General features: G+C 44.0%; 6 protein-coding genes and 1 pseudogene across 12 annotated transcripts in view; 6 read left to right on the top strand and 1 right to left on the bottom strand.

The window, feature by feature from the left end:
* Positions 1-27,019: 27,019 nt before the first annotated feature.
* On the top strand, positions 27,020-28,015 carry LOC307051180 (olfactory receptor 10H1-like; the record flags this gene model as incomplete). The annotated part of the gene is made up of 1 exon (XM_079701523.1): positions 27,020-28,015. The coding sequence occupies one exon, from the start codon at positions 27,020-27,022 to the stop codon at positions 28,013-28,015; it is 996 nt and encodes a 331-aa protein (XP_079557649.1).
* Positions 28,016-42,365: 14,350 nt separating this feature from the next.
* LOC307051179 (olfactory receptor 10H1-like) lies at positions 42,366-43,376 on the top strand (the record flags this gene model as incomplete). Its single annotated transcript, XM_079701522.1, has 1 exon — positions 42,366-43,376. The coding sequence occupies one exon, from the start codon at positions 42,366-42,368 to the stop codon at positions 43,374-43,376; it is 1,011 nt and encodes a 336-aa protein (XP_079557648.1).
* A 14,057-nt stretch (positions 43,377-57,433) lies between these two features.
* LOC307052349 (olfactory receptor 10H3-like) lies at positions 57,434-58,361 on the top strand (the record flags this gene model as incomplete). Its single annotated transcript, XM_079703234.1, is given in 2 exon segments — positions 57,434-57,669; positions 57,671-58,361. Coding segments are annotated over 2 exon segments (918 nt in total). The 5' UTR covers positions 57,434-57,442.
* Positions 58,362-68,987: 10,626 nt separating this feature from the next.
* LOC307051178 (uncharacterized protein) lies at positions 68,988-78,232 on the top strand (the record flags this gene model as incomplete). Its single annotated transcript, XM_079701521.1, is given in 4 exon segments — positions 68,988-69,828; positions 77,014-77,089; positions 77,291-77,457; positions 77,460-78,232. Coding segments are annotated over 4 exon segments (1,857 nt in total).
* Positions 78,233-101,277: 23,045 nt separating this feature from the next.
* LOC307052285 (small nuclear ribonucleoprotein E-like) lies at positions 101,278-101,935 on the bottom strand (annotated as a pseudogene). Its single transcript has 2 exons — positions 101,846-101,935; positions 101,278-101,453 (listed from the first exon to the last, which is right to left on the bottom strand). The product of its transcript is annotated as a small nuclear ribonucleoprotein E-like (transcript).
* A 7,850-nt stretch (positions 101,936-109,785) lies between these two features.
* TPM4 (tropomyosin 4) lies at positions 109,786-131,627 on the top strand. 6 transcript variants are annotated; one of them, XM_079703553.1, is made up of 9 exons: positions 109,786-109,912; positions 114,880-115,005; positions 119,338-119,471; positions 122,082-122,199; positions 122,766-122,836; positions 124,001-124,076; positions 125,858-125,920; positions 126,007-126,076; positions 130,186-131,627. In XM_079703553.1, the coding sequence occupies exons 1-9, from the start codon at positions 109,799-109,801 to the stop codon at positions 130,266-130,268; spliced, it is 855 nt and encodes a 284-aa protein (XP_079559679.1). In that variant the 5' UTR covers positions 109,786-109,798; the 3' UTR covers positions 130,269-131,627. The 6 variants fall into 6 exon arrangements, with proteins under 6 accessions (XP_079559679.1, XP_079559680.1, XP_079559678.1 ...); XM_079703554.1 differs by lacking the exon at positions 130,186-131,627 and adding an exon at positions 127,092-127,358; XM_079703552.1 differs by lacking the exon at positions 130,186-131,627 and adding an exon at positions 126,943-127,079.
* Positions 131,628-135,284: 3,657 nt separating this feature from the next.
* RAB8A (RAB8A, member RAS oncogene family) overlaps positions 135,285-144,179 on the top strand; it is a gene marked incomplete at its 3' end in the record, with an annotated part of 17,106 nt that continues 8,211 nt past the window's right edge. The window contains exons 1-3 of the mRNA XM_079703589.1: positions 135,285-135,424; positions 140,091-140,151; positions 142,028-142,088. Coding sequence (XP_079559715.1) covers positions 135,301-135,424; positions 140,091-140,151; positions 142,028-142,088 — 246 coding nt within the window. The 5' untranslated portion in view covers positions 135,285-135,300. The remainder of the gene's footprint in view (positions 135,425-140,090; positions 140,152-142,027; positions 142,089-144,179) is intronic.

Genomic DNA, 144,179 nt, shown 5'->3' with positions numbered 1-144,179 from the left:
AAATCCCTATCAAATTACCAGTGGCATTTTTCACAGAACTAGAACCAAAAATCTTAAAATTTGTATGGAGACACAAAAGACCCCGAATAGCCAAAGCACTCTTGAGGGAAAAAAAACAGAGCTGGAAGAATCAGAATCCCCGACTTCAGACTATACTACAAAGCTACAGTAATCAAGACAGTATGATACTGGCACAAAAACAGAAATATAGATCCATGGGACAGGATAGAAAGCCCAGAGATAAACCCACACACATATGGTCAACTAATCTATGACAAAGGAGGCAAGGATATACAATGGAGGAAAGACAGTTTCTTCAATAAGTGGTGCTAGGAAAACTGGACAGCTACATGCAAAGGAATGAAATTAGAACACTCCCTAACACCATACACAAAAATAAACTCAAAATGGATTCGAGACCTAAATGTAAGACCGGACACTATAAAACTCTTAGAGGAAAACATAGAAAGAACACTCTTTGACATAAATCACAGCAAGATCTTTTTTTTTTTAACATCTTTATTGGAGTATAATTGCTTTACAGTGGTGTGTTAGTTTCTGTTTTATAACAAAGTGAATCAGTTATACATATACATATGTTCCCATATCTTCCCTCTTTGGTCTCCCTCCCTCCCACCCTCCCTATCCCACCCCTCTAGGTGCTCACAAAGCACCGAGCTGATCTCACTGTGCTATGCGGCTGCTTCCCACTAGCTATCTATTTTACGTTTGGTAGTGTATAGATGTCCATGGCACTCTCTCACTTTGTCACAGCTTACCCTTCCCCCTCCCCATATCCTCAAGTCCATTCTCTAGTAGGTCTATGTCTTTATTCCTGTTTTACCCCTAGGTTCTTCATGACATTTTTTTCCTTAAATTCCATATATATGTGTTAGCATAGGGTATTTGTTTTTCTCTTTCTGACTTACTTCACTCTGTATGACAGACTCTAGGTCCATCCACCTCACTACATATAGCTCAATTTCATTTCTTTTTATGGCTAAGTAAGATTCCATTGTATATATGTGCCACCTCTTCTTTATCCATTCATCTGTCGATGGACACTTAGGTTGCTTCCATGTCCTGGCTATTGTAAATAGAGCTGCAATGAACATTGTGGTACATGACTCTTTTTGAATTACTGTTTTCTCAGGGTGTATGCCCAGTAGTGCGTTTGCTGGGTCGTATTGTAGTTCTATTTTTAGTGTTTTAAGGAATCTCCATATTATTCTCCATAGAGGCTGTATCAATTTACATCCTCACCAACAGTGAAAGAGGGTTCCCTTTTCTCCACACCCTCTCCAGCATTTATTGTTTGTAGATTTTTTGATGATGACCATTCTGACCTGTGTGAGGTGATACCTCATTGTAGCTTTTTAATTTTTTTTTGTGGTTTGCGGGCCTCTCACTGTTGTGGCCTCTCCCATTGCGGAGCACAGGCTCCGGATGTGCAGGCTCAGCGGCCATGGCTCATGGGCCTAGCTGCTCCGCGACATGTGGGATCTTCCTGGACCGGGGCACGAATCCGTGTCCCCTGCATCGGCAGGTGGACTCTCAACCACTGCACCACCAGGGAAGCCCTGTAGTTTTTATTTATTTTATTTTATTTTACTTTTGAAGTTTTTGTTGTTGGTGGTTTCTGCTTTATAACAAAGTGAATCAGTTATACATATACACATGTTCCCATATCTCTTCCCTCCTGCATCTCCCTCCCTCCCACACTCCCTATCCCACCCCTCTAGGCGGTCACAAACCACCTAGCTGATCTCCCTGTGCTACATGGCTGCTTCCCACTAGCTATCCATTTACCCTTGATAGTGTAGTCTATTGTTTCTGGATTTTTTGATGATGGCCATTCTGACTGGTGTGAGATGATATCGCATTGTAGTTTCGATTTGCATTTCTCTAATGATTAATGATGTTGAGCATTCTTTCATGTGTTTGTTGGCAATCTGTATATCTTCTTTGGAGAAATGTCTATTTAGGTCTTCTGCCCATTTTTGGATTGGGTTGTTTGTTTTTTTGTTACTGAGCTGCATGAGCTGCTTGTAAATTTTGGAGATTAATCCTTTGTCAGTTGTTTCATTTGCAAATATTTTCTCCCATTCTGAGGGTTGTCTTTTGGTCTTGTTTATGGTTTCCTTCACTGTGCAAAAGCTTTTAAGTTTCATTAGGTCCAATTTGTTTATTTTTGTTTTTATTTCCTTTTCTCTCAGAGGTGGGTCAAAAAGGATCTTGCTGTGATTTATGTCATAGAGTGTTCTGCCCATGTTTTCCTCTAAGAGTTTGATAGTGTCTGGCCTTACATTTAGGTCTTTAATCCATTTTGAGCTTATTTTTGTGTATGGTGTTAGGGATTGTTCTAAATCCATACTTTTACATGTAGCTGTCCAGTTCCCAGCACCACTTATTGAACAGGCAGTCTTTTCTCCACTGTATATTTTTGCCTCCTTTATCAAAGATAAGGTGACCATATGTGTGTGGGTTTATCTCTGGACTTTCTATCCTGTTCCACTGATATATATTTCTGTTCTTCTTTCAGCACCATATAGTCTTGATTACTGTAGCTTTGTAGTATAGTCTGAAGTCCAGGAGCCTGATTCCTCCAGCTCTGTTTTTCTTTCTCAAGATTGCTTTGGCTATTCGGGGTCTTTTGTGTTTCCATACAAATTGTGATGTTTTTTGTTCTAGTTCTGTGAAAAATGCCAGTGGTAGTTTGATAGGGATTGCATTGAATCTGTAGATTGCTCTGGGTAGTATAGTCATTTTCACAGTGTTGATTCTTTCAATCCAAGAACTTGGTATAGCTCTCTATCTGTTTGTATTGTCTTTAATTTCTTTCATCAGTGTCTTATAGTTTTCTGAGTACAGATATTTTGCCTCCTCAGGTAGGTTTATTCCTAGGTATTTTATTCTTTGTGTTGCAGTGGTGAATGGGATTGTTTCCTTAATTTCACTTTCAGATCTTTCATTGTTAGTGTATAGGAATGCAAGAGGTTTCCATGCATTAATTTTTTATCCTGCTACTTTACCAAATTCCTTGATTAGCTCTAGTAGTTTTCTGGTGGCATCCTTAAGATTCTCTATGTATAGTATCATGGCATCTGCAAACAGGAACAGTTTTACTTCTTCTTTTCCAATTTGTATTCCTTTTATTTCTTTTTCTTCTCTGATTGCTGTGGCTAGGGCTTCCAAAACTATGTTGAATAATAGTGGCAAAAGTGGACATCCTTGTCTTGTTCCTGATCTTAGAGGAAATGCTTTCAGTTTTTCACCATTGAGAATGATATTTGCTGTGGGCTTGTTGTATATGGCCTTTATTATGTTGAGGTAGGTCCCCTCTAAGCCCACTTTCTGGAGAGTTTTTATCATAACTGGGTGTTGAATTTTGTCGAAAGCTTTATCTGCATTTATTGAGATGATCATATGGCTTTTATTCTTCAATTTGTTAATATGGTGTATCACATTGATTGATTTGTGTATATTGAAGAGTCCTTGCATCCCTGGGATAAATCTCACTTGATCATGGTGTATGATCCTTTTAATGTGTTGTTGGATTCTGTTTGCTGTATTTTGTCGAGGATTTTTGCATCTATATTCATCAATGATATTGGTTGGTTATTTTCTTTTCTTGCAGTATCTTTGTCTGGTTTTGGTATCAGGGTGATGGTGCCCTCATAGAATGATTTGGGAAGTGTTCCTTCCTCTGCTATATTTTGGAAGAGTTTGAGAAGGATAGGTGTTAGCTCTTCTCTAAATGTTTGATAGAATTCATCTCTGAAGCCATCTGGTCGTGGACCTTTGTTTGTTGGAAGATTTTTAATCACAGTTTCAATTTCATTACTTGTGATTGGTCTGTTCATATTTTCTATTTCTTCCTGCTTCAGTCTTGGAAGGTTATACATTTCTAAGAATTTGTCCATTTCTTCCAGGTTATCCATTTTATTGGCATAGAGTTGCTTGTAGTAGTCTCTTATGATGCTTTGTATTTCTGCGGTGTCTGTTGTAATGTCTTCTTTTTCATTTCTAATTTTATTGATTTGAGTCCTCCCCCTCTTTTCCTTAAAGAGTATGGCTAAAGGTTTATCAATTTTGTTTATCTTCTCAAAGAACCAGCTTTTAGTTTTATTGATCTCTGCTATTGTTTTCTTTGTTTCTATGTCATGTGTTTCTGCTCTGATCTTTATGATTTCTTTCCTTCTACTAACTTGGGGGTTTGTTTGTTCTTCTTTTTCTAGTTCCTTTAGGTGTAGGGTTAGATAGTTTATTTGCGATTTTTCTTGTTTCTTGAGGTAGGCTTCTATTGATATAAACTTCCGTCTTAGAACTGCTTTTGCTGCATCCCATAGGTTTTGGATCATCGTGTTTTCATTGTTATTTGTATCTAGGTGTTTTTTGCTTTCCTCTTTGATTTCTGCAGTGATCTGTTGGTTATTTAGTAATGCATTGTTCAGCCTCCATGTGTTTGTGTTTTTTACATTTTTTCCCTGTAATTTATGTCTAATCTCATAGCGTTGTGGTCAGAAAAGATCCTTGATATGATTTCAGTTTTCTTAAATGTACTGAGGCTTGATTTGTGACCCAAGAGGTGATCAATCCTGGAGAATGTTCCATGTGCACTTGAGAAGAAAGTGTAATCTGCTGTTTTTGGGTGGAATGTCCTATAAATATCAATTAAATCTATCTAGTCTATTGTGTCATTTAAAGCTTGTGTTTCCTTAGTAATTTTCTGTCTATATGATCTGTCCTTTGTTGTAAATGAGGTGTTACATTCCCCACTATTGTTGCATTACTGTCGATTTCCTCTTTTATAGCTGTTAGCAGTTGCCTTATGCATTGAAGTGCTCCTTTGTTGGGTACGTATGTATTTATAATTGTTATATTTTCTTCTCAGATTTATCCCTTTATCATTATGTAGTGTCCTTCTTTGTGTCTTGTAACATTCTTTATTTTAAAGCCCATTTTATCTGATATGAGTATTGCTACACCAGCTTTCTTTTGATTTCCATTTGTATGGAATATCTTTTTCCAACCCCTCACTTTCAGTCTGTATGTGTCCCTAGGTCTGAGGTGGGTCTTTTTTAGACAGCATATATATGGGTCTTGCTTTTGTATCCATTCAGCATGTCTGTGTTTTTTGGTTGGAGCATTTAATCCATTCAAGTTTAAGGTAATCATCGATATGCATGTTCCTATTACCATTTTCTTAATTGTTATGGGACTGTTTTTGTATGTCCTTTTCTTCTCTTGTGTTTCCCACTTACAGAAGTTCCTTTAGCATTTGTTGTAGAGCTGGTTTGGTGGTGTTGAATTCTCTTAGCTTTTGCTTGTCTGTAAAGCTTTTGATTTCTCCATCGAATCTGAATGAGATCCTTGCTGGTTAGAGTACTCTTGGTTGTAGGTTCTTCCCTCACATCACTTTAAATGTATCGTTCCACTCCCTTCTTGCTTGTAGAGTTTCTGCTGAGAAATCAGCTATTAACCTTATGGGAGTTTCCTTGTGTGTTATTTATCGTTTTTCCCTTGTTGCTTTCAATAATTTTTCTTTGTCTTCGCTTTTTGTCAGTTTGATTACTATGTGTCTTGGTGTGTTTCTCCTTGGGTTTATCTGCCTGGGACTCTCTGCACTTCCTGGACTTGGGTGGCTATTTCCTTTCCCATGTTAGGGAAGTTTTTGACTATAATCTCTTCTAATATTTTCTCAGGTCCTTTTTTTCTCTCTTCTCCTTCTGGGACCCCTCTAATGTGAATGTTGTTGCCTTTAATATTGTTCCAGTCTCTTAGACTGTCTTCATTTCTTTTCAGTCTTTTTTGTTTATTCTGTTCCGTGGCAGTGAATTCCACCATTCTGTCTTCCAGGTCACTTATCCGTTCTTCTGCCTCAGTTATTCTGCTATTGATTCCTTCTAGTGTATTTTTCATTTTAGTTATTGTATTGTTCATGTCTCTTTGTATGTTCTTTAATTCTTCTAGGTGTTTGTTCTTTCATTCTTCTAGATCTTTGTTAAACGTTTTTTGCATCTTCTTGATCTTTGTCTCCATTCTTTTTCCGAGGTCCTGCATCATCTTCACTATCATTATTCTGCATTCTTTTTCTGGAAGATTGCTTATCTCCAGTTCATTTAGTTGGTTTTCTGGGGGTTTAGCTTTTTCCTTCATCTGGTACATGGTCCTCTGCCTTTTCATTTTGTCTATCTTTCTTTGAATGTGGTTTTCCTTCCAGGGGCTGCAGAATTGTAGTTCTTCCTGCTTCTGCTGTCTGCCCTATGATGGATGAGTCTACTGAAGAGGCTTGTGTGAGCTTCCTGATGGGAGGGACTGGTGGTGGGTAGAGCTGGGTGTTGATCTGGTGGGCAGAACTCAGTAAAACTTTAATCCACTTGTCTGCTGATGGGTGGGGCTGGGTTCCCTCCCTGTTGGTTGTTTGGCCAGAGGCGGCCCAGCACTGGAGCCTACCAGTGTTCTTTGGTGGGGCTAATGGTGGACTCTGGGAGGTCTCACGACATGGAGTACTTCCCAGAACTTCTGCTGCCAGTGTCCTTGTCCCCACAGTGAGCCACAGCCACTCCCCACCTCTGCAGGAGACCTTCCAGCACTAGCAGGTAAGTCTTGTTCAGTCTCCTGTGGGGTCAGTGCTCCTTCCCCTGGGTCCTGATGCACACACTACTTTTTGTGTTCCCTCCAAGAGTGGAGTCTCTGTTTCCCCCAGTCCTGCTTATTATGTCCTGCCATCAAATCCTGCTAGCCTTCAAGGTCTGATTCTCTAGGAACTCCTCCTCCTCTTTCCGGACCCCAGGTTGGGAAACTTGACGTAGGGCTCAGAACCTTCACTCCAGTGGGTGGACTTCTGTGGTGTAAGTGTTCTCCAGTTTGTGAGTCACCCACCCAGCAGTTATGGGATTTGATTTTATTGTGATTTTTCCCTCCTACTGTCTCACTGTGGCTTCTCCTTTGTCTTTGGTTATGAGGTATGTTTTTGGTGAGTTGCAGTGCCTTCCTGTCAATGATTGTTCAGAAGTTAGTTGTGGTTCTGGTGCTCTCACAAGAGGGAGTGAGCGCACATCCTTCTTCTCCACCATATTGAACCAATCTCCTCCTGTTGGCCATTTTTATGTTCTGTTTTGAAAAATGTCTATTTAGTTCTTATTTTTTCATAGGATTGTTTGTTGTTTGTTATTGTGTTGTATGCTTGCTTTATATATTTTGGATATGAAACCCTTTTCTGGTAGATGATTTGCAATATTTTTCTCCAAGTCTGTAAGTTGTCTTTTCATTTTGTTAATTGTTTCTTTTGCTGTTCAGAACCTTCTGAGTTTGATGTGGTCTCATTTTTTGACTTTTGCTTTTCTTGTTTGTGCTTTCAGCATCATATCTGAAAAATCATTGTCAATACCAATGTCAAGGGATTTCTTCCCTATGTTTTCTTTTGAAAGTTTATGGTATCAGGTCTTCTGTTTAAGTCTTTGATCTATTTTGAGCTAATTTTTCTGAGTGGCATGAAATAGGGGTTCAGTTTCATTGTTCTGCATGTATTTATTCAGTTTTACCAGCACTATTTGTTAAAGAGACCATCCTCTGCTCATTGGGTGTTGTTGGATCCCTTGTTGAATATTAGTTGAGCTCAAAAGCTTTTCAGCATGGTTTTCTTGGTCTGTGAACACAATATTAAATAACTCCAAAAAAGCGTTTCCTGTTTAATTCTTTACATCCTTCTGATTACACTCAGAACATTGTGGTTTGGTGCTACTATGTCTCTAACAGTTTTCGTATAACATCCTTTAGAAAATGAGAAGGAGTGTCTTACACTCAAAGCCTTCACTAGGCAGGAGTACTTGCTAGGATTTAAACAATGTTCTTTCATTTTCATTACATTCTTTTTTTACTCATTTCTTCTGTATCAGTTGGGGTTCAGGTCGGAAAATGGAAAACATACTCTGGCTGTCACCCTTATCTATGTCAAGTGGTTTTGGTAACCAAATGGGACATGGAGGGGGGAGGGACAAATTAGGTGTATGAGATTAACAGGTACAAACTGCTATACAGAAAATAGATGTGCAACAAGGATTTACTGTGTAGCACACGGTATTATACCCAATACCTTGTAATAACCTCTAATGGAATATAATTTGCAAAAAACACCCCCAAATCACTATCCTGTACCTTTGAAATGAACACATTATTGTAAATCAACTATAAAGATGCAGATGTAGAGAATGGACTTAAGGACACAAGGAGGGGGGAGGGTAAGCTGGGACGAAGTGAGGGAGTGGCATGGACATATATACACTACCAAATAGATAGCTAGTGGGAAGCAGCAATATAGCACAGGGAGATCATTTCAGTGCTTTGTGACCATTAGAGGGGTGCGATAGGGAGGGTGGGAGGGAGACACAAGAGGGAGGGGATATCGGTATATATGTATGCATATAGCTGATTCACTTTGTTATAAAGCAGAAACTAACACACCATTGTAAAGCAATTATACTCCAATAAAAATGTTAAAAAAAATAAGAAAAAACCCAGAATAAGATATCATCTTACACTTGTTATATTGGCTTTTATAAAAAAGGCAAGAAACAATAGGTGATGGTGAGAATGTGGAGCAAAGGGATCCCTCATGCACTCTTGTTGGGAATGTAAATTAGTGAAGCCATTATGGAAGAGAATATGGATATTTCTAAAAAAATTAAGAATAGAACTATCGGGCTTCCCTGGTGGCGCAGTGGTTGGGAGTCCGCCTGCCGATGCAGGGGATACGGGTTTGTGCTCCGGTCCGGGAGGATCCCGCATGCTGCAGAGCGGCTGGGCCCGTGAGCCATGGCCGCTGAGCCTGCGCATCCGGAGCCTGTGCCCCGCAACGGGAGATGCCACAACAGTGAGAGGCCCGCGTACCGAAAAAAAAAAAAAAAAAAGAATAGAACTATCATGTGATCCATCTATCCCACCTCTGGGTATTTATCCAAAGAATGTGAAAACACTAATTTGAAAAGATGTATACACCTGGATTCTCATCAGGGCATTATTTACAATAGCCAAGATATGGAAAAAAACTAAGTGTTCATCAAGGGAGGAATGGATAAAGAAGATGTGAGGTATATATCTATCTATATCTCTATCTCTATCTATCTCACCCATAAAAATTTGTGACAGTATTGATGGATCTTGAGGATATTATGGTAAGTGAAATAAGTCAGATGGATAAAGACAAATACCATATGATTTCACTCATATATGGAATATAAAAAAATATAAAAAATAATAAACAAAGAAAAACCAGAATAAATGCACAAACCAAACCAAACAAAAATGAACACGTAGATACAGAGAACAAAATAGATGTTACCAGAGTGGAAGGAGGGGGGAAGGCAAATTGGGTAAAGGGAGTCAACTATATGATGATGGATAGAGACTAAATTTTTGGTGGTGAGCATGCTGTACATTACGCAGAAGTAGAAGTATGGTGTTGCACACATGAAACTTATACAATATTATAAATAAATGTTACCTCAATAAAAATAACTTAAAAAGAAAGGAGACATAAACATTATAGAAAAACATAAGACATCCACTTCATGGCTGAATAGCTTGGCCATGTTATTTAACCTCTTATGCCTTTCTTTCTTTCTTTCTTTCTTTCTTTCTTTCTTTCTTTCTTTCTTTTTCTTTCTTTCTTTCTTTCTTTCTTTCTTCTTTCTTTCTTTCCTTCTTTCTTTCTTTCTGTCGTAAGAAACTCAGTTTTATTTATTATGAGGATAACACTGTTTGGAACCTGTTTCCTTCTTTGCTTTGACTACTAGGAAACTCAGTTCAAGTTAGAGACCACCTCAAATAACTAATTGGAATGTTATGACAAACACAGCACAGTAATCTCGTATACCATACAATTAATCCAATTAAAGTATAAGGTTCAATGGCTTTCAGTATATTCACATAGTTGTGCATCCATCACCACAATCAATTTTAGAACATCTTCATTACTCCAAAAAGAAATCCATACCCCTTAGCTATTGCCCTTCAACACCCCCCTTCCCCCAGTCCTAGGCAACCACTAATCTACTTTTTGTCTCTATAGATTTGCCTACTCTGCCTATTACAAATTTGCCTAATTTGCCTATTACATATAAATGGAATCATACAGTATGTGGCTGTTTGTGAATAGCATAATAGTTTCAAGTTTCATCCACATTGTAGCATATATTAGTACTTTCCTTTTTATTGGCAAATAATATTTCATTGCACAGAGACACCACATTTTATTTATCTATTCAAAAGTCAATGGACTTTTGGGTTTTTCCCACTTTTTTCTAATATGAATAGTACTTCTGAGCTTCCCTGGTGGCGCAGTGGTTGAGAGTCCGCCTGCCGATGCAGGGGACGCGGGTTTGTGCCCCAGTCTGGGAAGATCCCACATGCTGCAGAGCGGCTGGGCCCGTGAGCCATGGCTGCTAGGCCTGAGCGTCCAGAGCCTGTGCTCCGCAATGGGAGAGGCCACAACAGTGAGATGCCCACATACCACAAAAAAAAAAAAAAAAAAAGGTAACTGCGAATCAGCAGACTATTCATTGAATTGTGTTGGGAGAATTAGTCCTTAAAAAATAAATTTTACCACAACATGTCTATTACAATGGCTAAAACCTAGAACACTGACAACACTAAATGCTGGCAAGGATGTGGAACCATAGGAACTCTCATTCATTGCTGGTAATGCAAAATTGTACAGCTGATTTGGAGGGCAGTTTGGTGGTGTCTTACAAAACTAAACATACTCTTATTATTATATAATCTAGTAATCACTTTCCTTGGTATTTACCCAAAGGAGTTGAATACTTAGATTCACACAAAAAGTTGCACACATATTTTTAAATTTTTAAATTTAAATTTTATTTTATTGGGTCTTGTTTTTATTATTTATTTGTTTGTTTGTTTGTTTATTTATTTTTTATTGAGGTATACTTGTTTTACAATGTAGTGTTAGCTTCTAATGTACAGTGAAGTGAAGTTCCCTGTGCTATACAGCTGTTTCTCATTAGTTATCTATTTTATACATATTAGTTAGTGTATATATGGCAATCCCAAGCTCCCAATTCATCCCACCACCCCTCTTTCCTCCTTGGTGTCCATATATTTGTTCTCTACATCTGTGTCTCTATTTCTGCCTAGCCAGCAAGTTCATCTGTACCATTTTTCTAGATTCCACATATATGCATTAATATATGATATTTGTTTTTCTCTTTCTGACTTACTTCACTCTGTATGACAGTCTCTAGGTCCATCCACCTAAATGCCCATCGACAGACGAATGGATAAAGAAGATGTGGTACATATATATGATGGAATATTACTCAGCCATAAAAAGGAATGAAACTGGGTCATTTGCACACAGATGTTTATAGCAGCTTTATTCATAACTGCCAAGACCTGAAGGAACCAAGATATGCTTGAGTAGGTGAATGGATAAATAACTTGTGGTACATCCGGACAATGGTATATTATTCAGCACCAAAAATTTGAGTTATCAAGCCATATAATGGTATATTATTCAGACTCAAGAAAAGTCGAGGAAATCTCCACATTTCAAGTGTGAATCTTGAGCAGCTGCAGATAGACCTAGAAGTCTCTACTGCTAATTCAAGGAAAGAAGTCCCACTATGAGAAATGACCTGCTGTGTTAAAGGGTGACATGGCACATGGGCCAGAGGGTAACTCTTTGTTGAACCACAATACTGAGTGCAGAGCTCAGGGCGAATGTGTATTCCATGGTCACACTGGTTAAATGATCCCCCATGGGCACGAGGGGGGGGATTTAAGCTTGACCATACTTCATAGTACTTATAATTTGTTGAAAATATCTGTATTCAAGAGAATGACAAATACTGTATTATATCCCTTTAAGTGGAATCTTAAAAATGTACTCGTAAAAATAGAGAGTAGAATGGTGGTTGTCGGGGGCTGAGGGGTGGGGGAATTGGGACAATGTTGTTTAAGGCACAAATTTGCAACCAGTAGATCAACCAGAAGATAAACAAGATCTGGGGGTCAAGAACACAGCACTGTGAGTATAGACAATAATTCTGTATTATCATCTTCAAAGTAGCTAAAAGACTAGATCTTAATTGTTCCCACCCCACAAAAAAGATACGATAATTAAGTGACATGATAGAGGTGTTAGCTAACACTGCAGTGGTAATCGTACTGCAATATATATATATCACTTCAGCAGGTTGTATACCCTAAACTTACACACTATTATATGTCAATTATATCTCAATTAAAAAATTCCCTTGACAAATTTATAGCATTTCAGAATATGAATTTATGCATTAAAAATAGCAATTTATAATATATAATGGACACTAGTTTATGGTGATACCGTTTTGTACAACAATAAATGTAATTAAAATACATAAGTAATAGTCAAATTAGCCAAAGTTTTAGAAAAGAAAATGTGTATTCATACATAAGTTGAGTAGTAAACTATACATCATTTTCTCTAAAGTTGAGTTCGATCTTTCTCTATACTTGTGTAGTAAAAACATCCCATGTTACCATGAAGTGGGAAGATGCGGAAAAATTTTCAGTCAAACTGAGGATCCCAGAGCATCCTCCTTTGCATACTATACTGCATGTTTCATGTTACCCCTCAAATACATTATCTCATTACAGCCTTACAATGGGGGATCAGGGCAGATAAACTCACAACTCCACTTGACAGAGGGGAAACTGAGGCTCAAAATTGTTGCATGACTCATCCAAGATCACACAACTTAGACGGGTCAGGCTTCCAATGTAGGACTTTTCTGATTCTCAGGACTCTTCAACCCAATGCTTCACACACCCTTTTCCTACAGTGGGTTTTGTGGGTCCCCCATCCCAGGAGGACTAGCCCAGTTTCAAATCAATCACTCCATCATCCTAAGAGCCTTTTAAACCATAGGTGGGAAAATGAAGCCCACCATACACTGGAGTGTGCATCCTTGTGACACTGATGTAATATTTCTGTAGATTCAGGACTACTTTGTGATTTTAAAGTTTTGGTCTTGCTGGAGTTCCTGAGTAACTCTTTCACACTGGTGCCTCTTTCATTTTCTTCATTAAAGAACAACTTGGCCTCTGATCCTATAGGTATCCAAATCAAAAGAGAACCTGGATGTGATTGGGTATCCACAATGGGTCGGGCATCCAATGTCTTCTGCTGACTTATTTTGATTCCTTAGGCTATCAGCTTCCTGAGGTCAGGAAGTCTGTCCATCTTGCTCACCATCACACCCAGCACCAACATGGTGCTTGGAAGATACAATTGATTGACATATATTTCTTGGGTGGGCCAGTGAAATCCCCAGAATACTGAACAAACCAAAGTGTTGGCTTATGATGTTTACTGTGAGAAACCTCATTGCCATCCAAAGCAGTGGGAAACAGTGTGTGGGAGGCTGGGTTTGGGGTCAGAATGACCTGGTTAAATCTTGCCTCCCATTTTTCCACCTAATTAGATGGACATCTTATAGGTATATTCCACATCTGTGTAAATACTAGGATGTTCAGAGCTGTGACATCTATATGTCACATTAGGTATATCCACTAATAAAGGACTGTTAAACAAATCTTGGTTCATTCATACGTGGAACACAGGCAGCCATAAAGTCCATTTAATCCTTGGACTTCATCAGCATCCTGCTCTCCCTGACGATCCCATCTTCTTTCATGGTTTTCTGTACCTTGTGCACACAGGTGATCCTCAAATTCTTATCTTTATACCTATCCAACTGCCTGCTCAATATCCCCAAGTGGGTATCTAGGAGGCATCTCAAACTTAATGTGTCCAAAACCTTGGCTATTCTTGTCGCCATTATCATCCTTTCTCTTTCTCTCTTCCTCACTCTCTCCCTCCCACCTTCCCTTCTTCTGTCCCTACCTCCCTTCTCTTCTTTCTCTCCTTCTCCATTTCTCTCTTTTCCTCTCCCAATCTCTCTCTCCCCCCCTTCTTCTTCCTCTTCTTCCCCCTTTTCTTCTTCTTCTCCTTCTCCTTCTTTCCCTTCTCCTCCTCCTCTTCCCGTTTTTGGGGGTGATGAAAATGATCTAGAACTAGATATAGATGGTGGTCGAATAACATTGTGAATGTGCTAAATGCCAATAAATTGATCACTTTAAAGTGGTTAATTTTAAGTTATGTAAATTTCACATCCAAAATAAAAACAAAACAAAAGCACAACAAACTCCCACAATAGTACTCTTATTTTATGTGTTTGTGTGTGTTCACTTGCCACACGCATACAAAGGTCTGTAAGGATGCCCATCAAATTGACCGTTGTGATCGCATGGCTGGCCACTGCGTGACTTTTAGCCTGGTTTGCAGCATTTCAATTAGTTAACAAGAAGAAACACATATTTGTGTGCTGATTTTTAAAATTTTAAAAAGACATGTAATTGAGCAAATGCCCTGAATGGGCAAGAAAGCAGGTGGAGAGGCATGTCGGGCAGCTTCCTCAGCCACAGTGGGAAATGGCAGGGATGCTTTCCTGATGCTGTCAGCAGCCAGAGCCCCAAATCCCAAATTTGGAGAGCATTAGACTCTGCTCAAGCCCCTGAGAAGCTCAGGTAATTGACTCACCCCTGTCAGGCAGGGAGGGAGGGAAACTGAGGATAGTCTCCCTGAGGTTGCCCAATGCCTCCCAGGGTCCCCAGGGGTCTTGCATACCTTGGGGACCCTGGGAGGGCAAATGCAGAGACAGTGGGACCACAGAGAGGGAAGGCAGCAGGCAGGGAGCAGAGGCAGCATAAATAACGGCGGCGTAGCTGGAAAGCTCCCCACCCGGCTGACATGATCAGGGTGGCAGGCTGCTTGCCTTGCAGCTCTCATTTGTAAGGCCCTCACCTGCAGGGAAACACCAAACTAAGACCTCCAGTTGGAGTGAGGCAGAAGCAGGTGCAGAGTCTGGAGCCCCAGGTGAGTCATCTTCCCTCCCTTCCACTTGAGTAGCAGAGACCTGGGGAACCAGCATATGCCACAGACTCAGAGGAGCCACCCTGCTTATAAAACTCTTTGTGTAACTTGAATTTATGAGGTGGGAGAAGAAGGCAGTGGTCGACTTCCTGGGTTCAAAGTAATGTGATGATTGCTTTGCAGGACAAGTGAGGAAACTGAGGTGCAGAGAGAGAAGAGCTACTGCTCTAAGTTACCCTGAACACCCGTCTGACTTTTAACCCCTGTCCCCACTCTGTTCTGGCGAAAAACCAAAGGTGAAATGATTGTGGGGAGGCAGAGAAAAGAGACAAGAGAATTTAGGATGGAGAGGCTCCAGCCACTCACCGAGGGTGTAAATTATTAGGGAGGCACCAGCGTGGGCAGGTGTGGTGATGGTAAGGAGTCAGGGATGAAAACAGGCAGAAAAAAGGGAGGCAGGAGGTGGCTGAGATGGGAGGGAGGTTGCAGAGAGGGAAACCTAAATAGCTTCACTGAGAAGAGCGAGCCAGGATGGGGGCAGACAGGTAAGGCGAGGTGGAGACAGCACAGACCTAGCCTGTGGTTCTCAACCAGGGGCAGTTCTGCTGCCCAGGGGACACTTGATTCTGTGTGAGGGTACTTCTGATTGTATACAATTGGGAGACGATACTGGCATCTAGTGGGCAACAGGGATGCTGCTCAACATCTTATAATGCACAGGACAGCCCCAGCCACAAGAAATCATCAGCACCTAAAGTTCCTAATGTTCAAGTTGGAAAACTCTGCCCCAGGGGGTATGTGTGGACAGGATTTGTCCACGGGTGGGCTTGGTCCCTGAGTTCCTGGGTGGGGACTGGCCCCACTGTGGGTTCCTCTATGTGCCAGATAGCCAGGTCGCTCTCTCTGGGGCTGTTCAGTTTACTTACAGGGGAACCCGCTAGGTGTTCTCCTGGAGGATCAATGCCAGGACACTTCAGTCTACTTCTCTGCCATCCTGGACAGACACCCATCATAGTTCTAAGGGTTTTTATTTTCCTGAAAAAAATTAACAGACTTTAGTTCTTGGAGCAGTTTTAGGTTTACAGAAAATTGAGCAGATAGTGCAGGGTATTTCCACATACCTCTTCTCTCCATGCACAGGCTTCTCATTAACATCCTGCATTAGTGAGGTAACTGTGTTACAGCTGCTGAACCAATATTGACACATTATTATTAACTAAAGAGCACAGTTTATATGAGGGTTCACTCTTGGTGCTGTACATTCTGAGTTTTCACAAATGCCCAATGTCATGTATCCATCACTATAGTATCATGCAGAGTTGTTTCACCACCTTAAAAAAAACCGGAGTTCCGGGCTTCCCTGGTGGTTCAGTGGTTGAGAGTCCGCCTGCCGATGCAGGGGACACGGGTTCGCATCCCGGTCCGGAAAGATCCCACAAGCCGCGGAGCAGCTGGGCCCGTGAGCCATGGCCGCTGAGCCTGCGTGTCTGGAGCCTGTGCTCTGCAACGGGAGAGGCCACAACAGGGAGAGGACCGCGTAACGCAAAAAAACAAAAACAAAAAAACCAAAAAACCAGAGTTCCACCTATTCATCTCTCTCTCTCCTTCTGAATCCCTCACAACCACCAAGCTGTTTACTGACTCCACACTTTTGCCTTTTTCCAGAATGAACAGACACCAATCTTACCTGTCTTCTGCATCCCCATCATCCCAGAAGTTGTTTATGCAGACCTGGGCCACCTCCCCAAGACACGGTGAGCTCTTGTCTTCTCATAGTTCCTCTCTCTTTCTTTATTGATGACTGTGGATTTTTGTGATCTAATTAATATAGGGAGGGAATGTGTGAATGCTCTGGTATGGTGAAGCTAAAAACTCCCTGGTCCTGGGAGTGGCTCTGACATCCATTAACAGCCACCAGTAAGTGGTGAGTATAACATGTTAGGAAAAGATAGGCTAAGGGGTCATTCAGTTGTAGATTCAGATCCTGGCTCCCCCACTCAGGAGCCATGGTCTCTTGGAGAAGTGTTGTGTCCTCTGTGGGATGTGGCTGTAACTTCCATAAAACAGGGATCATAGCAGGTGCCTCATAATATTGGGGTACAAATTTAATAAGAAATGTATGAGCACAGGTGCCAACATCCAATTAAGAGTAGCGATCCTCATCAAGAACTCAAAATCCAGTGCTAGAGACAGTTGCATCTCCAACACGACACATTATAATGATGGTCCTGGAAAATATAAAAGCAAGGACTTTTAGACTCACTCAGGAGTTGTTTTGGAAGCACACAGGAATGAATGATTAAATCTCTGTTGGGAAGAGATGTCCAGGAAGGCTGCACAGAGAAAGTGACATTTGAGTCTTAAAGATAAACAGGTGTTTGCCAGTTGGAAAAGGGAAGGAACCAAGATTCGGGTAGAAGGAATAGCTAAGGAATTACAACTGTACTCTGTAGATTATTGGTTCTTAACTGGGGGCAACTTTGCCCCCATTGGGACATTGGCAATGTCTGGAGATGTTTTTGGTTGTCCCTACTGAGCAGGGAGCTACTAGCCTCCTGGTGGTGAAAAGCAGGGATGCTGGTAAACACCTTACAGTGCACAGGACAATCCCCCATAGCAAAGAATTATCTTGCCCCAAATGTTGAGAAATCTTACACTGGATGTTGGAGAGCTATGGGAAGCTGAGAGCACAGCCCGCATGATCCCGGTCTCACCCATTCAGTCTCTCCTTTGAGGCTGTGGTTTCAAAGTCATTGACTCTGACTCATGCCATCCAGGAACTCAGAATATCAGGACTGAGTGTGGTCACTGGGGCTACCATCCTGGGGACATAAGGCAGGTGCTGACCCAGAAGTGAAGGAAAGAAACAAGTGACTGCAAGGGAGGGAGGCCAAGAAACTCTGGAAACCGGTGATGTTTGGGGAATGCAGCCTCCAGGGATGAAAGTGTCTGGTTCCCCCATTTTGTTTTGTTCTCAACCTGTCAGGGCTTGATCTAGGACATGAACCCATTTAATAGGGCATTCGTTACAGTTTCTTATTTTTTAAATTGTGGTAAAATACACATAAGAGAAAATTTACCATTTTCTCCATTTCATAACATACAATTAATTCAGCAGCAGTAAATACATTCACGATGTTGTGCAACTACCACCTCTTTCTAGTTCCAGAACCGTCTCGGCACCCACAAAGGAAACCCCATATCCATTAACAGTCACTCTCCATTCTCCCCTTACCCAGCCCATGGTAACCACTGATATGTTTTTTTTTAACATCTTTATTGGAGTGTAATTGCTTTACAATGTTGTGTTAGTTGCTGCTGTATAACAAAGTGAATCAGCTATACCTATACATATATCCCCCTATCCCCTCCCTCTTGCGTCTCCCTCCCACCCTCCCTATCCCACTCCTCTAGGTGGTCACAAAGCACCGAGCTGATCTCCCTGTGCTATGTGGCTGCTTCCCAATAGCTATCTATTTTACATTCAGTAGTGTATATATGTCCATACCACTCTCTCACTTCATCCCAGCTTACCCTTCCCCCCGTGTCCTTAAGTCCATTCTCTACATCTGCGTCTTTATTCCTGTCCTGCCCCAAGGTTCTTCAGAACCCATATATATGTGTTAGCATACGGTATTTGTTTTTCTCTTTCTGACTTACTTCACTCTGTATGACAGACTCTAGGTCCATCCACCTCACTACAAATAACTCAATTTTGTTTCCTTTTATGGCTGAGTAATATTCCACTGTATATATGTGCCATATCTTCTCTATCCATTCATCTGTCGATGGACACTTAGGTTGCTTCCATGTCCTGGCTATTGTAAATAGTGCTGCAATGAACATGGTGGTACATGACTCTTTTTTTTTTTTTAATACAGCATGTTCTTATTAGTCATCAATTTTATACACATAAGTGTATACATGTCAGTCCCAATTGCCCAATTCAGTACACCACCATCCCACCCCCCCCACAGTTTTCCCCACTTGGTGTCCATACATTTGTCCTCTATATCTGTGTCTCAATTTCTGCCCTGTAAACCGGTTCATCTGTACTTTTTTTCTATGTTCCACATACATGCATTAATATACGATATTTGTTTTTCTCTTTCTGACTTACTTCACTCTGTATGACAGTCTCTAGATCCATCCACGTCTCAACAAATGACTCAATTTCATTCCTTTTTATGGCCGAGTAATATTCCATTGTATATATACCACAACTTCTTTATCTATTTGTCTGTCAATGGGCATTTAGGTTGCTTCCATGACCCGGCTATTGTAAAAAGTGCTGCAATGAATATTGGGGTGCATGTGTCTTTGTGAATTATGGTTTTCTCTGGGTGTATGCCCAGTAGTGGGATTGCTGGATCATATGGTAATTCTATTTTTAGTTTTTAAAAGAACCTCCATACTATTCTCCACAGTGGCTGTATCAATTTACATTCCCACCAACAATGCAAGAGGGTTCTCTTTTCTCCACACCCTCTCCAGCATTTGTTGTTTGTAGATTTTCTGATGATGCCCATTCTAACTGGTGTGAGGAGATACCTCAATGTAGTTTTTTTTGTTTTTTGTTTTTGTTTTTGTGGTACACGGGCCTCTCACTGTTGTGGCCTTTCCCATTGTGGAGCACAGGCTCCGGACGCGCAGGCTCAGTGGCCATGTCTCATGGACCCAGCCGCTCCGCGGCATGTGGGACTTTCCCATACCGGGGCATGAACCCGCATCCCCTGCATCGGCAGGCAGGCTCCCAACCACTGCGCCACAAGGGAAGCCCCCTCACTGTAGTTTTGATTTGCATTTCTCTAATACTTAGTGATGTTGAGCAGCTTTTCATATGTTTCTTGGCCATCTGCATGTCTTCTTTGGAGAAATGTCTGTTTAGGTCTTCTGCCCATTTTCTGGTTGGGTTATTTGTTTCTTTAATATTGAGAGGCATGAACTGATAATATATTTTGGAGATTAATCCTTTGTCCATTGATTCGTTTGCAAATATTTTCTCCCATTCTGAGGGTTGTCTTTTCGTCTTGTTTATGGTTTCCTTTGCTGTGCTTTTAAAAGCTTTTAAGTTTCATTAGGTCCCATTTGTTTATTTTTGTTTTTATTTCCATTACTCTAGGAGGTGGATCGAAAAAGATCTTGCTGTCATTTAGGTCAAAGAGTGTTCTTCCTATGTTTTCCTCTAGGAGTTTTATAGTGTCCGATCTTACATTTAGGTCTTGAATCCATTTTGAGTTTATTTTTGTGTATGGTGTTAGGGAGTGTTCTAATTTCATTCTTTTACATGTAGCTGTCCAATTTTCCCAGCATCACTTATTGAAGAGACTGTCTTTCTTCCATTGTATATCTTTGCCTCCTTTGTCATAGATTAGTTGACCATAGGTGTGTGGGTTTATCTCTGGGCTTTCTATCTTGTTCCATTGATCTATGTTTCTGTTTTTGTGCCAGTACCATATTGTCTTGATGACTGTAACTTTGTAGTATAGTCTGAAGTCAGGGAGTCTGATTCCTCCAGCTCCCTTTTTTTCCCTCAAGACTGCTTTGGCTATTCGGGGTCTCTTGTGTCCCCATACAAATTTTAAGACAGTTTGTTCTAGTTCCGTAAAAAATGCCATTGATAATTTGAAAGGGATTGCATTGAAACTGTAGATTGCTTTGGATAGTATAGTCATTTTCACAATATTGATTCTTCCAATCCAAGAACATGGTGTATCTCTCCATCTGTTGGTATCATCTTTAATTTCTTTCATCAGTGTCTTATAGTTTTCTGCATACAGGTCTTTTGTCTCCCTAGGTAGGTTTATACCTAGGTATTTTATTCTTTTTGTTGCAATGGTAAATGGGAGTGTTTCCTTAATTTCTCTTTCAGATTTTTCATCATTAGTGTATAGGAATGCAAGAGGTTTCTGTGCATTAATTTTGTATCCTGCAACTTTACCAAATTCATTGATTAGCTCTAGTAGTTTTCTGGTGGCATTTTTAGGATTCTCTATGTATAGTATCATGTCATCTGCAAACAGTGACAGTTTTACCTCTTCTTTTCCAATTTGTATTCCTTTTATTTCTTTTTCTTCTCTGATTGCCATGGCTAGGACTTCCAAGACTATGTTGAATAATAGTGGTGAGAGTGAACATCCTTGTCGTGTTCCTGATCTCAGAGGAAATGCTTTCAGTTTTTCACCATTGAGAATGATATTGGCTATGGTTTTGTCGTATACGGCCTTTATTATGTTGAGGTAGTTTCCCTCTATGCCCACTTTCTGGAGAGTTTTTATCATAACTGGGTGTTGAATTTTGTCAAAAGCTTTTTTGGCATCTATTGAGATGATCATATGGTTTTTATTCTTCAATTTGTTAATATGGTGTATCACATTGACTGATTTGCATATATTGAAGAATCCTTGCATCACTGGGATAAATCCCACTTGATCATGGTGTATGATCCTTTTAATGTGTTGTTGGATTCTGTTTGCTAGTATTTTGTTGAGGATTTTTGTATCTATATTCATCAGAGATATTGGTCTGTGATTTTCTTTTTTTGTAGTATCTTTGTCTGGTTTTGGTATCAGGGAGTTGGTGGCCTCATAGAATGAGCTTGGGAATGTTCCTTCCTCTGCAATTTTTTGGAAGAATTTGAGAAGGATGGGTGTTAGCTCTTTTCTTAATGTTTGATAGAATTCACCTGCGAAGCCATCTGGTCCTGGACTTTTGTTTGTTGGAAGATGTTTAATCACAGTTTCAATTTCATTCCTTGTGATTGGTCTGTTCATATTTTCTATTTCTTCCTGGTTCAGTCTTGGAAGGTTATACCTTTCTAAGAATTTGTCCATTTCTTCCAGGTTGTCCATTTTATTGGCATAGAGTTGCTTGTAGTAGTCTCTTAGGATGTTTTGTATTTCTGTGGTGTCTGTTGTAACTTCTCCTTTTTCACTTTTAATTTTATTGATTAGAGTCCTCTCCGTCTTTTTCTTGATGAATCTGGCTAATGGTTTATCAATTTTGTTTATCTTCTCAAAGAATCAGCTTTTAGTTTTATTGATCTGTGCTATTGTTTTCTTTGTTCCTATTTCATCTATTTCTGCTCTGATTTTTTTTTTTTTTTTTTTTTGTGGTATGCGGGCCTCTCACTGCTGTGGCCTCTCCCATTGATTCTGCTCTGATCTTTATGATTTCTTTCATTCTGCTAACTTTGGGTTTCATTTGTTCTTCTTTCTCTAGTTCCTTTAGGTGTAAGGTTAGATTTTTTATTTGAGATTTTTCTTGTTTCTTGAGGTAGGCTTGTATAGCTATAAACTTCCCTCTTAGAACTGCTTTTGCTGCATCCAATAGGTTTTGGATCGTCGTGTTTTCATTGTCATTTGTCTCTAGGTATTTTTTTATTTCCTCTTTGATTTCTTCAGTGATCTCTTGGTTATTTAGTAACGTATTGTTTAGCCTCCGTGTGTTTGTGTTTTTTACGTTTTTTCCCCTGTAATTCATTTCTAATCTCATAGCGTGGTCAGAAAAGATGCTTGATATGATTTCAATTTTCTTAAATTTACTGAGGCTTGATTTGTGACCCAAGATGTGATCTATCCTGGAGAATGTTCCATGCGCACTTGAGAAGAAAGTGTAGTCTGCTGGTTTTGGATGGAATGTCCTCTAAATATCAATTAAATCTATCTGGTCTATTGGGTCATTTAAAGCTTCTCTTTCCTTATTTATTTTCATTTTGGATGATCTGTCCATTGGTGTAAGTGAGGTGTTAAAGTCCCCCATTATTATTGTGTTACTGTTGATTTCCTCTTTTATAGCTGTTAGCAGTTGCCTTATGTATTGAGGTGCTCTTATGTTGGGTGCATATATATTTAGAATTGTTATATCTTCTTCTTGGATTGATCCCTTGATCATTATGTAGTGTCCTTCCTTGTCTCTTGTAACATCCTTTATTTTAAAGTCTATTTTATCTGATATGAGTATAGCTACTCCAGCTTTCTTTTGATTTCCATTTGCATGGAATATCTTTTTCCATCCCCTCACTTTCAGTCTGTATGTGTCCATAGGTCTGGAGTGGGTCTCTTGTAGACAGCATAAACATGGGTCTTGTTTTTGTATCCATTCAGCAAGCCTGTGTCTTTTGGTTGGAGTATTTAAGCCATTCACGTTTAAGGTAATTATTGATATGTATGAACCTATGACAATTTTCTTAGTTATTTTGGGTTTGTTTTGTAGCTCCTTTTCTTCTCTTGTGTTTCCCACTTAGAGAAGGTCCTTTAGCATTTCTTGTAGAGCTGGTTTGGTGGTGCTGAATTCTCTTAGCTTTTGCTTGTCTGTAAAGCTTTTGATATCTCCATCGAATCTGAATGAGATCCTTGCCTGGTAGAGTAATCTTGGTTGTAGGTTCTTCCCTTTCATCACTTTAAGTATATCATGCCACTCCCTTCTGGCCTGTAGAGTTTCTGCTGAGAAATCAGCTGTTAACCTTATGGGAGTTCCTTTGTATTTTATTTGTCATTTTTTCCCTTGCTGCTTTCAATAATTTTTCTTTCTCTGTAATTTTTGCTAATTTGATTACTATGTGTCTCGGTGTGTTTCTCCTTTGGTTTATCCTGTGTGGGACTCGCTGCACTTCCTGGACTTGGGTGGCTATTTCCTTTCCCATGTTAGGGACGTTTTTGACTATAATCTCTTCAAATATTTTCTCAGGTCCTTTCTCTCTCTCTTCTCTTTCTGGGACCCCTATAATGCGAATGTTGTTGTGTTTAATGTTGTTCCAGAGGTCTCTTAGGCTGTCTTCATTTCTTTTCATTCTTTTTTCTTTATTCTGTTCCACAGCAGTGAATTCCACCATTCTGTCTTCCAGGTCACTTATCCTTTCTTCTGCCTCAGTTATTCTGCTATTGATTCCTTCTAGTGTAGCTTTCATTTCAGTTATTGTATTGTTCATCTCTGTTTGTTTGTTCTTTAATTCTTCTAGGTCTGTGTTAAACATTTCTTGCATCTTCTCGATCTTTGCCTCCATTCTTTTTCTGAGGTCTTGGATCATCTTCACTATCATTATTCTGAATTCTTTTTCTGGAAGGTTGCCTATCTCCACTTCATTTAGTTGTTTTTCTGGGGTTTTATCTTGTTCCTTCGTCTGGTACATAGCCCTCTGCCTTTTCATCTTGTCTATCTTTCTGTGAATGTGGTTTTTGTTCCACAGGCTGCAGGATTGTAGTTCTTCTTGCTTCTGTTGTCTTCCCTCTGGTGGATGAGTCTATCTAAGAGGCTTGTGTAAGTTTCCTCATGGGAGGGACTGGTGGTGGGTAGAACTGACTGTTGCTCTGGTGGGCAGAGCTCAGTAAAACTTTAATCTGCTTGACTGTTGATGGGTGGGGCTGTGTTCCCTCTCTGTTGGTTGTTTGGCCTGAGACAACCCAACACTGGAGCCTACCTGGGATCTTTGGTGGGGCTAATGACAGACTCTGGGAGGGCTCACACCAAGGATTACTTCCCAGAACTTCTGCTGCCAGTGTCCCTGTCCCCAAGGTGAGCAACAGCCACCCCCCGCCTCTGCAGGAGACCTTCCAACACTAGCAGGTAGGTCTGGTTCAGTCTCCCCTGGGGTCACTGCTCCTTCCCCTTGTTCCTGATGCACACACTACTTTGTGTGTGCCCTCCAAGAGTGGAGTCTCTGTTTCCCCCAGTCCTGTCAAAGTCCTGCAATCAATTCACACTAGGCTTCAAAGTTTGATTTTCTAGGAATTCCTCCTCCCGTTGCTGGACCCCCAGGTTGGGAAGCCTGACATGGGGCTCAGAACCTTCTCTCCAGTGGGTGGACTCTGTGGTATAAGTGTTCTCCAGTCTGTGAGTCACCCACTCAGCAATTAACGGATTTGATTTTACTGTGATTCCTCCCCTCCTACCGTCTCATTGTGGCTTCTCCTTTGTCTTTGGGTGTGGTGTATCTTTTTTGGTGAGTTCCAGTGTCGTCCTGTTGATGACTCTCCAGCAGCTAGCTGTGATTCTGGTGTTCTCGCAAGAGGGAGTGAGAGCACGTCCTTATACTCTGCCATCTTGGCTCCTCTCCACATGATTCTTTTTCAGTAATGGTTTTCTTGGGGTAAATGCCCAGTAGTGGGATTGCTGGGTCATGTGATAGTTCTATTTTTAGTTTTTTAAGTAACCTCCATACTGCTCTCCATAGTGGCTGTATCAATTTACATTCCCACCAACAGTGCAAGAGGGTTTCCTTTTCTACACACCCTCTCCAGCATTTATTGCTTCTAGATTTTTGGATGATGGCCATTCTGACCGGTGTGAGGTGATACCTTATTGTAGTTTTGATTTGCATTTCTCTAATGATTAGTGATGTTGAGCATCCTTTCATGTGTTTGTTGGCAATCCGTATATCTTCTTTGGAGAAATGTCTATTTAGGTATTCTGCCCATTTTTGGATTGGGTTATTTTGTTATTGAGCTGCATGACCTGCTTATGTATTTTGGAGATTAATCCTTTGTCAGTTGTTTCATTTGCAAATATTTTCTCCAAATCTGAGGGTTGTCTTTTTGTCTTGTTTATGGTTTCCCTTACTGTGCAAAAACTTTTAAGTTTCATTAGGTCCCATTTGTTTATTTTTGTTTTTATTTCCATTTCTCTAGGAGGTGGGTCAAAAAGGATCTTGCTGTCAACCACTGATATGCTTTAAACTCCTACATGAATGTTTATAGCAGCACTATCACATGAGTGAAAAAACAGAAATAACCTAAATGTCCAGCAATGGATGAATGCGTAAAAAATATTTAGTCTATCCATTAAGGGATATTGTTTGGCCATAAAAATGAAGTTCTTGGGTTTCCCTGGTGGCGCAGTGGTTGAGAGTCCGCCTGCCAATGCAGGGGACACGGGTTCATGCCCCGGTCCAGGAAGATCCCACATGCTGTGGAGTGGATGGGCCTTTGAGCCATGGCCGCTGAGCCTGCGCGTCTGGAGCCTGTGCTCTGCAACGGGAGAGGCTGCAACAGTGAGAGGCCCGCGTACCGCAAAAAAAAAAAAAAATGAAGTTCTTCATACATGCTACAATATGGATGATCCTTGAAAACATCATGCTGAGTGAAAGAAGCCACACCCCATAGGTCTCATAGTGTAGATTCCATTTAGCTGAGTTATCCAGAGCAGGACAATCCATAGCGATGGAAAGTAAATTAGTGGTTAACTGCCTTTTAAACTTTATGTTGCCTAACAAAAAAGATCACATTAAAATAGGTAAGTTATTTATTTATAAAGAGACATTGAAATCTCATTAAATTGACATTATTTACTGAGCACAGACTATGTACATTTGCTCACTTAATGTATTGATTTAATTATCATAGATAGCACCTATTGTTTTCCAGATCACAGTCCAAGAATAACTCATTTAGTTCTCACAACCATTCTTTGAGACAGGTAGAGAGAAATGGAGGTATAGAGAGGTGAAGAAATTGCTCAAGTTTACACAGTGGGCAGAGCAGGAATTCAAAATCAATCAGCTGACTCCCATACCCCTTTGTCAGATGGCTATGTTGCATTGCCTCAGAACATACAGATGGGCTGCATGAGATCTGGAAAACAACCAAAACATTATTTCTACAGTTTCCTGCTTCGGATGCCTTGCATGAATAACTCCAGAGGAAGAATCTGATTGATCCATGTTAAGTTAGAGACACCATAGGGTAGGCATGTCTTGTGGTATCGGAAGCTCTGGGAAGAACAGGATTTATCAGAAGGGAGCAGGAGGGCGAGCAGCAATGACTGGAAGCTCTGATGAAGGAACATTTTCATTTTTGGAAACAACCTAGAGGGATAGAAAGGAAGAGTCTTTGGGGACAGCCAGCCATGCGTTCAGGTGTTGGCTCTGCCATTTCAACAGCTTTGCCATAAGAAAGTTGCTTAGACTCTCTGCACCCCAATATTCTCAATGGGTATTCTCAAGATACTCAAAACAGAGTGATAAAAACAGCACCTCCCACAATACATTGATGAAAGGTAAATCACAGAGTAGGAACTCAACCAAAGCCACCTGTCATTTATCAGGAGCAGCCCCTTGGGCAGGGCCAGGAATGATGGAAGCGGATGACCTTCCTCCATACAGTAGCTGATCTCTGCATGTCACATCTCACTTCAGGCACAGCCTCCATGCAGGGAGCCAACCTCTCAGCAGTGACTGAATTCATCCTCAGCGGCTTCTCCACCTTCCCCCACCTTCAGCTGATGTTCTTTTTGCTCTTCCTGCTGATGTACCTGTTCATGCTGCTGGGGAACCTGCTCATCATGGCCACCATCTGGAGGGAGCCCAGCCTCCACATGCCCATGTACCTCTTCCTGTGCGCCCGCTCCATCTCCGAGGTCCTCTACACCTTTGCCATCACCCCACGCATGCTGGCCGACCTGCTCTCCACCCACCACACCATCGTCCTCATGGCCTGTGCCAGCCAGATGTTCTTCTCCTTCACGTTTGGCTTCACCCACTCCTTCCTGCTCACCGTCATGGGCTATGACCGCTACGTGGCCATCTGCAACCCCCTGCGCTACAATGTGCTCATGAGTCCCCATGGCTGTGCCTGCCTGGTGGTCTGGTCCTGGGCTGGAGGCTCCATAATTGGGTTGGTGGTGACATCTGCCATTTTCCAACTCACTTTCTGTGGGTCTAATGAGATCCATCATTTTGTTTGCCATGTAAAGCCTCTTCTGAAGTTGGCCTGTGGAGAAAACGTCTTCACTCTGGCCATGGGCGTGGGCCTGGTGTGTTTCACTGCCCTGCTGGGTTGCTGTCTTCTCATCCTCCTCTCTTATGCCTTCATCGTGGCCACCATCTTGAGGATCCCCTCAGCCGAGGGCTGGCACAAGGCCTTCTCCACGTGTGCATCCCACCTCACCATGGTGGTCGTGCATTATGGCTTTGCCTCTGTCATCTATCTCAAGCCCAAGGGTCCCCAGTCTCTGGAAGTAGACACTCTGATGGGCACCACCTACACAGTCTTCACTCCCTTCCTCAGCCCCATCATCTTCAGCCTCAGGAACAAGGAACTGAAGAAAGCTATGAAGAAGACCATCCTCAATAAGCACTAGCCAGAAAAAAACTGTGATTATCTGGGAGGAATTCCTTGGAAATAGCTAACCTGGGTTATTAGATGCTACCATTAGATATGGCACCCTGTAAGCATGTAATAGCCTATATTTGTCTGATGCTTTACAAGGACCCTTGTAGGAAACATCCAAATGATTGAAAAATGGTTAAATAACATCATGCATGTATCCAGGGTGGAAAGATGTATGAGATGATAACACACAGAAAGTCAGATTCATTGATTCCTATATGCTGCAAGACCCTTTGTCAGGTATCGTTAAACCTGGAATCTGTTCTTCTCCTGCCAGAAACTAGGGTGGTCTAATTACTCCCATCATCATAAACCCACACTACAAAGAGAAATTGAATAGGTCATGCCTCAATCCTCCTTTAGGCAGCAACAGGTAGCTACAACACAAATTTTGTGAGGCTATAAAAGACTAAGCCAGATTACAGCGGAGGAGAGCAAGGTGCCCTAAATTTCAGCATTGCACAGATCTGTGCAATAGCTGTTAGAGACAGTAATAAGCAGACTCAGAAAAGGTCAGGGAAACCACCATGTTCCAAGTATGAATCTTGAGCAGCTGAAGAGAGACAGAGAAGTCTCTCCAGTTAGGTTACGGATAAAAGTTCCACCATGAGAAATCACTTTCTCCATTAGAGGGTGATATTGCACATAGGCCAGGGGGGAACTGTTTGTTGAACCACAATGATGAGGGCAGAGCCCAGGATTAAGTTTATTCCTTATCACAATGTGTAATGATCTCCCATGGACATGAGGGGAGGATTTAAAGTTGATCACACATCATAGTACTTTGAATTTGTTGAAAGCATGTGTATTCAAGAGAATGATAAATATGGTACAGTATCCCTTGTAAATGAATCTAAAAAAAAGTAAACTCATAAAAACAGAGAGTAGAGTGTTGATTACCAGGGGCTGAGGGGTAGGGTAATTGGGGAGATGTTGTTTAAGGGCACAACTTTGCAACCAGCAGATCAACCAGAAGATAAGCAAGATCTGGGGGTCTAATCTACAGCATGATTATAGACAATAGTAATTTATTATAAACTTCAAAGTTGCTAACACACTAGATCTTAGTTGTTTCCACCACAAAAAAAGATATGATAATTATGTGACATGATAGAAGTGCTAGCTAACACTGCAGTGGTAATCATATTACAATATATAAATGTATCAAATCAGCAGGGTGTATACCATAAACTTACACAATGTTATTTGTCAATCAAATCTCAATGTTTAAGAAAGTTTCACTGACAAATTTAAATTGTTTTGGAATATGACTTTATGCACTTATTTTAAAATAGCAATTTATAACACTTAATGGACACTAGTTTATGGTGATGCTGGTGTATGGAAAAACAAAATATAATTGAAATGCACTAGCAGTAAATAACGTTTAGAAAAAGAAAATATGAGTATTCATACTTAAGTTGAAGAGTTAACTATATGTCATCTATCCTAAAGCTGAGTTTAGTCTTTCTCTATAAGTTGAGCAGTAATAACCTCTATTTAACAATTACATGAGGCCACAAATCCTGTGGTAGTTTTGGGAGTACAGAGATGGGTCTGTTGCTAGTCCCTGTCTTTGAAGAGTTTCCATGGTACTTGGTGGACAGACACACAGAGAAATGTCAGGGCTCTCACCAAGATATGGACCAGATGTTAAAGACCACCAAAAGGGGTGTGACTCTGCAGCTTGGGATGCATCAGCTAGGTCTTCCCTCATTCCCGTACTCCAGTGGCTCTCACTGGTGTCTCCAGAAGACACTTGGAAGTTTCTGGAGACATTTTTGCTTGTTACAACTGAAGGAGGGGGAGATGTGCTATAATATCTAGGGGATCAAGGTCAGGGATGCTGCTCAACATCCTACAATGCACAGAAGAGACTCCACCACAAAGAATGTGCCAAACCCAAATGTCAACAGTGCCAAGGATGATAAACCCTGCTGTATTTATTAACAAACATTTATTGAGCATCTACTATGTGCCAGGCACCTTTTTTTTTTTTTTTTTTTTTTTTTTTTGCGGTACACGGGCCTCTCACTGTTGTGGTCTCTCCCGTTGTGGAGCACAGGCTCCGGGCACACAGGCTCAGCAGCCATGGCTCACAGGCCCAGCCACTCCGCGGCACGTGGGATCTTCCCGGACCGGGGCACGAACCCACGTCCCCTGTATCGGCAGGCGGACTCTCAACCACTGCGCCACCAGGGAAGCCCCAGGCACTTTTTAAGATGCTACAGGGGATCCAATGTTGAAATATTTAGATATGACCCTGATCTCAGTGTTTGCAGTTGAGAAAGGAAGATGTGGCTATTAAACAGATAATCACACTAATTAATATACATGATAAATTGTGACAAAAGCTATGAGGAAAAGAAAGACGTTACTATGAGGGCTTATAATAGGAGTGGTGACTCAGTATGGGAAAATCAGGGAAAGGTTTCCTAAGGAGGTGACATTTAAGGTCAGACCTAAGAATGTGTAGGATATGCCAGGGGAAGGGTGTTCCAGGAAGCAGCAGCAGTATGTGCAAAGCCCCTGAGGTCTGAATGTGCTTGGTTTATTGCAGGAACAGCCAGAAGTTAGAAAGACTGGAGAGCTGGGGCGGGCTGGGATGTAATGTTGAAGATGAAGCATGGATCTGACCACAGGAGAGTTTATACTGTGTCCTAAGTGTATAAGCGGATAGGTCATTTTTCAGGTTTTCCTCTTTGACAGATCCCTCTGGCTCCTGGACAGAGACAGCTTAGGCGGGGTGGGGCGAGGTTAGACAGTGGAGGAGAAGAAAAACATCGTTGAGGAGGGGACTGGGCTTTCATCCACAAGCAAGGCTGTCAAGGTCAACATTGGGGAAGGGCAGAAAAAGAGAAGAGAAGGCAGCAGGTTGCATCACTCAGGCTGGACTTTGCCTTGAGCAATTAGCATGGAAGCCCACGGTGGCTCCATTAGCACTGGAACGGGGGGCGGTCCCCTAAAGTCTGGAGATCTCTCCATCAGCAGCCTTTCTCTGTGCTCCAGGCCCTTTAATAACCTCTCCGGGCTCTGACCCCACCTTGGGGATACCAAAGCATGTGGCACAGTGGGAACCATTAGCAAGGAATGGCAAACAGCTAGGAACGCAGGGGGTGGGCGAACCTCAGAAAATGGAAGCTGAATAATGGAGGGGAGGGGAGGACAGGGCCCTGAGTAGGGGGGGTGTCCTGGCCAACACTAGTGGGTAGGGGGGTGGTTCTGTCTCTCCTCCTGTGATGTGGAGGGTCATCACCCCAAGAGTTGTGTTTACACTGAAGTTTTGGTGTTTATCCATTTATATTTTTTTAACATCTTTATTGGAGTATAATTGCTTTACAATGGTGTGTTAGTTTCTGCTTTATAACAAAGTGAATCAGTTATACAAATACATATGTCCCCATATCTCTTCCCTTTTACGTCTCCCTCCCTCCCACCCTCCCTATCCCACACCTCTAGGTGGTCACAAACACCGAGCTGATCTCCCTGTGCTATGCGGCTGCTTCCCATTAGCTATCTATTTTACGTTTAGTAGTGTATATATGTCCATGCCACTCTCTCACTTTGTCCCAGTTTACCCTTCCCCCTCCCCATATCCTCAAGTCCATTCTCTAGTAGGTCTGGGTCTTTATTCCCGTTTTGCCCCTATGTTTTTCATGACCTTTTTTTTTTTTTTTCTTAGCTTCCATATATATGTGTTCGCATACGGTATTTGTTTTTCTCTTTCTGACCTACTTCACTCTGTATGACAGACTCTAGGTCCATCCACCTCACTACAAATAACTCAATTTCATTTCTTTTTATGGCTGAGTAATATTCCATTGTATATATGTGCCACATCTTCTTTATCCATTCATCTGTTTTTTATTTTTTTTAACATCTTGATTGGAGTATAATTGCTTTACAATGGTATGTTTGTTTCTGCTTTATAACAAAGTTAATCAGTTATACATATACATACGTCCCCATATCTCTTCCCTCTTGCGTCTCCCTCCCTCCCACACTCCCTATTCCGCCCCTCTAGGCGGTCACAAAGCACCGAGCTGATCTCCCTGTGCTATGTGGCTCCTTCCCACTAGCTATCTATTTTACGTTTGGTAGTGTATACATGTCCATGACACTCTCTCACTTTGTCCCAGCTTACCCTTCCCCCTCCCCGTATCTCAAGTCCATTCTCTAGTAGGTCTGCATCTTTATTTCCATTTTGCCCCTAGGCTTTTCTGACCATTTTTTTTTCTTTTTTTAGATTCCATATATATGTGTTAGCATATGGTATTTGTTTATCTCTTTCTGACTTACTTCACTCTGTATGACAGTCTCTAGGTCCATCCACCTCACTACAAATAACTCAGTTTCCTTCCTTTTTGTGGCTAATATTCCATTGTATATATGTGCCACATCTTCTTTATCCATTCATCTGTCGATGGACACTTAGGTTGCTTCCATGTCCTGGTTATTGTAAATAGAGCTGCAATGAACATTCTGGTACATGACTCTTTCTGAATTATGGTTTTCTCAGGGTATATGCCAAGTAGTGGGATTGCTGGGTCATATGGTAGTTCTATTTTTAGGTTTTTAAGGAACCTCCACACTGTTCTCCACAGTGGCTGTATCAATTTACATTCCCTCCAGCAGTGCAAGAGGGTTCCATTTTCTCCACACGCTCTCCAGAATTTATTGTTTGTAGATTTTTTGATGATGGCCATTCTGACTGGTGTGAGGTGATATATCATTGTAGTTCTGATTTGCATTTCTCTAATGATTAATGATGTTGAGCATCCTTTCATGTGTTTGTTGGCAATCTGTATATCTTCTTTGGAGAAGTGTCTATTTAGGTCTTCTGCTCATTTTTGGATTGGGTTTTTCGTGTTTTTGATATTGAGCTGCAAGACCTGCTTGTATATTTTGGAGATTAATCCTTTGTCAATTGCTTTGTTTACAAATATTTTCTCCCATTCTGAGGGTTGTCTTTTCGTCTTGTTGATGGTTTCCTTTTCTGTGTTCACACCATCTTTGGAATTCCTTGCTCCTGACTCAGCTACCCTGACCCAAATAAGGAAGAAGGTCAATAGATCCCAGCTGTGTGCACACAGGTGCCAGTACAGAGGTCCATACTCAATGACGCAGTCCAGGACCCAAAATGAAATGACAGAAAACCTGCCTCAAATAGGTGGGAAGCAGAGGGGCATTGGCTGAGTGTAAGGAGACACTTCAGCATGCTGTATTGTTGTTGTGAGTAGGTCAGCAAGATCTTTTATAATCCACCTCCTAGAGTAATGAAAATAAAAACAAAAATAAATAAATTGCAACTAATTAAACTTAAAATCTTTTGCACAGCAAAGGAAACCATAAACAAAAGTAAAAGACAACTCTCAGAATGGGAGAAAACATTTGCAAATGATGTGATTGACAAGGGATTAATCTCCAAAATATACAAACAGCTCATGCAGCTCAATAGTAAAAAAACAAACAACCCAATCAAAAAATGGGCAGAAGATCTAAATAGACATTTCTCCAAATAAGACATACAGATGGCCAAAAAGCACATGAAAAGATGCTCAATATCACTAATTATTAGAGAAATGCTAATCAAAACTACAATAAGGTATCACCTCACACCAGTCAGAATGGCCATCATCAAACAACCTACAAACAATGTAAATTGATACAGCCACTATGGAGAACAGTATGGAGGTTCCTTAAGGAACTAAAAATAGAACTACCATATGATCCAGCAGTCACACTACTGGGCATATACCCTGAGAAAACCATAATTCAAAAAGAGTCATGTACCACAATGTTCATTGCACACTACTTACAATAGGCAGGACATGGAAGCAACCTAAGTGTCTATTGACAGATGAATGGATAAAGAAGATATGGAACATATATACAATGGAATATTACACAGTCATAAAATGAAACAAAATTGAGTTATATGTAGTGAGGTGGATGGACCTAGAGACTGTCATACAGAGTGAAGTAAGTCAGAAAGAGAAAAACAAATTATGCTAACACATATATATGGAATCTAAAAAAAAAAGGGCAGCGTTCTGAAGAACCTAGGGCCAGGACAGAAATAAAGACACAGATGTAGAGAATGAACTTGTGGCCACGGGGAGGGGGAAGGGTAAGCTGAGACAAAGTGAGAGAGTGACATTGACATATATACACTACCAAACATAAAATACATAGCTAGTGGGAAGCAGCCGCATAGCACAGGGAGATCAGCTTGGTGTTTTGTGACCACCTAGAGGGGTGGGATAGGGAGGGTGGGAGGGAGACACAAGAGGTAGGGGATATGGGGATATATGTATACGTATAGGTGATTCACTTTGTTATACAGCAGCAACTAACACAACAATGTAAAGCAATTATACTGCAATAAAGATGTTTTTAAAAATCCTACAAACAGTAAATGCTGGAGAAGGTGTGGGGAAAAAGGAACCCTCTTACACTGATGGTTGAAATGTAAATTGATATAGCCAGTATGGAGAACAGTATGGAGGTTCCTTAAAAAACTAAAACTAGAGCTACTATATGGTCCTGCAATCCCACTCCTAGGCATATATCCAGAGAAAACCATAATTCAATAAGATACATGCACCCCAGTGTTCACTGCAGCACTATTCACAATAGCCAAGACGTGGAAACAACCTACATGTCCAATGACAGGTGAATGGATAAAGAAAATGTGGTACATATATACAATGGAATACTACTCAGTCATAAAAAAAGAATGATATAATGATATTTTCAGCAACATGGCTGTAACTAGAGATTGTAATACTGAGTGAGGAAAGAGACAGAGAAAGACAAATATCATATGATATCACTTATGTGTGGAATCTAAAAAAAAATGATACAAATGAACTTATTTATAAATAGAAACAGACTCACAGACTTAGAGAATAAATTTATGGCTACCAAAGGGGAAAGGAGGGGGCAGGAATAAATTAGGAGTTTGGGATTAACATATACACACTACTATATATAAAATAATCAACAGTGGCTTACTGTATAGCACAGGGATCTCTACCCAATTCTCTATAATAACCTATATGGGGAAAGAATCTGAAAAAGAATAGATATATGTATGTATATAACTAAATCACTTTGCTATGCACCTGGAACTTACACAACATTGTAAATCAAATGTACTCCAATATAAAATTTAAAATTTTTTAAAATAAAAAATAGAAAAAAGAAAAACCAATGGAGATTTTTCAACCCCATTAGTATTTAGGGAAATGCAGTTTAGAGTGACAGTGGGAAACCACTTGGCCACTTGACAACCATATCAGCAAAATTAAGTTTCATACTGTCAAGCATTAGTGAGAGTGTGGGGGAACAGATCTTCTGACACACAAGGGCTCAGAGTGTAAATTAGCACAGCCACTTGGGAGTTTAGCTTGGCAATTTTTCTTAAATTTAAGAATCATTTTTTTTACAACATGATCATCTCACTACTTGTTTGTATTTGAATCAGATAGTGCCTGTTTGTAGTAGAAGCCATACAAGGATATGTACTCCTAACAATGGAAAAAAACTGGAAGTGAAATGTATACTGAATATATTTATAAAATTGATTTATTAAACTGATTTTATAAAAATGAGGTGTTTCTGTAGCAGTGGTTCTCACCTAGAGGTGATGTTGCCAAAGAGGGGACATTTGGCAATGTCTGGAGACATTTTTGCCATGGCTGGGGTGGGGAGGCTACTGGCATCTAGTGGGTAGAGACCAAGGATGCTGTTAAACGTCCAGCAATGCTCAGACAACCCCCACTGCAAAGGATGATCCAGCCCCAAATGTCAACACTGCCAAGGCTGAGAAACCTTGGACTATAAAAACGAACATGAATATCACTCCAAAATGATGTGTAAAAAAGCCCCAAGTTACAGAAAGGTACTAAAGGACAATCAGACCTGTGTTAAAACACATAGTATGAAAAACAGTCTGGTGGTTCATCAAAAAATTAAATACTGAATTACTATATGACCAAGCAATTTCACTCCTTGGAATATACCCCCAAAGAAATAAAAAGAATTCAATTAAATCTTTGTACACAAATATCCATAGCAGCACTATTCACACAGCCAAAAGTTAGAAACAACCTAAATGCCCATCAATGGGTGAATGAATAAACAAAATATGGTCAAGCCATACAATGGAATATTACTCATCTATGAAAAGGAATGAAGCACTGATGCATGCTACATGATGGATGAATCGCAAAAATATGCTGAGTGAAAAAGCCAGACCCCATAGGCTACATACTGTATGATTCTATTTCTATGAGATGTCTACTAATCTCCTTTTTTACCCTATTTATGCATAGGGTAAAAAAGGAGATTAGTGGTTTCTGCTAATCTGGGGCTAGTGAGCAGACAGAGGAGGACTGCTAATGGGATGGGATCTCCCATTTGGGGGGTGATAAAAATGTCCTAGAACTAGATAAACATGACGGTTTAACAACATTGTTAATGTGCTAAACGCCACTGAATTGTTCACTTTAAAATGGTTAATTTTATGTTATGTGAATTTCACCCCCAAAATAAAACAAAACCCCAAAAAGCACAACAAAACTCCACAATACTACTCTTATTTTATGGGATTGTGTTTGTTCACATGCCCCATGCATACAAAGGTCTGTAAGGATGCCCATCAAATTCATCATGGTATTAGCATGGCTGGCCATTGCATGACTTTTAGCCCGATTTGTAGCATTTTGATTATTTAATAAGAAGAAACAAATATTTATGTGATAATTTAAATTTTAAAAAAAGATATTTAATTGGGCAAATAACCTGGAAAGGGAAGAATGAAGGTGGAGAGGCACATTGGGTAGTTTTCTCAGCCCCAGCAGGCAATAGAAGGTCTGTCTTCCTGCCAAAGTTAGGAGCCAGAGCCCCAAATCCCAAATTGCAGAGTGTTAGACTCTGTTGAAGTCCCTGAGAAGCTAATGTAAACAACTCACCCCTGGAAAGTAGGGAGGGAAGGAAAGTGAGGACAGAGTCTTCCTGGGGTTGCCCAATGCCTCGCAGTGTTCCCCGGGGTCCCAGCATACCTGTAGCAGAGGCAGAAGCGTGGTAACACAGTAAGAGAAGGCAACAGGCAGGGAGAAGAGGCAGCATAAAAAATGGAGGACAGACTCAGGTAAATCCCCCTACTGCACTGGCATGCTCAGGGTGGAATGTTCCTTGCCTTGCAGCCCTCACCTGAAGGGAAACACCAAACCAGGGCCTCTTGCTGGAGTGAGGCAGAGGCAAATGCAGAACCTGGAGCCCTAGGTGAAACAACCTCCTTCCCTCCCACTTGAGCAGGAGAGATCCGGGGAACCAGTATCTGCCACAGAATCAGAGAAGCCACCTTGTTTATACAACTCCTTGTGCAATTTGTGTGAATGGGGTGGGAGCAGCAGGCAGGGCTCTACTTTCTAGCTTCAAGGTAATGTGATGATTGCTTTGTAGGACAGGTAAGAAAACTAAGGTGCAGAGAGAAAAGAGCTGCCACACCAAGTTACCCAGAACACCTGCCTGAATTTTAACCCCTCTCTCCTCTCTGTCCTGGCCAAAAACCAATGGTGAAAGGATTGTGGGGAAGCACAGAAAATAGATAGTCAAGAGGATTTAGGACTGAAGGCTCCAATCACCACCCAGCTCTGAGGGTATAAAGTATCAGGGAAGCACCAGGGTGGACAGGTGCAGTGATGGTAAGGAGTCAAAGATGAAAATGGGAGAAAAAAAGGAGGCAGGAGGTGGCTGAAATGGAAGGGAGGATGCAGAGAGGGGAATCTAAACAGCTTCAGTGAAAAGAGAGAGCCAGGATGGGGGAAGACAGGTAAGGCAAGATAGAGATGACACAGACCTGGTCTGTGGTTCTCAACCGGAAGCAGTTCTGCTTCCCAGGGGTCATTTGACAATGTGTGAGTATACTTTGGATGGTCACAATTGAGGGATGCTGCTGACATGTAGTGGGTGACAGGGATGCTGCTCAGCATCTTATAATGCACAGGACAGCCCCAATCCCCCCAAATTATTGGCCCCTAAAATCCCTAATGCTGAAGTTGGAAAACTGCTGCAGGGGTATATGAGGACAGGATTGGTCCATGGACAGGCTAGGCCTCTGCGTTCCTGGGTGGGGAGCTGGCCCTGCTGTGGGTTCCTCTAAGTGCAAGATTGCCAGATTATACTCTCTCTGTGGTTGTTCAGTTTACTTACAGAGGGACCCACTACGTGTTCTCCTAGTGGATCAATGCTGGGACACTTCAGTCTACCTCTCTGTTGTCCTACTCCCATGCCCACTGTGGTTCTATGACTGTTTGTTTTTCTTTTTAAAAAAATTAGTAGATTTTTAAGAGTAATTTTAGGTTTACAGAAATTTGAGCACATAGTGCAGAAAATTACTATGTACCATCTCTCTCCCAGCACAGAGGTTCCCTTATTATTAACATCCTGCATTAGTGAGATAACTGCGTTACAGCTGTTAAACCAATATTGACACACTGTTATTAACCAAAGCCCACAGTTTGCAATAGGGTTCACTCTTGGTGCTGTACATCCTATGAGTTTTGACCAATGCACCATGTCATGTATCCACCATTACAGTATCATACAGAAGAGTTTCACCAACTTAAAATAAAAAACCCAAGTTCCACCTTATCAACCCTTCTGCTCTCTCCTTGAACGCTTGACAACCATCAATCTTTTTACTGTCTCCACAGTTTTGCCTTTTTCCAGAATGAACAGATACCAATCTTAGCTGTTTTCTGTGTCCCCATCATCCCAGAAGGTGTATATGCATCCCTGGACCACCTTCCCAGGACATGGTGAGCTCTTGTTTTCTTATAGTACCTCTTTCTTTCTTTGTGGCTGTGGCTTTTGTGATCTTTGTTAATATAGGGAAGGAGTATGGGAATGGTCTGGTATGGTGAAGCTAACATGTCCCTCGTCCTGGAAGTAGCCCTGACATTCACTAACAGCCACCAGTAAGTGGTGAGTATAACAGAGAGTTTAGGAAAAGATAGGCTTTGGGGTTATTCAGATGTAGGTTTAGATCCTGGCTCCCCCACTCAGGAGCCATGGTCCCTTCGGCAAGTGGTGTGTCCTCTGTGGGAGGCAGCTGCCACTTCTGTAAAACAGGGATCATAGCAGGTGCCTCACAATATTGGATTAAAGATTTCATAAGAAGCATACGAGCACAGGTGCCAACGTCCAATAAAGAGTAGCTACTCTCATCAAGAACTGAAATCCAGTGCCAAAGACAGTTGTGTCTCCAGCATGATACATTGTAATGAAGGTCATGAAAGAGTTAAACTCAAGGAGTTTTAAGCTTACTCAGGAGTACGGTTTTGGAAGCACACAGGAATGAGTGACTAAATCTGTTTTGGGAAGAGATGTCCAGGAAGGCTGCATAGAGAAGGTGACATTTAAGCTTAGACTTAAAGATGAACAGGTGTTTGCCAGTTGAAGAAGGGAAAGAACTGAGATCCAGGGACAAAGAGCAGTTAAGGAATTACAACTGTACTCTTTAGATCATTGGTTCTCAACTGGAGGCGACTTTGCCCCCAAAGGGGACACTGGCAATGACACTATAAAACTCTTAGAAGAAAACATAGTCAGAATACTCCATGACCTAAATCACAGCAAGCTCCTTTTTGACCCACCTCCTAGAGAAATGGAAATAAAAACAAAAATAAACAAATGGGACCTAATGAAACTTAAAAGCTTTTGTACAACAAAGGAAACCATAAACAAGATGAAAAGACAACCCTCAGAATGGGAGAAAATATTTGCAAACGAAGCAACTGACAAAGGATTAATCTCCAAAATTTATAAGCAGCTCATGCAGCTCAATAGCAAAAAAACAAACAACCCAATCCAAAAATGGGCAGAAGACCTAAGTAGACATTTGTCCAAAGAAGATATACAGATGGCCAACAAACACATGAAAGGATATTCAACATCGCTAATCATTAGAGAAATACAAATCAAAACTACAATGAGGTATCACCTCACACCTGTTAGAATGTCTGGATACATTTTTGGTTGTCACTACTGAGCTGGAGCTACTGGCATCCAGCTGGTAGAGGCCAGGGATGCTGCTAAACACCTTACAGTGCATCCATAGCAAAAGATGATCTGGAACCAAATATTGAAAAACCTTGCACTAGATGTTGGAGAGCTACAGGAAGTTGAGACCACAGCCTACATGATCCCAGTCTCACCCATTCAGCCTTTTCTTGGGGGCTCTTGTTTCCAAGTCATTGACTTTGACTCACCCCCTCTAGGATCTCAGGGTATCAGGAATGAGTGAGGCCATGGGGGCTACCTGGGGACCTATGGCAGGTGCTGACCCGGAAGTGAGGGAAAGAAACAAGTGACTCCAAGAGAGGGAGGCCAAGAAACTCTGGAAACCAGTGATGTTTGGGGAAAGCAACCTTCAGTTACCAAGGTGTCTGGTTCCCCTACTTTGTTTTGTTCTCAACTTGTCAGAGCTTGATCAAGGACATGAGCCCGCTTAAGAGGGCATTTACTACTTTATTCCTATTTTTTTATTCTGGTAAAGTACATATAACATAAAATTTACCATTTTAACCATTTTATAGCGTACAATTCAGTGGCATTAAATGCATTCACGATGTTGTACAAGCACCATCTATCTAGTTCCAGAATCTTCTCAGCACCCCCAAAGGAAACCCCATATCCATTAGAAGTCACTCCCATTTATCCCCTTCCTCTAGCCCCCAGCAACAATTGACATGCCTTAAACTCTTACATAAATATTCATAGCAGCACTATTCACTATAGTGAAAAAGTGGAAAAGAACCAAATGTCCATCAATGGGTGAATAGATCAACAAAATGTGGTCTGTCGATACAATGGAATATTGCTCAGCCATTAAAAGGTATGAAGTTATGACAATGCTACAACATGGATGAACCTCAAAAACATTATGCTGAGTGAAAGAAGTCAGACCCCAAAGTCCACAGAGTATATGATTACATTTAGATGACTTGTCCAGAGCAGGCAAATCCTTAGAGACAGAAAAAAGATTAGCGGTTAGCTGCCTTTTAAACTTGACATAGCCTAATTTAAAAAAAAGGATTTGGGGCTTCCCTGGTGGCGCAGTAGTTAAGAATCCGCCTGCCAATGTAGGGGACATGGGCTCGAGCCCTGGTCCAGGAAGATCCCACATGCCACGGATGCAACTAAGCCCGTGTGCCACAACTACTGAGCCTGCTCTCTAGAGCCTGTGAGCCACAACTACTGAAGCCCGTGTGCCTAGAGCTCGTGCTCTGCAGCAAGAGAAGCCACAACAATGAGAAGCCCGCGTGCGCAATGAAGAGTAGTTCCCACTCACCACAACTAAAGAAAGCCTGCGCGCAACAACAAAGACCCAATGCAGCCCAAAATAAATATAAATAAAATAAATATATTTTTAAAAAGGATTTAAAATTTTTATTCATAAAGAGACACTGAATACCCATTAAATTGTTCTTTACTGAGCACAGATCATATACATTTGCTCACTGAGTGTATTAATTATCAAAGGTAGCACCTATTGTTTTCCAGATCGAGTCCAAGAATAACTCATTTAATTCTCACAACAACACTTTGAGCTAAGTAGGGGGAAATGGAGGTACAAAGAAATTAAGACACTTGCTCAGGTTTACACAGCATGCAGAGCAGGGGTTCGAACACAGGTTGGCTGACTCCCTCATCCCTTTGTCAGATGGCTATGTTGCATTGCCTCAGAAGATACAGATGCACCTTCTGGGATCTGGAAAACAACTAGAACATTATTTCTACACAGTCTCTTGCTTCTGATTCATTGCATGGATAACTCCAGAGGAAGAATCTGATTGATTCATCTTAAGTTAGATATGCACACTGGTCCAAAGTGTTGTAGCCATGGGTAGGTAGGTCTTGTGATATCTGAAGCTATGGGAAGAGCAAGTTTTAGCAGAATGGAGCAGGAGGGAAATGGTTAGAAGCTCTGGTGAAGGAACATTTATATTATCGAAGGTAACCAGAGAGAGAGAGGTGTATAGCCTTTGGAGAAAGTCAGCCATGTGTTCAAGTCTTAATGCTGCCATTTTGACAGCTCACCTTGAACAAGTTGCTTAGCATTTAGCACCCCAATATTCTCAGTGAGTATTCTCAAGACACTCAAAATGGGGTGATCAAATCAGCACCTCCCCCACTTCACTGATGAGAAGATTAAATCATAGGAGGCACAGAGTAGGAACTCAACCAATGCCAACTGTCATTTATCAGAAGCAGCCCCTTGGCAGCAGGGCCAGGAATGATGGAAGCGGATGACCTTCCTCCATACAGTAGCTGATCTCTCCACATCACACCTCACTTCAGGCACAGCCTCCATGCAGGGAGCCAACCTCTCAGCAGTGATTGAATTCATCCTCAGTGGCTTCTCCACCTTCCCCCACCTTCAGCTGATGTTCTTCCTGCTGTATCTGCTGATGTACTTGTTCACGCTGCTGGGGAACCTGCTCATCATGGCCACCATCTGGAGGGAGCCCAGCCTCCACACGCCCATGTACCTCTTCCTGTGCGCCCTCTCCATCTCCGAGGTCCTCTACACCTTTGCCATCACCCCACGCATGCTGGCCGACCTGCTCTCCACCCACCACACCATCGTCCTCATGGCCTGTGCCAGCCAGATGTTCTTCTCCTTCACGTTTGGCTTCACCCACTCCTTCCTGCTCACCGTCATGGGCTATGACCGCTACGTGGCCATCTGCCACCCCCTGTGCTACAACGTGCTCATGAGCCCCCGTGACTGTGCCTGCCTGGTGGCCTGGTCCTGGGCTGGAGGCTCAGTCATGGGGCTAGTGGTGACATCAGCCATTTTCTACCTCACCTTTTGTGGACCCAATGTGATCCACCATTTCTTCTGTCACATGCCACCTCTAGTGAAGTTAGCCTGTGGGGACAACGTCTCCACCGTGGCCATGGGCGTGGGCCTGGTGTGTGTCATTGTCCTGCTGGGCTGCTGTCTCCTCATCCTTCTCTCTTATGCCTTCATCGTGGCTGCCATCTTGAGGATCCCCTCAGCCGAGGGCAGGCACAAGGCCTTCTCCACGTGTGCATCCCACCTCACTGTGGTGGTCGTGCACTATGGCTTTGCCTCTGTCATCTACCTCAAGCCCAAGGGTCCCCAGTCTCTGGAAGCAGACACCCTGATGGGCATCACCTACACAGTCCTCATCCCCTTCCTCAGTCCTATCGTTTTCAGTCTCAGGAACAAGGAGCTGAAGAATGCCATGAAAAAGACCTTCCTCAACAAATTCTTTCTCCATAGCTCCTGAAATGGCAGGTTTTGTAACAGGAGATGTGGCACGTAGAGGCTTTTCAGTCTATCATCTGTAAAATGGGAATAATCATGCTGCACTGGTGATGATTCCTGTTTGTGAATTTCCACTCGTCCCCACTCAACAACTTCTCTATAAATGCTAGATGTCTGCTTTCTCTCCTTTTCCCCAGTCTGGTTGACCTGATTCCTCCTGCATTCACTGGAGTCACAATCTCCCCAATATTGACCTTGTGAGTCAATTTCCTCCTGTTTACTGTGCCTGAGAGCAGCATGAAAGAGGGGACGCCCATGTCTTGTGTTGGGGAATCTGCGTGCATAATTTATCTTCGCTGTGTGAAGGAGGGATGCTTGCTCTACCTAAAACAATGATGACATAAACAGCGACAGTGATCTGGTGCCCGCTGTGTATCAAGAACTGCACTCTATGCTTTGGAGACCTCATCTCTCTCATGTATCATATTGAGGGAAGGAAAGCATTGTTGACTGTTGTTGTTTTTCATTTCAAGTCTTCACATTTTTGGAGGTAGGGTGTCTTCTCCTATGAGTTGCTTTTGTTGGCTGAGTGAATGATAGTTCTAAGGATACAAATTATAGAAAGAAGAGAGAGAGGATCTGAAATTCTCCTTCTAAGATAAGCAATATGGAAAGAGATGGGGGAAGACATGTGAGAGGAAGATGAAGTGGTGGTTGGTTTGAGGAATAGGGGAGGAACAGGTAGAAAAACCAGATTGCTAGCAGTTGATGGGGACCTAGGAGGGGATGATGGACCCAGTGGCTGGTGAAGAAATACGGGGAAAGAGCAGGGACATAAATGGACATTTTATAAGGTTAATAACATGGCCATAAAGTACCTGATGTAAATCCCCTTTCTGGACGCCCTTGAAATACTCAATAAAAATCCATTTCCCTTTCATGGGTTGTGGAGTCAGATAGATTGGGGGGATGCATCCACAGGCTGGGCCTGCTTCAAGGGAAGTGCTCAGGCAGAATCAGGTAGCCGCTTTGGGTTACGCTCCATTTTTAAATGAGGCAGTGGATGCAGTGAGGTTTGGTACCTGCCCAAAATCAAGAAGCCAGGTAAGTTCATGGATGTAGAATGGGGTCGACTGAGTGAGTCTTCTGTAGTAATGGGTCTCCAACTGAGGGCACATCAGAATCACGCTGCTGGGTCTCACCTCAGAGTGTCTAATTCAGCAGGTCTATGGGGGTGGGCAGGGGGGACTCTAGAATCTTCATTTCTACCAAGTTCCCAGGTGATGCTGAAGCTGGTCTGAGGATGACACTTTGGGAAACACTGCTCTAAAGAATCCTTAGCTCAAATATGAAGCCACATATTTGAGTTGGAGGCAGAAGTAGCTTTCCTGTCTCACCCTTTCTCTCTCTCTCTCTCTCTCCCTCCCTTCCCCCTTTCCCTCTCTCCCTCCTTCCTTCCTCCCTTTCTTCCTTTCTTTTTAATAGTTGTGAAGATAACAGTTTCCCATTTGTTGAGCATTTATCATCAGCTATTATGGGCTTTAAAAAAATACCTGTATTGAAATGTACTTTACATACCATATAACCCATATGAAGATATGTGTCATCATTACCACAGCGAATTTAGAACATTTTCCTCACCTCCAAAAGAAAGCTGTACCTTTTAGCTATCACCTCTCTTTCTTCCCTTCCTTCCAGTTCTAAGCAACCATTAATCTACTGTCTCTATAGATTTGACTTATCTGGACATTTCATATACATGGAATCATACGATATTTATCATTTTGTGTCTGGCTTCTTTCATGTAGCATGTTTTCAAGGTTTATCCATGTCACAGCATGTATCACTAATTTCATTCCTTTTTTATAGCTGAATAAAGTTGCATTGTTTGCATATATATGACATTTTGTTTATCCATCCATCTGTTGATACATTTTTTGGTTGTTTGCACATTTTGGCCACCATGAGTGTTTCTGCTATAAACATTCATGTACAAGTTTTTGTGTGGACCTATGTTTTCATTTTGGGAGGTATATACCTTTCAGTGGAATGGATGGGTCATATGGTAACTCTATGTTTAGTTATTTGAGGAACTGCTAGACTCTTTTCTAAAGAGGTTGCACCATTTTTCATCCCCACCAGCAGCGTATGAGGGTTCCAATTTCTCCACATCCTCACCAACGTTTGTTGTTATCTAACTTTCTGATTGTAGTCATTCTAGAGGTATCTAATTGTGGTTTTGATTAACATTTCCCTGATGGATGAAGACAGGTAAGGTCTTAAATGCTTTACACACATCAGTTCTTTTTTTTTAATTTTTTTTTTGCGGTACGCAGGCCTCTCACTGTTGTGGCCTCTCCCGTTGCGGAGCACAGGCTCCGGACGCGCTGGCTCAGCATGGCTCACGGACCCAGCCGCTCCGCGGCATGTGGGATCTTCCCAGACGGGGGCACGAACCCGTGTGCCCTGCATCGGCAGGCAGACTCTCAACCACTGCGCCACCAGGGAAGCCCCCACATCAGTTCTTTTACTCTACAAGGGAGGTCAGATTATTAGTTCCATTTTCAAGATGAGGAAATTGAGATATAAAGAGATTAAGTCTGCTAGCTAAATCTTTCTCCTGAAGTGGAAAAAAACTAGAATTCATTAAGTTGGAGCTGGGGTTCCGAAGCATACACTTCTCAGGGGTTATGAGGAGGGGGGGCCAGCTGTTCCAGGAAGGGATGAAAACCTGGATTGGAAAGAAAAGACTGGTTTTAGCAGGCACCAAATGAAATAAGCCCAGACCTTGAAAATATGGTGACCTCAGGAGGTTAGGAAGAAATGCCCAATGTGAGAGGACTGGGGAGACATAACCTAACCTTGACAAAAACTGGCTATAGTCATTCTGTGTTTGCTTTTCCTTAGTGGTGGTATTAATATGGAAAAGAGTGTCATGTTTAAACATGAAGTTGCTTGAGCTAAAACAAACAAACAAACAAAACAAAAAGAACTGAATCCTTTTAAAGCCAAGTTCCTGGGTTATATTGAGAAGACTTAAGATAGTTAATTAGCAATATTTGGGGACATCCTTTGCTTCCCCTATAAATGGTGAAGGAATACCAGATATAAGGACTCTTGAAGCTGTCACATGCAAGGAATGTTTAAGTGGCCAGCACAAGCCTTAAGGTGTAGCCAGTGCTCTTTGGCAAATCACAGATCTGGAGACTTTTCGAATATACCGATTGCCCTGGGAAATATGTAAGAGTCAGACTATGTGAATATGAAGGAGCTGACAGCAAAGGTGACTTCTGAATTATATCCAAGAGTGCCAGTGTGGTTCCCTGTGGTCATAATAGAAAAAATCAACTTATTCTACTTTGATTGACCAATGACAACACTTTCTGAAATTTAAATAAACCATATTTTTACTCCTTTATTTTATTTACTATTAGTTGTATTGTAAATTTAAAATGACCAAAGAAGTTGAACTTAGTGAATGTATGTTCTTTCTCTAAGTGGCATATTCTAGACCCAAGGGCTGGGTCAGGACTAGAAGAATGAGGCAAGGTCATGAAACTGCAGTGCTGCTTCCTGTCTTTATTTAAAATGTTGATATATTGTTCATAGTGAATTTTTTACATTAATTTTGATTTTGTAAAATATTGCATAAAATATGATTTATCTTAATTACTGAATTTTGTGGTGGCCCCCTAAATTTAGCTGTCAATGTGAGTGTCTCACTTGCCTGACCCTAGTCCTGATACTGTTAGACATCCCTATCTCCCCCAACCCCCCAAAATACCTTGCCTTTAGTTTCCCTGCAACAGTTCAAAACTTTGAAACCATCATTCACTTATCTGGTGATGGAAAATAGAGATAAATGCCAAAACATCAGTGTCAACACAACCAGCATCTTTGGGTGATGACCCTCCCATCACAGGAGTGAAGACAGCCCTGCCCCTCTGCCCACTAGTGTTGGCTAGGACCACCCTGCCCCCCCCCCAGGGCCTGTCCTCCCCTCCCCTCTATTATTCAGCTTCCACTTTCTTATGTTCTTCCACCGCCTGCATTCCTAGCTGTTTGCCATTCCTTACTAATGGTACCTGCTGTGCCACCTGCTTTGGTATCCTAAGGTGGGGCCAGAGCCCAGAGAGGTGATTAAAGGGCCTGGAGCACAGAGAAAGGCTGCTGATGGAGAGATCTCCAGACTTTAGGGGTCCCCCCTCCTGGTGCTAATGGAGCCACCGTGGGCTTCCATGCTAACTGCTCAAGGCAAAGACCGTCCTGAATGATGCAACCTGCTGCCTTCTCCTCTCTTGTTCTGCCCTTCCGCAGTGTAGACCCTGACAGCCATGCTTGTGGATGAAAGTCCAGTCCCCACCTCAAGGATGTTTTTCTTCCCCTCCACCCTCAACCCCCACAAGCTGTCTCTGTCCAGCAGCCAGAAGGATCTTTCGAAAGGGAAAACTTGAAAAATCCCCTGTCTGTTTATATCCTTGGGACACAGTACAAATTCTCCTGTGGTCGGCTCCATGCTTCATCTTCAACATTACACCCCAGCCCTCCCCAGCCTCTCTAACATCCTGGTTATCCCTGCAATAAACCAAGCACACTCAGACCTTACAGGCTTTGCCCATGCTGCTGCTTCTACCTGGAATACCCTTCTGCTGGCATCACCTACACATCCATAGGCTTGACCTTAAATGTCACCTCCTCAGGAGAGCCTTCCCTGATTTCCCCATACTGAGTCACCACTCCTATTATAAGCACTCATAGCAACTTCTTTCTTTCCTCATAGCTTTTATCATAATGTATCATATATATTAATCAGTGTGATTATTTGTTTAATAGCCACATCTTCCTCTCTCAACTGAAAGCACTGAGATCAGTGTCACATCTAATCAGTTCCATGTTGAATCCCCAGTGGCATCTGAAAACGTGCCTGGGGGAATTGGGAAGATGGCGGAAGAGTAAGATGTGGAGAACACCTTCCTCCCCACAGATACACCAGAAATACATCTACACGTGGAACAACTCCTACAGAACACCTACTGAACGCTGGCAGAAGACCTCAGACCTCCCAAAAGGCAAGAAACTCCCCCACGTACCTGGGTAGGGCAAAAGAAAAAAGAATAAACAGAGACAAAAGAATAGGGACGGAACCTGCACCAGTGGGAGGGAGCTGTGAAGGAGGAAAGGTTTCCACACACTAGGAAGCCCCATCGCGGGCGGAGACTGCGGGTGGCGGAGGGGGGAAGCTTCGGAGCCACGGAGGAGAGCACAGCAACAGGGGTGCAGAGGGCAAAGCGGAGAGATTCCCGCACAGAGGATCGGGGCCGACCAGCACTCACCAGTCCGAGAGGCTTGTCTGCACACCCGCCGGGGTTGGGAGGGGCTGGGAGCTGAGGCTCAGCTTCGGTTGGAGCGCAGGGAGAGGACTGGGGCTGGAGGCGTGAACACAGCCTGAAGGGGTTAGTGCACCACGGCTGGCAGGGAGGGAGTCTGGGAAAAAGTCTGGACCTGCCAAAGAGGCGAGAGACTTTTTCTTCCCTCTTTGTTTCCTGGTGCATGAGGAGAGGGGATTAAGAGCGCTGCTTAAAGGAGCTCCAGAGACGGACACGAGCCGCGGCTAACAGCGCGGACCCCAGAGTCGGGCATGAGACGCTAAGGGTGCTGCTGCCGCCACCAAGAAGCCTGTGTGCGAGCACAGGTCACTATCCACACCTCCATTCCGGGGAGCTGTGCAGCCCGCCACTACCAGGGTCCTGGGATCCAGGGACAACTTACCCGGGAGAACACACATAGCACTTCAGGCTGGTGCAACGTCACGGTGGCCTCTGCTGCCGCAGGCTCGCCCCACACTCCGTACCCCTCCCTCCTCCAGGCCTGAGTGAGCCGGAGCCCCCGAATCAGCGTCTCCTTTAACCCCGTCCTGTCTGAGCGAAGAACACATGCCCTCCGGCGATCTACACGGAGAGGCGGGGCCAAATCCAAAGCTGAGCCCCGGGAGCTGTGCGAACAAAGAAGAGAAAGGGAAATCTCTCCCAGCAGCCTCAGAAGCAGCGGATTAAAGCTCCACAATCAACTTGATGTACCCTGCATCTGTGGAATACCTGAATAGACAACGAATCATCCCAAATTGAGGAGGTGGATTTTGAGAGCAAGATTTATTATTTTTCCCCTTTTCTGCTTTTTGTGAGTGTGTATGTGTATGCTTCTGTGTGAGATTTTGTCCGTATAGCTTTGCTTTCACCATTTGTCCTAGGGTTCTATCCGTCCGTTTTGTTTTTTTCTTAAAAAAAATTTTATTTCTTAATAACTTTTTTATTTTAATAACTTTATTTTATTTTATTTTATCTTCTTTCCTTCCTTCCTTCTTTCTCTCTCTCTCTCTTTCTTTCTTTCTTTCTACTTTTTCTCCCTTTTATTCTGAGCCATCTGGAGGACAGTCTCTTGGTGCTCCAGCCAGGCGTCAGGGCTGTCCCACTGAGGTGGGAGAGCCACCTTCAGGACACTGGTCCACAAGAGACCTCCCAGCTCCACGTAATATCAAACGGCAAAAACCTCCCAGAGATCTCCATCTCAAAACCAACACCCAGCTGCATTCAACGACCAGCAAGCTACAGTGCTGGACACCCTATGCCAAACTAGCAAGACAGGAACACAGCTGCATCCATTAGCAGAGAGGCTGCCTAAAATCATAATAAGGCCACAGACACCCCAAAACACACCAGCAGACGTGGACCTGCCCACCAGAAAGACAAGATCCAGCCTCATCCACTAGAACACAGGCACTAGTCCCCTCCACCAGGAAGCCCACACAACCCACTGAACCAACTTTAGCCGCTGGGGACAGACACCAAAAACAACGGGAACTACGAACCTGCAGCCTTCAAAAAGGAGACCCAAAACACAGTAAGATAAGCAAAATGAGAAGACAGAAAAACACACAGCAGATGAAGGAGCAAGATAAAAACCCACCAGACCTAACAAATGAAGAGGAAATAGGCAATCTACCTGAAAAAGAATTCAGAATAATGATAGTAAAGATGATCCAAAATCTTGGAAATAGAATAGAGAAAATGCAAGAAACATTTAACAAGGACCTAGAAGAACTAAAGATGAAACAAGCAACGATGAACAACACAGTAAAAGAAACTAAAAATACTCTAGATAGGATCAATAGCAGAATAACTGAGGCAGAAGAACAGATAAGTGACCTGGAAGATAAAATAGTGGAAATAACTACTGCAGAGCAGAATAAAGAAAAAAGAATGAAAAGAACTGAGGACAGTCTCAGAGACCTCTGGGACAACACTAAACGCACCAACATTCAAATTATAGGGGTTCCAGAAGAAGAAGAGAAAAAGAAAGGGACTGAGAAAATATTTGAAGAGATTATAGTTGAAAACTTCCCTAATATGGGAGAGGAAATAGTTAATCAAGTCCAGGAAGCACAGAGAGTCCCATACAGGATAAATCCAAGGAGAAACATGCCAAGACACATATTAATCAAACTGTCAAAAGTTAAATACAAAGAAAACATATTAAAAGCAGCAAGGGAAAAACAACAAATAACACACAAGGGAATCCCCATCAGGTTAACAGCTGATCTTTCAGCAGAAACTCTGCAAGCCAGAAGGGACTGGCAAGACATATTTAAAGTGATGAAGGAGAAAAATCTACAACCAAGATTACGCTACCCAGCAAGGATCTCATTCAGATTTGATGGAGAAATTAAAACCTTTACAGACAAACAAAAGCTGAGAGAGTTCAGCACCACCAAACCAGCTTTACAACAAATGATAAAGGAACTTCTCTAAGCAGGAAACACAAGAGAAGGAAAAGACATACAATAACAAACCCAAAACAATTAAGAAAATGGTAAAAGGAACATACTTATGGATAATTACCTTAAATGTAAATGGTTTAAATGCTCCAACCAAAAGATATAGACTGCATGAATGGATACAAAAATGAGACCCATATATATGCTCTCTACAAGAGACCAACTTCAAACCTAGGGACACATACAGACTGATAGTGAGGGGATGGAAAAAGATATTCCATGCAAAATGAAATCAAAAGAAATCTGGAGTAGCAATTCTCAAATCAGACAAAATATACTTTAAAACAAAGACTATTACAAGAGACAAAGAAGGACACTACATAATGATCAAGGGATCAATCCAAGAAGAAGATATAACAATTGTAAATATTTATGCAGCCAACGTAGGATCACCTCAATACATAAGGCAAATACTAACAGCCATAAAAGGGGAAATCGACAGTAACACAATCATAGTAGGGGACTTTAACACCCCACTTTCAACAATGGACAGATCATCCAAAATGAAAATAAATAAGGAAACACAAGCTTTAAATGATACATTAAACAAGATGGACTTAATTGATATTTATAGGACATTCCATCCAAAAACAACAGAATACACATTCTTCTCAAGTGCTCATGGGACATTCTCCAGGATAGATCATATTTTGGGTCACAAATCTAGCCTTGGTAAATTTAAGAAAATTGAAATCGTATCAAGTATCCTTTCTGACCACAACACTATGAGACTAGATATCAATTACAGGAAAAAGTCTGTAAGAAATACAAACACATGGAGGCTAAACAACACACTACATAATAACCAAGAGATTACTGAAGAAATCAAAGAGGAAATCAAAAAATACCTAGAAACACATGACAATGAAAACACAACTACTCAAAACTTATGGGATGCAGCAAAAGCAGTTCTAAGAGGGAAGTTTATATCTCTACAAGCCTACCTTAAGAAACAAGAAACATCTCAAAAGCAACCTAACCGTACACCTAAAGCAATTAGAGAAAGAAAAATTTAAAAAAACCCAAAGTTAGCAGAAAGAAAGAAATCATAATGATCAGATCAGAAATAAATGAAAAAGAAATGAAGGAAACAATAGCAAAGATCAATAAATCTAAAAGCTGATTCTTTGAGAAATTAACAAAATTGATAAACCATTAGCTAGCCTCATCAAGAAAAAAAAGGGAGAAGACTGAAATCAATGGAATTAGGAATGAAAAAGGAGAAGTAACAACTGACACTGCAGAAATACGAAGGATATGAGAGATTACTACAAGCAACTATATGCCAATAAAATGGACAACCTGGAAGAAATGGACAAATTCTTAGAAATGCATAACCTTCTGAGACTGAACCAGGAAGAAGTAGAAAATATGAACAGTCCAATCACAAGCACTGAAATTGAAACTGTGATAAAAAATCTTCCAACAAACAAAAGCCCAGGACCAGATGGCCTCACAGGGGAATTTTATCAAACATTTAGAGAAGAGCTAACACCTATCCTTCTCAAACTCTTCCAAAATATAGCAGAGGGAGGAGCACTCCCAAACTCATTCTACGAGGCCACCATCACCCTGATACCTAAACCAGAACAAGATGTCACAATGAAAGAAAACTACAGGTCCATATCACTGATGAACATAGAGGCAAAATTCCTCAACAAAATGTTAGCAAACAGAATCCAACAGCACATTAAAAGGATCATAGTATATGATCAAGTGGGGTTTATCCCAGGAATGCAAGGATTCTTCAATATATGCAAATCAATCAACGTGATACACCATATTAACAAATTGAAGGAGAAAAACATATGATCATGTCAATAGATGCAGAGAAAGCTTTCGACAAAATTCAACACCCATTTATGATAAAATCCCTTGAGAAAGTAAGCATAGAGGGAACTTCCCTCAACATAATAAAGTCCATATATGACAAACCCACAGCCAACATCATCCTCAATGGTGAAAAACTGAAACCATTTCCACTAAGATCAGGAACAAGACAAAGTTGCCAACTCTCATCACTCTTAGTCAACATAGTTTTGGATTTTTAGCAACAGAAATCAGAGAAGAAAAAGAAATAAAAGGAATCCAAATTGCAAAAGAAGAAGTAAAACTTTCACTGTTTGCAGATGACATGATACTATACATAGAGAATCCTAAAGATGCTACCGAAAAACTACTAGAGCTAATCAGTGAAGTTGGTAAAGTAGCAGGATACAAAATTAATGCACAGAAATCTCTTGCATTCCTATACACTAATGATGAAAAATCTGAAAGTGAAATTAAGATAACACTCCCATTTAACATTGCAACAAAAAGAATAAAATATCTAGGAGTAAACTTACCTAAGGAGACAAAAGAGCTGTATGAATAAAATTATAAGACACTGATGAAAGAAATTAAATATGATACAAATAGATGGAGAGATATACCATGTTCTTGGATTGGAAGAATCAACATTGTGAAAATGACTCTACCACCCAAAGCAATCTACAGATTCAATGTAATCCCTATCAAACTACCACTGGCATTTTTCACAGAACTAGAACAAAAAATTTCACAATTTGTATGGAAACACAAAAGACCCCGAATAGCCAAAGCAATCTTGAGAAAGAAAAATGGAGCTGGAGGAATCAGGCTCCCTTACTTCAGACTATGCTACAAAGCTACAATAATCAAGACAATATGTTACCGGCACATAAACAGAAATATAGATCAATGGAACAGGATAGAAAGCCCAGAGATAAAGCCACGCACATATGGTCACCTTATCTTTGATAAAGGAGGCAAAAATATACATTGGAGAAAAGACGCCTCTTCAATAAGTGGTGCTGGGAAAACTGGACAGCTACATGTAAAAGAATGAAATTAGAACACTCCCTAACACCATACAAAAAAATAAAGTCAAAATGGATTAAAGACCTAAATGTAAGGCCAGACACCATCAAACTCTTAGAGGAAAACATAGGCAGAATGCTCTATGACATAAATCACGGCAAGATCCTTTTTGACACACCTCTTAGAGAAATGGGAATAAAAACAAAAATAAACAAATGGGACCTAATGAAACTTAAAAGCTTTTGCACAGCAAAGGAAACCACAAACAAGACAAAAAGACAACCTTCAGAATGGGAGAAAATATTTGCAAATGAAGCAACTGACAGAGGATTAATCTCCAAAACATACAAGCAACTCTTGAAGCTTAATATCAAAAAAAACAAACAACCCAATCCAAAAATGGGCAGAAGACCTAAATAGACATTTCTCCAAAGAAGATATACAGATTGCCAACAAACACATGAAAGAATGCTCAACATCATTAATCATTAGAGAAATGCAAATCAAAACTACAATGAGATATCATCTCACCCCTATCAGAATGGCCATCATCAAAAATCTACAAACAATAAATGCTGGAGAGGGCGTGGAGAAAAGGGAACCCTCTTGCACTGTTGGTGGGAATGTAAATTGATACAGCCATTATGGAGAACAGTATGGAGGTTCCTTAAAAAACTAAAAATAGAACTACCATACGACCCAGCAATCCCACTACTGGACATATACCCTGAGAAAACCATAATTCAAAAAGAGTCATGTATCAAAATGTTCATTGTGGCTCTATTTACAATAGCCAGGACATGGAAGCAATCTAAATGTCCAAGAACAGATGAATGGATAACGAATGGATAAAGAAGATGTGGCACATATATACAATGGAATATTACTCAGCCATAAAAAGAAACGAAACTGAGTTATTTGTAGTGAGGTGGATGGACCTAGAGACTGTCAGACAGAGTGAAGTAAGTCAGAAAGAGAAAAACAAATACCATATGCTAACACATATATATGGAATCTATGTAAAATAGATAGCTAGTATGAAGCAGCCACATAGCACAGGGAGATCAGCTCGGTGCTTTGTGACCACCTAGAGGGCTGGGACAGAGAGGGTGGGAAGGAGGGAGATGCAAGAGGGAAGAGACACGGGGACATGTATATGTATAACTGATTCACTTTGTTATAAAGCAGAAACTGACACACCATTGTAAAGCAATTATACTCTAATAAACGTGTTTTTTAAAAAAACTCTCTTGAGCTTCCTAATTTATGGAATTTGGAAAACCAATTCTCCCCTATCCGTTTCCAATTTTAACAGATTATAATGTATATAATATATATACTTTGAAGTGGATGGAGGTTTCTCTAGGTCTAAAAACAAGGTCAAATTTTGTTAAAGTCCTCTATGTTTTTGAAAACAATATTTAATCTCTGTTTGGCAAGGAACATAAATATATTCAGGGGCTAACGTCTGTCTGTATTAATTGCATTATAATTCCCAAATTGCATTTCTGAACTCTTAAAATTTCCAACTTCAATTTTTTATCTATCTACCCAATGTTGATTTAGCTATTTGTATTTTATATCTATTTCAGTAACGTTGTGCTATTTATTACTAATATTCTAGTGTATATTGTTTTATAGGTTAATTACATTTATGCAGGTCTCTAAAATGTGCTTCTATCCTTCATAAAATATTCTTCTTTGTCCCATGGTGTGTGCATGTGTTTGTAATTTTTTTTATTATTTTGTATTGAGGTTTTGTTAATTTACAACATTATATTAGTTTCAGCTGTAAGTGCAATAATTCAGTATTTTTACTGATTATACCCCATTCAGAGTTATTATAAGATAATGGCTAGGGCTTCCCTGGTGGCGCAGTGGTTGAGAGTCCGCCTGCCGATGCAGGGGACACAGGTTCGTGCCCCAGTCCAGGAGGATCCCACATGCCGCGGAGCGGCTGGGCCCGTGAGCCATGGCCGCTGAGCCTGCGCGTCCGGAGCCTGTGCTCCGCAACGGGAGAGGCCACAACAGTGAGAGGCCCGCGTACCGCAAAAAAAAAAAAAAAAAAAAAAGATAATGGCTATAATTTCCTATACTATACAATATATCTTTATTACTTATCCATTTTACAAGAGTAGTTTGTATATGTTAATCCCAGTCCCCTAATTTCCTCCCTCCCCCCTTCCCTCTCCCCTTTGGTAACCACTAGTTTGTTTTCTATTTCTGTGTGTCTATTTCTGTTTTGCATATATACTCATTTGTATTGTTTTTTAGATTTCACATATAAGTGATATCATACAGTATTTGTCTTTCTCCATCTGATCTATTTCATTAAGAATAATATTCTCTAGGTCTCTTCATGTTTCTGCAAATGGTAGGTTTCATTATTGTACTGGCTGAATGATAATTCATTGTAAATATATACCACATTTTTATCCATTCTTCTGCTGATGAGCACTTGGGTTGCTTCCATATCCTGGCTGTTGTAAATAGTGCTTCTATGATCATTGGGGTGCATGTACTTTTCAAATTAGTGTATTCATTTTCTCCAGTTACATACCCAGGAGTGGAATTGCTAGATCATATGGTAGTTCTATTTTCAGTTTTTTGAGGACCATCCATACTGTTTTGGCATCCTTTAACATTAACACATTGCTCAGTGAAAGTTCTATTTCACTGTTGCAGAGATGGCCTAGGCTTGTATCTATGCACAGACCATTTCTCTAAGTTACCTGGTTCCTTTTATTGGCATATGGTAACACATATTATAATCATTGTTTCCTTAAATTCCATTTTTTTCTGCTTTCAAGAGTACTGCCTAAACTTTCCTTTGGTGCATATTTGCCTGGGATACATTTGTCCATCCTTTTATTTTCAAACCTTCTGCTTATTTCCTTTAGAGGAGTAAATACGTTAATACAAAATACGATGGCAGAAATGAATACCAATAAAACAGTATTAAAATAAATATGAATGGGTCACTCAATAAAAGGACAATGACACTCAGAAAAAAACGTTAGAACCTCAATATCCAAAAATACGTTTTCTAGAACTGGCACACTATTCAAGAGTATATGACCCTGATCATCTGTGCCTGTCTTAAAAATTGCACACCTGGATCTTTTATTTCTTTTCATCACCATTAATAAAAACCCAGGAACCAAACTATGTCTTAAGCACTTAATATACTGCTCTCACTTTATGTTTATCACAATGCTGAATGGTAAGGACTATTACAATTTACTCCATCTTACTGATGAAGATTTTGAGACCCAGACAAGTTAAGAAAGTAGTTATACAGTATAGAGGTCTTCAATTGCCATTTAATCTTATGTTAGAGCCTATGTTTTAACCACTGTGCCTTCATTCTGTTTCTGATCTCACCAGATTCAGCATCCTTGTCTGGTCAGAACTATAACATGGTGTCTGAATTCATCCTCATCGGCTTCTCTAACTTCCCTCAGCAGCTCCTGCCCACCTTCTTGCTGTACCTGCTGATGTACCTGTTCACACTGCTAGGGAACCTGCTCATCATGGCCACCATCTGGAGGGAGCACAGGCTCCACACACCCATGTACCTCTTCCTGTGTGCCCTCTCCATCTCTGAGATACTGTTCACTGTTGCGGTCACCCCTCGAATGCTGGTTTACGTGCTCCACCCACCACTCCACCACCTTTGTGGCCTGTGTCAGTCAGATGTTCTCCCCCACGTTTGGCTTCACCCATTCCTTTCTGCTCATGATCACGGGTTATGACCACTATGTGGCCATCTGCCACCCCCTGGGCTACAATGTGCTCATGAGAACACGTGACTGTGCCCATCTTGTGTCCTGGTGGTGGGCTGGTGGCTCAGTCGTGGGGATGATGGTGACCTTGATTGTTTTTCACCTCACCTTCTGTGGGTCTAATATGATTCACAATTTTCTCTGCCACGTGCTTTCTTTCTTGAAATTGGCCTATGGGAAGGAAACAGCTTCTGTCACCATGGGTGTGATCCTTGTTTGTGTCACAGCCCTGCTGGGGTGCTTATTCCTCATCATCCTCTCCTATGTCTTCATCATGGCCACCATCTTGAGGATCCCCTCTGCTGAGGGCTGGCACAAGACCTTCTCCACCTGTGTATCCCACCTCACCATAGTGGTGGTGCACTACGGTTTTACCTCCATCATCTACCTCAAACCCAAAGGCCTCCATTCTATGGACAGTAGCACGATGGCCACCACCTATACAGTCTCCACCCCCTTTCTTAGCCCGATCTTTCTCAGCCTCAGGAATAAGGAGCTGAAGAGCGCCATAAAGAAAAGCTTCCACAGAACATTCTGTCCCCTAAGCTCCTGATGGCCAGTTTGGTGGTATGGAAGTGTGACAGATGGTTTGGGTTTAAATAATGCCTGTCTCTACAGAACTGTTGTAATGATTCAGGTCTGTAAAACACCCGCACTCCATGGGAGTTTGATGCATACTAGCTATTTGTTTCTCTCCAATATTTCCCTCTCTTGCCTAGGCTCTATCACCATAACCTCTTATTTATACCAAGTGAGATGAACTCCATCCAATTATCTATGCCTAAGAATGTGTTATCTATCTATAGGCAGGTGGGGAGCATCACATGGATGTGTCAGGACCCTGATGCATGTGGTTCTTCTTGAATGGACTAGCAAGAGAAGACTTTACCCTCCCATCCCCCAAAATAAGAATAAACAAAATAACCTAAAGATAGTAATAAATGCCACCAAAATTGAGTCTTTTTATGTATAAAGTACTGGGCCTAGTGTTTTATTATTATTATTATATTTTAATTATTACAAATGTACAAAGGAAAATACTTTCCCCAGAGAAAATGGTTTATTATTTCTCACTTGATTTTGGAGTTATAGACAGTAATGGATGTTTTTCTGTCAAGGTGAACTGAGTAAAGGATGTTAGAATTCAAAGTAGAGAGAGAGCCAAAGTGTGTGTGTGTGTGTGTGTGTGTGTGTGTGTGTGTGTGAGAGAGAGAGAGAGAGAGAGAGAGAGAGAGAGAGAGAGAGAGCAGGCAAGTAGGATTGGAGTCCTTTAGATCTGATCATTCAATTGATTAAAAACTATATGGGGCAAAATCCAGGCAAGATGGGAGGAAGCAGAAGGAGGTTGCTAATAGGGCGATATGCATATGAGGAAGGGGAAGAAAGGGAAGATGATGGAGGCAAGAAAGGAGGAAGGCAGAGAGAGAGAGATGGAGAGAGAATGGGAGGAGAGAGAAAGGGAAGAGTGATCAGTGCTTAGGTAAGAACACAGACATGTTAAAGGGTGTTATCTGACATCTTATGGAAATCTCTTTCCATTTTTCCCACACATAATTTTCAGTAAAACATCAGTTTTCATTACTGTGTTAAAGTTGCATCTATTTGAGGGGTGTGTTGAAAGCTAGAGAGCTGTCTCAAGATGGCACAGAGGTCAGAGGCCAAGATGGGTACCTTCAGTATGCACATGGAAAATGTAGGTGGAGGTCACACAAATGTGGCTGAAGGGAGTCACAGGGAACTTTAGGTCTATGTGACTCCCATGCTGGTGTTTGGGAATATAGATCACTGAGGATCCAGAAAGGGGGCCCTATGTGGGATATCAGTTGTTAACTCAAAGGTGAGGCCAAATATTTGAGTTGGAGGCAGAAGATGTTTTATAAGGATAAACCCACAGCCACCAATCATCTCATTAGTATACAAAAGACACTCTTATCAGAGGGTCAGGAACCAAGGCCAACACAAAAAGACTAAATATTTATGTTTTATGACATCACAGGAAGGCATATGCAAATATCAGACTACCTGGCTTGGACCATCAGGGCAATGGGAATAGGGTAGAATTTGGAAAGAGAGGTGACTTCTGGCCAGTTTGGCCAGAAGACTTACATTGCACAAGAGAAACCACTCTCCAAGACCCAGCTCCAAATGACTCATTCTGAAAAGCCATCCAGCTGTCCTCACCTGAAGACACAGCCCTGGAATCTCATTCTAGGCTCCTCCAGCTTCTGCCTTCCCTCTGACCCTACCTTGACCCCAGTGGATTGAGGACATCTGCATCAAGCCTTGTCTTCCCCTGAGATTGGGAGCTCCTCAGCCCTCAGCGGAGACTAATGTCTCTCTGAGCAGAGAAAACACTAGTGATCTTTGTTCTATGTGGATAGTTGGAGGAAAGAGTAGAGGCTACAAGTTCTCAAAGGCCCCTTGAGTTCCCTCCCAGCATCTCCAGACCCTGAGGACAAATCTACTTTGGTCTCCTGGGGAGGCCCTGGGGAGCAGCCTGCTGGAAACCTGCAGCAGGGATAAAGCATACAGGATCGGTTCCAGGAGGCCCTATGTCTGACCCCACACCTGCCTGTGGGTACCACTGACAGCATCGAGCAGGAGACCTTCTTCTGCCCTTCCCTGCTAGCCGCTTCATGGAAGAGGCAGGCCAGGCTGAGGGGAACCAGAGGGAGAGGGTAGGAAGGCAGAATCAGACAGTTGTGGATAGCACTGCCAAGCCTGGGGATGGTGTCAGGGCTGGGAAGAGGGTCCAGAAGAAAGGATCTCAGTCTTGAGAGGCTGCTGGGGGTCTTCTCCGTTTACCCATTCTGGGTCCTTAGTTCTCACCCAGCCTAGGTTCCCTTTGCATCTCCTAAGTCAGCAGTTTTTAGCCTGGGGTGATTCTGCACTACAGTGGACATTTGGACATGTCCACAGACAGTTTTGGTTGTCATGATCTTGGGAGGGAGGGATGCTACAGACATCTGGTGGCTTGATGCTTGGGATGCTGTTAAATATTGTACAAACACGTAATAGTGTGGTACATTTGTTACAACTGATGAACCATTACGGATCAATTATTATTAACTGAAGTCCAGAGTTTACCTTAGAATTCACTCTTTGTGTTGTAATTTCTATGGATTTTAACAAATTTATAAGATATGGTATGGATTTGCTGGTATACAGAGCATGTATATTCTGAATTTTCACCATTCTCCATCCTCACCAGCAGTGTTGGAGGATTCCTTTCTCCCCATTGCCCAATCACCATAGCATTTTCTAATTTGGGGAATTGAATATGTATGCAGTGAAATTTCATTGCTTTCATTCATCTCACCCAGTCCTTTTTTTTGAGCATCTTTTCATTTGCCTGAGTAACTCCTTCTGTGATTTCTCTGCTCATATCCTTTGCTCATATCTATATTGAGGTTCCTACTTCTTGTTTATTCTTCTTGATAGTGTTCCCTTGTCAGTTTTAGACAATGTAAATGATCTTGTACAAATTTTCTATCTGCCTGTTAACTTTATTTAGGATATCCTTTGTGGAACAGAAATTCAAAATATTGATGTTTTCATGTCTTATTAAAGTCACTTTAAGGCTTGTGCTTTAGAAGTTGTTTTTATTTAATTTATTTTTGGCTGTATTGGGTCTTCATGGCTGCGTGCAGGCTTTCTCTAGTTGCGGTGAGCGGGGGCTACTCTTCATTGCAGCGTGCGGGCTTCTCATTGTGGTGGCTTCTCTTGTTGCGGAGCACGGGCTCTAGGTGTGTGGGCTTCAGTGGTTGCAGCACGCGGGCTCAGTAGGTGTGGCTCTTGGGCTCTAGAGTGCAGGCTCAGGAGCTGTGGCGCACGGGCTTAGTTGCTCCGCAGCATGCGGGATCTTCTTGGACCAGGGCTCAAACTCCTGTCTCCTGCACCAGCAGGCAGATTCTCAACCACTGTGCCACCAGGGAAGTCCCTAGTAGTTTTTTTTTTTTTTAATTTTTTTTATTAGTTTCTGCTTTATAACAAAGTGAATCAGTCATACATATACATCCGTTCCCACATCCCTTCCCTCATGCATCTCCCTCCCTCCCACCCTCCCCCTCCCACCCCTCCAGGCAATCACAAAGCACCGAGCTGATCTCCCCGTGCTCTGCGGCTGCTTCCCACTATCTATCTACCTCACGTTTGGTAGTGTATACATGTCCATGCCTCTCTTTCGCTTTGTCACAGCTTACACTTCCCCCTCCCCATATCCTCAAGTCCATTCTCAAGTAGGTCTGTGTCTTTATTCCCGTTTTACCCCTAGGTTCTTCATGACATTTTTTTTTAATTCCATATATATGTGTTAGCATACGTTATTTGTCTTTCTCTTTCTGACTTACTTCACTCTGTATGACAGACTCTAGGTCTATCCACCTCATTACAAATAGCCTAGTAGTTTTGTTTAGGAGGTTTTCTCCACGGCTAGATCAACAAAGTAATTCTCATACACTTTCTCCTATTAAATTTATGGTTTATATTTCACATTTATGTCTTGAATCCATCTGGATTCCACCTTTGCATGTGGTCTTGGGCAGAAATTCAGATTTACTTTCCTTCATAAAAGGAGCAGTTTTCCCCCCACAAACTAGTGAAACAAGGCATCTTTTCCTTTATTTTTGCTGCCACCTTTATCATATATTAGATTTTGAATAATAATGGGATATTTTCTAAGATATCTAATCAATTTACCAGTGTTTATGTCTGTTCTTGGTTTACATTTTCAAAATGGCTATGACTATAATGTGTCACAATACCTGGGAGGATGTATTTCTCCTGTTTACTCCAATTTATGATTAATATAGTTTTGCACTGAGTTTATTTTTAGTGGAAATTTAAGACAGTTATTAAGTTTATAATCCATTCACTGGAGTTGTAAATGCAATTGTACTGATGGTGAAATTTAGGGAAGAAGTGGTATCATTACCGTATTAGATCATTTCATCCTAGAGTATAGACTCTTTTCCATGTATTCAAATCATCTTCTATGTTTTTATTATTGGCTAAAATATTTGTCTTTGGAGGTATTGCATATCTTTTGTTAAATCCTAGGTATTTTATATCAGAGGTTTTCAAAGTGTGATATGAGACCGCAGGGGGGTTCCAGAGACCATTTCTGGGGGGGTCCATCAGGTCCTTACTTTCCCATGTGACGATGCATTTTTGTCATGTGCTTCAAGTAAAACAATGTATTGCCACAGACTAAATGAAGAATCGGACACCAGCATCAAGTTGTCTCCCATCAGGCCAGATGTTGAACGTATTTGTGAAAATGTAAAACAAGGCCACTATTCTCACTACTTAGTTTTTGAAAATGTTGTTATTTTCCTAAAAGTGTTACTATATTAAAATGTAGGGTTTTTATCATAAATGGGGGTTGAATTTTGTCGAAAGCTTTCTCTGCATCTATTGGGATGATCATATCGTTTTCCTCCTTCAATTTGTTAATATGGTGTATCACGTTGATTGATATGCGTATATTGAAGAATCCTTGCATTCCTGGGATAAACCCCACTTGATCATAGTGTATGATCCTTTTAGTGTGCTGTTGGATTCTGTTTGCTAGTATTTTGTTGAGGGTTTTTGCATCTATGTTCATCAGTGATATTGGCCTGAATGTAATAAGTTTATTACTGTTCTTTTAAATGTTCTTCTACTAAATATTTAAAAGGATTCTCAGGTTCAATTTCTGAAATGGTCAAGATTGATAGTTGTAACTCACTCAAGCAAAAGCCATTTGGGGCACTCAATAATTTTTTATTGTAAGGGGATCCTGAGAACAAAATGTTCAAGGGCTTTTTTTCCCCCTTGTTTAAAAGGCTTTTAATACAAAGCAGATAATGTTTTGCAACATTTCCCAAACTTTTCATTATCAAATTGGCTCAGGCTTCTCAACGATTATCATTTCACAAAAATATCTCCATTTTCACCTTCTTTAAATGAATTGGCCTAATAGATGTTCCATTAAAACAGAGCTTCACTCTCAACGTATTTGTAAGTTTGTATTCAAACAGTATGAAGAAAACAGGATCAAGGAATTTAGCCATAAAAGTGAATGGATTACTGATACATGCTACATCATGGATGCAGCTAAGTGAAAGAAGTCAGACACGGAAGGCCACATATTGTATGGTTCCATTTATACGAAATGTCCAGCAGTGGCATATCCATAGAAAGAGAAAATATGATACATTAGTGGTTGCCAGGGGTTTGGAAGAGAGGGAAATAGGGAATGACTACTTAAAATGGGTCAAGGGCTTTTTCTTTATAGTCTGTGTCACCATTGAGAGTCTTATCCTACTTAAATTTTATGTCTTGAATGATAATTACTGATGTAATACTATGAGAAATATTATGTATGTTTTTCGGAAGTTGATCTTGCCTTCTGCAGCATTGCGCTTCTTTTTGTTCTAATATATTACATCTTGATTCTTTCACCTTCTTTATGTACACGATCATGTTTCTTCCCTTCCTAACTGATATAGTTTCTCTCTTTTCCTTTCCTTAGAGCACTGCTCATGGCTTTCAGTTCCATGTTAAAGAACAGCAGAGACAGTAAGTAACCTTGGGTTCTTGTTTCTAAAATAATGCATCTAAAAGTTCCCTATTGGCAAATTATTTGCTGGGTTTGTAGCATATATCTATATTTTCTGGTGTACAGCATAGTGATTCAGTGTTTTGCAGATTATACTCCATTGAAAGTTATTACAAGACAATGGCTATAATGCCCTGTGCTATACAATATATCTTTGGTGCTTATCCATTTATACATAGTAGTTTGTGTCACTTAATCCCATACCCTTAATTTTCCCCTCCCCTCTTCCTTCTCCCCTTTGGTAACCACTAGTTTTTTTTTTTATATCTGTTTTGCATATAAATTTGTTTGTATTATTTTTTAGATTCCACATATAAATGATATCATGCAGTATTTGTATTTCTCTTATTTCACTAAGCATGGTATTCTCTAGGTCCATCCAGGTTGCTGCAATGCAAAATTCCATTCTTTTTTATGGCTGAATAATATTCCATTATATATATATGTTATTTATATATTAATAATATTATTAATCTTCTTAAGCCATTTGTATGTCTGCTGATGAGCACTTGGGCTGCTTCCAAATCTTGGCTATTATACATAGTGCTGCTGTGAACATTGAGGTTCATGTATACTTTCAAATTAGTGTTTTCATTTCTTCCAGATACATAGTCAGGAGTGGAATTGCTGGATGATATGGTCGTTCTATTTTTAGTTTTTTTAGGAACCTCCATACTGTTTTTCATAGTGGCTGCACCAATCTACATTCCAAACAATATGGTACAAGTTTTCCCTTTTCTCCATATCATCTCCAACATATGTTATATGTAGAGTTTGATGGGAGCCATTCTGACAGGTGTGAGGTGATAGCTCGTGTTATTATAACTTGCATTTCTCTAATAATTAGCAATGTTGAGCATCTTTTCACGTTCCTGTTAGCCATCATACGTTTTCTTTGGAAAAATGGTGATGCAGGTCTTCTGCCTATTTTTTGATTAGGTTGTTTTTTGTTATTGAGATTTATGAGCTGCTTATATGTTTTGGATATTAGCCCCTTGTCAGTCATAATATTTGCAAACTTCCTCCCATTCCAAAGGTTGTCTTCTTGTTTTGTCAAGTGTTTCTTTTTCTGTGCAAAAGCTTTTAAGTTTAATTAGGTTCCATTTGCTTATTATTGCTTTTATTTATTTATTTTTGCCTTAGGAGACAGATCCAAAAAATATTGCTATGATTTATGTCAGAGAGTGTTCTGCTTATATTTTCTTCCAGGAGTTTTGTTGTTTCCAGTCTTACATTTAGGTCTTTAATCCATTTTGAGTTTATTTTTGGATATGTTGTGAGTAAATGTTCTAATTTCATTGTTTTATATCGAGTTGTCCAGTTTTTCTAGCACAACTTATTGAAGAAACTGTCTTTTCTTCATTGTATATTCTTGCCTTTTTTTGTCATAGATTAATTGAAAATAGGCATGTGGGCTTAGTTCTGGGCTCTCTATTATGTTCCACTGATCTATGTGTCTGTTTTGTGCCAGTACCTGTGGTGTATATTCTTCACCTAGCTAAGAAAATCCCCTTTCACAACATGTTGTAAAGAGGATTTTAAAAATAATAAATGGATGTACATATATCATATCATTATGTTGTAGATATAAAACTAAAACAATATTATGTGTCAATTACATGTCAATTTTTTAAATCATAAAAAGGACTTGAATTTTAGGAAATATAATCCTGCCTTGATAGAAATAATTATATGATTTTCTGCTTTAGCTTATTCCCCTGATGAGTCACTTGATAGGTTTTCTGATGCTGAACCATCCCTGTCATTCATGGGAGAAGCAAAAACCTCTTTCTCGTAATATATTGTTTTTGAAAAACCACTGGATTTGACTAGGTTATGTCTTCTTATGAATTTAAAAATCTGCATGGATAGGTGAAATGGGCCCATAATTGTCTTTTCTTATTAACATGCTACCTGGTTTAGAATCAAGATTGCATTAACTTAACAAAATGGGGTGAGCATATTTCATATGTTTTTTCTGGTTTTTAAGAATGGGTATAAGATACTCCTCAAATGTTCCTTAAAAGTTTAAGAGAGATCACCTGTAAACACACTGGGGCCAAGGATATTGGGGAGGGGCAGCATTTCACTAACCTTTTCGATTCCTTTAAAATTTACTTGAGTCTCTAAGGTCCCTGCTTTTTCTTTCTCCAGATTTGGAACTTTATAGTTTTCTAAGAATTTATTTCCTTAGTCTACTCTTCAAATTTCCTAACTTGAATTTTTCTTACTATTTTTATTAATTTTAAACTATCCTTTATTTCTCTAGCTATTTCTCAATTTTAATTTTTGTGTTTTCTTATTGGCATCTTCCTGTTTCTATCTTGTTAAACTTTTACAACTTGATTTTGATTTTATTAAGCCTGACTTTCTTCTTGAAAAAGTTTCTTCATAAATATATTTGAGGCTATGTATTTCTTTCACAGTACTGTTAGCTTAAAATGTGACATTAGGTGCTTAAATTAGTTAATTATGAGTATTAAATTTTACTTTATGTTTTACTATTGTAACAAAAGATTATTTAATACTACACTTATCTTCCAAACACAGGGGATTTGAAAAGCTACTCCTCAATCAATTTCTACTTTTAGTGTGCTGTAATCTACATATTTATACTTGGAATTCATGGAGAAATTTTTTATGTCCTAAATACAAGGTCAATTTTTGTAAAAGTCCCTTGAATGTTTAAAACATGTTTAATCCCTCTTTGTTGAAGAGTCTAAATATATCCAATACCTAATTTCTAAATATTATTAAATGCATAAATTGCCTTTCTAAATTCTATGAAAATGTCTAACTACAAGTTTCATGTATCTATCTATTGTTGATTTAACCTTTTCTATTTATATCTACTTCACTGAAGCTGTGTGGATTATTTATTTCTTACTATTCCAAGGTATACCATTACATAGATTAACAATATTTATGCAAATCATTACAATGTTCTCATATACTTAACAAAATAGTCTTCTTTTTTTCTTGGAGTTTGTGTGTGTGTTTGTGTAATTTTTAATTTCAATATGCATTTAAACTAAGAATGTTTTTCTTCACAGCCAAAATAACAAGTCACATTTAAAATTAATAACTATAAAATTAATAACTAAATAATAATCTCATATTATACCTACCTAATTATTCATTCATACCATAATCAAAGTTTTCTCTGTTGCCTTAAAAGTAATTTACACTGGTTTGTATAAATCAATACCCAAGCTAGTACCCTATATTGCATCTGGTTTTTATGTCCCTTGAATTTCTCCATATCCTTTAGTGACCGTGGTATCTATGACATGAGACCTATTGTTCTGTACCATGTTCCACCTTTGGATTTGTCTGATTGCTTCATCATGGTGTCATTTAGCTTGTTCTTCCATTCTTTGTACAATGATCCTTCATTTTGGCAATCAACTTTGGCCAATGGGCATACATGCAATCTGGTTCTGGCATCCATTTAACATTAAGCCTTTACTCACTGAAAGTTTCATTTCACACTGGCACAAGATGTCCTAACCTTGCTTCCTTTACCAGAATGTTTCTCCAGGGAAGTCTGATTCTTTGAGTGGCAATTATTCATGAAGATATTATAATTATTGTTTCCTTAAATTTCATTTTGTCTGTTTTCAAAATTACTGCCTCAGCTGTCACTTGGTACATATTTTCCTTGTATATATTCTATCCTTTTATTTTCAAATTTTCTGTTCAGCTCATTTAGAATAGTAAATATAAATATGAAATAATATGGAAAAAAGAGTACTATTAAAACAGTATTAAAATAAATACAAATGTGTTAAAAGACAAAGACTCTCAGAGGAAAAAACTTTCAGAACTCCAAGAACGAAATAAATATTTTCTAGAACAAGCACATTATTCAAGAGAATATGACCCTGATCAATTATTCAAGAGAATATGACCCTGATCATCTCTGTCTGTCTTCAGTGCCTCCAAAAATGGAAGTTTTCATTTTGCAGTCACTGTTAATAAAAACCCAGGAGCCAAACTGTGTCTTAAGCTTTTAATATACTGATCTCATTTTATTTTTATCACACCACTGAATGATAACAACTATTACGATTTACTCCATCTTACTGATGAAGATTTTGAGACCCAAACAAGTTAAGAAAATAGTTATATAGTATAAACCTCTTCAATTGTCATTTAATCTATGTTAGAGCCTCTGGGTTTTTTTGTGTTGTTTTTTTTTTGTTTTGCGGTATGCGGGCCTCTCACCGCTGTGGCCTCTCCCGCCGCGGAGCACAGGCTCCGGACGCGCAGGCTCCGGACGCGCAGGCTCAGTGGCCACGGCCCACGGGCCCAGCCGCCCCGCGGCACGCGGGATGTCCCAGACCAGGGCACGAACCCGTGTCCCCTGCATCGGCAGGCGGACTCCCAACCACTGTGCCACCAGGGAAGCCCTAGAGCCTCTGTTTTAACCACTGTGCCCTCATTCTGTTTCTGATCTCACCAGATGCAGCATCCTTGTCTGGGCAGAACTATAGCACAGTGGCTGAATTCATCCTCATTGGGTTCTCCAACTTCCCTCAGCGGCTCCTGCCCACCTTCTTCCTACTGTACCTGCTGATGTACCTGTTTACGCTGCTGGGGAACCTGCTCATCATGGTCACCATCTGGAGGGAGCACAGCCTCCACACACCAATGTACCTCTTCCTGTGTGCCCTCTCCATCTCTGAGATTCTGTTCACTGTTGCCATCACCGCTCGAATGCTGATCGACATGCTCTCCAACCACCACTCCATTACCTTTGTGGCTTGTGCCAGCCAGATATTCTTCTCCTTCACGTTTGGCTTCACCCATTCCTTACTGCTCATGATCATGGGCTATGACCGCTATGTGGCCATCTGCCACCCCCTGCACTACAACATGCTCATGAGCCCCCGTGACTGTGCCCGTCTTGTGTCCTGGTGCTGGGCTGGTGGCTCAGTCATGGGCATGATGGTGACATTGATAGTTTTTCATCTCACATTCTGTAGGTCTAATGAGATTCATCATTTTGCCTGTCATGTGCTTGCCCTCTTGAAATTGGCATGTGGGAAGGAAACAGCCCCTGTCACCATGGTTGTGATCATGGTTTGTGTCACAGCCCTGCTGGGGTGCTTATTCTTCATCATCCTCTCCTATGTCTTCATCGTGGCTGCCATCTTGAGGATCCCCTCTGCTGAGGGCTGGCACAAGACCTTCTCCACCTGTGTATCCCACCTCACCATAGTGGTGGTGCACTACAGTTTTGCCTCCATCATCTACCTCAAGCCCAAGGGACCCCATTCTATGGACAGTAACACACTGATGGCCACCACCTATACAGTCTTTACCCCCTTTCTTAGCCCGATCATTTTCAGCCTCAGGAATAAGGAGCTGAAGAGCGCCATAAAGAGAAGTTTCTGTAGAAAATTCTTTCCCCTAAGCTGCTGATGGCCAGTTTCGTGGAAAAGAAATACAATAAAGGGGCTGGGATAATAATATATGTCCCCATAGAACTGTGGTAGGGCTTCAGTTGTGTTAAAATATCTACACTCTATGCTAGCTCTTCGTTTTTCCTCAATTTGCCACCCTTTTGTCACCACGATCTCTCATTTATGACCCAGTGTGATGAACTCCATCCCATCATCTATTCCTTAAAATGTATTATATCTATGGGCATGTTGGGAGCATCCCGTGAATGAGCATTGGTCCTGATGCCCATGGTTCTTTCTGAGTGGGCAAGCAAGAAAAGACTTTATTTTCCTCTCTTCCCACCAATATAAGATAAAAAAGAATAACAAAATAATAATAAAAACCAGTAAGCATTGAAATTTTTCTATATATCAAGCACTGTGCCTAGTGTTTATAATTATCTTTTTAGCTATAGCAAGTTTAAAAAAAGAATAAACTATTTGTCTCCAAGGAAATGGTTTACTAATTACAGGGCTATTTGTGCATGAGATATGAGAAAGAAGAAATAGAAGGAAAAATGAGGGAGTGAGGAAAAGTAAGAGAGAAACAAAGAGAGTGATTTAGAGGAAGGGGGGGAGAAGGGAAGGAGAAAGGGAAGAGGGGTCAATGCTTAGGTAAGCACATAGACATGTTAAAGTGTGTTATTATCTCACATCTTACAGAAATCTTTTTCCCTTTTCCCCACCCATAACCTTCAGTGAAATATAAATTTCTCATTACTATGCTAAAGTTGTATCTTTTGGGGGAGTGTGTTGAAAGGCAGAGTGCTATCTCAAGATGGCACAAAGAGAGGTCAGAGGCTACCTATGGGTATCTTCATTATGCCGATGGGAAACGTTGATGGGGGTCACATAACATGTGAATAAATAGAGTCCCATGGACCTTTATGTCTGTCTGACTCCCACTCTGGTGTTTGGGAATATAGGACTGAGGATCCAGGAAGAGGGTCCTTGTGGAATGTCTTCTTTATTCTGCTCTGCATTAGTTATTTCCACTATTTTATCTTCCAGGTCACTATCCATTCTTCTGCCTCAGTTATTCTGCTCTTGATTCCTTCTAGAGAATTTTTAATTTCATTCATTGTGTTGTTCATTTTTTGTTTGCTCTTTAGTTCTTCTAGGTCCTTGTTAAATGTTTCTTGTGTTTTCTCCATTCTATTTCCAAGATTTTGAATCATCTTTACTATCATTTTTCTGAATTCTTTTTCAGGTAGACTGCCAGTTCCTCTTCATTTTTTTGGTATGGTGGGTTTTTACCTTGCTCCTTCATCTGCTATGTGTTTCTCTGTCTTCTCATTTTGCTTAACTTACGTATTTGGGGTCTCCTTTTCACAGGCTGCAGGTTCGTAGTTCCCATTGTTTTTGGTGTCTGCCCCCAGTGGCTAAGGTTGGTTCAGTGGGTTGTGTAGGCTTCCTGGTGGAGGGGACTAGTCCCTGTGTTCTGGTGGATGAGGCTGGATCTTGCCTTTCTGGTGGGCAGGTCCACATCTGGTGGTGTGTTTTGGGGTGTTTGTGACCTTATTATGATTTTAGGCAGCCTCTGTGCTAATGGGTGGGTTTGTGTTCCTGTCTTGCTAGTTGTTTGGCATGGGGTGTCCAGTACTGTAGCTTGCTGGTCATTGAGTGGAGCTGAGTCTTGGCGTTGAGATGGAGATCTCTGGGAGTTTTTCTCCTTTTGATATTACATGGAGCTGGGAGGTCTCTGGTGGACCAATGTCCTGAACTCGGCTCTCCCATCTCAGATGCACAGCCCTGACGGCCGGCTGGAGCACCAAGAGCCTGTCATCCACATGGCTCAGAATTAAAGGGAGAAAAAGAGAAAGAAAAATAAAATAAAATAAAATAGAATAAAGTTATTAAAATAAAATATAATTATTAAATTTTTTTAATTTAAAAAGTAATAAAAGAAAGAAAGAAGAAACAGAAAGAAAGAAAGAAAGAAAGAAAAGAGCAACCAAACCAAGAAACAAATCCACCAATGATAGCAAGCACTAAAAACTATACTAACAACAAACACAAAAACAAACAAACAAAAAAAGGAAAGACAGAACCCTAGGACAAGTGGTAAAAGAAAGCTATACAGACAAAATCACACACAGAAACATACACATACACACTCACAAAAAGAGAAAAGGGGAAAATATATATATATCATTGCTCCCAAAGTCCACCTCCTCAATTTGGGATGATTTGTTGTCTATTCAGGTATTCCACTGATGCAGGGTACATCAAGTTGATTGTGGAGATTTAATCCAGACCTCCTTGAACATGCCTCACAGTGCACCTTCAAGAGAATTCCTCTGTGGTGGAATTGCTGGGTTGGGAGGGGGACTCTGTCATCATCTCAGAATTCCTGTCCACAGCTTGGGGAAAGCCTCAGTGAAGATGCCCAAAAAGGGGTCAATGAATCAACAAGGAAGTGAGACAGGGAGTGTAGACTTCCTGGGCAGGGGAGGAGAGAAACAGGGCAGCAGGCAGAGGGACCCAGAAAGAAGGTTCCTCTCCAGGTCCAGAGAACACAAATCATTAGAGGACAGAGGATTGAGCAGCCACTGTGTGCTGAGCTATAGGAGAGGGAAGGATTTGAGATGGGTCTTGAAAGCTGGAGCAAAGTCCTGAAGGAAGAACATTTGAGGCAGAGGAAAGAGCAAGTGCAAAGGTCCTGGGGAAGAATAAATCTTGGTCAAAGAGACCTGTGTGGCTGGGAGACAATGATATAAATGGAGATGAGGGAGGTGAGCAGGACCTAGACTTTGCAGAATTCGGATGTTTTTTTCACTTTTTTTTTTTTTTTTTAAGATTCCATATACATTTGATACCATGCAGTATTTGTCTTTCCCTGTTTGGCTTATTTCACTTAGCATAAGGCCCTCAAGGTATATCCATGTTGTCGCAAATGGCAGGATTTCCTTCTTTCTCATAGTTGAATAATATTCATATATATATTATATGAATATTATATAAAACCACATCTTCTTTATCCATTCTTCCATTGTTTCCATATCTCAACTATTGTAAACAATGCTGCAATGGACATGAGGATGCAGGTATCTCTTCAATGTCCCATTTTTATTTCCTTTGGATATAAGGAAATAAAAGAAGTGGAATTGCCAGATCATATGGTAGTTCTATTTTTAATATTTGAGGAAACTCCATTTGTTTTCCATAGCAGTTGCACCAGGATTTGGAATTTTACTCCAAATATTACTGGGAGGAAAGTACTATGTGAAGGACGAGATCTAATTTACTTTTGTAAAACCTCCTCCTAACTGATTAATGGAAATATTATCATAGGGGCCCGAAGTAGAAATCAGAGCTATATGAATATCTGGGGAAAAGAGTGTTCTAAGCAGAGGGAACAGCAAATGCAAAGGCCCTGAGGCAGGAGCATCTCTGGATTATTCAAGGACCATCAAAGAAACCAGAATGAGCACAGGAGATGAGATCAGAAATGAGAAGGGAGGGACAGATTTGAAGGTGATCGTCACTAGGTCTCTTGCAGCTTTAAAAAAATAATGCTGGGCCTCCCTGGTGGCGCAGTGGTTGAGAGTCCGCCTGCCGATGCAGGGGATACGGGTTCGTGCCCCGGTCTGGGAGGATCCCATATGCCGCGGAGCGGCTGGGCCCGTGAGCCGTGGCTGCTGGGCCTGCGCGTCCGGAGCCTGTGCTCCGCAACGGGAGAGGCCGCAACAGTGAGAGGCCCGCGTACCACAAAAAAAAAAAAAAAAAAAAAAAAAATAATGCTTTTCTTTTAATGTCAATAGCATTGTACAAGGTGCTGAGTCCTCTCTTAGTTTCTACTAAACTAACAGAATTAAAATTAAAAGCAAAGTCCTAGCTCTCATAACCCTGTCTGAGATTTTTATATATTCAATACCTCTCTGTGTGATTAAGTCCTAGGAATGGTTTAATTGTCCTATTTATTTGATCAGCTTAATTTTATTAATATTTGTTCCACAGAGCTGCATGGATATACTTCGATCAACTTCTAGGATTCAATAAGTTTATCTTGTCCTCAAACAACAAATTCATTTTCATAAGAGTTAGTAGAGGATCCCCTAAGAGTTTCCATCCCACACCTGGGATTGATTATTTATTTTGTTGGTTTTCAAATGGAATATCATTTCTATAATTATCTTACATTTCTCTTTCGTCGTTTTCTTTATTTGCAAGTGCTCAATACTTTTTATTTTTTTTCTGGAAAGCATAAATTTGTTTTCTTTTTTGAATTTAATTTTTTATTTTATATTAGAGTATAGTTGATTTACAATGTTTTGTTAATTTCAGGTGTGCAGCAAAGTGATTCAGTTATACATACATCCATTCTTTTCCAGATTCTTTTCCCATGTACGTTATTACAGAGTATTGAGTAGAGTTCCCTGTGCTATACAGTAGGCCCTTGTTGATTATCTATTTTTTAAATTAATTTATTTTGGCTGTGCTGGGTCTTCATTGTGGTGTGTGGGCTCTAGAGTGCACAGGCTCAGTAGCTGCATCGTGTGGGCTTAGATGGGTATGTGGGATCTTTGTTCGCTGATCAAACCTGGAGCCTCTGCATTGGGAGCTCGGAGTCTTAACCACTGGACCACCAGGGAAGTCCCGATTATCTATTTTATATACAGTAGCGTGTATATGTTGACCCCAATTTCCTAATTTATCCCTCCCCCTCTCCTTTGGTAACAATACTTTTTATATATCAAATTATTGTCAGCTTTAACAACTGAAACATTCCTTTCTTGTAAGACTGAATGAAGTGTTGATATCCCTGTTAGAACTGCATTTATTAAATCCAAATCCTCAAAAAAAAAAGCACACACATAATTATTTTCTAATGTTAACTCCTTTCTCGTAATTTTTATTGAGAAGAATTTACAAGACTTGACATGATTTTCAGGCTGCTCTTACAGCTCCAGCCCCTCAGGTTGTCCATCTGGATCCAAATACTCTTCTTGTTTTCACTATTTCAATCCCCAGCTTTTTAGATATGTTGGTTTATTCTCTCTGTGTTTATTGGATGCATGGTGGCATACAGAAAATGTTTAAAGTGTTTCATTTGAATTATACCTTTTTTGAATCACCCAGAGATAACTGAACAAAGGGACTTAAATGAAACCAAATTAAAATATCCAGGAAGTTTTGTAACTTTTGCCTGAAACCCCAAATTTATATTATATCTGTATAAAAGCCAAGAAGGTCTTCATGTGACTACTTTTCATTGAGAAGACATTTCTAAAACACCATCCGATCATCTCAGACATCATTTGACCATGTTTCAGAGTCAGTAAATGTAATTCTGTTTTTTACTTTTTTCCAATTTTATTTCAAATGTCTGAAATAAATCACAACCTCATGTGATCAACAAACTTAAACTACCTTCAAAGTCTTGAATTTCACTTTATAAATAAATTGCAGGGAAAAAATAGTTAGTGACACGGATGAAACTTTACTGGTAATGGCTGAAATTTTACTGACCTGATGTAGTTTTCCAAAAAGGTATTTTCTCTTTCCAGTAAATGGGTTTTACCATAAGCAGGTGCATGTGTCAGAATGGCAATGTCATGCCTACATCAAAATTACATTTTTTGAAATTCTGTTAATTATTTCATATCTGAAAAGTCTCAGTTACTTTTAACCATACACTAGAGTGTATTAAAAGTCCTGTATTACTTTCTAAATGCTTTCTGTCTGCTTTACCAACATATAATACTTTGACATAAATTTTTCCCAGAACTTTCTGTTGTTCAAACGCTTTTTAGTGTCTCACTGAATAATGATGTTCTTTTCTTTTTTCCTCATTGACCATTACAAATTTTCTTTATTTGAGCCCAAAATGAACAAAACATGATTGCTATTCAGATGAAATATTTAAGTATGAGCACTTCCAACTTTAATGAATGGTTTTGAATAGCACTTGGACCCAATATTTATATCACCTGTTACCATAAACTACCCATATTTTTATTTTAAAAAATTGTTTTTCGTTCCAAAATTATAAATTAAGTGTTACATTTCACAGTGAGTCTTACACAGTAGCAAAACGGTTCCAGGTTGCTCAACTTCTGCAAGTATCAGATGTTCCAGGACTGCTATTCACCGTGAATATCATTTCTTTTCTATTCTTCCAAAAATACAGCAATATTTAAAGGGAACATTATCCAAGCTTTGTTGCCTTTTCATTCTGGATGTTTTCTTTTCATGTTTATTGTAAACTTTTGATTTTATAATTATGAGAACATTGCACACTGAAAATTTAGACAAAAACTACAATGCACAAACAATAAAAACCAAAGTAAATCTTAACTATTTAAAACCAGGACCAACCTCAAAATTTGCGGGTAATGATAAACTGGTACTTCTCCTATAGCACAGATAATTTTATAAGCACACAACCACACTGCTCACAGTGACAGTAGCTAAACTGGCAAAAAGTTTTGCAAATGTTTCTCAGATGTTGCCCATGTATCAAAGCTCATTACAACATTCAACAATGGTAAACTTGAAAGTGCGTTTATATTATAATTTGTATTGCTAATTAATTTTATTATTCTTTGGATGTTCTTTAAGGGTATACTCCAGCCTCTGACAAATCTTTCTAGATTTTAGCAATGGGACTAGTGTGCTGGTGCATACTGACTCTATACTAGCCTTGGATTAGCAATAGGAGGTCATGGTTGCTCTTGACATGCAAGGACAGGCAATGTTTTTGAGGAGTATGAGATCTAATGGAGCAGAGAAAGGGGAGTTGTAGCAGGAGGGGTATTTGGGACAAAGAAGGGATTCCTTCAAAAACAGATTTTTTGGAATCCTTGCATTTTAGTTTGAAATCGCCCCAAAGCATGTTCTGAGTCAAGAACTTGAGCGCAAATAGTTTATTTGGGAAATAATCCCAGGAGACCCAATGAGTGTTTGGAGAAAGGAGGTGTGGATAAGTAGGTTACCACTCTTGGCAACTGAGGGGTCATCTTTCTAGGGATCCTTGAGAGAACACTCCCCAGAACTGCTTTACTCAGAAGTGATGAAGCTGGGGCGTTCACCCAACAAGGCCTGTCCCTCACTGGCCAAAAGACACTCTTGGGGTGCCAACCCCCAACACTTCCATGTTACCCTGTGTGCAGGCTGAGCCTACTCTGGTGACCAGATGAAGCCTTGGGGCATAGAGATACACGTGATGGAAGTGAGAAATGGTCAGTGTGCTTGGGAGCTGTCTACCAAGCTCCAGGTGACATCTTGCAGGTGGGCTGTGGGGAATGAATGGTGTGTTCACTGATGGAAATGATGCAGCAAATGGTGGGGGAGGGTCCTGTTGTAGGAGGGAGTGGGAAGAACTGATGAATGGCTGAACTAACAAGAGGGGATGAGATCCAGGGTGCAAAGAGAGGCTGGCCTTGGCCAGGACCCTGGACAGCTCCTCCGTGTCATTTCTGATTGATTCAGGATGGCCGTTGAAGGGGCAAATCTCACCCTGCTCTCTGAGTTCCTGTTCCTGGGCTTCTCGGAGGACCCCAAGCAACAGCAGCTGCTGTTCATACTCTTCCCGAGCATGTACCTGGTCACAGAACTGGGGAACCTACTCATTATCTTGGCCATCGCCATCGACGTCCAGCTCCCATGTACTTTTTCCTGGCCAACCTGGACTTTTTGGACATTTGCTACACCTCCACCATCATCTGCAAGATGCTGGCCAATCACGTGTCAGGACACAAAGGGATTCCTTATGCTCTCTGCCTGACCCAGATGTTCTTCTTCATGTGGTTTGCCGGCATAGGCAGCTTCCTGCTGACCTCCATGGTCTATGACCGCCATGTGGCCATCTGTCACCCTCTGCACTATGCCACGTCTGTGATACCACAGCTCTGTAGCCTCCTGGTGGCAGCACCCTGGACTGCAACCTTTGGGAATGCCTTGACTTATACGATATTACTGACCCGCCTCTCATTCTGCATCCACAACCAGGTCCCCCATTTCTTCTGTGACCTCAGCCGTCTGCTGAAGCTCCCATGCTCTGACACCTTTCTCAACAATGCAATGGTGTACACCGTGGGTGCCCTGCCCATCATCACCCCCTTTGTGGGCATCTTGGTATCCTACACGCACATCTTTGCTGCTGCGTTGAGGATCCTGTCCACCAGAAGCAAGCGGAAGGCCTTCTCCACCTGTGGCTCTCACCTCTCTGTGGTGTCCCTGTTCTACAGCACACTCATCAGGGTTTATTTCTGCCCCATGTCCTCCCGCATGGCCCAGAAGGACACAACCGCTGCAGTGATGTACACCGTGGTCACTCCCATGCTGAACCCCTTCATCTACAGTCTACGCAACAACGACATGAAGGGCGCCTTGGGAGCCGTCATCAGCAGGAGGCCAGTTTTTATTCGGTGAACACAGCATTGGAATGTCTGTCCAAATACAGCACCCATCTGTTCTGAACTTCAGGGCACAGTCCCAGTCTTAGATAGTTCCTTCATATCACTCTTGGTTCATTTGTTTATTACCTCATCCTTCCGACAGATATTTATTGAATATCTGTCACATTTTACTATTTACTGTTTACTATTTACAGTCTTTCAAGAGTCTGGCAGGGAACAAAGAAAATCCCTGATCTTGTGGCACTTAAACTGCAGCCTAAAGAACACATAATGGTTAAAAGGAAGTACTCTGGGGCTTCCCTGGTGGCGCAGTGGTTGAGAGTCTGTCTGCCGATGCAGAGGACATGGGTTCGTGCCCCGGTCCGGGAGGATCCCACATGCCACGGAACGGCTAGGCCCATGAGCCATGGCCGCTGAGCCTGCGCGTCCGGAGCCTGTGCTCCGCAACGGGAGAGGCCACAGCAGTGAGAGGCCCGCGTACCACAAAAAAAAAGAAGGAAGTACTCTGGAAACCAGAGAGACCAGGATTCAAGCCCCACATTGGGTTAAGGGTCAGGTTACGCTGCTATAAGAAAGAGACCCGAGGCAAAAGCTCAGAAGTCATAAGATTTTTCAGACTGAACTCGGATTTTTTAGCAACATAGTTGCTTCAGAAACCTTAGTAGAACTTCCGGGTAAGATGGCGGAAGAGTAAGACGCGGAGATCACCTTCCTCCTCACGGATACACCAGAAATACAGCTACACGTGGAACAACTCCTACAGAACACCTACTGAACGCTGGCAGAAGACCCCAGACCTCCCAAAAGGCAAGAAACTCCCCACATACCTGGGTAGGGCAAAGCGGAGAGATTCCCGCACAGAGGATCGGTGCCGAGCGGCACTCACCAGCCCGAGAGGCTTGTCTGCTCGCCCGCCGGGGCGGGCGGCGCTGGAAGCTGAGGCTCGGGCTTCGGTCAGAGCGCAGGGAGAGGACTGGGGCTGGCGGCGAGAACTCAGCCTGAAGGGGGCTAATGTGCCACAGCTAGCCGGGAGGGAGTCCGGGAAAACTCTGGAGCTGCCGAAGAGGCAAGAGACTTGTTCTTCCCTCTTGGTTTCCTGCTGCGCGAGGAGAGGGGATTAAGAGCGCTGCTTAAAGGGGCTCCACAGACGGGCGCGAGTCGCGACTGAAAGCGCGGAGCCCAGTGACGGGCGTGGGACGCTGGGGCTGCTGCTGCCGCCGCCAAGAAGCCCGTGTGCGAGCGCAGGTCACTGTCCACACCGCCCTTCCGGGAGCCTGAGCAGCCCGCCACTGCCGGGGTCCCGGGATCCAGGGGCGGCTTCCCTGGGAGAACGCACGGCGCGCCTCGGGCTGGTGCAACGTCACGCCGACCTCTGCCGCTGCAGGCTCGCCCCGCACTCCGTGCCCCTCCCTCCCGCCCGGCCTGAGTGAGCCAGAGTTCCCGAAGAGGCTGCTCCTTTAACCCTTTCCTGTCTGAGCGAAGAACAGACGCCCTCCGGCGACCTACACGCAGAGGCGGGGCCAAATCCAAAGCTGAGACCCGGGAGCTGTGAGAACAAAGAAGAGAAAGGGAAACCTCTCCCAGCAGCCTCAGAAGCAGCGGATTAAAGCTCCACAATCAACTTGATGTACCCTGCATCTGTGGAATACATGAATAGACAACAAATCATCCCAAATTGAGGAGCCAGGAGTCAGTACTGTGCCTCTGAGGTGGGAGAGCCAACTTCAGGACACTGGTCCACAAGAGACCTCCCAGCTCCACATAATATCAAACGGCGAAAATCTTCCAGAGATCTCCATCTCAACACCAGCACCCAGCTTCACTCAACGACCAGCAAGCTACAGTGCTGGACACCCTATGCCAAACAACTAGCAAGACAGGAACACAACGCCACCCATTAGCAGAGAGGTGGCCTAAAATCATAAAAAGTCTGCAGACACCCCAAAACACACCACCAGACGTGGACCTGCCCACCAGAAAGACAAGATCCAGCCTCATCCACCAGAACACAGGCACTAGTCCCCTCGACCAGGAAACCTACACAACCCACTAAACCAACCTTAGCCACTGGGGACAGACACCAAAAACAACAGGAACTACGAACCTGCAGCCGGCAAAAAGGAGACCCCAAACACAGTAACATAAGCAAAATGAGAAGACAGAAAAACACACAGCAGGAGAAGGAGCAAGATAAAAACCCACCAGACCTAACAAATGAAGAGGTAATAGGCAGTCTATCTGAAAAAGAATTCAGAATAATGATAGTAAAGATGATCCAAAATCTTGGAAATAGAATAGACAAAATGCAAGAAACAGTTAACAAGGACCTAGTAGAACTAAAGATGAATCAAGCATCGATTAAAAACACAATACATGAAATGAAAAATACTCTAGATGGGATCAATAGCAGAATAACTGAGGCAGAAGAACGGATAAGTGAGGTGGAAGATAAAATAGTGGAAATAACTAATGCAGAGCAAAATAAAGAGAAAAGAATGAAAAGAACAGAGGACAATATCAGAGACCTCTGGGACAACATTAAACGCACCAACATTCGAATTATAGGGGTTCCAGAAGAAGAAGAGAAAAAGAAAGGGACTGAGAAAATATTTGAAGAGATTATAGTTGAAAACTTCCCTAATATGGGAAAGGAAATAGTTAATCAAGTCCAAGAAGCACAGAGAGTCCCATACAGAATAAATCCAAGGAGAAATACGCCAAGACACATATTAATCAAACTGTCAAAAATTAAACACAAAGAAATCATATTAAAAGCAGCAAGGCAAAAACAACAAATAACACACAAGGGAATCCCCATCAGGATAACAGCTGATCTCTCAGCAGAAACTCTACAAGCCAGAAGGGAGTGGCAGGACATAATTAAAGTGATGAAGGAGAGAAACCTGCAACCAAGATTACTCTACCCAGCAAGGATCTCATTCAGATTTGATGGAGAAATTAAAACGTTTACAGACAAGCAAAAGCTGAGAGAGTTCAGCACCACCAAACCAGCTTTACAACAAATGCTAAAGGAACTTCTCTAGGCAAGAAACACAACAGAAGGAAAAGACCTACAATAACGAACCCAAAACAATTAAGAAAATGGGAATAGGAACATACATATCGATAATTACCTTAAATGTAAATGGACTAAACGCTCCCACCAAAAGACACAGATTGGCTGAATGGATACAAAAACAAGACCCATATATATGCTGTCTACAAGAGACCCACTTCAGACCTAGAGACACATACAGACTGAAAGTAAGGGGATGGAAAAAGATATTCCATGCAAATGGAAACCAAAAGAAAGCTGGAGTAGCAATTCTCATATCAGACAAAATAGACTTTAAAATAAAGACTACTAGAAGAGACAAAGAAGGCCACTACATAATGATCAAGGGATCGATCCAAGAAGAAGATATAACAATTGTAAATATTTATGCACCCAACATAGGAGCACCTCAATACATAAGGCAAACACTAACAGCCATAAAAGGAGAAATCGACAGTAACACAATCATAGTAGGGGACTTTAACACCCCACTTTCACCAATGGACAGATCATCCAAAATGAAAATAAATAAGGAAACACAAGCTTTAAATGATACATTAAACAAGATGGACTTAATTGATATTTATAGGACATTCCATCCAAAAACAACAGAATACACATTTTTCTCAAGTGCTCATGGAACATTCTCCAGGATAGATCATATCTTGGGTCACAAATCAAGCCTTGGTAAATTTAAGAAAATTGAAATTGTATCAAGTATCTTTTCCGACCACAATGCTATGAGACTAGATATCAATTACAGGAAAAGAGCTATAAAAAATACAAACACATGGAGGCTAAACAATACATTACTTAATAACGAAGTGATCACTGAAGAAATCAAAGAGGAAATAAAAAAATACCTAGAAACAAATGACAATGGAGACACGACGACCCAAAACCTATGGGATGCAGCAAAAGCAGTTCTAAGAGGGAAGTTTATAGCAATACAATCCCACCTTAAGAAACAGGAAATATCTCGACTAAACAACCTAACCTTGCACCTAAAGCAATTAGAGAAAGAAGAACAAAAACATCCCAAAGTTAGCAGAAGGAAAGAAATCATAAAAATCAGATCAGAAATAAATGAAAAAGAAATGAAGGAAACAATAGCAAAGATCAATAAAACTAAAAGCTGGTTCTTTGAGAAGATAAACAAAATTGATAAACCATTAGCCAGACTCATCAAGAAAAAAAGGGAGAAGACTCAAATCAATAGAATTAGAAATGAAAAAGGAGAAGTAACAACTGACACTGCAGAAATACAAAAGATCGTGAGAGATTACTATAAGCAACTCTATGCCAATAAAATGGACAACCTGGAAGAAATGGACAAATTCTTAGAAATGCACAACCTGCCAAGACTGAATCAGGAAGAAATAGAACATATGAACAGACCAATCACAAGCACTGAAATTGAAACTGTGATAAAAAATCTTCCAACAAACAAAAGCCCAGGACCAGATGGCTTCACAGGCGAATTCTATCAAGCATTTAGAGAAGAGCTAACGCCTATCCTTCTCAAACTCTTCCAAAATATAGCAGAGGGAGGAACACTCCCAAACTCATTCTACGAGGCCACCATCACCTTGATACCAAAACCAGACAAGGATGTCACAAAGAAAGAAAACTACAGGCCAATATCACTGATGAACATAGATGCAAAAATCCTCAACAAAATACTAGCAAACAGAATCCAACAGCACATTAAAAGGATCATACACCATGATCAAGTGGGGTTTATCCCAGGAATGCAAGGATTCTTCAATATACGCAAATCAATCAACGTGATACACCATATTAACAAATTGAAGGAGAAAAACCATATGATCATCTCAATAGATGCAGAGAAAGCTTTCGACAAAATTCAACACCCATTCATGATAAAAACCCTGCAGAAAGTAGGCATAGAGGGAACTTTCCTCAACATAATAAAGGCCATATATGACAAACCCACAGCCAGCATCGTCCTCAATGGTGAAAAACTGAAACCATTTCCACTAAGATCAGGAACAAGACAAGGTTGCCCACTCTCACCACTCTTATTCAACATAGTTTTGGAAGTTTTAGCCACAGCAATCAGAGAAGAAAAGCAAATAAAAGGAATCCAAATTGGAAAAGAAGAAGTAAAGCTGTCACTGTTTGCAGATGACATGATACTATACATAGAGAATCCTAAAGATGCTACCAGAAAACTACTAGAGCTAATCAATGAATTTGGTAAAGTTGCAGGATACAAAATTAATGCACAGAAATCTCTGGCATTCCTATATACTAATGATGAAAAATCTGAAAGTGAAATCAAGGAAACACTCCCATTTACCATTGCAACAAAAAGAATAAAATATCTAGGAATAAACCTACCTAAGGAGACAAAAGACCTGTATGCAGAAAATTATAAGACACTGATGAAAGAAATTAAAGATGATACAAATAGATGGAGAGATGGACCATGTTCTTGGATTGGAAGAATCAACATTGTGAAAATGACTCTACTACCCAAAGCAATCTACAGATTCAATGCAATCCCTATCAAAATACCACTGGCATTTTTCACAGAACTAGAACAAAAAATTTCACAATTTGTATGGAAACACAAAAGACCCCGAATAGCCAAAGCAATCTTGAGAACGAAAAATGGAGCTGGAGGAATCAGGCTCCCTGACTTCAGACTATACTACAAAGCTGCAGTAATCAAGACAGTATGGTACTGGCACAGAAACAGAAAGATAGATCAATGGAACAGGATAGAAAGCCCAGAGATAAACCCACGGACATATGGTCACCTTATCTTTGATAAAGGAGGCAGGAATGTACAGTGGAGAAAGGACAGTCTCTTCAATAAGTGGTGTTGGGAAAACTGGACAGGGACATGTAAAAGTATGAGATTCGATCACTCCCTAACACCATACACAAAAATAAGCTCAAAATGGATTAAAGACCTAAATGTAAGGCCAGACACTATCAAACTCTTAGAGGACAACATAGGCAGAACACTCTATGACATAAATCACAGCAAGATCCTTTTTGACCCACCTCCTAGAGAAATGGAAATAAAGACAAAAATAAACACATGGGACCTAATGAAACTTAAAAGCTTTTGCACAGCAAAGGAAACCATAAACAAGACCAAAAGACAACCCTCAGAATGGGAGAAAATATTTGCAAATGAAGCAACTGACAAAGGATTAATCTCCAAAATTTATAAGCAGCTCATGCAGCTCAATAACAAAAAAACAAACAACCCAATCCAAAAATGGGCAGAAGACCTAAATAGACATTTCTCCACAGAAGATATACAGACTGCCAACAAACACATGAAAGGATGCTCAACATCTTTACTAATTAGAGAAATGCAAATCAAAACTACAATGAGATATCATCTCACACCAGTCAGAATGGCCATCATCAAAAAATCTAGAAACAATAAATGCTGGAGAGGGTGTGGAAAAAAGGGAACACTCTTGCACTGCTGGTGGGAATGTGAATTGGTACAGCCACTATGGAGAACGGTATGGAGGTTCCTTAAAAAACTACAAATAGAACTACCATATGACCCTGCAATCCCACTACTGGGCATATACCCTGAGAAAACCATAATTCAAAAAGAGACATGTACCAAAATGTTCATAGCAGCCCTATTTACAATAGCCCGGAGATGGAAACAACCTAAGTGTCCATCATCGGATGAATGGGTAAAGAAGATGTGGCACATACATACAATGGAATATTACTCAGCCATAAAAAGAAATGAAATTGAACTATTTGTAATGAGGTGGATGGACCTAGAGTCTGTCATACAGAGTGAAGTAAGTCAGAAAGAGAAAGACAAATACTGTATGCTGACACATATATATGGAATTTAAGAAAAAAAAAGGTCATGAAGAACATAGGGGTAAGACAGGAATAAAGACACAGACCTACTTGAGAATGGACTTGAGGATATGGGGAGGGGGAAGGGTAAGCTGTGACAAAGTGAAAGAGCGGCATGGACATATATACACTACCAAACGTAAGGTAGATAGCTAGTGGGAAGCAGCCGCATAGCACAGGGAGATCAGCTCGGTGCTTTGTGACCGCCTGGAGGGGTGGGATAGGGAGGGTGGGAGGGAGACGCAAAAGGGAGGGGATATGGGAACATATGTATACATATAACTGATTAAATTTGTGATAAAGCAAAAAATAAAAAAAAAAAAAAAAAAAAAAAAAAAAAAAAAAAAAGAAGAGACAATAAAAAAAAAAAAAAAAAAAAAAGAAACCTTAGTAGACATCTGGTCTAGTTGCTTCTAGCTAGTTTCATTGTTAGAACATTCAGTGTTCTTTTCTAGCCAGAATTCTTGTGTCTATTTAATTTGCAGTATTTGCTTCATTGAACTATCTACATCTTTGTCATTCTCCATTAATGGTCATCTGAAACAACAGCCTTGGGCAGGATCCTTGTTTATCCTGTTTAGGGGGCCAGGAAGCTGTTGGCTCTTCCAAACTTCTGATGTTCCTGACTTTGAAAAGTGGCCAGTTCTTGTGTAAGAGCATCTCTTCCTTGTGATTCCTTGCTGAAAGCAGCAAGGAGCAGCCCACTTACAGTGACATTCTAACTCTTTACAATCACTTCTAGAAACACAGGCTTAGTAGACATATGATCTAGCTTTCAGGTAGGTGATTGCAGGTGATGACATTACCAAATGTTGTTCTTTGACATAATAAGGGTCAGTTATCCAGTCTGCAATACTTGTGACCTTACCAGCAGGTCACTAAGCTAATGCAACTAATTTTTGATTTTTGTGATTGCAACACCCCATTTCTGATACTAATTTTTATTTTTATTAATTTTTTTATTTTTTGCAGTACGCAGGCATCTCACTGTTGTGGCCTCTCCCGTTGTGGAGCACAGGCTCCGGACACGCAGGCTCAGCGGCCATGGCTAACAGGCCCAGCCGCTCTGCGGCATGTGGGATCCTCCCAGACCGGGGCACGAACCCGCGTCCCCTGCATCAGCAGGCGGACTCTCAACCACTGCGCCACCAGGGAAGCCCTCTTATACTAATTTTTGTATTAGGTAGGATGAATAGCCTACTTGCTGTAATAGGGCTTCTATAACAAAATACCACAAACTATATGGCTTAAATAACAGAAATTTATTGTCTTACAGTTCTGGAGACAAGTCTGAGATCAAGGCATTAGCAGGTTGGTTTCTTCTGAGGCTATAAGGGAGAGTCTGTTCCATGCCTCTCCCCTCACTTCTGGTGGTTTACTGGCTATCTTTAGTGTCCCTTGACTTGTAGATATCTGCCTTCATCTTTACATGGCATCCTCCCTGTGGGCATGTCTATCTCCAAATGTCCCCTTTTTATAAGGAAACCAGTTGCCTTGGATTAGGAACTCACCCTACTCTAATATGGCCCCATCTTAACTATTATGTGCAAAAACAGACACATTCTGAATACTAGGGGTTAGGATTTCAACACATAAATTTGGGAAAGGGATGTAATTCAATCCATAACAGTTGCTAAAGAAAAAAAGACTAAAATGAATAATGGGGACCCCCCTGGTGGCACAGTGGTTAAGAATCTGCCTGCCAATGCAGGGAATAGGGGTTCGAGCACTGGTCCGGGAAGATCCCATATGTCACAGAGCAGCTGAGCCCCGCATGCCACAACTAACTACTGAAGCCCTTGCACCTAGAGCCCGTGCTCTGCAACAAGAGAAGCCACTGCAAGGAGAAACCCGTGCACCACAACAAAGAGTAGCCCTGGCTCGCCGCAACTAGAGAAAGCCTGCAGGCAGCAACGAAGACCCAACATAGCTAAAAATAAATAAATAATTAAAAAAAAAATAAAAGAGTAATGGCTCAAGCAAAGTAGAAGTTTATTCCCCTCTCATGTAACAGTCAGAGTTCTATATCAGTGGGTGACTCTGCTCCTTTCAATCAATCAGAAACCTAGGTTCCCAATGTTTTATTTCTTGTCTATTTCCCTGAACATTATTATTGTCTGTGAGGTTGAAGCTGGGAACTCTAGATTTTAAAAAAAGAAGAAGAAAGAAATCAGCAAGCACAGGGGAAGAAAGTGCCTAATCTTGAAGTGTCATGTACTTTTCACATTCCACACTGGGTAATACCTAGCTGCAAGAGAGGCTGGGAAATACAGCATAGGTGGTCAGCCATGTTGCTAGGCTGTGATTCTGTCATTACAGAAAAAGGAGAGAGTAGATTTTTGTGGAGAGCTGGCAGTCCACATTCCATCCCTCCAGCCACCAAATACATGAAAGCATGCTTCTCCCCACCCATAGAATACACTTATACCCTGCCCTGAAGAAGATAACCTAAAGTCCCATCCAGTGATGCTTTCAGCTCAGAGTCCAAAATCTCTGCCTGATACACAGTCTTCTTCAGCAGAACAGAATGTTTATCCCATGATCTAATAATTTTCAAACTAAAAGTTTATTTATCTGGCCCTCCCCTCACTCAAAGTACAATATGAGACCAGCTACTGGTCCATCATAATGATCAGATCCCACAGGGCAGAATTTATTTAAGATTTCCCTGCTTATGAAGTGGAATAAATTCTTCGGTTCTTTGTCTGTTATTCACTGCAGTCTCTGGTTTTGCCATCTGGGATATTCTTCCTTGTCCATTACCCTCTGTGGCCACTGTCAATGAAAAATTAATCAGTTGATCTAAGAAAGAAATGGAAAATTTTATTTGAGCCATATTTGAGGATTATAACCCAGGAAGAGCATCTCAGAAAGCTCTGAGAACTGTTCCACCTGTTAGAAGTCAAGGCACAGTTATATAAGTTTTTTTTGAGACAGAAGGCTGTACATCAAAAGGTGCATTATTGACAGTTTACATAATCCAGATCTAAGTGTCATTGTGGTGGGTCACATGACCCCTGATAACCTCAAGAAGAAATGCTATCTTTAAAGGAGTTCTCTGGTTGATGCTAGGAGAATGTTGTTCTTTACGGCAGGTATTCTTGCCAATGGGGGAGGTTTGATGATGAATAATGCACATACACAATGCACAGCTCGGGGGAGAGACAAGGCCAAAAAGCAGAGGAGAATTTTTAAGGTTGAATTTTGCTTGTGTTGCCATAAAGTATGAATTTTATTTCACACCACATTTGAAGTAAACATAGAAGGAAATACCCTTCTTGGGAATTCTACAGGCATCATCACCTGATTCCTCTAATGCAAATTAGGGAACCTGGGTATTTTATTTATTTATTTATTTATTTATTTTTATTTTTAGCTGCTCTGGATCTTCATTGCTGCCCACGGGCTTTCTCTAGTTGCGTCAAGCGGGGGCTACTGTTCGTTGTGGTGCACAGGCTTCTCATTGCGGTGGCTTCTCTTGTTGTGGAGCACTGGCTGTAGGCACGCACGCTTCAGTAGATGCAGCATGCAGGCTCAGTAGTTGTGGCTCACGGGCTCTAGAGCTCAGGCTCAGTAGTTGTGGCACACAGGCTTAGTTGCTCCGCGCCATGTGGGATCCTCCCGGACCAGGGCTCGAACCCGTGTCCCCTGCACTGGCAGGCAGATTCTTAGCCACTGCGCCACCAGGGAAGCTTGGGACCTGGGTATTGTTTTAAGGCTCAAACAGGCACAGACTGCGTGCATGGTTTCAAAATAATTCTCTGGAACACTTCACAGGCTATTTGTTCCCAGTCAGTAACCATACCTGAAGCTTTTTCCCAGCCAAAGTTTTTGCATTCCTTGATTTACCCGGGTCTCTTTGTCATGTGAATGGTGGCTACCTGAGGTCCTTTGAAACAAAGGTCTTGGGTGGGAAGGTGTGTCAGTCTCAGCTAGGAACACCTGGGGTCACCCACCTGGACATGTAACACTTGTAGGGACCCCCACAGACATTTTCACAACGAACCAGAGCCAATGGTGTGGCTGGACTAGCCCTTGTGGTTCTTACGATTGCAAGACACCTCAGCAACAACCATTGGGGAACTTTGAAAAAAAGATTTCTTTCAGGTCCTGGAGGGTACAGGACACACCGAGGGCCACACAGTGAGGTCACAGGTAGAGAGACAGCACAGACCTGGGGCTCTGCCTTTATTAGGGTCCAAGTGCCTGGGGTGCCTGGGGTGTTGCAGATTCACTCTTTATTGGCTAATTTAAAGCCTAATAACAAGAATTAGGGCACAAGAAGGGAGAAGTAGGGCCGTGCAAGTGGTCAGTTATTTAGGTTACCCAGGGCTTTCTGAAAGGAGAGCCTCATGGGTAGGGCAACCTAGTTCCTTATCTGGTTGTTTATCTAGTAGCTGTATCTTACAGCTGCCGATATGTTTATTCAAGATGGGTGAATTACTATTTGGCCATAAAAAAGAAAAAAAATCTTCCATTTGTGACAATATGGACCTTGAGAGCATTATGCTAAGTGAAATAAGTCAGACAGAGAAAGGACAAATACCGTTTGATGTCATTTATACAGTTATATGTGGTATCTAAAAAAACAACTAGATAGATACAGAGAACAGATTGGTGTTACCAGAGTCAGGGAGTGAGTGGTAGGGTAAATGGGTGAAAGTGGTCCAAAAGGACAAACTTCAGGTTATAAAATAATTAAGTCAGGAAGTGTAATGTACAGCATGATTTGTATAATTAATAATACTGTACTGTGTATTTGAAGGTTGTTAAGAGAGATCTTGAAAGTTGTGAAGAGAGATCTTGAAAGTTCTCTTCACAAGAAAAAAAAATTGTAACTAAGTGTGGCGATGGTTGGGTTTTTTTGTTTGTTTTTATTAAAGTATAGTTGATTTACAATATTGTGTTAATTTCAGGTGTACAGCAAAGTGATTCAGTTATACACATATATGTATATATCTATATTCTTTTTTTTATTCCATTATAGCTTATGGTGATTGCTGTGCACTAGACTTATTGGGGTGATCATTTGGCAATATATACAAATATGGAATCATTATGTTGTGTACCTGAGTGCTGCCTGGGATAAGTCATTTCACCCCTCTCAGTCCCCATTTTTTCATATGTAAAGTAAAGGTAATAACGCCTAGTGCACAGGGATGTTAGGAGGATTAAATGAGATAATACAGTTCATGAATGACTGGCAAGCAAGATGATTGTAGATGTGAAATGAGGACTCTCCTGGCAGTCCAGAGGCTAAGACTCGGTGCTTCCACTGCCGGGGGGTGCAGGTTCCATCCCTGGTCAGGGACCTAAGATCCCATGTGCCGTGTGGCAGGGCCAAAACAATTAAAAATAATTTTTTTAAAGTGTGAAATGGATAAACACATTTTACTTAAATGTGTAGAAAACACAATTGGTACCTCAAGCCTGCACTATGATGAGACCAAAGAAGTTATCTGAGTTTTTTTTTAATCGTCAGCTGGTAATAACAACATAAGGGTAACAATATGAAGAAATGTTTTAGAACCACACTCCCAACACAGAACACCTAAAAAAAACAAACTGTGTTGCCTTCTCAACAATTTCTCACTTCACTGATCATTTCTAGCTGGAGACACTTTTTTCTTTAAGTTTTTAAAGTCATGTTTATTGACGTAGAATTTACATTCAGTAAAACTCACTCTGAAGCCTGACAAATGCCATCACCACCATAACCAAAGAGTAGAGCAGTTCTTCAGCCCTGTTGACTTAAAAAATATTCACAACCTAAAAGATGAGAGTCATGTTTTATTCAGCGGGAATGTTTAGGACTTCAAGCCCGGGAAGTAGCGTCTCAGGTAACCCTGAGAGAACTGCTCTGGGGAGCCAGGGGGAAGCCAGGTTATATAGGCATTTTGCAACAAAGGGCAGAGAGTCTGAACATCGAAAGATTATTGTTAATTAAAGAAAACCAGATATGTCAAGTTAAGGAATTTAGTGCTTTTCTACGTATGGGAAGATACAAGAGTCTGGGCTCACTGAAATCATTCCTTTGATATGCACCTCCGTTATCTGGGGCCAGTATCATGTGTTTTCAAACCCTGAGTTTCCTCAGGGCTCACTGTGGGGAGGGGCTGCAGTCTGATGGCTGCTAGACGGCAGGTATTCTTTCCTTCCTTAGTTCCCTCAGGGCTCACTGGCTCACGTCGGAGGGCTGCAAGCACTGAAGACTGTGACATCCTTTGTTTACTGATATGGCAGGCAATATTCCATTTATCAGCCCTGACCCCCCACCCCAAAATCCTATGCATCAAACTCTTCCCTGGTTCTTAGGAATGCACTGATCTGTTTTCTGTGGAGGGGGTTAAATTTAATCAATAAAATGATCTACTATAGAAAAAATTGTAAGCACAAAGAAATAAGTTTTTAAAAGGATGCTTTGAAACATACAATCTTTAACATAGTCAAAAGAATGGAATTTAAATATAATCTTTGTAAATTAAAGCAGTTGACAATTCTCTTAAGATAGTTGTAGAATAAATAACTAGTCTAGTTACTGTGTCAAGCTTCAGGCTGGGGCCAGTTAGTAGAAAAACTATTTTATTGTATTTATTTATTTTTTTTTTTAAATTTTTTTTTATTAGTTTCTGCTTTATAACAAAGTGAATCAGTCATACATATACATCTGTTCCCACATCCCCTCCCTCATGCATCTCCCTCCCTCCCACCCTCCCCATCCCACCCCTCCAGGCGGTCACAAAGCACCGAGCTGATCTCCCTGTGCTCTGCGGCTGCTTCCCACTATCTATCTACCTTACGTTTGGTAGTGTATATATGTCCATGCCTCTCTTTCCCTTTGTCACAGCTTACCCTTCCCCTTCCCCATATCCTCAAGTCCATTCTCAAGTAGGTCTGTGTCTTTATTCCCGTTTTACCCCTAGGTTCTTCATGACATTTTTTTTTTTTAAATTCCATATATATGTGTTAGCATACGTTATTTGTCTTTCTCTTTCTGACTTACTTCACTCTGTATGACAGACTCTAGGTCTATCCACCTCATTACAAATAGCTCAGTTTCGTTTCTTTTTATGGCTGAGTAATATTCCATTGTATATATGTGCCACATCTTCTTTATCCATTCATCCGATGATGGACACTTAGGTTGTTTCCAGCTCCGGGCTATTGTGAATAGAGCTGCAATGAACATTTTGGTACATGTCTCTTTTTGAATTATGGTTTTCTCAGGGTATATGCCTAGTAGTGGGATTGCTGGGTCATATGGTAGTTCTATTTTTAGTTTTTTAAGGAACCTCCATACTGTTCTCCATAGTGGCTGTACCAATTCACATTCCCACCAGCAGTGCAAGAGTGTTCCCTTTTCTCCACACCCTCTCCAGCATTTATTGTTTCTAGATTTCTTTTTTTTTTTTTTTTGCGGTACGCGGGCCTCTCACTGTTGTGGCCTCTCCCGCTGCGGAGCGCAGGCTCAGCGGCCATGGCCCACGGGCCCAGCCGCCCCGCGGCACGCGGGATCCCCCCAGACCGGGGCACGAACCCGTGTCCCCTGCATCGGCAGGCGGACCCTCAACCACTGCGCCACCAGGGAAGCCCTGTTTCTAGATTTCTTGATGATGGCCATTCTGACTGGTGTGAGATGATATCTCATTGTAGTTTTGATTTGCATTTCTCTAATGATTAATGATGTTGAGCATTCTTTCATGTGTTTGTTGGCAGTCTGTATATCTTCTTTGGAGAAATGCCTATTGAAGTCTTCTGCCCATTTTTGGATTGGGTTGTTTGTTTTTTTGCTATTGAGCTGCATGAGCTGTTTATAAATTTTGGAGATTAATCCTTTGTCAGTTGCTTCATTTGCAAATATTTTCTCCCATTCTGAGGGTTGTCTTTTGGTCTTGTTTATGGTTTCCTTTGCTGTGCAAAAGCTTTGAAGTTTCATTAGGTCCCATTTGTTTATCTTTGTTTTTAGTTCCATTTCTCTAGGAGGTGGGTCCAAAAGGATCTTGCTGTGATTTATGTCATAGAGTGTTCTACCTATGTTTTCCTCTAAGAGTTTGATAGTTTCTGGCCTTACATTTAGGTCTTTAATCCATTTTGAGCTTATTTTTGTGTATGGTGTTAGGGAATGATCTAATCTCATACTTTTACATGTCCCTGTCCAGTTTTCCCAGCACCACTTATTGAAGAGGCTGTCCTTTCTCCACTGTACATTCCTGCCTCCTTTATCAAAGATAAGTTGGCCATATGTGCGTGGGTTTATCTCTGGGCTTTCTATCCTGATCCACTGATCTATCTTTCTGTTTTTATGCCAGTACCACACTGTCTTAATTACTGTAGCTTTGTAGTATAGTCTGAAGTCAGGCAGCCTGATTCCTCCAGCTCCGTTTTTCGTTCTCAAGATTGCTTTGGCTATTCGGGGTCTTTTGTTTTTCCAAACAAATTTTGAAATTTTTTGTTCTAGTTCTGTGAAAAATGCCAGTGGTAGTTTGATAGGGATTGCATTGAATCTGTAGATTGCTTTGGGTAGTAGAGTCATTTTCACAATATTGATTCTTCCAATCCAGGAGCATGGTATATCTCTCCATCTATTTAAATCATCTTTAATTTCTTTCATCAGTGTCTTATAATTTTCTGCATACAGGTCTTTTGTCTCCTTAGGTAGGTTTATTCCTAGATATTTTATTCTTTTTGTTGCAATGGTAAATGGGAGTGTTTTCTTGATTTCATTTTCAGATTTTTCATCATTAGTGTACAGGAATGCCAGAGATTTCTGTGCATTAATTTTGTATCCTGCTACTTTACCAAATTCATTGATTAGCTCTAGTAGTTTTTCGGTAGCATCTTTAGGATTCTCTATGTATAGTATCATGTCATCTGCAAACAGTGACAGCTTTACTTCTTCTTTTCCAATTTGGATTCCTTTTATTTCCTTTTCTTCTCTGATTGCTGTGGCTAAAACTTCCAAAACTAGGTTGAATAAGAGTGGTGAGAGTGGGCAGCCTTGTCTTGTTCCTGATCTTAGTGGAAATGGTTTCAGTTTTTCACCATTGAGGACAATGTTGGCTGTGGGTTTGTCATATATGGCCTTTATTATGTTGAGGAAAGTTCCCTCTATGCCTACTTTCTGCAGGGTTTTTATCATAAATGGTTGTTGAATTTTGTCGAAAGCTTTCTCTGCATCTATTGAGATGATCATATGGTTTTTCTCCTTCAACTTGTTAATATGGTGTATCACATTGATTGATTTGCGTATATTGAAGAATCCTTGCATTCCTGGAATAAACCCCACTTGATCATGGTGTATGATCCTTTTAATGTGCTGTTGGATTCTGTTTGCTAGTATTTTGTTGACGATTTTTGCATCTATGTTCATCAGTGATATTGGCCTGTAGTTTTCTTTCTTTGTGACATCCTTGCCTGGTTTTGGTATCAAGGTGATGGTGGCCTCGTAGAATGAGTTTGGGAGTGTTCCTTCCTCTGATATTGTTTGGAAGAGTTTGAGAAGGATGGGTGTTAGCTCTTCTGTAAATGTTTGATAGAATTCGCCTGTGAAGCCATCTGGTCCTGGGCTTTTGTTTGATGGAAGATTTTTAATCACAGTTTCAATTTCAGTGCTTGTGATTGGTCTATTCATATTTTCTATTTCTTCCTGAGTCAGTCTTGGTAGGTTGTGCATTTCTAAGAATTTGTCCATTTCTTCCAGGTTGTCCATTTTATTGGCATAGAGTTGCTTATAGTAATCTCTCATGATCTTTTGTATTTCTGCAGTGTCAGTTGTTACTTCTCCTTTTTCATTTCTAATTCTACTGATTTGCGTCTTCTCCCTTCTTTTCTTGATGAGTCTGGCTAATGGTTTGTCAATTTTGTTTATCTTCTCAAAGAACCAGCTTTTAGTTTGGTTGATCTTTGCTATCGTTTCCTTCATTTCTTTTTCATTTATTTCTGATCTGATCTTTATGATTTCTTTCCTTCTGCTAACTTTGGGGGTTTTTTGTTCTTCTTTCTCTAATTGCTTTAGGTGCAGGGTCAGGTTGTTTACTCGAAATGTTTCCTGTTTCTTAAGGTGGGATTGTATTGCTATAAACTTCCCCCTTAGAACTGCTTTTGCTGCGTGCCATAGGTTTTGGGTCGTCGTGTCTCCATTGTCATTTGTTTCTAAGTATTTCTTAATTTCCTCTTTGATTTCTTCAGTGATCACTTCATTATTGAGTAGTGTATTGTTTAGCCTCCATGTGTTTGTATTTTTTACAGATCTTTTCCTGTAATTGATGTCTAGTCTCATAGCATTGTGGTCGGAAAAGATACTTGATACAATTTCAATTTTCTTAAATTTACCAAGGCTTGATTTGTGACCCAAGATATGATCTATCCTGGAGAATGTTCCATGAGCACTTGAGAAAAATGTGTATTCTGTTGTTTTTGGGTGGAATGTCCTATAAATATCAATTAAGTCCATCTTGTTTAATGTATCATTTAAAGCTTGTGTTTCCTTATGTATTTTCATTTTGGATGATCTGTCCATTGGTGAAAGTGGGGTGTTAAAGTCCCCTACTATGATTGTGTTACTGTCGATTTCCCCTTTTATGGCTGTTAGTATTTGCCTTATGTATTGAGGTGCTCCTATGTTGGGTGCATAAATATTTACAATTGTTATATCTTCTTCTTGGATCGATCCCTTTATCGTTATGTAGTGTCCTTCTTTGTCTCTTCTAATAGTCTTTATTTTAAAGTCTATTTTGTCTGATATAAGAATTGCTACTCCAGCTTTCTTTTGATTTCCATTTGCATGGAATATCTTTTTCCATCCCCTTACTTTCAATCTGTATGTGTCTCTAGGTCTGAAGTGGGTCTCTTGTAGACAGCATATATATGGGTCTTGTTTTTGTATCCATTCAGCCACTCTGTGTCTTTTGGTGGGAGCATTTAGTCCATTTACATTTAAGGTAATTATTGATATGTATGTTCCTATTCCCATTTCCTTAATGGCTTTGGGTTCGTTATTGTAGGTATAGTCCTTCTGTTGTGTTTCTTGCCTAGAGAAGTTCCTTTAGCATTTGTTGTAAAGCTGGTTTGGTGGTGCTGAACTCTCTCAGCTTTTGCTTGTCTGTAAACATTTTAATTTCTCCATCAAATCTGAATGAGATCCTTGCTGGGTAGAGTAATCTTGGTTGCAGGTTTCTCTCCTTCATCACTTTCATTATGTCCTGCCACTCCCTTCTGGCTTGTAGAGTTTCTGCTGAGAGATCAGCTGTTAACCTGATGGGGATTCCCTTGTGTGTTATTTGTTGTTTTTCCCTTGCTGCTTTTAATATGATTTCTTTGTGTTTAATTTTTGACAGTTTGATTAATATGTGTCTTGGCGTATTTCTTCTTGGATTTATTCTGTATGGGACTCTCTGTGCCTCCTGGACTTGATTAACTATTTCCTTTCCCATATTAGGGAAGTTTTCAACTATAATCTCTTCAAATATTTTCTCAGTCCCTTTCTTTTTCTCTTCTTCTTCTGGAACCCCTATAATTCGAATGTTGGTTCGTTTAATGTTGTCCCAGAGGTCTCTGAGACTGTCCTCTGTTCTTTTCATTCTTTTTTCTTTATTTTGCTCTGCAGCAGTTATTTCCACTATTTTATCTTCCACCTCACTTATCCGTTCTTCTGCCTCAGTTATTCTGCTATTGATCCCATCTAGAGTATTTTTCATTTCATTTATTGTGTTTTTAATCGATGCTTGATTCATCTTTAGTTCTTCTAGGTCCTTGTTAACTGTTTCTTGCATATTGTCTATTCTATTTCCAAGATTTTGGATCTGGGAAATAGAATCTTGGATCAGCTTTACTATCATTATTCTGAATTCTTTTTCAGGTAGACTGCCTATTACCTCTTCATTTGTTAGGTCTGGTAGGTTTTTATCTTGCTCCTTCACCTGCTGTGTGTTTTTCTGCTTTCTCATTTTGCTTATGTTACTGTGTTTGGGGTCTCCTTTTTGCAGGCTGCAGATTCGTAGTTCCCGTTGTTTTTGGTGTCTGTTCCCCATGGCTAAGGTTGTTTCAGTAGGTTGTGTAGGCTTCCTGGTGGGGGGGACTAATGCCTGTGTTCTGGTGGTTGAAGCTCGATCTTGTCTTTCTGGTGGACAGGTCCACGTCTGGTGGTGTGTTTTGGGGTGCCTGTGGCCTTATTATGTTTTTAGGTAGCCTCTCTGCTAATGGGTGGGGTTGTGTTCCTGCCTTGCTAGTTGCTTGGCATAGGGTGACCAGCACTGTAGCTTGCTGGTCGTTGACTGAAGCTGGGTGCTGGTGTTGAGATGGAGATCCCTGGGAGATTTTCGCTGCTTGATATTATGTGGAGCTGGGAGGTCTCTTGTGGACCCGTGTCCTGAAGTTGGCTCTCCCACTTCAGAGGCACAGCACTAACTCCTGGCTGCAGCACCAAGAGCCTTTCATCCACCCGGCTCAGAATAACAGTGAGAAAAAGTAGAAAGAAATAATTAGTAGAAGAAAGAAAGAGAGATTGAAAGAAAGGAAGAAGGGAAGTAAGGAAGGAAGGAAGGAAGAAAGAAAGAAAGGAGGGAGGGAGGAAGGATGGAAAGAAAGGAAAGAAAGGAGGGAGGGAGGGAGGAATGAAAGCAAAAGGAAGAGTGAATGGAAGAAGAGAGGGAGGGAGGGAGGAAGGAAAGAAAGAAAGACAGGAGGGAGGGAGGGAGGGAGGAAGGAAAGAAAAAGAAAGTGGAAAGAAGAAGGGTGGGAGGGAGGGAGGGATGGAGGAAAGAAAAAGAAAGAAGGAAAGGAGGAGCGGAGGGAGGGAGGGAGGAAGGGAAGGGAGGAAAAAAGAAAGAGCAGGTAAAGTACAATAGAATAAAGTATGAAATATAGTAGCGTTATTAAAATTAAAAAGTAATTATTGAAAAAAAACACGGACCGAAAGAACCCTGGGACATATGGTGGAAGCAAAGCTATACAGAGAGAATCTTACACAGAAGATTACACATACACATTCACAAAAAGAGAGCAGGGGGAAAAATCAAAAATCTTGCTCTCCAAGTCCACCTCCTCGATTTGGGATAATTCGTTGTAAAAAGAGGAAAAGGGCGAAAAGTCTGAAATCTTGCTAAGTCCACCTCCTTAATTTGAGATAATTCGTTGTAAAAAGAGGGAAAAAAAAGGGGGGAAAGTCTTAAATCTTGTCCTCAAGGTCCACTTCCTCAATTTGGGATGATTCGCTGTCCATTCATGCACTCCACAGACGCAGGGCACATCAAATGGACCGTGGAGCTTTAATCCGCTGCCTCGGAGGCTGCACAGAGAGATTTCCCTGTCTCTGCTCTCACAGCTCCCGGGTCTCAGCCTTGGACCTGGCCCCGCCTCTGCGCGTAGGTCGCCGGAGGGCGTCCGTTCTTCGCTCAGACAGGACGGGTTTAAAGGAGCCGCTGATTCGGGGGCTCTGGCTCACTCAGGCAGAGGGGAGGGAGGGGAATGCCCTCTCCTCGCGCACCAGGCAACAAAAGGGAAAAAAGTCTCTTGCCTCTCCGGTAGCTCCAGACCCTTTCCCCGGACTCCCTCCGGGCTAGCACTAACCCCTTCAGGGTCTCTTCCTGCCGCCAGCCCCAGACCTCTCCCTGCGCTCCGACTGAAAGCCGATACCCGAGCCTCAGCTCCCAGCCCCGCCCGCCCTGGCGGCCGAGCAGACACTTCTCTCGGGCTGGTGTGTGCCTGAGGGCACCGATCCTCTGTGCCAAAATCTCTCTGCTTTGCCCTCCACACCCCTGTTGCTGTGCTCTCCTCCGCTACTCCGAAGCTTTCCCCCTCCGCCACCTGCAGTCTCCGCCCTCGAAGGGGCTTGTAGTGTGTAGAAACCTTCCCTCCTTCACGGCTCCCTCCCACTGGTGCAGGTCCCGTCCATATCCTATTGTCTCTGTCTATTCTTTTTTCTTTTGACCTACCCAGGTATGTGGGGAGTTTCTTGCCTTTTGGGGGGTCTGAGGTCTTCTGTCAGCGTTCAGTAGGTGTTCTGTTGGAGTTGTTCCACGTGTAGATGAACTTCTGATGTATCTGTGGGGAGGAAGGTGATCTCCGCGTCTTACTCTTCCGCCATCTTCCTCCGGCTCTCTGTATTTATTTTTAAAAAAACATTTTTTATTATTATTTGGCCCTGTCAGGTCTTAGTTGAGGCACTCGGGATCTTCCTTTGTGGTGCTCAGGCTCTTCATTGTGGCGCGTGGGCTTCTCTAGTTGCAGAGCACAGGGTCTCTAGATGTGGTGCACGGGCTCTAGAACGCGCGGGCTCAGTAGTTGCGGCATGTGGGCTTAGTTGCCCTGAGGCACGTGGGATCTCAGTTCCCCAACCGGGAATAGAACCCCATCCCCTGCATTGGAAGGCGGATTCTTAACCACTGGACCACCAGGGGAGTCCCCTAGAAAAACTATTTTAACTAATGGAATTGAATTCTACAGAAATTCTCTCAGGGGCAGATATATGTTCTTAGATATTTGGCACCTTCTCAAAAGTTTACCCTGCTACCACCATGAAAGGGACAAAGAAATCAAAAACCTTTATTCTATAAATATCAATCGTCATATGTTCAAATACACTTTAACTCCTTGAGAAGCTTCTTTCAAGCACCAAAATTCTGTCTTTCAAGCACCAACCCTGAAGTTTGTCAGCATCTTGAACTAGACTGAACCAAGTCACGTGCCATGGCCGAACAGTTCTAGTTGAAGATACTTTGTTTTGTTTTGTTTTAATTTTATTGAAGTATAGTTGATTTACAATGCTGTGTTCATTTCTTCTGTACAGCAAAGTGATTCAGTTATACATATATATTCTTCTTCATATTCTTTTCCATTATGGTTTATCACAGGATATTGACTATAGTTTCCTGTGCTATACAGCTTGCTGTTTATACATTCTGTATATAAGAGTTTGCATCTGCTAACTCCAAACTCCCATTCTAATAGACATTTCTCCAAAGAAGATATACAGATTGCCAACAAACACTTTAAAGAATGCTCAACATCACTAATCATTAGAGAAATGCAAATCAAAACTACAATGTGGGGCCAGAAGGGCCATCATCCAAAAATCTACAAACAATAAATGCTGGAGAGGGTGTGGAGAAAAAGGAACTCTCTTGCACTGTTGGTGGGAATGTAAATTGATACAACCACTATGGAGAACAGTATGGAGGTTCCTTAAAAAACTAAAAATAGAACTACCATACAACCCAGCAATCCCACTACTGGGCATATACCCTGAGAAAACAATAATTCAAAAAGAGTCATGTACCAAAATGTTCATTGCAGCTCTGTTTACAATAGCCAGGACATGGAATCAACCTAAGTGTCCATCGACAGATGATGGATAAAGAAGATGTGGCACATATATACAATAGAATCTTACTCAGCCATAAAAAGAAATGATATTGAGTTATTTGTAGTGAGGTGGATGGACCTAGAGTCTGTCATACAGAGTGAAGTAATTCAGAAAGAGGAAAACGAATACCGTATGCTCTCACATATATATGGAATTTTAAAAAATGGTTCTGAAGAACCTAGGGGCAGGACAGAAATAGAGACGCAGATGTAGAGAATGGACTTGAGGACATGGGGAGGGGGAAGGGTAAGCTGAGACGAAGTGAGAGAATGGCATGGACTTATATACACTACCAAATGTAAAATAGATAGCTAGTGGGAAGCAGCCACATAGCACAGGGAAATCAGCTCAGTGCTTTGTGTCCATCTACAGGGTTGGGATAAGGGGGTGGGAGGCAGATGCAAGAGGGAGGGGATATGGGGATATATGTATATGTATAGCTGATTCACTTTGTTATAAAGCAGAAACTAATTGTAAAGCACACCATTGTAAAGCAATTATACTCTAATAAAGATGTTAAAAAAAAAACTCCCAATCTATCCCTCCCCCATCTTCTTCCCCCTTGGCAACCACCAGTCTGTTCTCTACATCTGTGAGTCTGTTTCTGATAAGTTCATTTGTGTCATATTTTAGATTCCACATATAAGTGATATCATATGGTGTTTGTCTTTCTCTTTCTGACTTACTTCACTTAGTATGATCATCTCTACGTCCACCCTTGTTGCTGCAAATGGCATTATTTTATCCTCTTTTATGGCTGAGTAATATTCTAGTTGGAGACACTTTGGAGCAGAGTAATATTACCTCCTTTGAGCATGATCCGCCCCAGGTGTTTTCTTGACTTTGTTTTAGAATGAATCCCTCAGCATCACCTGATATAAGGTTTCTGTACTCATTAAAACCAATGATACAGCCCTCTATCTGCATACTCACTTGCTCATAAAGCTACAGTTGAGGGACTTCCCTGGTAGCACAGTTGTTAAGAATCCACCTGTCAATGCAGGCGACACGGGTTCAAGCCCTGGTCCGGGAAGATCCCACATGCCACAGAGCAACTAAGCCCGTGCACCACAACTACAGAGCCCGCACTCTAGAGCCCCCGACCCACAACTACTGAGCCCACATGCCACAGCTACTGAAGCCTGCGTGCCTAGAGCCCGTGCTCTGCAACAAGAGAAGCCACCGCAAGGAGAAGCCCGCGCACCGCAACGAAAAGTAGCCCCGGCTCGCCACAGCTAGAGAAACCCCATGCGCAGCAACGAAGACCCAACGTAGCTAAAAATAAATAAATAAAATAAACTTATACTAAAAAATAAATAAGTAAAATAAAGCCGGACTTGAATCCGAGATCTCTTTTGCAAGTATCTGAAAATGATGGGGTGCACTGTCACCTTCTGCACTTTTTGGTTCTGACCATGGTACCCCATGGTGGATGCTCACAATGACTAACCCACCTGAGAATTTTTTTTTTTTTTTTTTGCGGTACGCAGGCCTCTCGCCATTGTGGCCTCTCCCGTTGCAGAGCACAGGCTCCGGACGCGCAGGCTCAGCGGCCATGGCTCACGGGCCCAGCCACTCCGCGGCATGTGGGATCTTCCCGGACCGGGACACGAACCCATGTCCCCTGCATTGGCAGGCGGACTCTCAACCACTGCGCCACCAGGGAAGCCCCTGAGATTTTTTTAAATGATAGATTTAAAGAAAAAATAATCAAGGAAATGATAGAAGCTTTGGTACACAGACATGGCCTTAGCAGCCGCTGTTGATGACCCCTCCCCATATTCCTTCAACACACCCATAGTTCACCTGCAGACAGTTCCCATTACATGCCAACGACTTCTGATACAGAGTGTTCTTGGCCCTGTGTGTGGCAGACCAGAAGCAGCAGGGTGTTAATGCCCAGGGTGGAGCCATCAATCTCTGAGGGTCAGGAGTTGATGGGCAAATACCCCCAGCCTCCTGACCTTTCAGTTGGATGACTCTAAGATGACTTCAGAGTAGACGTCAGAAGTGTTCAGAAGATCCCTAGTGGAACCAACCCCTGGTTGCCCGCAGCGGTAGCCACTCAGGAATGTACCTCCTCTCCCTGTCTCCTTTCCCCACTCTCTCACCAGGCTTCCAGGAGCCACCTCCCACAAACTCTTGTTTTGGGGTCTACTTTTGGGGAAACCCAAAGTAAGACATGGACAAAAGGGTAGAGGTGACGTGGGGATAACTGAAGTTTGTAAACTCTGAGATATTGCATCTAAAACACTCAGTGCCTGGTGCATAGTAAATACTCAACAGATGCTATTGGTTGTTTTGTTGTTACTTTTTTAAAATTGTGGTAAAATACACAAAACATAAAATTTACCATCTTAATCTTTTTTCAGTGTATAGTTAAGTAGCATTAAGTACATTCACATTATTGTGCAGCCGTCACCACCATCCACCTCCAGAACTCTTTTCATCTCGCAAAATGGGGACTCTCTCCCCATTAAACACTTACTCCCCATTTCCACCCCTCAGCCGCTTGCACCCACCTTTCTACTTTCTTCTGTCTCTGTGAATTTGACTACTCTAGGGACCTCATATAAGACGAATCATACAATATTTGTCCTTTTTGTGACTGACTTATTTCATTTAGTATAATGTCCTCAAGTTTCATCCACATTGCAGCTTGTGTCAGAAGGTCCTTCCTTTTTAAGACTGAATAATATTCCATTGTGTGGATGAACCACATTTTGTTTATCCATTTGTCCACCAATGGCCATTTGGTTTGCTTCCACCTTTTAGCTATTGTGAATAATGCTGCCATGAACATGGGTGTACAGTGTTGTTGTTACTTTTTATAATTTGCTCGTTAACTCATTCATTCGTCCAAAGTCACAAGACTTCCAATATGCCAGTGTTCATACTGAGAGTAATCTAGGAATCATTTCTATATATTGATAATTTGGGAGTGTAGAAGGATCTCTCCGAAAAATAGACTTCCTAAGACAAAGAAGGCAGCTTTTTTTGTTGCCTAAGCTGTTGGTCCTTCCTAAAAGGAGTGGTTCTCAACAAGGAGGATGATTTAGGCCACACACCAGAGGTCATTGACAATGTATGGAAACATTTTACGTTGTCATGACTGGGGGTGGGGTGCTAATGGCATCTAGTGAGTAGTGTCCAGGGATGCTGCTCAACATCCTACAGTGCACAGGACAGACTTATACTATAAAGAATGATCCAGCCCAAAATGTCAACAGTGCCAAGGTTGAGAAATCAACCTTAAAGAATGATATGCTTCGGGCTTCCCTGGTGGCGCAGTGGTTGAGAGTCCGCCTGCCGATGCAGGGGACACCGGTTCGTGCCCCGGTCCGGGAAGATCCCACATGCCGCGGAGCAGCTGGGCCCGTGAGCCATGGCCACTGAGCCTGCATGTCCGGAGCCTGTGCTCCGCAACGGGAGAGGCCACAACAGTGAGAGGCCCGCATACAGCAAAAAAAAAAAAAAAAGAATGACATGTTTCACGTCATGTCATACCTCGCGTTCCACTCTGCACCAGGTCAGAAAGGCAGCAGCAGAGGTGGAACCTAAACAGGTTAAATCCAGGATCCCTGGTGAGACATCTTGGTGACAGGTAGCATCATAGAGAGAGCAAATAGGTATCTAAGACTGTGAAGGGTCTGAGACTTTACTTGTAAGCTGACAAGTTAACGTGCCAGTTTCATGAATGCTGGCAGAAGATACAAGACTCCAGGGTCAGAGACAAAGGACTTTACTGCTCACAGCACAGCAGGCAGTATGAACTTCATGTTTTTGCTGGTTCCTCCCGAATGCCACGGGGACAATGCAGGTGCACGTTGGGTTTGCACCACAGCTGAGTAACTGTGAGCTCAGAAACTCCTGTCTTTTCTAGTGGACTGTGAACAAACCTGCTCTACCTTTATCTCAGAGGGAAGCATTAACTTTGTTACATGGACAGCAAACAAACCTGCCCTCTGCTCCAGAGCAAGATATTCTCTCTATCTTCCGGGGCTGCTTGCTATACAAACATTCTTGAAAAGACAGCCAGAACGAAACCTGTCCACATCCCTGCTTGTGAGTTGTATGGAAACACCTGGGACTCACAGAGAATCATCTCTCAGTAGTGGTAGCTCTGACACCCAATGGGAAGCGGCTGTCACCTGCAAAGGTAATTTGGGCTGGACGTCAAGCATATGAGGCTGTTCAGGGTGTTAACTCTGGAGTCAGACAGCCTGAGTTCAAATCTTGATTTTGCCATTTTCAGCTGTGTGGCCTTGAGCAAGTTTCTTGACCTCTCTGTGCTCCAGTTTCTCCTGCTGTAAAATGGGAATAATAATAGCCCCAACTCATAGGCTTATTGTGAAAATTAATATATGAGCTTATATATGTGAGGCATTTAGAACAGCGCAGGCAGATTGAGGGAAATGTCAGTGTTAACCATAATTATTATTAATTATTATGATGATGCCATAAAGCTTGTGGTCACGCCTGTTTTTCAGCATTTGTGGGCAAGGTCTGTAATCCACACAGTTCCCTTGGAGTCTGCCTCAGAGAATTTGGGAAGAACACGGGGCCCTTTGCTCCCTCCTCCCCACACTGGCTCCTTCCCTGGTGATTCTTAATAAACAGGGCAGCAGGGCTGGAGCAATGGTGGTTTCAGGGTCCGGGGAAATCAGACAGATTCAGGTTCAAATCTTGGCTTTGGCACAGTGCCAGCTGTGTGACCTTGATGAGCAACTTCCCTGCTGAGGGGACTCCAAGTACACACTGCACAAGGTTCTCAGTGAAGGGTCGAGTTCCCCATCCCCGCCCACCCCTTGCCCACATGCTGCACGTGACCGGCTCAGCACATCTGTTGACGCTCTGGGTCATCTTTAGCCAGTGCCATTTCGATTATCATCCTTGTCATATTATTATTCAGTGAGCAAGACTCCATAGGATGCAAGCTGAGAACATCTTTGCTCTTTTCCTCCAGTACTCGGTAAATTCACTCTGGCCCCTCGGTCTCTCTGCGTGCCTCAAACTCCAGGAGAAATTTGTGTGTGGGGGGGAAGAGGCAACCCCCTTACAGTCCTCCTTCAGACCTCACCTCAATTGCCACCTCCTCAGGGAAGCCTTCCCTGACTTCCACCCAAAATTAATGAGGTTCCCCTATACCAAGGGCTTCCTTCTTCCAGCACCTATGCATGGCGGGGTGCGGGGGTGTCTTTCTCCAGCTGTTGAAGCTGGCGGTGGCCCTATATCAACACCCTCCAGGATCAGCCTTCAACCGACAAGGATAGGAATTGGTAGATAAATACCCCAGCTCCTTCACCTCTCAGGTCCTCAAACTCTGAAGGGCATGCTCTCTGCTGCCCCCCAGAGGTCCCTGGTGGCACTGTGCTCCAGGCTTCCAGAGTGGTAACGCTTCTCACTTCCCCACCCCCTACCTGTGTCTCTTTGGGTAACTTCCCAAATAAATTACTTGCTCTCGAATTTTTGTCTCAGGGTCTGCTTCTGGGGGATCCCAACCTAAGACAGCAGTTTGCCTTATCCTAACAAATTCCACAGTGGTTTTCAGGTATTGGTTGTCTCTCCCCACTGGGCTGAGTCATGTTCAGCATCATGTCTCCAAAGCCTGCACAGTGCCTGGCATGTAGTAGGTGCTCAATAAGTGACCCTGAGTCTCAGGGCTGTGAGGTGGCCTGATGGCAACACAGAACTCTACCCCCACCCAGGTCCTCAGAAGTCCCCAGTTGGAGAATGACGGTGCAGGAGTGCAGCTCACTCCTTCTGAGCTATAAATGGCAGGCTTCATCCACCTCATGCCCCAGGCCACGCAGCCTGGACAGCTGGACCAGAGTCCCCAGGGGCCAGGAACCCCAGATGACCCTTCCAGTCCTGGCCAGTAATTCTGGGGTGTCCCTGGGGCAGATACACAGAGAGAGCATAACTCCAGTGCTAAGGCTACAGGGCAGGGGGCACAGCTGGGCTCTAACATAATTCCTAGCCACCTTCTCCCCTCCCTGGCATCAGATTCCACCTCAGGGAGCTCCCTGAGCAAGAGGCCGTTCCAGGGACAATGGTCTACCCTACAAGGCCATGGAGCAAGCCAGCATCTCCTGGGGGAGGGATCCCTTTTTGGAGCCGGTGGTGTCAGGCCTGGAATTAGCCACACCACCTGCGATGAGGCTGGTTCCAGGGTCTCCTGGGGGGACATCAGGAGTGGAGAGAGCTGACCTCTGATGACTCAGCCTGAGATAGTCAGGGGATGGGAGTTGGGGGGGCAGGAAAGCATGGTGGGAGGTGGGGGTCTTAGGACTTCTCTCCAGCTCTGTTCTAGAGTCAGCTGGGTCACGTGCCAGCTCTGTCACTCACAAGCTGGATGACGCTGTGTGGGTCACTCTGGGCCTCAGGTTCCTTTTCTATAAAATGAGACTAAAAACAGTCTGCTACCTCTTAGGGTTCAGGGAGGCTTAAGTGAGATGCTGCATGTCCAGTGCTCAGTGTGGTGTCCCTCATGTGGTACTCGATCAATGAACAGTATTCCATGATCTATCTAGTGTCCTTTAATCATCACTGACATTCTTCAAGATGCAATTATGATACCCTACTTTTATCATAAGAGGAAACAGTCTGCACCGCCAGGACATGGGGCGGAGGTGAGATAAGGAAGGCGGACGGAGAACTGAGTTGGGGAGGGGTCTAGGTTGAGCTTTCTTAGCTCCTGAACATGGGGAGAAACCAGTATCCTTGGAGCATGGGGCTGGGGGCGGGGGTGCAGGGGAGGTGTTCTCACCATGACAGAGAAAAGGAAGCTGGCTTAAGGGACAGTGAAGGAATCAGGAGGGGGCAGAGAGGTGCTTGGAACTCTAGATCTCACCCCTCACACTCTCCAGCAGTGCTGCCCACTGCCCTGTCCCTTTATCTCACTCCCTCTGTGGCCTCAGACAGGAAACACAGAAGCCTCACTACCTGCACTCCATACCACATAGAAGTCTTTTTTTTTTTAATATAGGTCTGGGTTTTTTTTAATTAATTAATTTTTATTGGCATATAGTTGCTTTACAATGTTGTGTTAACTTCTATTGCACAGCAAAATGAATCCACCATACCTATACATATAACCCCTCCCTTTTGGATTTTGCTCCCATTTAGGACACCACAGCGCATTAAGTAGAGTTCTCTATGCTATACAGTATGTTCCCATCAGTTGTCTATTTTACACATAGTATCAGTAGTGTATATGTGTTAATCCCAGTCTCCCAATTTCTCCCACGCCACCCCTTTCACCCTTGGTATCCATACATTTGCTCTCTACGCCTGTGTGTCTAGTTCTGCTTTGCAAATAAAGTCATCTGTACCATTTTTCTAGATTCCACATATATGCGTTAATATACGATACTCGTTTTTCTCTTTCTGACTTAACTTCACTCTATATGACACTCTCTAGGTCCATCCATGTCTCTACAAATGACCCAGTGTCATTCCTTTCTATGGCTGAGTAATATTCCATCGTATATACCACATAGAAGTCTTGATGCAGGGCTCGTCCGGGGCTCTGTCTAGGAGTCCAAGAGGGTTTCTTAGAGGAGGGAAGCATCTGGTCTGAGCTTTGAAGGACAAATAGAAGTTTCCTAGTTAGAGAGATGGGTCTGTATGTGAATGTGTGTGAGAGAGTGTGTGAATGTATAGAGCGAATTGTTCATTTTAACTAACAAGGACTTTCTGATCCTCTGGGGTGGGGGGCGGTGCATTCAGGGCACCACAGATAAGACCCAGGCACAGGCCTGCCCCAAAGCTGCTGACGGTCCAGAACAGATGATCAAATAATAACAATAATAGTAATGGCTCCCACATTCCAACCTGTGCTTCTGGGGCTCAGCACGTGAGAGGTACTCTGTGTTTCTCAAGTGAATGAATGAGTGAATACATCTTTCTTTCTTTTTTTTTTTGAATACATCTTTCTGAAGGTAGTGAGTCCTGCTCCAGTTGCTGGAGGGAAGGCAAAACAGGCAGAGGGGACCGAACATGCAAAGGCCTGGAGGAGGGGAAATGGCAGCCCTGCCTGGGAAGCAGTGGAAGGAGCTGAGCTGAGTGTGGGGAGAGCTGGGGGTGGGGGTGAACAGAAGTCTTGAGTGAGAAGCTAAGCCGCCTCCTGTTCCTGCCAGTGCTGGGGAGCCTGTAGCCAGATTCAGAGTGGGAGAGGGAGGGGGCAAGATCTAAGGAAGGTATCAAGGGTCTGGTCTGGGCCCGCCTTGGCCTCCCAGAGTTTCCGAAAGAAAGACAGCCCAGGTCCATCTCGCCCCTGTGAGCCAGATCCAGAGAGAGACAGAGACATAGAGGAGGAGATAGAGAGAGAGGGAGAGATACAGAGAAAAGGGTACAGAGTAAGTCTGAGAGAAAAAGACCATAAGAGACGGGGAGACAGAGAGAGGGAAATGGAGACAGACACAAAGAGACAGAGAGATGGGGAGAGACACAGAAACAAAAAAGAGACGGAGAGAGACACAGAGACAAAGGAGATGGAGAGAGACACAGGGACAAAAGAGATGGAGAGAGACACAGAGACAACAGAGATGAGAGAGACACAGGGACAAAAGAGATGGAGAGAGACACAGAGACAAAGGAGATGGAGAGAGACACAGGGACAAAAGAGATGGAGAGAGACACAGAGACAACAGAGATGAGAGAGACACAGAGACAAAAAAGAGATAGAGACAGAGACAGTCACTGAAAGAGAGACAGAGGGAGATGATGAGACAGAGACTGGTCAGACAGGTGGGAGTAATCCAGGGAGTCCCCCAGGGGTGGTAGCAGATGGGATGGGGTCCTGACCCCCCAATACCTGGAGAGACCCAGAGGGGAGAAGAAGGGAGGACAGGAGCCCCGTCATCCCACCACACCCCTACTCTGCACCCACCCACAAGCCCTCTTCAGCCCACCCAAGCACAGATGGGGAAACAGACCAGCCGGCAGGCCGCCCTCATTCTCCGGGGCCGGCGCTGTGCCCGCTCGCGCACGTGGGACCTGTGTCACCAGGTTAAAAACGGAAACGGGTCGGGCCTTTTTTTTTCCTTTGAGAAAATCCTAGACCCAAATAAGGCGAGGGCTGTGGGGAGGCCGGTGAGCTGGCCAAGTCCTCCTGAGCAAGCAAGCGAGTAGCGGCTGGCCCAGCCGGCCTGAGCTTGGGCCTCCTCCAAGACTCGCCCTGCAGCAGGGCGGTGCACCCTGGGGAGCCTATAAGGGCCTCTCCACCGCCCTCGCCGCTCACTCGATCCCGCAGCCCTTCCTGCGCCTACACCCCCCACTGCCCAGCCATGGAGGCCATCAAGAAGAAGATGCAGATGCTGAAGCTGGACAAGGAGAATGCCATTGACCGGGCCGAGCAGGCGGAGTCGGATAAGAAAGCTGCTGAGGAGAAGTGCAAGCAGGTGAGGGACGTGCCTCTGCTGGGCTGCGCCAGGCAACCCAGCACCCTCTCTGAGCTGGCGAGCTTCTGGGGCCGACGGTGGGGGTCTGGGAAATCTTGGTGCTCGGAGGTTGGGGGAGAGACAGGGGGTGATGCTCTGGCTGAGAAAGAGTGATGCTTCATCTTCCCTGGAGGGGTCCCTGGGCTGGGAGAGAGGGGGCCAACTGGACCCACTCCCACCAAAGCCAGTGGGAGCAAAGCGAATGAGAGAGACAGAGAGACTAAGAAAGCGTGTGAGAAAGAGAGGGGTGTTTGTGTGGGCTGGTTTTGTGTGTGCACACGTGAGGGTGTGCGGATGTGTGTTGGGGTGAAGGCATCAGTGTTGGGGGTATCCTGGAGGGGGTGGTTTGGGGATGCTGTGTGTGTGAAAGGTATTTGTGTGTGTCTGAGCATTTGTGTGTTCACATGTGTTGCGTGTGTGTTTCAGCTCTCTGGAGGGGTGAAGGTGACTAAGAATGTGTGTGCAGAGGGAAGCCTGCGCGTGCAATTGTTGGAAAGTGGGTGTGGAAGAGTATGGCTATGTTTGTGAGTCTGCGTGTGTTGATGGTGGTATCAGCAGGGGATTGGGTGTATGGGGGAGAGGCTAGCTGTGTGTGTGCTTGCGCAAATGTTGACATGACATTAATGGAATGTGCGGGTGTCAGGGTGAGTGTGTGTGTGTGTGTGTGTTAAGGTGACTGTGTTTGGGCTGGCGTGCGTGCGTGTGTGTCAGGGTATGTGTGTGCCTGTTGGGGTATCTGTGTGAGTGTGGGTGACCTGGTGCCCGTGTCAGTGTGACTGTGCGTGACAGCCCGAGGAGAGTGCCCAAGTGTGGGTGCATGGTGGGGCCGGCTGTGACCGACTGCAGGGGCAGCTGAGTGAGGGGCTGGGGGCTGGGGTGCGTGGAGATTTGAGGGTGAACCTGAGAGTCTCAATGTGTCTCTGTGTATCTGGGGAGCCCTTGCTGTGAGCCTGGCAGGGGAAGGCGGGGATGTGGAAGGCAGAGGCCGCGGACCCAGAGCTTTGGGGACAAGGTTCCCAGGAGGCCCAGGCAACCGGGACACATCAGAGAGCTAATGGAAGTGTCCTGGGCTGGGCAGTCCCAAGGCCGTGGCTTGGGACAGAAGTCAGTTGTCTGTGTCTGGGTGGCCAGAGCCGCCAGTGAGAGGGGGGAAGGGAGTCCTGAGCCCTCCCACAGGGCCCTGCCCCACACGGCTCATCTGCACCCTTGGGGTCAACTGCCAAGCCCTCAGGAGCATCAGGGTCTCGAATAAGCCCCAGGAGGCGCTTAGGACGGTGCCACCAAGTGCCCAGCCCTGCCCATCCCAGGCGTCAGGCCAGCTCAGCAGGTAAAAGTGCAGGCTCTGAGCTCAGGCTGGCCTTGTTCATAGCTTAGTCACTGAGCACCCTGGAGCAAACACCTTCACCTCTCTGTGCCTCGGTGGCTACATGTGTGAAATGGGGAAGTGAAAGTAGTGCCTCCCTCACCACCATGAGAGGACGAGGGGTGACTAGGCAGATGGAGCCCTTGGCCTGGTACCCGGCACAGTGTAAGCGCTCAATAAACTCAGGATTCTTTCCTGCCCTGCCCTACCTCCCCTTTGGACCTCCCCATCCCCCAGTGTCCCGGGGCTGCCCTAGGCGCCTGTGACACATCCGCACAGGACAGCCCCACCCCAGTTCTCCCTGCCACAAACTATCCTCCTCCCTCCCTGGCAAACACAAACACCCATCCTGGGCTGGCCCTAAGCTGCCGGCTTCCATCCATCATTTAGCCCTTACCAAGAGGGGCTTAGCTAGGAATTCAGAAAAAAAGCGATTTTATGGCTCTGATTTGCACTACGGTGTGAGTAACTGATAAAGCACACTCTACCAAGGCGCACACAAGTTCGAAAGGGAAGGCTCCTCAAAGCATCCAGCCAGCTGCATGGCCAAGGAGACAGGGACAGGTTCTCTGGTCTCCAGCTGGATTTTCATTCTGTTCTCTTTTTTTCCACAAAGCTGCCCACTGGGGTGGACTTGTGCTCAAATCCAGGCCAGATCATCTTCTAGCTCTGTAACTCAGGGCACACTGCTGCCCCTCTCTGAGCCCTCAGTGCTCTTGTCTGAGAAATGGGGGCAAACAATGCCTTCTGATGGCAGGGCACCCAAGATTCCAGAGGTCCAAAGCAGAAGCCTGAGCCCCATAGAGCAGATGGCCAGTTCTGCCTGGGACAAAGGCAGGAGGTCGTGAAAGGCTCAACTTATCTGGATTGCCTTATGCTTCAGGAGGCCAGAGATTATGGGTCTTAGGCCAGCCTGACCCTCAGGGAACCTGCAGCAAAGTCCCAATTCCAAGCCCTCTCTCTCCAGTATGGGAATGGGACCAGGAGGCCCAGACTGCCCACTTCCTGCCTGCTCCCCTCCCAGGGCAGTGACATCCGCCCCAACTGGCCTTTGACCCCACATCCTGCCTCAGCCCTGCCCAAAGGCCCCATTTGCAGGGACTATGGTACGCAGCCCATGACTCTCCTGGCCAAAGTTTTACAGGCAGGGAAACTGAAGCCCCAAGAAGGAAGCAACTTGAGGGAGACCTTGCAGAGTCAGTAAAAGACTCAGCCCCCCCGGCAAGGCACCACGCACCCGTACACACTTTGTGTGTGGAATTCGGACAGAGGGAAAGGAACCCGATCTGTGTCAATTTTATTTATTTTTCAGACCCAGCTCCAACCACTGAGGGGTTTGCAGTTGTGTCATTGATTCATTCTGCAAACTTCCCCCGGGGTTCTGTGGTGAACATCAGGCCCAGTCCCATACTGGGTGATGCTGGAGCCCAGAGTGACCTCAGCCCCAGGCCTGTCTCGCAAGGAGCCCCAGGCTGGGGGAGACAGAGCCAAACATGAAGGGACACCCCCTGCCTCAGGGTGGGACAGGGACTGGGGGCCCAGGGCAGCAGTGCAGTCCACCCAGGGGAGGGGGCTGGGTGTGGAGGGTCAGTGGGAGGAGGGCGTGATGGGCAGTGGGCACAGTATAGCCTACCAGTCAAGCAAATCAGTTTTGGAATCAGTCTGACAAGGGTTCCAGTGCCCTATCCGTATGGCATTGGGCAGGTCCCTTTTTTGTTTAGGGACTCAGTTTACCCTTCTGTGACATGAGGCTTCAGTGGGATGGTATTTGTAATGTGCCTGACACATTCTAACTGCTTCATAGGCCTCTGCCTACCTTATCACAGTCCCCACTCCTTGTTGTCCAAACATTGCCAGAAAAAGTCATCAAAAACAATCTTGACACCCAAATGAGCCCAATGCTGCAGAACCTGCCCTCACTTTTGCATGTTAAAAGAGCATTGTGCCTGGCACACAGTTGGCACCTAGGAAATGCTGTACCACAGAGATCTGGAAGGAAGTCAGGTGGACGCTGGGTCAGGCTGACTTGTCTTTAAGGAAATTGGCTCATTTTCTCAGTGAAAGTGGAAGTTCAAAAGCAGCTGTCAGGGTGCTCAGAGACCACCACGTCAAGGCTTCCATTTTGCAGATGAGGAGACTGAGGCCAGAAAAGGGTCATACAGCTGGGATTTGGAGTCAGGCTTCCGGGCTCCTTGCCTAGAGGTCTAGTCAGGGTTGGTGGACCCTGTCTTAGGCCGGAGCTGCAGCCACCCTCCTCCTCCTCTGGTCCCCCACCTTCTTTTCCATTCCCCAGCTCAGCGGTAGGACACTCAGTAGCCCTGGAAATGGGAGGCTGGGTGGGAGGTTGGGATAGCAGCCCTTTGAAGAATTTGCACACAGGCACGCATGCATGCGCGCACACACACACACACACACACACACAGAACCTGGCACATTTTGTACATTGTCTCAGGAGTGGACATGAGCAAGTCAGGGAGGGATGTAGAAAAGCAGGCCTGTTATGAGGGCCTGTTCAGATGTGGGTTCAAATCCTGTTCTGTGTGATCCATGGAAAGTCACTCCACCTCTCTGGGCTTCCTGCTGTGAAGAGGAAGCAGGCGGAGGATGCAGGGCCCATGGGGGCTGCCTGCCCACCTTGGGAGCATGAACAGGACCAGGGGTCAAACCACCTGAGACATAAAGTCAGATCAAAGCCTGATCTGGACCGACCACCCCAGCCCAGAGTTACTGCAGGGGAGGGAGGCGCACAGAGGGAGGGAGGGAGGGTGACAGAGAAAGCTTTCTGAGCTGACCCTTGACTGGTGTGGTGGGGGGTGATGGAGAGGTGAAGTGGTCTGTGGTTTGTATCCCATAGACCTGACCTTCTCAAACTGGGGGTGCCAGGAGGGTGGCAAGACTCTTGGGATAAACAAAAGAGGACTGAAAATGTGGGGAATGCAGGGGACACTTTTATTAAAACGAACACAAGCCAGATTGCAAGAATTTAAAAGATTTAACCTGAGCCTTCCAAGAAAGTGATCTTTAAGGAGTAGCTCTCTTCTAGAAGCCCCCAAAGTCCAGGAGTGGGGGGCAGGGGGCGGGGATTGAGCCTGTCAACCCTTGAGGGTATTTTGTGAGAACCACTCTCTTGGGCAATAGGGAACCATGGCAGGTTCTAGACAGAGGGAGGGTAAACATACTTAGGAAGATCCTCTGGCTGCCAGTGTTGGGAAGGCTGAGGGTAGGGGGATGGTCCAGGCCCAGAGTATGAGACTCCCCTGAGGAGGGTGCAAAATTGAAAGCGTGTTTGTAGGAAACGTGTCGGGACTTGTTTCCCAAAAGCTGTGATCCATTCTGCAAGGGTATTGGGGGACTCCAAAAAAAGATAAGCACAGCTGGTCCCAGGATAAGGAAAGGATGTGAAAGTCATATTAAGAGGTATGAGTGGTGCGTTTATTGAGTGGTGCGTAACATTGTTATCCCTGTTTTACAGATGAGGAAACCTGGACTCCTATGATTGCGGGGGAAGCCCCTGCGCCGCGGGGACGTGGCCCCCAGGCTGATGCGTCCCCCTATCTGTCCCCAGGTAGAGGAGGAGCTGACGCACCTCCAGAAGAAGCTGAAGGGGACGGAGGATGAGCTGGACAAATACTCCGAGGACCTGAAGGACGCGCAGGAGAAGCTGGAGCTGACGGAAAAGAAAGCCTCCGACGTACGTGCCCAGTAATGGGGGCGCCCGCAGCAGGGCCGGACAGGAGCCCCGGGGCCGGGCGGGCGGGAAGCGCTGGAGGAAGAGGAGGAGGAGGAAGAGGAGGAGGAGGAGGAAGAGGAAGAGGAGAAGGCGGTGCCTCCCGGCGCTTTCTCCAAATAAGTCCCGAAAGGGGGCACTTTCCAGCAGCTGCGGCCAGCGGTGCCGACGTCAGGCCCTCCCCCAGCGGTGCTGACGTCGGCTGCCCGGCCGGGTGACCTCATCGCCCCGACAGCGGCCGGGCCGGGGGCGGGGAGAGGCGGGGGCGGCCCTGGCGCAGGCAAAGGCTCTGGGGCCGGGGCGCGGCTGCTGCAGCTCTCGCCGGAGCCGAGCCGAGACGAGCGCCCGCCGCTGCCCGCCGCCCGCTGCGTGCGCCTCCGCGCCATGGCTGGCCTCAACTCCCTGGAGGCGGTGAAACGCAAGATCCAGGCCCTGCAGCAGCAGGCGGATGAGGCGGAGGACCGCGCGCAGGGCCTGCAGCGGGAGCTGGACGGCGAGCGCGAGCGGCGAGAGAAAGTGAGAGCCTGCGCGCCGGCTCCTGCACCCCCGGCCCCGGCGCGCCCTCCTTTCTTCCCTTATCCCGGCGCCGCCCGCTTCCCGCGCTCCCTGCCCGCCCGCCGCTGTCGCCCCCCATTATCGCCCCCATTATCCCACCTTTGCACCCTTGGGCCCCGGCGCTCCCGATCGCGGACCCGCAACCTGGGACCCTCTGCTGAGACCCATTCCTCCTTCGCCATCCTCCTTCCCTAGCCTGGGACGGGGGAGGGGGTGCCGCATCCGGGTCGGGCGGGGCCGGCCGAGCGGGAAATGGGGGGATGGGGCGGAGGGGAGTGTGTGTACGAGATCCTGGAGTAGGGAGAGGGGTAGGGGGCACCCTGCTGCCTTCCGACTCGCCGCTGGCGCCGGGGTCCGGGCGGGGGAGGGCGGGGAGCTGCTACTCCACCTAGGAGCGGGAAGTGAGAGTGAAAACGTTGAGTTTCCATTGTCTGGGGTTGGACAGGCCGAAACCGGGAGTGGAGCTGGGGACGTCGTACTTTCTCGCCTCTTCCAAGGCTTCCCGGTTCCTGCCGAACTTCCCCAGCTGTTCCCAGGGGCGCGGCGGCGACGTGTCTGCTCCAGACGGGGGGCGGAAGTTCAGTCCCGAGCCGCCGGCCTTTCCCTCCCCAGCTGGTCCCTGTGGGAACGCGGGCCGCGGAACCCGCCTTCCTCTAGAAGACCCTTGGAATGTTAGCATGGGGCCCCCGACCCAAGATCGTTTTGTGTGCGGCCGCTGCGAGTTGCGGGGCTTGAGGCAGATAATGGGGCTGAATGAGGAGGGGGCCTCACCGCCCTCTCTCCGTCCCCTGATTGCCCCTTGGGACGGGACAGGTGGTGGCCACCAGTGGGGCTGGAGAGAGATCTGTATTCCAATCCCATCTCATACCACTTGGTGTACTTAACTGCTAGGAGCGTGTCTCCATCTACAAAGTAGGGATGACAATAATGCTGACCCCAAGGAGAGTTGGGAGGGTCTCAGGAGTAAAACCTCCCTACATGGCAACTGGCATATAGTACGAGCTCTATTCCTGGACTTTTTTCTCCCCTCGTTCTACCCCTAGAGGAGCTCACAGCCTAGTGGGGGAGCAAGGGGAGTCAGACAAATAAGGCTGATTAACATTGCGGGCGGGGTGTGTCTGAGTTCCGTTATGGGAACATGACAGAAGCAGAGAACCAATGGGGTAGGCTTCAAAATGGAGGTTGAGCAGTCTTATAGAATAAATAAGAGTTTTCTGGGACAAGAGACTGTGCAAAGACTCAGAGGAAAGAAAGTTGGGGGAGAGGGTGGAAGCCCAGGGTCCCTGAAAGCTGGAGTGCTGGGACTCAGGGTGGGGACCCCAAAAGTGGAAAAAGTGCCCAACCAGATGGAACTGCTATGTGTACTGATAGGTCTGGGGAAGAGCCCCCCAGACTGTTTCTCCGCTGGCCAGAGTCAAAGCATTTAATCCTGTAAGGGCTGCTCTGGCGTGAAGAGGCCTCAGGAACCTGGTGTAAGCCTCCAACAGTAGCCAGTCTGGCCTCTTTCGCACACGTAACCGGCATAACCCTCCCTGTGATCTCATCCCAAGTCATCTCTGGAGGACAATTACTTCTGCTTAAAAATGGCCCTCAGCTGTGAGCCAAGACTTAGGAGTGGGACAGTCCAGTATGGGAGGAGAGGTGTTTTTGGAAAGTTTCGAACTTCTTAAAAAGTTCACTTTTCAAAGCATGCTTCTCTTGATCAGGAAAGGGGGAAAGCCTTAAGAAGGTTCCTGGGCAAAAGGAATTGAGCCCAGGGGGGGAAGGGGGGGCACCTTTTTCAGTCTCTTGTAGAGAAAGCCAAGAGCCGGCGTGTGGCAGACTTCTGGGTCTGCCTCCCAACAGCTGGTTTCGTTTAGATTTTTGTGTGATTAACCGACATCTTCCTGTTCCTTTGCCACATGTATCTAGCAAGCCTCTTTTACCTTATAAGGGAAATCCTTTGTAGCATGTAGAAGCTTTGATTGCAGGAAGGGGTGGAACCAAAAATGACTAGCAGTGACTAGCAGTTTTTCAAAAATACATATGTATGTATGTATGTACATATATGAATGTATCTCAGAACTGTTTCGATTCCAGATAGTTGAAAATGTGCCAAAAGCTTGGTTGTCAGGATTCAGAATCCCCCACGTAAAGAGGCGCTTTTTTTTTTTTTAAGACTACTCATGAATCAAGCACCTCTGCATGATCTAAAACGTCAGTCCCTTGACTACTAATGGGTATGAGGATTCTTTTTGGGGTGACAAAACGTTTGGAATTAGATAATGGTGTTGGTTGCACAATTTTGTGAGTGTACTTAAAAAACGTGGGGTTGGGGGGAAGTCAATTCCTGCCGCAATTGCTGAAGGAGTTAAGATTCATATAATTTAAAAAGAATAAAAAGCACCCACTCATTGGAAGGAGTGGGTGACATTTCTTAAAATAGTTCATCAGTGGTTTAAATGGATTCCCCAAAGTGATGTTTCAGAGGAAGTTGCGATCAAAAACACCTGTGGGAGCTTCCGCTCCCTCTGCTGCTAGGACTCTGGAGCTAAGAAAAGTTTCCTGACTCTGTGCTTTTCAGCAACTCTGGCCTTATTCTATTACTCCACTGATTTTTACAGCCTTCCCCAATTCGGAGGTTCTTTATTTGTCTTGTTATGAAGAAGCCAGGGTAGCTTTATATTTCTCCCGTCGGTTGAGCTCCATTTTACCAATTCTCAATATTCCTAAGCATGTGGCCTCGAAGCCCCTGCAGGACTCAGAGCACAGGTTCGGCAAGGGAAGAACCCTGGGCTGGGGCTCAAGAAGCCGTTCCCTACCAGCTCTGTGACACTGAACCAAACTACTTCACCTCACTGGATCTCTCAATTTCCCCAGCTGTAAAATGGGTGAGATATGTGAGGATTAAATGAGGTGAACCCATGGCAGTAAGAGCTGCACTTTGTGGGACTTCCCAAATGCCAGGTGCAATGCCATACCCTTCCTTTACAGTCCCCAGAGAGGTGTGAAGCAAGCAGGCCCTGGGATAGGGAGGCTCAGAGCAAGCCGTGAAACGACCTGCCCAATGCCACGTGGCTATAAACTGGCAGAGCGGGGATTTTGACCCCGTACGCTGTGATCCTGGAGTTCTTGCTTTTATGCACGCCACCATATTACCTTCCTTGTAGGTGAAAACACCTTGAAAAGCCACTAACAACATTCTGACATCTCTCCCATGCCTGTAACCAAGTTTTCTTTCCTTTCCTTTCTTGTATCTTTTTGTCCCAACATCTCTCAGCCAGGCTTGGTTAAGGACGGGGTTCCGACTGGGCTGCCCCCAGCGTCCCTCCCAACTGTATGGCCAATACGTAACTGAGGCGTCCAGATTCTTGCATTTGTCTTGTCATTCAGGTGGCTGGGAGCAGACCTTGTATGACAGGGTGAGCCGGTCACTGGTGGCCTTGCTCTCTAGAAATACCATGGAGAGGCCAGCACCATCCTCTTGGAACATACAGCTTACTTATCTCTCTCTCTCTTGTATTGACTTGACAGACTGTCCTATTGTGGTGGATGTTTGCTGACATTTGGGGGAAAGATCATACGGAAAATTCACATTCTCCAGATGAGACAGAGTGTGAATTCCTTATCACCTGGATTCCTGGGTGGGCTTTGGCAGGGGAAGCGGGTTAGCTGGGGGAAAGGGCACTGTGTGAGTGGAGGGCTCCTGCTGCTAGCTGACCTGTTTCCTTCTTAACCTGGCTGCACCTCTGACCCCCCTAGGCTGAAGGTGATGTGGCAGCTCTCAATCGACGCATCCAGCTCGTTGAGGAGGAGTTGGACAGGGCTCAGGAACGACTGGCCACAGCCCTACAGAAGCTGGAGGAGGCAGAAAAGGCTGCAGATGAGAGTGAGAGGTAAGGACGCTTTGAACCCGGTGGCGTTAGCATTTGCTTCTGGGAAACGGGGATCGTGTTGTAGAGCGGACCTCCCAGAGCTGGGGTGAGAGTAAATGAGATCACACAGACCTGCACGTGTGCACATACGTACAAATGCGTATGGTTTGTACGTAGGTGCAACGCCTTGTAAACCATCATGCTGTATGTAGAGGCATTTGATGTGGTGGTTCCAAAGGAAAACTAACAACAGGCAGAAGAAGGCAAAAAATGGGCACATATAAGATTGCAACTGCAACTGTCATTGGCAATCAGTTTGCAGAGTGCTGCTTCTCACATTCTCCCTGAAAGTCCCCGTGCATCTCGTCATCAGTGTTCTCAAGTCATCAGTTTCCAGGGTGATGTGAGAAGGCGGGGGATGAAAATTTGGAATGGGCCATCTACACAGATGATCCTTAGCAGTGCTTCAGGCTTTGGGCTGCTAGACAGGTGCATGTCAGGGACATGCACAAACCAGTCCCATTAATATATTTGCCACTGACAGAGCTACGCTGCCTCCAGAAGGGTACTGTGTCCTCCAGAGTGGGCAAGTTCTCTGGCACGCCTTGGCGCAGGCTCTGGAGGACTGAGGGCAGATTGTGTAATTCACAGAAGCAGCTGTCTCTGTGTGGTGGTAAATGGGTTCCTTGTGTGGTCATGGTGTGGGCTGGCCCATTGGTCGTCGTGTATCTGCCACATCATCACAACAGAATTCTCACCGGACCCATCCACCATAGTTTTCTGGTATATATACTCCTCCGAAGGGTTCATTCCCGATTGTACTGTTGTGACCATATACTGGAGATGCAGAACCAACTGGGGAATCTTGGAGATTGACTTTTCGAGTTCCCCAAGTGGGAAATTTCTTCCCGTGCAGTGGAATAGTCCTACCCAGGGCACAGATCCCAGTGCAGGCACAGATCTCTGCTTCAGCCACTTAATAGAGGGAGAGGGTGGCAGCTCAGGGCAGTCACAAGGAAGTGTGAAGGATCCAGTCACAAGCTGCTCATGGCTGGGCCTGGGGCCTAGATTAGCTGCTACCCTTGTTCACAGTCAGACCAGCCTGGCCAGATGTCTCACTTCTGTGACCTCCCCAAGGCAAACCAAGAGAGCCTGGGAAGGCCCCTCGCTTACTGGTATCACGTTACCAGAGGCCTTTGATGGCACCCCTGTTAGAGACTGCTGTTTAGGTAGAAAGAATTTTATACTTGGGAGATGGAGAATCTAGATTTAAGTTCTTCCAAAAAGCCACTGCCATTTACTGTGTGGCCTTGGACAAGTCACTTTGATCTCTCCACTACTGCAGAGGGTTTTCCAAACTTGATGATCTTGAGGACTGGTACAGGCATGGAGAGTGTTTTGATAGTCAGCTGAGAATGGTAGTGATAGTCCGAATGAAAGTATTTATTAGAAGTATATGGTGGGGGTTGGGGCGGTGTGATGAATTGGGAGATTGGGATTGACATATGTACACTAATATGTATTAAATGGATAACCAATAAGAACCTGCTGTATAAAAAAATTAAATGATTCAAAAATTCAAAAAAAAAAAAAAAGAAGTATATGGTCCTCTGCTGTGGGCAGGCACGACACACATCGATACATTATCCTGCACTGGCCTCTTCTTTGGAAGTATCTGATCTTACCTTCCTTGTCCACCCCAAGCAGTGCAGGCTAGAGTGAGCTCCATTTCATGGTCAAAATTTGTAGGAGACTTCCAGCCGTTCCCAGGACGCTGTCATTTCCAAAGTGGACTTCAGTTCAGTATCCACTTCAGTTCAGGCCTTCCTCATCCATCACTTTGTGGGTACCTGCCTCTTACCTGGTCTTCCCACTGCAGTCCATCCATCATTCTGGTTTCCACTCACTCCTGCTTTTGAAACCCTCCTGTGGTTCCATGTCCCCTTGGCATAAAACACTTAGTGTGTTATTTAAGCAGCCTATGGTCCAGCCACCCTGAGCTCCCTGCCATATTCTTTCATTCCTCCGGGGCTTTCTTGTACAGCTCTGTCTCACTGAAGAATACCTTTCCCCTCCTTGTTCATTTGTGGACTCTCTTCTGGGAAGTGCCTCGTCTCACACACGCACACACACACACACACACACACACACACACACACCCCTTCACTGCAGCAAAATTCATCATTCCAACAGCCAAGCTGGGCCCAGACCTCCGATCACATCGTGGTAACTGCTGGCGTACAAGTCCCCCTTCTTACTAGTTAGTGAGAGACTCTATAGGATGGGAGCATGGACTCTGGAGCCACATCAGCAGTTTGAATCCCAGCTCTGCCACTTACTAGCTGTGTAACCTTAAGCAAGTTACTTGCTTAACTGAGTCTCTCTATGCCTCAGTTTCTTCCTCCGTGAAATGGGGATAATGTACCTACTCTGGGGGCAGGAGCTGTGAAGTTTGAGGCACTTAGTGCCTGGCATTTGGCAAAGATGAAGTGAATGTGAGCAGCTCTACAATTTCCTGTTTGTAGTATGGTTCTCGGTAGATGTCAGAGAAGTGTTTAGATGACCAGATGCATGGAGGTGTGTGATGAGGCAGTAATGTATGGAAGTAATGACGAGGTTGGCTCCTTGCAGAGGAATGAAGGTGATAGAAAACCGGGCAATGAAAGATGAGGAGAAGATGGAGATTCAGGAGATGCAGCTCAAAGAGGCCAAGCACATTGCTGAGGAGGCTGACCGCAAATACGAGGAGGTGAGTTGGGATGAGTGGGGCTGGTAGATGGCAGCAGCAGGAAGTGGGGAGGAAATGGATCTGTGATAGGGAGAACCCTGGGGCCGCCTAAAGGAAGTTCTTGGTCAGCTCAGCTGTCCTTCTGTGTCCACATCTGTTTTCCTAAGACAGCACTTGGCTAGGAAACCATATCGTCCACGACACCAAAAGTCCTGGGAAATTCTGTGACACTCAGACAAGTGGGGACTCAGACTTAATGGGGAAACCAAGTGGTCAGATCCCTTTTTTGTCCTGCAGCTTGGTGTTAGGCTAAAATGGGGAATTGTGGTCCCCAGTCGTGGGTCTTCAGGCCATGAAAGCTCAGTTGCTCCTTCTGCCTGCCCTCATGGTCCCATCTCTTCCTTCACTTCCCGGGACCTGAGGGAGAGAATTTAGATTTTCTCCGGGACTGTCCGAGTGAGAGCAGCAGCAGAAAGCCCCACGTTGCAGGTGGCCTGGGCGTGGCCTTGCTGTCTGCACGGGGGAGGGCATTGAACTAGACGTGGCTCTTAGGGGTAGGTCTTGGTCAATCCTTCCTGTCTCTGCAGGTAGCTCGTAAGTTGGTCATCCTGGAGGGCGAGCTGGAGAGGGCAGAGGAGCGTGCCGAGGTGTCTGAACTGTGAGTGGCAGAGCAAGGCTGAGTGGCGCCCAGCTCAGCTCCGGGGCAGGGGTGGAGCTGGGAGGGAGTTGGTTGTGCTGGGAATGGATACCGACCAGGGCCTCTGGTCAAGTGGACGGGCATCTGAGACTCATTGCTCAGTGCCTCTTCTTTGCCTCCATGGCTGACAAAGAATGATGGGCAACTGTTTGTTCTTACTGCCCTGGGCAGTGCTGCCCACGTGTTGACTCTTCCCACAAAGGTATTGGGAAAGATGAGTGAGACAGGCAGCAGCAGAGAAACCCAGAAGTCCCATTTCCCCAGAGAGGATCCCTCAAGAGGCTGTGCCTTCTTTTTTTTTTTTTCTTTTTTGCGGTACGTGGGCCTCTCACTGCTGTGGCCTCTCCCGTTGCGGAGCACCGGCTCCAGAGGCGCAGGCTCAGCGGCCATGGCTCACGGGCCCAGCCGCTCCGCGACATGTGGGATCTTCCCGGACCGAGGCACGAACCCGTGTCCCCTGCATCGGCAGGCAGACTCTCAACCACTGTGCCACCAGGGAAGCCCAAGAGGCTGTGCCTTCTTAACACTGAGGGAACACTGAGGGCAGGGTGCCATGTCAGTGTTTAAATGCCTTGTTCTTGATGTCATTGTTTCATTGGGATATATTCCTGGGGGGAAAGGTGAGAAGCTTGACCAGAATCCCCACAAGCTTCCCACCAGAAAACCAAAATGCTTCCCCCCTCGGACTTGGGTGAGGAATCCAGCTCCCCGGAGCATTCCTGCTGTGCTGAGAGAGATCTGGTTTCGAAAATCCACTCCAAGCTTGCTTCCTGGAGTGTCCGGTGTAAACTCCGATTGCTCCCAGCCTCCATCTCATTCTTAAACACCTTCCGGAGTCAGCCACATCAATCATAGATTTCACAAGTCCCTGTTGCCTCAGACTTGGCAGGAGCCCAGGAGTGCTTTACAAACCTTCCAAATACTCCTCGGCCTGCCGCGCCTTTGCCTGGCATGATAGGGTTTTGATAAACACACACCGCTGTGTCTCAGAAAAAGCCATTAACATTTTTCCCCCCGCATTCCTTCTGGGGGGCCCTGGAAGTGCGATTCCTCCTTTTGAAAACTTCTTTTAGGGGAATTGCCTGATGTAAGATAAGATACAAAAAATCCCTTTTCTTTGGGCAGAAAATGTGGTGACCTGGAGGAAGAACTCAAGAATGTCACTAACAACCTGAAGTCGCTAGAGGCTGCATCTGAAAAGGTTGGTGGTTGGCTTGAGCTGGAGGGTGATTTGCCGGACTTTCTTTTCTTCCCCCAACGTACGCAGGAACGTGCTAGGGTATCAGGGATCTGACCTGTATTTGCTAACAGTAGCTTTGGTGCCCAGCAGCCAGGTTTTTCCCCTACAGAAAGAGGTGTCCAGTGGCTAGATTTCCCCCTTTTAAGGTGGGGTCTTAGCACCATCTTTTATCTCTACCTCCCGGAAGGTGGAGATGGAATGAGATTGGGACCTGGCCAGGCTCCTCTTAGGTAGATCTGAGCATCATCATATAAATACAGAGCCTACAGAGCCTCACTCTCAACTGAATCCCTGGGTTCCTCCAGAAATACTTTCTAGAAGGTCGAGTGGCAATCAGAGGTGGAATTGGGCTTTTTTAGCTGAAACAGTACCCAAAGCAGTCATTACAGGAGAGAGCATTAGGAGCAACGTACGCTCTTCCATGGCCTTCTTCCCACCCCCGCCAACCCCTGCGGCTGAGTTCTGCATCCTCACCTCTTCCTCATTCTCCCTCCTCCTACTCCCCTCCAGTTGCATTGAACTTCAGTTTCACAAACATTCCATGTTGGTCACCTTCAATGCTTTGAACCTGCTGTCCATTCAGCCTGGGGTGGCCTTCCCTTTGCTCTCTGCTTGGCAACCCCCTATTCATCCTTTGGTCCCTGAATGAGAGGCCCTCCCTGATTGCTCATCCAGCTTAGGTGTTTCTCAGCTGTGTGGCCCCACCTACTTCTTTTCCTATCATGATGGTTGATCACATTGATCATAATTAATTGCATGCCTTCCTTGCTAGATTGTAGGTTTTAAGGACAGGGACTATGTCTTGTTTAGAGCTGTGTCATTAGTCCTAGCGTTGTGCCTGGCGTATATCTCATACTAGGATAGGTGGTGAATAAATGCAGACCACATGTGTATGCCAGATGCTGCCCTGGTCACGGGGAGAGATGCTTCAGTGATGGTACGGCTTCTGCTCTTGAAGATCTCGAAGTCTAGCTGAGTAGAGGGCTTGATAAAGTAACAAAGTGCAGTGGGGCTTTAACAGAAGGACTTCGCAAAGTTGGGAAAGGTGTCACGAGGAGGTGACGTTAGAAAAGACCGTAGAGCGGGATGCTGGCCAGGAGCTCAAATTCCAGAGTCAGGTTCCAGTCATGGCTTGGTCGCTTCGTAGCCATGTGACCCTAGACAAATTAGCTAACCTGTTACTCTTTACTCTTCTGTAAATTGGGATTGATGATATCTAGCAACATAGCGGTCAGTTAATGAAGGTTCGCTACTATTCATCTGAGTTGAGCCCTGAAAGACAAACAACTTCTGACAGATAGTAATGAGGAATGGAACATTCCATGCTGGGGGGCCCAGTCGTAGTCAAGGGCTGGAGACCAGAGAATACTCAGAATAGGGCTAGGAAGTGGCCAGCACCTTGGGGAAGCTGGTGGGAAGTGGGGTTGGAAACATAGGTTAGGCCAGCTGCTGTGGAGGGCCTTGAGTAGCCTATTTCCATTCAGTCATCTGCACCATATTCATCACATGTGTATCCTGAGTTATCAGCTCAGGTCTTGAGATCAATACCATCCCAGAGGGATCTCTCCCAGATTCTCTGAGTTTTGCACACATTTCTTCTGCCTGGGAAGGTGCATGTCTCCACTTCTTAGGCGGGTTCATAGCTTCAAGCACACACTTTTCTCTGAGGAACAGGGAACATGCATTCTTCTGTGCTTTTTTCCCTTCCTTTTTTAAAAGCAGTGTTTTGGTCTCTCCCACAGTATTCTGAAAAGGAGGATAAATATGAAGAAGAAATTAAACTTCTGTCTGACAAACTGAAAGAGGTGCGTGTGATTTCCACCCAACTAGTTCAGGTTTCTCCTGCGGCTGGTCTTAAAGCAGTCATAGTGACTCCTTTCTTCTGCCCTAGGCTGAGACCCGTGCCGAATTTGCAGAGAGAACAGTTGCAAAACTGGAAAAGACAATTGATGACCTGGAAGGTATGAAATTACCATATAATTATGTTTGCTCTGCCTCCCTCTACATGACACATCCCCAGACAGCTGGGGGGAATCTGGAAAGGCTGACTTGGGCTTCGTCCACTTTAGGATAGCAAAGTGCAGAGTGATGTCACATGTGGAATTCTGGAGCCCTGGAATGGAACAGTGCAAATCAAATTCAGACTAGGGTCGCCATTTTTCAAGAACTAAAATATTTCTGCTTAATTAGCTCCACATGTGAGGAAAGAGACCCAAATATGGCTGATTCTTTTCAAGTCTTTAGAATTTCCTTTAATTTGCTCATTTCTGACACGCCTTGCATTTTTTAAATGCCTTGCATTTTTACAGAAGCTCTCTCCCAGAGAGTGCAAAGCTTATCACAGTATGAGAAAATGGAAATCTAGAGACCGTGGAGACCTGAATTAAGACTCCAGTCTGCGAGTCTGGTGCCCACATATCCCAGAATTTCTTGAAGAGTTCCATCTTTAAAAAAAATTCTGTCCCATGTTCTTCATGAAATAACCCAGAAATTCCAGAATCTTGGGTTCAGACAAAATCTCCCAAACTGCCTGTCCCACCCAGAAAGGGTACAGAACTCATTCCTCAGACCATGTGTCCCAATGTTTGATTTAGGAAGTGAGGTTTCCATATAAGGGAAAATGCCCCGTTCCAAAGCATAGCCTTTGGACTGGATGACATCATTGAAAGTCAGAAATAACCTGGGGTGGGAGATTGGTGGGGAGAAGCTCTAGCCATTTCTAGTCACCACTCTTTTTAAAGGTTCATTATGGCTAACCCCCTGCAGAACTTCACACCACTTAGAAATCACTCCATAGATCTTTTGTTTTCTCTTTTGTGTTACACAGGACACAACTTTCTCCTAGTTCATGCTTTGTTTTCTCACTTTTTTTTTCTTCCTCTCGTTGCTTATGTGTGGCACTCCATTCCGACCCTCGCGTTCTGTACCCTGTACCTCTTCTTCTGAACTCTCTCCCTGGGGACCTCCACCCTCTAGACGAGCTATATGCTCAGAAGCTCAAGTACAAAGCTATCAGCGAGGAGCTGGACCATGCTCTCAACGACATGACCTCTCTCTGAGAGGTGGCTGGGGTGCTGCCCTCTGTCCTAGCAATACGGAAGTCTGCCTTCACTGTGGTGCCTATAACTCCTGTGGGCTTCTAGAAGCTAGAAGCTCCGGTTTCCTGCCTCCTGGTTGGACCTTTCAAGCCTTCTTCTGCTGTGTCTGTGACTGTGTGACCAAAATAAAGACAGGCAGTCCTCACCTTCATGCCCCTTCTCATTTTCATTTTCTCCACTTGCCGCTTTTGAGCCACAGCTATGAGGCCCTTGACCATGATTGCAACCAAAAGTGAGTGGTTCAAATGAAGAGCTCGTTTCAAAAAGAAAATTATGCCCACGTGATTCTTTTCTGACAATGTAAAAACAAAAGCCAACTTGGCCTGAGCTCTCAAATGTATTAGCTAACTGTATCTGCATGCCAATACCAGTTTTTCCTTAAATAGAAATTATGTTGAATGGAGACTCATCCAACCTCTGGAGCAGCTTAATAGAGTCAGCAGAACTTGCAAAAACCAGCAGGCTTATCGCTAAAAAGAGGCAACCTTTGGATGGGGCTTCATCTGTGGATTCAAATAGCGGCAATGGCATTTTGGTCTCCTTAGTCCTCCTTTTCTCATGTTTTCTCTGTGATATACTCGGAGAGTGGTGCCTGGGGTTCCCTATGTCTTCATTGTTCACTGAACACCTCTCCAGCTCCCAGTCCTGGGAGGAAGTTCACCAGTGAAGCTCACCTCTATACCCTGCCCTTAGAAAACAACTATACAAGGAATTAAAGGGCATCCCATTAACAGGACAAGGGAATGGAAGCTGCTGGAATGCCGAAGAAAGGAAGTGAGGTGATTCTTTCCTGAGTTCTAAACAAAGTTGCCTGAGATGCTAACATCTATCTCCCCTCATACTTGAGTTAACTAGAACCAGGAACCTTGGTTTAGTGAGAGCTCATAAAGTTTGCGTGTGGGTGTTAAAAGGTCACACCTATGGTGACCAAAAGCTCATCAGTTTTCCCAAGAGAATCCAAATTTTAAATAGTCTGTCTGGTTCTCCCCTGCACCCCACCGCTGCCACCACCTTAAACTGTCCCAGAAACACTGACATTTTGATGTCCAAGCCGTCTTCCAGACTGCCCCTTGAACCTGAAAATGGCATGAAAAGCTCCAGTTAGAGCATTAATTTTGGGTCACTATAGCTTGTTATTCCTCATCCAGTAATTTTTTATTTAGGTGGGAACTTCGGTCACAATTCTGTATATTCAGTCCTCCAAAATACATCTTCCCTAAACTACCCATGCCCTTCCACCTCCAACCTTTCTCTGTTCCTAACTGCTGTCCACCCTGAACTTCTGCAAAAGCCACTCCCCTCACATATTGCTACACATATGCCCCTGGAAAGATTAAACTGTGTAGGGGTAGGTGTTTTTTGTTTGCTCTCTGCATATTTGTTCCCGGGATTTTTCCAGACATATGTAGCCTCCACCCTTTGAAATAACTGCAGCCCTGTCTATCCAGTCATTCTGCATAACAAAGCACCTAGGTGGAACTTCATTTAGCGATTAGGGCTATGGAGATCTACTTCTACCTGTTGACAGCGTGGGGGCCTGTCACATTCTCAAGGGCAATTAACACTTTAGGTGAAAGTTAGTCTCAGACCTAATGACAAGGTAGATGCCAGGGAATCCAAGCGGCAAGGTGTGAAGGGAGGTCGAGATTTAGAGTTGGGAAACCTGGGTTTACATTCCAGCTCTACCATTTTAGCTGTGCAACCCTGAACAAGCTGCTTAGTTTTTTTTGCAAAAACAAAAGTGATAGCTCAGTTGTTGAGGATTAAATGAGGTAATGGAGAAATTGGTTCACACATAGTAGGCCCTCAGTTACTTCTGTTAATCCAGACTGGACAGGCCCAAGTAACTGTCCTCTGAGAGAATCCTCCCAGATCATAGTCACTAGATTAGATTTTTAAAAGTGCCACATCAAATGAAAGGTTCAGTAGTTTTAGTTGAAAGGCTGCCATCTTTTGCAGTCATTTTTATTCTTTCTGAAAATTTCCAAGCTGATCGTATCACAGTTTATGAGGCATTTTGCTTTCCTCTGGTATTTTAATGTCTTGGCCTAGTCCTTATCAGCCATCACTCATTGCAAACCAGTTCTCTCTCATGCTCTGTCATGCACAGCCCTAGATGGCATCTTAGATTTTTGGGTTTTGTTGGGGTTTTTTTTTTTATTTGTTTCATCAGCTCAATTACTTAATAATGTACCTATAGTCTGGCTTAAATTTCAATCATGTTGCATTTACCTGCAGTTTGACTACACTGCTATGGACATATAGAAACAATAACACAATTATGCCTGGAATTTAAACAGCCATTCCCAGAAGCTCCAAAGGAAAGATGGGTTACAGGATTATCTTTCCCTACCATAAGCTCAAGGATTAATTAACCAGCACTAGGAAGAAAATGTATTAAGTCTTCCATATCTTAGACTAAAATCTGTGTAGCATTTCATAAGTTCTGAAGCATTTCTCATTTGTTCCTCATAATAACCTCCATGCCACACAATGGTATTATTATCCCCATTTGATAGATGGGGAAACTGAGACCTAGAAAGGTTAAATGGCTTACTTCATTGGCCCAACTGGGGCTTAAATCCAGGTGTTCTGACTCTAGGACTGCCAGATTTATCATATTAAAATGTAGGACAACCAGTTAAATTTGAATATCAGATAGGCAATGAATAAATTTTTAGCATAAGTGTATCTCAAGCAACATTTGGGATACACTTGTGTTAAAAAATTTATTCGTTGTTTATCTGAAATTCAAATTTAACTGAGCACCTGCATTTTATTTTGCAACCCTATCCGGCTCCCAAACTTGGCATTTAGTGTCTATTAGTCCACGGTGTTCTGCTATAATTAAAATGCAGAGTACTTTCTCTGCTTTTTCACTCTAGCAATGTGGAGTTTAGAAACCTTTTTTTTTTTTCCTTTAACAAAGATGCTTATTAATTTATTTTTCCCTCATTCTTAATTCTCACCAGAAAAGCTTGCCCAGGCCAAAGAAGAGAATGTGGGCTTACATCAGACACTGGATCAGACACTAAACGAACTAAACTGTATATAACCAAAACAGAAGAGTCTTGTTCCAAAAGAAACTCCAGAGCTCCGTGTCTTTCTCTTCTCTTGTAAGAAGTTTCTTTTGTTATTGCCTCTTCGCTTTGCTGGAAATGTCAAGCAAATTATGAACACATGACCAAATATTTTGTATCAGAGAAGCTTTGAGCACCAGTTAAATCTATTCCTTCCTTTTTTCAAATGGCACCAGCTTTTTCAGCTCTATTTTTATCCTTAAATTGCATTTATTCCTAAGGTAGGCAGGGTATTTCATATTGAGCATACTCTCTTAAGACTGAGGGCATTTGGTTCCTGGGAGAATAGACAACCTCACACTTTCAAAACACAGATTCTGATATCTATAGTCATGGGTCAATTTAAAAGGTTGAAGAATATCCACCATCAGTCACACTATAGGAGGCCAGGGACCGTTACATTAAAATGGGTGGGGATTTTCCATCCAGAGTAAAAAAGGGGGGTGGGGGTGGGATTACTATGGGAAGTCATAAACCAGAGAGGTTAACCTAATCATCCTGGCTCTTTTCCACACTCCACCGTGCAGAACAAACATCCTCTGAGCAGTCAGCATGAGAATGCTTGGAAAAGAGTCATAATAATTACCCAGATGTTTTCGGAACAGATCCTTGATATGCTCTTCTATATGCTTCTTTCACTCTAAAGTTGTTCTCTGAGGAGCTGATGTCTTATTCCAATAATGACCCATGCTTATCTGCTCCGATATGAGGCCATCCACTCAGCAGGAATGAATGCTGTAGAATTCAGTCCTATTCAGAGAAGCCGGATCAAAAACACTGCTAGCATCAATAATTGAGTAAGACTGTTTTTGTATAAACAAATATTGGGCAGAATGGCCCTCTCTGACAGCAAAGTAAAGATGAAAAAGTAATTGGCCTAACTTCATCTCCTCTATACTCCAGGGACTGGCAAATTGGAGATTTACTTATCTGGAATTTTAATTCCTTCTTCAGGACAAACTTAATCAAAGACCAAGAAACTCCTGATTAAACTGGATATGGAGTATTTTGTAGACAGGGCTGCATATTTTGTCTTTGTTACATTTCTGCTTTCTCAGTTAACATCTCAGAGCTGAAACATTCCACATTCCCCAGCAGTGTGGGAGCCAACTCAAGTTTACAATTCTGACTAAAAATCACCCTGCTTCCAGCTTATCCAAATCCTCCGCCCCTCACTCCTATTTATTAAGCATCACACTACCCAGGAGATACACTAGCAAACTGTGCAACTGAATAAAACCCACACTTTTCATTTAGATTCTTGCAACTGTATCATATGTAATAGTATCACTTTTTCTACATTTTGGTCAAATAAATTTTTACATAAACTGCAATTTGTGTGAATTTTAGAGTGTGTGGGGACATACACAGCATTATGGTTTGACAAATGTAAATGGGATAGAAAGGAAAGATAACTGTACCAAGAACTCAGCAAATGTTATTTATTTGCTGTCTACCATGACTACCTGATATAAGGATTATGATCTCTATATTACAGGTGAGAGCTCTTTGCCTTAGTAACTCAAAGCTCCTGTCCTTTGTTATCCCCAATCCTGCCTGAGCCAGACTAAAAGAATGAGGAAGATTTTGATAGACAAGATAGGAGCAGGAAAGATGGTCCCTATCACTTGAGTCAGGAAAGCACAAGGCCTGGCTGGGTAAGGTTTTCTCTGTGTGACATATAAAAAAGAAAGAAGTAGGAAAGCTGGAAGGTAGGCGGGGTCCACACTGATGAGAGCCTGAATTTAATTTGGTCCGGAGTGGAGAGCCACTGATCAATAATCAATAAATAAAAGAAATAAATTAGGAAACTCCACTTAGCATTCATTGTCAGGAAGGACTAGAGTGGGGGTAGACTAGAGGCAGGAAGATCAGTTACAAAGGTATTTCAGTTAATCCAGGACAGTGCTTGCCAGATTGGAATAAGAAGGAAGAAGTGATCTGAAGGAAAGTAATCTTTAGACTTGCCTTACTGGATGGCAGGAATTTAAAGAAGAAAGTGTCAAAGGTGACTGCAGTTTCACTACCTGAGTTGCTTTGAGATTTGCCTTAAGATCTGATCTTGGGGAAGGGGGTTAGGGAATCAAAAAGAAATGAAAGCCTTTAAGACATGAATGCAGTATGCAAACAATTTTTTTGTTACCAAGTACAATTAAAAACATTTCCTTCATTTTAATTCAACATTTAGCTGACACTGTGAGCTTGTTTAGGTGGTAGAGGCAGGGAATGTCGATGAATAAAGTATAATGCCCTCCTCTAAGTGCCCTACCGCTGCTAGATTGAAGTTCCTCCTCTCCCTCCTCCCCACCCCCTTGGGCTGTAATCTAATCTCAGTATACTGCTTTAGTCATCCTGGTGCCTCAGCACCTATTATAAGTGTTTAATGTTTGTTAAACTGACATGTCTCAGCTCTTGGGGAGTTCCCAATCCCATGAAGTGTGGGTGGGACAAAAGGTGAGGTAGGACCAGACTGTGAGGAATTTATCCTGCCAATAGACCATGGATGGATATTGGATAAATGTTTTAGACTAAGCTCACTGCAGGGTGGAATCTGCATTAGAGAACGATCAGGGAGAGCAGTGGAGAGATGTGATGATCTGACGAGCAAAAGAAATAGAAGAGCAAGGGACTTCCCTGGTGGTGCAGTGCTTAAGAATCTGCCTGCCAAGGCAGGGGACACGGGTTCGATCCCTGGTCCGGGAAGATCTCACATGCCACAGAGCAACTAAGCCCGTGTGCCACAACTACTGAGCCCACGTGCCACAACTACTGAGCCTGCACTCTAGAGCCCACGAGCCACAACTACTGAAGCCCGCACGCCTAGAGCCCGTGCTCCACAACAAGAGAAGCCACCGCAATGAGAAGCCCATGCACCTCAAGGAAGAGTAGCCCCTGCTCGCTGCAACTAGAGAAAGCCTGTGCAGCAACAAAGACCCAATACAGCCGAAAATAAAATTAATTTTAAAAAAATAGAAAAGCAAGGTTTAAGAGCTATTTAGAACATCCTTAAAAACCAGGCTATGAGGGATGAAAGAAAAGTATGGTGGCTTAGGTCTCACTCAGAAAAGTAATTCAAGACAAGCTAGTGTGAGTACAAGATGACAAGTTCAGCTGTGGACATGATGAGTTTGAAGTATCTTGGACAGATCCAAAGGTAAATGCCCAGGAAGTAGTTGGGACATGGAGGGATGGCTGGGCTATGGATTCTCTAAGAACTGAGAATCACCAGTACGGAGACAGTAGGAGCCAAGAAGTGAGTAAGATCACCCCGTAATCAAGAACAGACATATAAAGAACCATGAGGGGGCTTCCCTGGTGGCGCAGTGGTTGAGTCCGCCTGCCGATGCAGGGGACACGAGTTCGTGCCCCGGTCCGGGAAGATCCCACATGCCGCAGTGCGGCTGGGCCCGTGAGCCATGGCCGCTGAGCCTGCGCGTCCGGAGCCTGTGCTCCGCAACGGGAGAGGCCACAACAGTGAGAGGCCCGCGTACCGCAAAAAAAAAAAAAAAAGAACCATGAGGAACACCAAGCAAACTCCCCCCACCCCAAAAGACTGCAATGGAATCTGAGAAGAAGCACCCAGAGAAGGGGAAGTATAGGTAATAAAAGAAACAGGCAAATAAAATGGGAAGTGTACCAAGAAAAGGAGAACTACCAGAGAAGGTGGTCAAGAGTATCAAATGCCACAGAGGCTGAAGCCAACCAAGTGGTCTATGGCTCTGGTTGAAGCTTTTCCTAACCAGAGCCAAATAAGCAGAAGAATGTGCTGCAGTTGGAGGCAGGAGAGGCAGGGGCCATCTTTTTTAAGATCTTGGGCAAGTCTCCAGGACTGACCCCAGAGGGACACATAGCGGTGACGCCACGCAGGTGGTGTGTGGCCCGTCTCTACGGTGCAGGAAACCAACATGATCAAGACCTCAGCCTCTGAAGCTGGTCACTTTGAGTTCAAAAACCAACTTACCTGGTTAATAGCCTGGGAAAGTCACTTAACCTATTTGGCCTCGGTTTTCTCACCATAAAACGGGGGGCGGAGGGGAGGACAATAACACCTACCTCAGTGGGTCAGGGTGGGAATAAACTATTTCATGTATTTTTTATAAGTGCTAACAACACTGGCAGGCACAGAACCAACGCTCGTAAGTATTACCTATAATTCCCACTGTGCTAACTACCTCGGCAGGTTCCGAGGTCCCCGGGGCTCGCCTCAAAGGGCTGAGGCGGACGAGGCTCCGGGGTAAGACCCGGACAACCTCTAAGTAGGTTCGAGGGCCCTCCAAGGGAGTCCTGCGAGCCTCAGTTCATAGCTTGATGGCTGGGGCCTGGCTATCTCTAGGTAGGTCCCCTGGCCAGCGCCGAGGTCCCGCAGCACGTGTCGAGGGGACCTCGCTTCGACTATGACGGCGCCCCTATTCTCCTTTTCTCTTTGGTTCCCCCTGGTCGGACGCGGAGACCTCTAGACGGTACCAACACAGCCACACCGCCTTCCCGCGCACGTCCCGGTACCAACTGAGGCTGCGCGGGCTTTGAAGGGCGGGAGCCACAGACCCCACGCGCGTGCGCCCTCTGCTGGCGCGCGTGCGTACGTGCCCCAGACCCCGCCCCCGGGTTGAGGGAGCGCGGAGCCGTTGGCCAAGCTCCCTGCCCTCCCCCTCCCATCGGGGGGCGGGGACGCCCCAGAGTGGAGGGCAGAAGGAGGGGACACGGGCTGCCACGCCTCTGCCCTGTCCCCATTTGAAGCCCCTCGACTCCTCACCGCTGGCCAATCGCAGTCCGCCCTGTCCTGAGCGCCGGCCAATGAGCGGCACGCTCGGGCTGCTTCCGGCTCCGTGCCCCGCTCGCCCCTTCCCCACGTCTTCCCGAGACAGGCGGGGCGCGGGGGCGGGCGTCGGCCGCGGTGACGCGCGTCGGGCCGGGAGCCAATGGGGAGGTGGGATCGGCGCTGATGGACGGGCCCAGGGGCCAGTGGCGAGGCGCTGGCAGCACTTCCCGTCGGGGAGAGAGTGTAATATGGCGAAGACCTACGATTACCTGTTCAAGCTGCTGCTGATCGGGGACTCGGGGGTGGGGAAGACCTGTGTCCTGTTCCGCTTCTCCGAGGACGCCTTCAACTCCACTTTCATCTCCACCATAGGTAGCAGGGCCGGGGAGCGGCCGGGGGCGCGGGAGGCCCGGGCCGGGCGCGCCCCTGAGGGGCTGGGGCTGAGGGAGCGGCCGGACCGAATGGGGAAAAGTGCAGAGGGTCGAGGGAGCCGGAGGGGAAAAAAGCAGTCACCTGCACCGCCGTTTGGCGGTTCCCGGGCCATGGGCGGGGTGGGCACCAGGTGCCCATTTCGCAGATGGGGAGACTGAGGCACCAACCCTCAGCCTGCTCAGGGAGTGTATGGCTTGGACGAGGTCTTGGCGCCCGTCATTTTGTTCTGTCCTCGCAGCATACCTTGAAGCAGTTCTTTGGGGTCCTCGTCTTACAGAAGTGGAAACTGAGGCACGGAGAGTTGTCCATGGGGAAAGGACAGTGACAAGTGACATCTGATCTTATTGAGCATTTACTGTGTGCCAGGCGCTTTATGTGCATTACCACACTTTCCAGTTCTCTGTGTCAGGTGCTGTTATGAGTTCGTTTCACAGTGGAGGAATTTGAGGCTCAGGGAGGATGCTGGACTTGCCCAAGGTCACTCGGTCTACAGGTGGCAAGGATGGTATTTGTACCTGGGTGTGTCTGACCCAAAACTCAAGGCTCAACCATCCCACAGAGCTGTGAGCACAGCTGATCCACTTTGAAGCCAGGACTCCAACCCAGACCTCTCCTGCTCTTTCCTCTGGAATAGTCAGGGGTTGAGCCCCTCTCCCTGACCCTGTTTCCCCCATGAATGAATTTCTTCTGGAAGGAATGGTGAGAGGGGGTCCAGACACTTCCCCTGCGCGGACTTCCATCTCACTCGAGGGTGACAGAAATGGCGAGTGACAGCTGCCTGCCCTGGGACCTGTCATCCGGAGGAGATGCCAGATAAAAGCTTCAGTGAGAAACCAAAATCAGCGGCTGCCGCAGACAGCCCTGACTTCCCTATCGCTAGGCCCAGGACACCGGTTGTCACTTTGCAGAACAGCCTTTCCTGTAGGGCCAGCCCACATTGTGGTTGAGCAGAATTGGCTTGTTGCTTCCCAGTTCTGACATCCACAAAAGTGGAGCTGACTTCTTCCCACACCACAAAAACAGCCATTGCCCACATGAAAAGTTTGACCTGGAAGTAACACCCATCAAGCAGAGTGGCCTGTAAGCTACGCAGTCTTGCTCTGGAGTGGGGAAGCAGGAGAATGGTCCCCAAGCCCAGGAGCTGGAAAAAACCTAGGGAATGGGTTTTGCTTTACCCTGTGTACCTTATCTTCCTAAACCCCACAATGAGCTGCCGATTCCATCCTTGCCATCCTCCAGGAGCTGCACTTTGCAGGACACTTAGCTGCCAGATGTAAAGAGAATTGGACTGGAAATCATCATGCCTGGGTTCCAGCTGCTGTTTGCCCTTGAGCAAGCACTTCGCCTCTCCGAGCCGTGTTTCTTCAGCTTAGGAGTGGTGTTCTTTGCTTTGGCCATCGCCTGAATGGTGGAGGATCAGAACTGTACAATGAATAGGGGGTTGTCACCACTGCCAGAGACCATGGACAGGAAGCAGAATGTCTCTTGTAGTGACCGCATCCGACCCCTAGGCACATGTCTTTCTGATTCCTCCCCTTCCCTAACTCCAAGGTCAAACTTTGGGATAGCCCATGCGTCCCCACCAATCAGGAAGTGATATTAACTCCTGGTACACTATGGCTCGTTCTCAACCCAGACCTCAGTTTCCCAGAGTCAGAACGTTCCTAGTGAGATCAATTCGGGGGTTGAGTGGTTTGTCTGTTTTTTAATTCTTGACCAGAAAACTCAGTCTAGTCCTTTAGGGCTCTGAGGAGGCCAGCCTCCACTTGCAGATGAGGACGTAACTTGGGCAAGGTCGTCTAAGGAGGTGGGCGTGGCACTCGAACCCAGGTTCCCTCCCTCCCACCCTGGGATTCTCATTACATTTTCAGCCTTCCTGCAGGCCTCTGTCTTCTAGGGAAGTTTAATTCCCCCTGACCTTGAAGTTATGGCCTCATGACTCTTAGGCCTCGTAAAGTTTACACTAATTAAATTAATTAAATTTGGTGTGTTAATAAAACCCAGGAGGAAGATAGAACAGAGTGATGCTTTGGGTTCTGTGGACTGAACAGTGCTTCTTGATTTCGTATGTCCTGTGCATCTGTGAGAGGAGCGGGGTATGTTTTAGGAAGACTTAACACTGGGTGGCTTAGTCCTGAAATACATCCTGATGCATAGAGGTGATTCTGTGTTGGCACTGAGTGTATCTCTGTATTTTTTGTATAGATCACGGATTAAGTGGCTGTTCACTGTCTGCCCAGGTTACATTTTGCCGAAGCCTATTCTCATAAGCTCTGTCAATCGATCATTTGTGGTGTGAACTTGGCCCCGTGGCTCCTGGAATTGGCTCTCCCCAGCCTGCCTCAGCCCCCAGCTCCTCCTCAGGGTCCCATTCATTCATTCCTTCAGAGAAGTGGTTGATGTACGTGAAAGTGCTTCCTTGGTAAACTGTGCGGCACCACGTAGATCCCGTTGCTCTTTAGTTTTTCACCCAGCCATCTTTCCCCAGTGCCTGCTGTGCACCAGGCATCCGCGTCAGTGCAGGGGCTGCAGAGATGACTGGAATGAATCAGAGGGAAGCAGGACTGTAACAAGGCCTGTAGTCAAAGTGTGTGTGTGCAGGACGAGGTGATCGGCTTCCAGTAAATACGTACTCGGCCCCTGCCATGCATTCATGGAGATGCAACCATGAATAAGACGTGCGAGTCCCTGCCCTCCTGGAGCTTATGTTCTAGGAGACAAAACTCAAATACAGGCTTATATTCCCTGTGGTCCCCAGGACAGCTCCTGAGGTGGACAGGGATGGAATTAGCATCCCCGTGCCGTGTTCTGAGGGGGTCAAGCCAGGCCTCAGTCTCAAGGCTTCACAGGCGGAGATTTAGAACCAACTCCTGGGGGCAAAGGCTGGATTTGGCTGTTACCCCTCCACACAGGCCATTCCAACTGGCAAGTTTTGCTCCCATTTGCATGGAGCAAATAAGCAAATATACAATGTCAGGGCTAGTGCGTGAAGAAGATGCAGCAGGTGAGGGGAGAGAGGATGGTTAGGAAGGCTCCCCTGAGGAGGTGACTTGAACAGAGACCTGAGTGAAGGGAGAGGGGAGCCAGATGGCCATGGAATGAAAGAACATTCCAGGAGGGGAAAGAGCAAGCGTAAAAGCCTGAGGCTGGAACACGCTTGGGCATTGTGGCCGGAGAGGAGGGCAAGAGCCATGGGTGCTGAGGTGACAAGGTTAGGAGCACTCAGACAACTGTTTTCACTTTATTCTGGGGCCCAGGAGGCGGTGGAAAGGTTTTGAACCGTTTTAACGGTTTTATTGTTGGGAATTCCCAGGTGGCCTTGTGGTTAGGATTCCGTTCTTTCACTGCTGTGGCCCAGGTTCAATCCCTGGTCGGGGAACTAAGATCCCACAAGCCACGTGGCGCCGCCAAAAAAAAAAATTACAAAAAAAACCCCAAAACAGTTTTATTGACATATAATTGAACTCACCCATTTAAAGTGTACAAGTCAGTGGCTTCAGGTATATTCACAGAGTTGTGCAACCGTCACCACAGTCAGTACTAGAGCATTTTCATTATGACAAAAAGACACTCCACACCCCTTAGTCAATCTCATTCATCTCCTCATCTCCTCACATCCGCGCCCCAGCAACCACTAATCTCTTTTCTGTCTCTCTGGATTTGCCATTCTGGATATTTCATATGAACAGAATTACATACTGTGTGACCTTTCACGTCTGGCTTCTCTCACTCAGCATTATATTTTCAAGATTCATGCACGTTGTAGCATGTGTCAATGCTTTATCCCTTTTTATGGCTGAGTAATATTCCACTGTAGGGAAAGACCACATTTTGTTTATTCATTCATCTGTTGGTGAACACACCAGAAGGTTTGGAGCAGAGCTTAGCTTGGTGACATGGTTGAGGGTGTGTTTTGGAAGCTGGGGAGGGGGTTGAGGGGACAATGGTGGGAGCCTGGAGAGCAGCCGAGGAGGCTGAGAGCACCCTGGTCCTGGGGAAAGGGGACTAAAGCCAGAGGGTGGGAAAGAAGGAGGGCGGGGTCAGGAAGGCTTCTTGGAAGGTGACCTTCCAGCAGGTCTTAAAGGAGGAGAAGTTTGCCAGGCTGACAGGCGGGCAGGGTAGGGACCACCCACAGAGAAGGAACAGCACGTGTAAATGCTGGAGGCCCACCTGCATCAGGTACCTCTCGGGGCCCAGCGTCCCGTGTGCTTGGAAGGCCAGGTGCAGGCGGCGGGAAGCGTGGGGCTCTGGCCCGAAAAGGGCTGTGGAGCCTACTTCACGAGGCTGCCTCCCGGGAAAGGGAGGAGAACACGGCTTTGGCACCTGAGCTGCCTGGGTTTGCCCGCCAGCTCTGCCCCTCACCAGCTGCACTCTGTGCAGCTCCCTTCTGCCCTCTGAGCCTCAGCCTCCCCTTCTGTGAGAGGAGAAAGTTCGCCGGGTGCCTCCAGATTTGTTTGCAGGATTCAGAGATTCCCGCGTGCCCGGCAGGTGCTCCAGAAACCATGGCAGCTGTTACCTGCACAGGTTGTCAGCATCCGTCCTAGACACAGCTTGGGAGATGGACTGACACTGATGTGCATTTTTTTTTTCTTTTCTTTTCTTTCAGGAATTGACTTTAAAATTAGGACCATAGAGCTCGATGGCAAGAGAATTAAACTACAGATATGGTAAGAGTCGTTCCCTTCGTCAGCCCCTCACCCAGCGAGTGCTTTGAGCCCGAAGCCCCTGGTGCCCCATCCCCCTCCCTGTGACCATGGCCTCCGTCTCTCTGTGCCCAGCCCAGACACGTCGGGCTTCCTTCAGAAGCCCCAGGAACGGTGTTCTGCTTTCTGCTGGGGCTTAGAGTCTGTGTCAGCCCCTTCTGAGGACATAGCTACCAGTCCCAGTTCCGATGTGGGCACAATCTGGGCCTGGGCTTCAGAGCCACCTGCTCTCATTGAACTTGGAGAGAGCCCTCCTGGTGGCGGTGAAGGCTGCCAGGATAGCAAGATACCATAGCCCGGCATTTCCTTCTAAGCCTATCAGCTCGCTGAAGAAGGCCTGACATCGCTTCCTCTTTGGTCTCCTGGGGACGCCCAGGCCTCCCTTCCTAATACAGAGACTTGAAATCCCAGAACTGAAAATAAGCTGAGGCCAGGCCCAACAGTGAGACCTGTTTCTGTTCTGCTCACCTGGGGCTGACTTCCCATGCTACATAAAATCAGGGAATTTGTGAGTCCCCGTCACGGATGGTGACTCTGGTCTGCAGCCCACTGCGCTAGGAAGGCTGGGCTCAGAAGGTCAGAGGGTAGGAGAGTCCTACCCTGCAGCCACATCACTTGCAGGGAAGCACGAACCCTGAGCAAAAGAGAGAGAAGTCACACTTGGGAGAGTGGCTCAGTCCTTCCGGTCCAGGCACGTGCCTGTGGGTGGGAGGGGTGCCATGAGATGGACGGTGAAGCCTCCCTCCCAGCAGCTTGTCTCCCAACTCGAGTCTCAGAGCCTGGACACAGCCCCGCCTGCCCAGCAGGTCCCCTTGACTTCAGTGGTATCCGCCTCTGAACCTGGCTTCAGAATTGAAATCCGGGTGTAGCCTAACCAGTCCTACTGAGCTCCGGCGGCAGCAGCCAGTCTCTGGCTGCCTCGTAAGTTACAGGGCCGTAGAAGTTCGTCTATTTACAACACGTTGGCTCCCCAGCAGTCTCAGTGCCCAAGTCCAAAGTGACACTGTACCAGCAAGCAGAAGTTTTGATTTCTTTTCCTCCTGCCCTCGTGCTTCTGCTCTTAGCAGTCACAGTGGGGTTAATGACTCTCTTAAAATTTTTCTAGAACAGTCATAAAGTAACTGATCATAACTGCTAACGTCACCAGCTATTGGCAGCAGAAAGTCAACTTAGCCCCAAATGAGGTGTGTCTGTACAATCCAGATGTGCAGAGCCCTGCACAGGGGGAGGTGCGGGGTCAGAGGAGGAGCCCTGGGCCCAGAGACAGAAGACATGGTCTTGCCCTGGCTCTGCCACTGACCAGTTGTCACCTTTAAACCAAACACTGAGTACCCTCCGTGCCAGGAGCTGGGCTAGGCACGGGTGCGTCTTACCCAGGTATCTCCACCGAGGAAGGACTTTCCCCCGAGCTCCACCAGGATGGCGAGCGTGGAAGTGCTTCCTAAGCCCCGCTGAGCTCGACCAGCTCAGCCCACCAGCTAGGGCTGTGTTCCCGTGCCATGTGACCAGCCTCTTCCACATACAAGGCCCCAGATTTTCACAAATAATAACATCCAACCTTGGCTCTTCTGTGGCCCAGAAACTGGGGAAAATCCCCAGGATGACAAGATGTAGCAGAGGAGTCATTCTGCCACATCCCCTGCCAGGAGACATCAGACACCTGCCCAAGCCACAGTTTCCTTCTCTGTAATAATGGGGGGCTGCCCCACAGCAGGACGATGAATCAGGAGATGACCCATGAGAAAGCTGGGCGTCCATACTGGGTAAATGCCCCTCATTCTCACTGTGACGATTGTTCTCTTTCTGTGTCGCTAATATCCCTTTTTCTCCTCATTGTTAGGGACACAGCTGGTCAGGAACGGTTTCGGACGATCACAACGGCCTACTACAGAGGCGCAATGGTATGGATTGGTTTGGCGCCGGGGGGGTTGTCTTTTTTTTTTTTTTTTTTTTTGAAGTCAAAATGAACATCAGTGCCTTGGATACCAAAATCTGGATGTTTCTGAGGAGCCCGTGCTCTGGCTTCTCAGGGGTCCTTGGTCCCAGGTTAGTTTTAGGGAAAGGCTGTGTGCCCCACCTCTGCCCCCTCGTCCTCCATACCTCCCCTTCTGGCTCCAGAAACAATGCAGGGTTCAAGGAAACCTAATTCTCCAGGAATGAAGAAAGACACAGGAAGCCGGTTCTTCCAGGTGAGGTCAGAGAAATCAGAGCCAGCATGCCCCAACACTTAGGAGCGCTCACTTGGCCCGTGTCAGACTCTGTGGAACTTGCTACTGAAAACTTAAAGATCATCCAGGAGCTGACTTGCTCAGGGCTGTTGGCCGTTAACATCTGTTGCCTGCGCCTGAGGTGGGGTCATGTGATAGGAAGACTCGTTCATCATCCCTCAAATGTTTTTTTTTTATTTTATAAATTTATTTATTTTATTTATTTATTTTTGGCTATGTTGGGTCTTTGTTGCTGCGCATGGGCTTTCTCTAGTTGTGGCGAGCAGGGGCTACTCTTCGTTGTGGTGCTCAGGCTTCTCATTGTGGTGGCTTCTCTTGCTGAGCACAGGCTCTAGGTGTGCAGGCTTCAGTAGTTGTGGCTCGCAGCCTCAGTAGTTGTGGCTCTTGGGCTCTAGAGTGCAGGCTCAGTAGTTGTGGTGCACAGGCTTAGTTGCTCCGCAGCATGTGGGATCTCCCTAGACCAGGGCTCGAACCCGTGTCCCCTGCACTGGCAGGAGGATTCTTAACCACTGCGCCACCAGGGAAGCCCATCCCTCAAATATTTTTACCGAGCACCTTCTCCAGCCCAGGCCCGAACTAGATGCAGAGGGCAACCTGGATTGGGCCAAGGTCCTGTCCTCGAGAGCCCTGAGCTGGTCATGCACCTGTGAGGGGTGGACAAAGTGGGGCGCTTGGGGGCCACGGAGAGTGGGAGGCAGATCCTCAGGACCGTGTTCAGCCCCCTGGGTCACCCTCTGAGCTCGGTCTCCTTACTTGGAAAGTGGAACAGAGAACAGGAGTATGCTCCACGCAGCTGTGAGGATAGATGGCCAGCTCCCAATTTCCAGCTCCCACTGCACCCCATCCTTTCCATGATGCACCCCATCAATCAGCTGTAGACCCGTTTCCTCCACCAGGCCATAAGCTCCAGGAGGGCTGGGCCACCTCTTGGTCCCTGCCACATGCACAGTGCCTGGGACCATGCTGAGTATGCGGTAGGAGCTCAGGAAATGCTGGTGGACGGCAGAAATGAATAGAGGCATTAAGTATTTAGAGCATCCCACACAACGTCTGAACATAATAGAAACTCAATCATGTGGGTTGCAACCTTAGTGCTCCTCATTAAAATTAATTTACTAATTTTCCCCTCACCTTGCTTTGCTCTGGTGGGGCGGGGGGCCTTGGGGCACTGGGGTCCTGGGGGAGCTTCTGCTGTATGGCCTCAGGTAGGCCCCATCCCTCTCTGGGTTGAAATAGCACCCCCTGCCCCATTCACCAAGCCTTTCCCTCCAGCAGGCAGTGGCCCCAGGTCTTGGCCATAAACCCCTGAGTGTGGGTGCCATATTATCCCCATTTTACAGATGAGGAGCTTGAGGCTTGGTACCATTCCAGGCCCTGCTTAAATTCACACAGAGGGTAAATGTCTGGGCCGGTAGTGGCTGGCCATTTCCAGCCCCCACATCTCAGCCAGCCCCTGACAAGGCTGGACTGAGCCATCTGTAAGACCTTGTCCAACCCCAAAATGATTGTATCCTCCTAGACCTGCGCTAACCTGTACAGAAGCCTCTGGCTGTGTGTGGCTATTTGAATCTAAATCAGTAAGAGTAGGAAATCCAGCCCCTCGGTCGCACTGGCTGCATTTCAGGTGCCCCGGAGCCATATGCAGCCAGTGAAGACTATATAGGACAGCACAGAGAACATTGGCAATGTTGCAACCCCGTCATCATCTTTATCCTTGTGGCAGTGGACCCTTGGGTCCCAGATTTGGGGAGCATCGGATGTCTG

Source organism: Hyperoodon ampullatus, assembly GCF_949752795.1.
Source record: "Hyperoodon ampullatus genome assembly, chromosome: 4".
Classification (NCBI taxonomy): domain Eukaryota; kingdom Metazoa; phylum Chordata; class Mammalia; order Artiodactyla; family Ziphiidae; genus Hyperoodon; species Hyperoodon ampullatus.
This window is presented reverse-complemented; position numbering and strand designations above follow the sequence as displayed.

Excerpts from the sequence above, each read along its gene's own strand:
- TPM4 (XM_079703552.1), top strand. The coding sequence starts at position 109,799 with ATGGAGGCCATCAAGAAGAAGATGCAGATGCTGAAGCTGGACAAGGAG. Across the intron at positions 122,200-122,765 it reads CTGACCGCAAATACGAGGAG|GTAGCTCGTAAGTTGGTCAT; the intron begins GTGAGTTGGGAT and ends CTGTCTCTGCAG. Across the intron at positions 124,077-125,857 it reads TAGAGGCTGCATCTGAAAAG|TATTCTGAAAAGGAGGATAA; the intron begins GTTGGTGGTTGG and ends TCTCTCCCACAG.